Source organism: Culex quinquefasciatus, chromosome 2, assembly GCF_015732765.1.
Source record: "Culex quinquefasciatus strain JHB chromosome 2, VPISU_Cqui_1.0_pri_paternal, whole genome shotgun sequence".
In the NCBI taxonomy this organism is placed as follows: domain Eukaryota; kingdom Metazoa; phylum Arthropoda; class Insecta; order Diptera; family Culicidae; genus Culex; species Culex quinquefasciatus.
In genome coordinates this window covers 151,440,948-151,585,126 of record NC_051862.1, presented here as the reverse complement: position 1 = coordinate 151,585,126, position 144,179 = coordinate 151,440,948, and the positions used below count along the sequence as shown (strand labels likewise).

The window sequence follows — 144,179 nt, the reverse complement described above, 5'->3', positions numbered from 1 at the left end:
TTTAAGTTGTGATCCTGTATTCATCTTTTATTTTATAAATTTTGGATTCGCTTAGTAGTGATGCCTTAGAGTTGATTGACTCTGTTGCGTCTAACAGTTTTAAAATTTAATATAGCTTTAACAAAAATACACAACAGGAACAAACGTTAGAGGCCAATATTTACCCAATAACGGAACGCACCCTGCCCATCGCAACCACTATGATATCAATTTTCCTTTCGATTTTAACTAAACCTCCAAAAATTAAAGGCATTGAATCGTGTTGTCAAAGCGAGAAGACTAAACATCAGGATCCGATCCGTTGTGAAATATGACTCCTTGATGGGTTCGAACGAGCACAAACGGATGATGGCTCGAAATGAAAACAGTTGTTCCTGGTTTTGGGGACCCCAAGAAGGATAAACAAAAACCGTGTTTCGGGAAACTTGAAACCGTTGGTGGTGGCGAAAGCAAAACATCCTAGTCCGGCAAACAAATGCGGTTCGGCTGATTTAACACGACGGAAATGTTTGCAAGGTTTGGTTATTGGGTTGTTTGTTGTATAACTTTAAACGTAAATTAGATTATAAAAACAGTAAAACCAAATAATATGTAATAAAGTACAAAAAAAAACTACATATAACTTATGAAAAGAACTCAATTTCTGTATTTCCTCCAGATTTCTAGAAAATAAACACACGATTTTGAAAATTACTTAAAATCAGTTTTGTTAACATATCAAACTATCAGCTCTCAGCAACTACATTATCACGCCTGAATATTCATGCCCCAAATACAACTGCTCTCCTCTCCGCATTGATACTCTCAGCGCCGACCATAGCCGAACACGTTTTTGTGTTTACACACTCGTGTTTGACATTCTTCTTTTCTCTCTCATTCACGCTATCACGATCATTCCAACAACGTTCAACCAAAAAAGCCGTCACAAAACCAATTTCGCAAGCGCAGTTTTACGGGACGTCATAAGTGGTCGGCTCCTAATCGCCGTCTCGCGTTCTTGTATTGCAGTTTTCGGAGAGATTGAGAGACTCAGCGGTGAGAGCGCATAGTCGAGGAAAGGGGGAGAAGTGATAGAGAGAGAATGCCATCGTAGGGAATCACGTGACACACGAGTCGCTACACCCAGAACTGGGCATCGGCATACGAGAGGATAAAGAGCACGATTCGGTAGTAAAATGGTACTGTATGCGGACGGAGAGGATAAATGCCGAAATTACCGAGAGTACTTTACTAATGGTTCATTTTCCAAAAAAGTTCATCCATAGACTAATAAAAGACTACTCAGTGGGCTCTGAACCATGACTCAACCTTTTTATGACCCCTCGGCACGGCCGGTTCACTGTCAAACATGACAGATCGAAATGTCAACAACTGGCAGCTCTGACTTTGACATGACATTTCGCGCAATGTTATTGTTTATGTTTTTGTTTTGATTTAGACGGAACCAGGATCCGGATGAGGACGATGGGCCATGTTCCGGATGAGGAGGGGATCCCGAGCGAAATCCCGAGAGTGGTCGGTTCTAGACAAGAAGCGGCTCTCGATCGAGATCATTGTGGGATGTTAATCGTCTTCTTCCCAAAAACGATCCACGTGATCACCGTCGGGTTTGCCAAGCAAAACCGGCGCGGGCCACCTCCGGTTAATACCGCCGTCCGGCTTCAGCTGAAGAAAACCGTCCTCCTCCTACCCGGAATTGTCACACTGAAAGGCAAGAATGTGCACCTACTTCAAAAACCTCAAATCAGCCAAGTTCTTTGCCCTGAACCGTCAACTTGGCATTCCGAACCCCAGCGATAACGTCGTCAAACAAAAATTTGTTCCCGAACCAGTTTCACCGACAATCCGTACGACCGCCCAGTGCACCTCCTTCTCCGTCACCTATAGGGCGAACTGTACGCGGAGGTCAGCACAGTTTGTTCCACTTAGAGGGAGCCCCCAAAAAGGAAGCCCACTTCGTCCCGGAACTGAGACCCACCGAAGTCGCTAAGTTCAAGAATCCTCAGGGGTCATGGGGAAAAATTCCTTCTTTTACTTTGGTAAATACAAAGAAAACAAAAACGACGATAATTTTTATCATGCACTTGAAAGTTTATTTTCAATGGTTGGTTACAACGGTTACAGCACTTGTTCACATAGTTCTTGACAAATTCCTCGCCCTTCCGGATGTTTTTCTTCAGCTCCGATATGTCCTTCTTCAGCAGCTCCTGTCCGTAGGCGTTCACCTTGGGCAGACCAAGGTTCTTCTCGAGAACGTTCTTGCCCAGCAGCAGCAGCGTGGAGAAGTAAGTGACGAGCGGACGAACGCGCACTCAATCACGTCCTTTTTGCCGTTCATGGCATGGGCCATAGCGAGGGCAAAACGGTTTTATCCCTTATCCCCGAATCCCACTTTCCCGAATCACATATCCCCGAAAATCATTTCCCCGAAAATTCCACATCCCCGAAAATCATTTTCCCGAAAGTGCCACTTCCCCGAAAACCATTTTCCCGAAAATTCCACATCCCCGAAAATCGTTTTCCCGAAAATTCCACATCCCCGAATGTCATTTACCTGAATGACCATATTACCGAACTGCCGTTTTCCCGAATTTACATATACCCGAATGGTTACTTCACCCAAAAATCAAATTTTCCGATGACCTAAATATAAACTAAATTGTTATTTAGGATTTTTATATAAAAGGATGACGTTAATATTAAATTCTCCTACGTGTTTTGTAAGATTAAAAAAAAACCGCAGAAGGCCATTAATAAACCACACGGACACTTCAAGAGTGCGGGGTATTGAGATCATCCACGTTCCATAAAAAAAGATTTTTTTTTGTAGAGGCCATTTTCAGCAAAGGACAATTTTCCAAAACGGTATCTACGTGGTAAGGATAGAACAGCAACGATAGCTTTATGTGAAGACTCGATGCGCAGGATTCAGTTTGTTCTAGATTTTGTTTAACTGAACTAATTTGTCTTGAACAATTAATTTTTATTTTTGTTACGTCCAATTCGAGTTCTGCGACCAACCCTTTTAATCTTATCTAAATAGTTGATTATTGAATTACAAAAAGCATTTTTTGAATATTTCATCGCCGCCATTTTAGATTTAAAATTACTAAATCACTTTAAAGTAGTTTAGGAGCTATACTTAAGCTCGACAGCTGATTTTGGTTGCCAAGGTCCCGAGTAACAATTACAAATTTTTGCGGTAGTCGGGCCTGAACGTGTGTCAAACACGTTCTGACCTGAAATCCCTTTGGCCAGTTGTCGCACTTACATCAAGTTGAATATTCAAAATCCAAGTGAAGCTCGGAATTTTTTGAACGTTCAATAGAGTAATCTACGTTCGTTTGTATTGCGTGTACGTACACAAAAATTAAGTGAGGTTAAATTTTGTCAGCCAGCAAAATCAAATGGTGCACTAGTGTGCGTACGCGAAACGTCATGAAGCTCTATTGTGGACATGATACTTTATTGATCGTTACTTCGAACCCGGTCAGGCGGGTATGGCCGTTGTCCAGAACCGCGCGCGGTTCTGGGCAACGGCCATACCCGCCTGACCGGGTTCGGGGAAGTGGCGTTCGGGGAAATGGTCGTTCGGGATTATGGTCATTCGGGAAAATGATTTTCAGGGATGTGGAAAATTAGGGGAAGTGGCCATTCGGGAAAATGGTTTTTAGGGGAAGTCGCCATTCGGGGATGTGGCCGTTCGGGGAAATGGATCGTTCGGGGAAATGATTTTCGGGTAAATGACATTTCGGGAATGTGTCTTTTCGGAGATGTGGCATTCAGGGAAATGTCTCTTCGGGAATGTGGGTTTCGGGGAAATGTCATAGATTCGGCAAAACGGGCTTCGGCGTAGGCCGTCGTGAGAGTGTCCGCACCGGCACCGGTCTTGGTCTTGAGGACCTCCTGAATGCGTACCGCCAGGGTGGCAATCTTGTCCTGGGGAAGCTCACTGGGATAATGGTCTGGCCGGAGTGGCCTCCGATGACCGGAATGTTGACCGGAAATGTTGACCCGCCGAAGTCGACACCCTCACCGATGAACGTGTTGGGACGGACAATGTACAGCATGGAAATGCAAACGCGCACTTCGGTTCCAAAAATCCGGCCTTTGGTAGAGTGTCGCAGGCAATCGTTACCATCGAGTTGTCTAGATTCGAGATGATCAAATCATCCGGCGGCAAGGTCGCGGACGATTGAGGTGTTCGTATTGAACAGATTTCGCTTACGAGGAATGATGACAAACAGCAATCATCTGGAAAAGAGAACACCAATGATAAACTGATAAAATGAGCATTTATTTTAAAAGCTAAACATTACCTTAAAAACCAAACACCAGTCAATTTCGCTCGTTGCGCCAAACAAAAATCCCTGCACAGCTGATTGACTCATTTGCAGCCTGCCTTGATCGCTAAGCAAAACAAAAACAAACAAGATGCGCGCGTAAATCAGCACAAAACGAAATCGAAAAAACCAGGGCCCCGGCGATGGCGCTATATGAGCTACCGAACAACATTGGCAATATGGCGTCGTTTGTTTACAAACATGGGATTGTTTGTGGACGAACCGAAAAAATTTCTTTTTTATAAAAAAAATCTATAACCATTGTGCAATAACATTAAGTCTTACAAAACAGACAAAATTTTGTTAAATTTTAGACCAGAATTTGTTTTGTTATTATTTTTCAATTCAACCTCTTTTGTCGAGATTCTGATCAAGAATGCTTATCAAATCATCGTACCTTTAGTGTATCTTTAATTTTCACATCTATTCGCTGTAGATTCGTGTTTAAATTTTGAAATTTAGCATAAATTAAAATAAGTTGCAAAATTCCCAACAACAATTTCCACATCACCCGTGCGGGAAACCGATAATGGGGTAATTCATGCGTTCCAAACTGTCAAAATTCCAAAACGTCATTGCCAATCTTCGGTTCGCTGCTTTTGTTCGTGTTTGAAGTTTCGGGCCGAGACTCTGGAAAAAACCAGCGCTGCCAGGTCGATCTGTCATACGAGGGGCGAGCCGATGTGTGGTTCAACGTGGTACTCGCGGTTCACAGCTTATGAGTCATACTTTTTGAAAAATTTTGTTCGGAGTGTTTAGTCTTTAATTAGTCTATGGTTCATCTATCAAAAAAAAAGTACCGGTACCGAGACTCGAATCCAAGACCTTCGGCATATTGAACCGTGCCTTTGCCGTATGGGCCACCATGGTTCGGTGACTGAGTGACGGTCGTTTGTCCATATAAGCCACTCATAGGATGAACTGTTCCAATGAACGAATGAACACGCGAGAGGACTATACTCTCGCAATATAGCACTTTCCTCACGTTTATTTTCGTGAGGACTATCCCCTCGTTCTTTAACTTTGGATGTATACTCTCTGATGTTTTGGTGCAGAGATAATCAAATGACAGCTTTTTATCACTCATTTACAACACTCCTTAAAATTGATGAAAATGCAAATGCAAAATGATATTCATGCGAACAGGGGCAGTATAGGACCTTATCAAGTAAACCTCTAGATATGTGAATGCTTTTTTGATTAAAATACAAAATATTTTTTGTTCCAAAAATATATTTTTTTTTCATAATTGAAACCGAATTTTGCCCATCACAGCGTTGATTGCTGGAAATATTCACCTACTCTTTTTGAAGAGTTAGGCTCGGTAGCTACGTATTTTATTATTTTTAACAATCATTACTGTTAGCACTTTGCAGGTTGGCAAATCCCAGTGAGCTAAGCTCTTTTAAGGGATTTTGTTGCCATTAATTACATTATGAAATAACTCAGTCTCTTTAGGCTCGATTATCCGAAGTTCTATTATCAGAACGTTTTATTATCGAAGTTGTTTTGAAACCCCATTTAAGTCAAATTTGAGATGTTGATTTCTTGTTACTTTACTAAATGCGTTTTCTTTATATTACTAGCATCAAATTTTAAAACAACCTATGAGTCATGGGATTCCTATGCAGATAGAAGATTTAATCTAGATTTCGTCTAATTTGCTGCACTTATTGTATAGAAAAGAAATATATTACTGTTTTAAGGTTTGACACTTACCTTAACGAAAAATTACATTTAAGTAAGGAAACAAATATTCCACTAAAAATCAATTCAAAGGGTGCTTTTCAGGAATAGCAAAAACAAAGTCTTGTTCAACTCGTTGAAAAACTTGATTTTTTCAGCACTCGTTGTATTTATCCAACTCGGCAAACTTCGTTCGATAAATGACTACCTGTAAAATTTGATAGTTTGAAGTTTAATTATACATAACTTTTATAATAGATTATTATTATTATATTATTATTATATAATTATTATAGAAAATTATTTAAAAAAAGTATTTTTAACTTTAAAAGTGTGGTAACAAAATCCTCATTTTTACTTGTGTAGCTTGAAATTACTTGAAAATTAATTCAGTTTGGATTAAATGCAATATCAAAGACGAGATTAACAAACTGTTTAAAAAAAAGAAAATGAGTAAATTTTGGTCCAATATCTCTGAAATAGCTTAACTTTGGTCCATAAACATTGAATCCATGCAAAAATTTATTATTTGGTGTGATGCAGACGCAGGAAGATAAGATTGTTATACAGAACCGGCAAAAACTAAATCTTTACAATCCAAGATTTCACAGCAAATATTTTTGTAAAATGTATAAAGAAGGTTGGCACTACCTCCAACATCATTTTCTTAGAATTTATTCATTGATAAAATTTTAATCAAAACTAGGCAAACTTCTTTCAATAATTCTCTTATATTCCCATACAAGTCCACGAATAACTAGGATATAGAAAAAATATATGTAATAACTTGTTTATTGACCGCATTACAATCACTCATCTCGCTTTTCATTAGTTCTGACTATTTCAGAATTATTTGTTACAAAACTATTAATTTTAACGCACTTTGGAAAATTATTCATCAAGAACTTTTATTCTCCTACTGCACAATGGTGCTCTAGTGTAGTATGTAACCCCTTAAGAATTTCTATAGATATTATCCTTCTTATCCTCCAACAAAACACCCACCTCACCAGTCGTCAACCACCTTCGTTGGTCCCCTGAAACTCACCTTTTCGGCAGATCACTGAAGAAAAAGCTGCCGATAATAATTAATAGCTTTCGTTTGTAGTTTTCCGCCAGTTCGATCAAAAGTCAAAGTCGATCCGCCCCACAGCGCGTAATTCCGAGTCCCCTCCGGGTTGGTAGTTAAACCGCCCCAAAACTGCTACTAGCGATAGTCTAATGCTAAAACAAACCAGAACAAATCACAATCACCTCCAGACAATCGCGGGCAACCCGCCAAGGTGGCCACAGTTCGGCGGCCTCTCCACGTCGTCGTCGTCGTCATCAGGGTGGACTTATCTAGAATCTTAATTGAGTTTTAAAAAAAGATGAAAGCCAAATTCTGAAAACTGGTCAAAAACCAGCGCCGCTGCAGTGTGTCTGGCCAACTACTGAAATCCCGAAGAAAAGACCTTTAGTCGAAAAAAAAGGAAGCAAGTCACGACTTTTTTCCACTCTCAAAAGTATAGGAAAACACACAAACTGCTGGTTGACGCTAAGTGATAAAATTATTTATTTTTATTGGTCGCTTAACGATTATTGTGGTATAAATTGCCCACCGGTGAAATAAATCAATCGAGAATCTTTGGGGTTTCGAGCGCGATGCCATCCGAAAATGGCTTGACGACGTGCGCGATGACAGCAGCCACCGGCCACTGAATTTTTCGGGTTCTGCAGTTACTGATCACAGCAGGCCAGCAGAATCCGATCCGAGGTGACGGAAGCGCCAGCCAGTTGCTACCACACTTGGCCTGCTGTGACCGTTCCGGGAATGTGATTATAATCGAATTTTGTTTATTAAAGACCTGTTAGGTGTAGAGACCCTAAATAGGAAGACTGGTCTAAGCTGGCTAAATCAATATGGCAATGTATGTTTTGAGCTTGGCAACACTGATAAGTTTTGCTGGGCGTAAAGGCAAATGCTCGTTTGGATACGTCAAACTCGTGTCTGTTTGGGTACTTCAAATTCACTTCGACCAGTCTCTCTATTTAGGATCTCTAGTTAGGTGGGATCGAAATACAAAATCTCTGTGTCAAAAAAGTCATTGATGTATTGGATTAAAAAACAGACCTCTGTCATTTTTTTTTTTTTTTGAACATTTAGAATGCTACAAACAACTCTTCTATGGTTCAGGTTGGTGAATATTCTGGCTGAAAAATGGATGTTAGATGAAAATTTGTCATTGGGTAAAGTATCTCAAAAAAAAACCCCGATACAAATAATAATCACAAAACACTCTATTATTTGATAGTGTGCACTTAAAATTAAACTGACTTTGACAACCAACGGGGTACAAACTGTGTCAAACATTTAGTGTAAAAACAAATCTATTAAGTATTTTGATAACATGCAAGGTCTACCAAGTTTGCCAACTGCAGTGAAAAGTTGAAATTTTAAGCACACAAATGGATGTTACATAGCAGTTTATGGCACTTGTTACAAAAAAAGATGTTTCAGCACGAGTCGTACATTTATCAAACGAGATTCACCGAGTTTGATGAATACAACGAGTGCAGAAAAAATCAAACTTTGCCAGAGATATATTACGTCCAGAGATTTTCGAGATTTCAAAACCAGAAAAGTAACGTCGTCAATTCATTTTCAAAATGTTGTAATAGCTTTTTACAAATCATACTAAAAAACTAAATTTGCTTATATCTTCACGTTTACATTTTAAAGTTGTGTCAATGTTATTTCAATATTGCACAAAAACAACATCAGGGGACATTATTTTCCCAAACAGCGCACTTCTTAACAATACACAATACACAATTCTAACTTCGTCTTCCCGCTCACAATAGGGTCGTCTCCCGCTGCTCATTCTGGAAAGGAAGCTATAAAATGATTGCTTCATTTCAGCGTGGCACGTGACCATTTCGGTTAAGTTAATATCAAAACAAATTACTCGGCGAGTTTTTCGCTTCTCATCGAAAAGACGAAACAGCATTAGGAAAAAACTTCCCCCAAAAGTCAGCCTCTGTGGATGTGGTGAAGAGTGTTTTTTTTTCGTTTTCAATGTTCCTTCAACGTAATGTCACAAATTTGAAGATTATTTTCATTGTCGGGGCGTTGCGGAGTGAATTGCCCACGTGTGTCGTCCTCGGCCGACGTCGCTCACCAACGTTGGCGGGCGTTGATTATTATTGACTTCATTTAGCACGACGCGCTTTTCCCATAGAGAGCCTATATGGAGAGGCGAAATGTCACTCTCAGGGTTCCAATCGAACTGTCAAATCGGGGTTCCAATCGAGCAACAAGATCATGCAAAAACAAGGTTGGAATCAATTTAAAATAATTTTGGCAAAAAACGAGACTTATAACAATTACAAGTATTGTAAAACTGTTGTTGATAATAATCTAGTAGTTTTTATTATGTTTGTGCTTGTTCGGTACAATAAAAGTGCCAACACCAAAGAAAAACTAAAAAATTTTCAACCTTAAATTTAAATGACTTTGGATGTTTGAAATTTCTGCCAGAACAATTCATTTCCCTATGTAGGTCCCTATTTTCCCACACCGAAGGAGCCGGTGAATGACGGTAGGGGATGGTCGGGGATGACGTAACTGGTCAGCATATGTTTCGAAATTATGAAAATATATCAGCTTGTAGTACACCATGATGACAGATGAAAAGGGCAACAAATCCAGCAAAAGTCCATTCCATAGCAACACGTCGTCAAGTTTTACTAAATGTTTGATGAACTGATCGATAATTGTGTGATAATGTGAAACTGATAACTCGTCAATTATGATCGAAATATCAGTCTTGCAGCAAAATAAAAAAATACAACGTAATTTAAGAATCACCCCCAGCTCACACCGGTGAAGAAATCATCCCCCGGGAGTGGCGAAGTCCCCGCACGCGCCAGACGGATTGGAATCGTTGATCACTCTCGGGTATTCAGGCAACTAGGCCAGCCCGGCAGTGAAGGCGGTCGCACTTTAAGCGACAATTAACTCCCACACACGTGGCAGCAGCCAGTACATAGTAGATTTGCATTGACTTGCGGAGTCGGCGGCAAAGGAAGGCAATTTGAAATGTGGAGTGGCGTGCAGAAGAGGACCATTTATGGCAGACGATGCTGACGGCGATGTCGCACGGCGGATGCCGATTCGAATAATGACTTTGCTTCAAATTGTTGATTAGTCATTTTGCAGTTGCAGTCGTGAAGAATTCGATGACAGCAGAAATGTTACAAAGTTGAAGATTTATGATGAGCAGCTGAGTGCTGTGGTGTCATCTATTAACTTAAATGTTAAAATAAAGTTTAAATCAGACAAAATGCAAATATTTTTCAAAGTTTATGGTCAATTCCCACAAATATTTGCAATGGACTTGAATATTTTTAAATCTGGCAACACTAGCATTAAAAAGTTGTATCAACTTGAGTAATATATGGGTAACTCTCTACCAACTTACACGAAATCGGAAAAAGTTGCCTAGTCCCCTCTTCCTATTCCTATTAGGTAACTTTTGTCCCTTGCAGTCCGAAATGGTCGTGAGATAGAAATTTGGTGTCAAAGGGACTTTTAAGTAAAATTGGACGCCCGATTTGACAGCATACTGATGATTCCGAAAAAAAGTATTTTTCATCAAAAAACTCTAAAAAAAAGTTTTGAAAACTATCCCATTATTCGTTACTTAACCGCATAAAATTTTGAAATTCTCTACAAAATCGATCTTTTTTTAGAATTTTAATTTTTGTATTTTTTAATCTGACTGCAACTTTTTTGGTGCCTTTGGTATGCCCAAAGAAGCCATTTTGCATCATGAGTTTGTCCAAATATTTTTTCATACAAATTTGGCAGTTGTACATACAAAAGCGATGTATGAAAATTCAAAAATCTGTATCTTAAAAAGGTTTTTTTTGATCGATTTGTTGTCTTCGGCAAAGGTGTAGGTATGGATACGGACTACACTTAAAAAAATTATACACGGTAAAAAAAATGTGGTGATATTTTTAAACTTTTTGTCACTAAAACTTGATTAGCAAAAAAAAACACTCTTTTTAATTTTTAATATTAAATATTACGTCCTTTTGAAATATTAGTCTTTTAAACCAAGATTTGAAAATATTTTTTTCAAAAAGATCAAAAAATTTCACGAATGTTTCATATTTTAACATTGGAAATCGGACCACCAGTTGCTGAGATATCGTCATTAGCAAATTGTGGGCTGTTTGGGTGAGACTTAGAAAACATCAATTTTCCTGTTTTTAAACACTTGCATGGCAATATCTCGGCAACTAAGGGTCGTAGCAACAAAGTTTAATAAAAGCAAAATATAGAGAATTTTCTCAGCTTTTCAAAAATATTTTTTGCAAAGGTGGGCAAACATGTGCACTGATTTTAAAAAAATGAAAAACTGCGACTATTTTTTTAAGTTATTAAAAATGGCATTAACTTGAAAACGAAGCACTTTATCAAAATTTTACTAAAGTACTTTTTGATTACAAAATTTGATTTTACATCGCAAAATGAAGTTAAAACATTTTTGCGACCAATTTTTCGATTTTTGGAAAAAATCAGTATTGATTAAAAATTTCATAACTCGGTCAAAGATTTTTTGCCCACTCTGGAAATTTCTGAAAAGTTGGCATTTGATGTCCTCTAAAACATATCAAAAATTGAAAAAAAAAATAATAAAAATATTGGTTTTTGCAAATCAAGTGACAAAAAGTCAAATGAAAAATCACCAAAAAATTTTTTTAGCGTGTATAATTTTTTTCAGTGTACTCCGTATCCATACCTACAACTTTACCGAAGACACCAAATCGATCAAAAAATTCCTTCAAAAGATACAGATTTTTGAATTTTTATACATCGCTTTTGTATGGACAGCTGCCAAATTTGTGCCAAATGATGCAAAATGGTTTCTTTGGGCATACCGAAGGCACCAAAAATGTTTCAGTCGGATTACAAAATACAAAAAAAAATCAAATGACCGAAATCTGAGAGAACTGCTCATCTACATTAACACCTAAACTCTCAATCTCGAGAAAAAGGGGGAATTTGTATTGAAACTCCCCCTTTTTCTCGAGCTTGGAAGTTTAGGTGTTAAACCAGAAGGGTTATCTTTGCATTTAGAACAACAAATTTCATTATTAAATGTTGTGTTTTTTCTAACCTTGCAGAGTTATTATCTAGAGTGCAACAATGTTCTACAAAGTTGTAGAACAGACAATTACTAAAATTTTGATGATTAAATATGAGGAGTTTGCTTGTAATCATTATCATTACAAGTTATAACGATTTTACGAAAAAAAAAGTTTTGAAAAAGTTTGTTGTGACAGACACGAACGACGAAACAAAGAGAAAAGCAAAAAGTAAATTTTTCAAAGCTTTTTTCGTTAAATCTTGCCTTGGCCCGTTTACATTGTTTTGCTTGACTTAAGAGATATTTATGTGCATTTTTGAATCCGGATCTCACTTATCAGTATGAAAGCTATGTCCTGATCCATCATCCGACCTATCATTGAAAAAGTAACGAAGTCTGCTTAAAGTTATGACCAGTTATGTACTTTTTATGAAGCCAGATCTTTTGGTTTTAGTTGGTTTCTTACCAAACATATCAGACCTGATATTTTGTGGAAGGCATCAGTCACTTAGGTGGATAAAATAAGCTTTTTTAAATTTATTTTGATTCAACTCTTGCCTGTCCTTCTTTAATCCCGGAATAAAAACTTTTTTGTAATAACTAAAAAAAGAAGTTCCTAATTAACAATATTCCTCCCGATTCGAAATAAAAACCTTTGCCCGTGTTGAACAAACCACAAACCATCGTGCGTAATAACTACATCGCGTGACAAGACTCATCGTCTGGGCCTTCTCTAAATGACCACCATTGACTTTGCTTCCTATAAAGTTACCACCAGCTGATGATGATGACGAACAAAACGTGCCGGCCACACCCTGTCCATCCCTGTCTATCTTTTCTAGTCTTAGGGACACAGGGAAGGATTCTATTCTCCTTGACATTGAAGCCGCCACCAAAAAATATGGGGAGCGTAAGTCACGCAAACTACACTATTCAATCACGTTTTCGTAACGTCGGCTTTAATGGATTTACTTCATATAGGAAGAAAATGCTGAAAATTGAATGTGGTGTATGATTGAAAATAATATTTTAAGTGCCTTCAATGCAACACTTCTAAACAATGCCTGGGGCCCATGACAATGCAAATATATGGAAACTGATCATGACAGACCCTCTCTCTCATCGTGCGAAGATCGCTTTCCTTGCGAGAACACATGTCATGAATATTTCAGTCAACGTTTCCAACGTCATGTTCGATCCCCTTCTCCACAATCCCCGGATGGTCTGGTCTGATGCTATCGCAACATTAAAATCTGACGCGTCACAAGAGTATCGTGTAACGACGACGAAATAACCCTCATTGCCTCATCCCTCACCGCACCGTGCCACATGTACGTATATTGATTCGGGAGGTTTTTCCGTCATCCACCCTCGCACCGTTATGGTAGGCCTCTGTGTTTGCTCCTTATTGTTTTACCCCGAGGCGGTATCAGTCAGGCTGGAGGGACTAGTGGATGGCAACACTGGCACTGCTGACTGACTGCGACTGACTCATGAACATCGGAAACAATTGCCTCCTGTCGAACGAGGCTGCATATATTTCGGGGGTGTAACGTACAATACTTGCCGGGGAAGACTCACTCGTTTGCTCTCTAAAAGCATTACGTTGTTCCAAATTTAAGTGTAAATTTTCAACAATAGATAAATTGTTGATGTGTCTCTTTTCACTTTTTTCCCTGGTGCATACACATTTTACCTTGGTATGTTCTTCAATATCAAGATTGTTGATTGTTGATAACAAGCCGTTGGCGGAGCAGACATTGCTAAATTGCTTTTCACTATTTTTGAGAGCAAAAAATTAATTGTGTCTGCAATTATGATTTTTCAAGGTAGAATTCAAGCACGCTACACAGGACCTAAGAAATCAGTCTCACGATGTGGATGGAGAAAATAATTGTGAACCGAGGTAATCAATCGAAAATATATAACACATATAAAACATGAGGTGATCAACTAAGTCTTAATACGAAAACACCATCAAAATTTTCTAATTGTCTGCTCTACAACTTTGTAGAACATTGTTACACTCCAGAAAATAGCCCGGAAAATACGAAATTTTAAAACGAATCATTTTGTTCTAAATGAAAAATGATCCTTCTGGGCCGATTCGAAAATGGGAGAGGTCGAACCGCCCCACCGTCACAAGATATCGAACAATGGAGCTCGGATTCGTGATCAGGCACAAAAATTACCCCTTAGTACAAGTTATCACGCAAATCGATGAGGGGTCGGGGCAACTTTTTCCGATTTCGTGAGAAGTGGTGGAGAATTACCCATAGAGCAGTGGTCCTCAACCCATTCCGATGAATTTTCTCTTTGGCTAATGTTCAAGAACTTGTAACAGTTGGCCTGTTGGGCAAAATAATTTATTTATTTGTTTCAATGTTTAATGTGGCTAATGGCCAACTGTTACAAACTTCATACCCCACCTTAATTTTAAACTATTTTGTATCAATGTTTTTCAAATACTGGATTTTTTTTATAAGATTTTTATCAGCAAACTCAACTTTTTTTTTAACCCAATTAATGCTTTGAACAAGGTAAAAAAAGGCTAAAACAACTTAAATAAATTGAAAACCTCACAAAAACAGATATTTGAAAAGTTGCTCTCCTAATTTCCATAGAATTGTTTATGCTTTTTTATAAAATACAAAAACTAACAAAAACTGACAAAAAATCAGAAGAAAAATATAGAAATGTTCATGACTGCAACAATCCAGAACTCGAGCATAATCTTCATTTTTATAATAATAATAAATGCTCATTTTTGGATACTAGAACAACACTTTTCAAGAACTGCTTATGTTTCAAACTACATATGTAAAAATCACCAAGAAAATTATTATTTAAAACAACCCTTTTTGAAAGGAATTATCATGTTTAAAAAAATATAAACACTTCTATCCTTCTGAATTCACTTTCTGCACAATTCGACGGAACTTTTATTTTCTTCGATGAACATGTTGTATTTTAGTTTTTGTCAGCCATTTTTTAGCCTAGATGAAATCCAAGTAAAAAGAAAATGCTTTTGTCACATATCAAAGAAAGTGAGATGTGTTCAGAATATTGAAAGCATTAAAGCTTCAATGAAAGTACCAGATAAGGATTGGATTTCTTTTGAAACTTTTTTTCTTTGAGTGATTTGAGTTCATTTCTGACGTCACGATTTTTTCCTCTATAGAGGAGAAAAGCAACTCGCGACAAAATTTTGAGGCTCTCTCACAGAAAACTGGGGACAATGTAGCTGTCAAACTAGGCCAAAATGTTAAAGTCACTCACAAAATGAACTTAGAGTGATTTGAGTTCATTTATGACGTCACGATTTTCTCCTCTATAAGAGGAGAAAAGCAACTCGCGACGAAATTTTGAGGCTAGGAATTTTGACAGGTATGATTTTCTTAAAGTATTTGCCACTCTTTTCTCTCCCACAGAAAATTGGGGACAGAGTAGCTGTCAATCGGTTAAAGTCACTCACAAAATAAACTTTGAGTGATTTGAGTTCATTTCTGACGTCACGATTTTTTCCTTTATAGAGGAGAAAAGCAACTCGCGACAAAATTTTGAGGCTAGGAATTTTGACAGGTATGATTTTCATAAAGTATTCGCCTCCTTTTCTCTCCCACAGAAAACCTGGGAACGAGGTAGCTGTCAAACTAAGCCAAAATGTTAAAGTCACTCACAAAATGAACTTTGAGTGATTTGAGTTCATTTCTGACGTCACGATTTTTTCCTCTATAGAGGAGAAAAGCAACTCGCTACAAAATTTTGAGGCTAGGAATTTTGACAGGTATGATTTTCATAAAGTATTCGCCTCCTTTTCTCTCCCACAGAAAACCTGGGAACGAGGTAGCTGTCAAACTAGGCCAAAATGTTAAAGTCACTCACAAAATGAACTTTGAGTGATTTGAGTTCATTTCTGACGTCACGATTTTCTCCTCTTATAGACAAGAAACCGTGACGTAGCAAATGAACTCAAAGAACTCAGTATTCATTTTTTGAGTGCCTTTTGAGTGGTTTGACAGGTGTCGTTTTCAGGACTTAGTATTTTTTTTAGTTTGAATATGCTTCCGGTTGAGCGAAACGTCATAATGCGAGTTTTTTTCGTATATGTGTCCGTGTCCTTGTCCGTGCTTCTGGCCGTTTTCGTGTCCCTGGCTTTGTAGGTGCCTGTTCCTGGTTATTCCCGTTGCCATGTCCTTGTCGTGCTCCTAACCCTGTTTGTGTCCATGCGAAACGGAACAAAATTTTAACTTTAAATGCAAAGTCCTGGAACTGACATCTGTCAAAAAAGTTCATTTGATTTGTTTACCTTTGAGGTTAAGTTCCGAGCTTTTCTCCTTTGAGCTATAGAGGAGAAAATCGTGACGTCAGAAATGAACTCAAATCACTCAAAGTTCATTTTGTGTGTGACTTTAACAGTTTGGCCAAGTTTGACAGCTACGACACTACGAACAACCAGGATACAAAAAGATTCATTTAACTAGGAAAATCTTTTATTTACACAGAAAAAAAAGTGTAATTTTACAGAACACTGAACTGGTGAATTGAACGTAAACATGCTCAATGTAAATTTGAAAATCGTTGTAAATCGTTGTAATGCATTTAAAGAGGGTAAATGTAAATTGGAATTGAATGTAACCTTTGAATCCCATGTAAATGAACTTGATTTTGTTGACATTGGCCAAATTTGAAAGTATGAAAAGCATGTAAATGCATATTTGATGTAAAATTTTTAAATGTAAACTCAAAAAGCGTTTAAAATTAAATTGCTACCTTATTTTGGAATGACAGCTCAAGCAGATGGCGAAAACAAATCAGTGCACTGTTATGATTGTTTTGTGCGCATGAAATTGAAGCTGTTTTTTGTATTTATTGCTTGATTTTATGAAAGACAAACTACATGTTGGATGCAATTATTTAAAAACAATGGATGCCGATTGGAGGCACATTGAAAAAAAAAGTTGCGGGCGGCAGCTGTTTGATGTAGTTTATAAAATGGTTCAACTTCGAAAAATCAGAGTAAGTATGCAATGCAATGTTATTGTACATGATAAAAAAGTACCTAATAAATATAAACTTCTTCACAAATCTAATGTATAGTCTTTTCTCGTAAAACTGCTTGTTGATTCCGCTGGTGAATGGTGGAGGAAAGGTCACAAAATTTGATACCAGGAGGCGGAAGTCTAAGGGAACATGTTTGTTTACGATGGAGAATCATTTGGGGACGTATTTGGCATGACTTGGTGGTGGAGATGTTAAATGTTATTGAGTGCGAAAGATGCCGGTGTAAACAACAAGATTATCAAAACAGGTAAACAAACCAACTTGTGATTTAGACCATGGAATAGATTTTAGGCAGGGCCTCCAGCGCGTCAACAGCGGAAATGGGTTTTCAGACGAGAAGAGGCCTGGAGCTGGGGGGACGACGGGTAGTTGTTATTCAGAATGAACTTGTATTTGCTCACCTTTCCAAAGATGTTCTTGCCCCAGCTGGAGGACGTTGTCGGTCAGGCCGGACGGCAGTTCGAAGACGAGCTTGGCAAAGAAAAACTCCATGCCAAACTTCTGGTGGATCTATCTTGGTACAGTCCGTTTTTGGTCTGGATGTTCCAGACAGCGAGGGTCACTCGTAGGTTAGGACAAAGTTTGATGCTTTGAACAACCTTCCGGGCTTGTAAGGGTCAACGAACGGACTCTACAACCTAGGAACTCGAACTCGCCAGCTTTTGTTACCGGAGTTGCGGAATCTAAGGTCTTCAGTGTTGGTCGTACTGGTTCTTGAAGGCAGGAAGTTGGAACTACTCAAGTATTTTTCAACACCGACTTGAACAACGCGTAAACTTCGTTCTGAATGTTTAGTTGCAGTTGATTTTGGCTCAAATAAAACTAAATTTATGCAGAGACTTCAAAGAACTTCACGGTAAGTACACAAATCTTTTAAAACTAAAGTTTAAAGTAAAAAATATTGTTTTACAGAAAAAACTGCTCTGGCAGGGAAAGAAAAAGATAAACAAACGGGATGACAGCAAAAACACCGAAATCAAAAAATGTTGCACGCTGCAGGAGAATTCGTAAAAAATCTGCACAAAAACGAATACACGTTATGGAGTGGTTAGTCATTAAACCAAACTAAACTCTTGATTTGTTCGGTATCCTTAAAGAAACGTGTACCCCAGTGATATGGTTGGTGTCTTGGATAATAAGGGTTGTCATGATGGTGGATGTTTTTTTGCAGCGTGCAACACTGTTTTTGTTTTTCTGTTTTAAGATAGTAGAAATGCCCAGACGGTTTAAAGTGCACAGGGAGTGATAACTTTTCAGGTAAGCGAGTGTAGTCTAAAAGGAAAATTTGTCCACTGGTGGACGGAATGTGTCCCTTCCGAGGCTACCATGAAAAATTGGTAAACCGTGACCGGCGACTTCAAAAGTTCAACAGTCAACTAGAGTTTCTGGAAATGTAAGAGATGTTTGTAATATTATTCTGATATTCTATTTCTTTTAAAATGAAAGGTTACACAGCACGCGATCTTTATCCGGTCGGTTGAGAGCGGAAGTGTGGCAAGAGACACGATTTCATCGCGTAAGATCAAGCTGGAGTTCTAGATCGACGTTATGTTGCTAGTGACCTCAAGGGTAAAATTAAACTGCATTGTTTAAAACATGATTTGCAGTTTTTTTGTGTCTTTTCAGCTCTGGTCTTTCCTCTCCTCAACCATAGATGTCGACGACACCGAGTCCTCAATCAAGCTGGAGCTTGTGGCGAAATTTCTCAGCTCGATCGAACCGCCGAAGATCATAAACCGTGGCCAGTACACAGGGACCGTCATTTCGGCTAGCCCGTTACGTCGAGCTTGACATCCTCAACGATGTGGTTAGTGGTAGCGGCACCATCGGCTGCTGTTCCCGCCTCTCTAGTTGAAGACAACTGGCGATTGTTGAACCTCCAGGTGATGCCCCCGCTGGCCAACGAAGGAGATCTACCCTCGGCGGTCGTCGGTCGGGAGTCGTGATAGGATCAATTTCCGTAACTTGTGGCCATAAGACGCTCAACATGGACGGTAAATATGCCTAACTGTAGAACTGTCCCACTTCTTTGTTTTACATTCTGTTTTATTTTTCAGAACAGAAGAGATTTCCAAAGCGAAATCCTTGTCGGACGTTCTACCACATCTGTGCCGTCTGCTGGAGGAGCTGTGGCTCGGTGGAAGCGGAGCCAGCCTAGAGTTAGCCAAGTTGGTCATCAGTTATCGGTCGACGGACAGTTCTAGTATTTGATGATCTTGAGCTAAGACGGCTGGAGGTGCTGGACAGTTCCAGTTTTTGATGACCTTGAGCTGAGGCTAATTTCGTAAGACTTGGCTTTTAACCTGATTTATCATTTGTGTGTGTGAGTTGCTGTTCAGGTTGAGTTTAAAGTATAAAATTTTTGATGTGAGATCTTTTCATTTTAGGGTTTATTTCACCGATGCCTGGCCATCTGAAACGGTCATCTGGAAAAGAAAATCTTCAACTCTCCGACATCCTTTGCGAGGCGAGTCACATGATCACAACATTAGTCAAGCTTAACTTTAAATGAGTAAGTTTTAAGTTTACCTAGATAGAAATCAAAAACTGTTTGTAGGAAAAATCTTAAATATTTGGCAATTATTACGTCCTTTATCAATTTAATTTGCAGATTCTCACTATACAAAGAACTATTGTGCAAAAAAAATCTGTAGAGACTTGCTTTCTAACTTCCTTTTAAGCTTTTAAATACTTGTTCAATATCGATCTGGTGATTAACACCTAAACTCCCAAGCTCGAGAAAAAGGGGGAATTTCCATACAAATTCTCCCTTTTTCTCGAGCTTGGGAGTTTAGGTGTTAAAACGCCTTTTAGAAGCAGATATCGAACGTCAAAGTGCTAATATGCTAAAATAAGGTTTACGATGGAAATGCATGCTTTTATTTTAAACAAATAAGTCCATTTTACTCCGTTGAATTTGGAATTTGATGAAATTTCACTCTTTTTATTTGCCTTTTGCAGTGCGTAATAGTTAAGTAATGTTTTTATTCAAATCAAAGTATTTTATTTGATTTGAAAGGAAACAAAAGTTAACTGTTAAAAGCCATTGCAGGTCAAAAAAGCATTTGAAATTTACATCGGATTCTAAATTCAACGGAGCAAAAAAAATTTTGGGTTGGGTAAAATTACATCGATTTCATCGGAAATTTACAAGTTTCTGAGCGCCGTTTGTTCCGCACGATTACGACGGATGATACGTAAATTTACAATGAATTTGATGTAAATTAGCATCATTAATGACGTGCACTTTTGGTACATCATAAATGATGTAAATTTACCGGATTTTTTTTTTCTGTGTAGGATGAAAAATGGCCAAAACTAACTCAGTACACTTTTGAGTCCCACAAAGCTGTAATTGATTTTTTTTATAAGCAAAATACCACAATTTCATAAAAATCTCGATAAGGTACCGTACCACTGCTCTTAAATTATGTTTCATCAATTACGACTCAGATGAAATCTTACAGATAAAATCTTACAGAAGAAATGTACCGAATTCCTAAATTTTAGGAATATTGCCTCCTTTCCTTATTTAGTAATTGGGATTTTTTTTATTACTTAATAAGGAAAGGAGGCAAAATTGCTAGAATTTAGGATTTTGGTACTTTTTTTTATTTTAGTCATTTTTATTGCTGCCTCTTCCAGTAGATTTTTTTCCAAGAGTAGAAGAGAATTATGCTGAAACAGCAAAAAAAAACGCTAAATTTCCTGCTGTCAGATTTGTTGGCAGTAATTAAAAGAACTAAGTTGTAGTAAAAATTGTTGCTTAATAAGCGCAATTTTTGGCAATAACCAGTGATTTCAAATCACTCTGTTGGTTGTCGATGGTTCCCCTTTCCGTGTACATTTCTTTCAAAATATTGACACCGTGTTGATAATATTGAATAAATAAGAAAACTCGCGGATCACTCGATACCCAGGAAATGGAAAACCTTGAGAATCGTTTAACTCTATGTCTAATTAATGCATGGAGTCCATTATTTTTTCAAGTTCAATAAAGAAATAAGAAATTAGATCATTGAATAATTAGAAATTTTAAAGCAGGTTCCCACAAAACAATTATTACCATAGAACTAAAAGCAAAGATTATTTAAGCCGGACTTAAAAATGCTCCTTTGTTTTTAAAACTGGTATTTTTAAAAAAAATACAACTTTGGTTTTGCCAAGGTGTTAAAAAAAACTATAATCATTCGATATTAAAGAACATCCACCACCGGAAACCAGATAACCTTTCTCACCTCCCATCCGTCTGGATGACCATCGACAGACGGTCGTCGAGGGGTGTGCCACGGTTCCCCAAACCAAAACTAATGACGGCGATCGTGACTCATGATAATCAGTTCATCACGTCACGTAATATGGTAATGAAAACGGAACCAAAGGAAGGAAAGCCGGTGAATCGTGGAAATTTGGGGTTTTTCCTTGTTTCGTAGGGGTGCGATACCAATTTTTGGTTTTTTAGATAAACATTTGTTCTGTTATACAAGTCAACGAATCTTTCATGATTTCCTTTTCTTTTAGTGTAATGAAGTCAAAAATTGGAATCCCTTTCCGTAATAGTTCTACGGCATAGTTCCCCTCCCTTCTTGCTACCGCCGCCAACCGGAATCATATTTAATAACTGTTTTGGCTGTGGCGGAAAGTGACCGGTCGTAAACATAAAATAGATAAACCGGAAAGTTGTGTTGTTGTTTTTTTTTCGCTGGAAGGCAGATGCAACTTGTATTCGACGGTGTCCCTGCGTGTCCCGTACAGCAAACAAGTGAAGTGGACACGGTCACCCGGTTCTCTGGGCGATGTCCTGCCTTCACAGGGAAGAAGGGAAGGCGAGTCAGTCGAAAAGTCGTAAACATAAATCAGCTTTCAATAATGTTGGCACGGCCACGGGATGGGTAGGACAGCCACGTACCACGCACCACACATTCTGTTGGCGGTCAAAACAAGGGGAAACCCTTGTTCGAAGTTTTTGGCTGACCATCAGATGTTCGGTTCAGCTGAGCTGTAGGTTTGCAGTTGCTCAAACAAACTGCAACTGTGGACGAGAACCGAAGGAAAGGTGTAACCGTAATGACACAGAACGGATAGAAGCAGAGCAGAGCAGTGGACGCTAAATGAGTGCGCAGATGACCATCACCCTCCAGAATGATTCCTAATGAGGTGGAATTGGTGAGGATTGAGCGGCTGCGTAGGAGTGTGGCGCACGCGAGTTTGTTGTTTGTTAGCCACGTGGTCACGGTGGTGAATAAACTGACCTGCATTCTGATTCTTTGGATGCAGAATTTGGAGAACATGGCATCTACAAGCAAACCCATATCTATTTTCATCTATGATTGTCAGCACGTATCATCTGAACCGAATCCCAAAATTGTGCAGCTATTTTAGATGAGTCATTCGCTGCCAGCTCACACGAAATCCGAAAACACTGCCTCGGTGCCTATTCGATTTCGGGTTATTTTGGTCCCGAATCCAAGCTCCATTTTTTGTTGTCTCGTGACGGAGGGACGATACAACATACGACTCCACTATTTTTTAAGACACATATTTCAATGATTTTTAGGTTGGAACAGTGAAGAGATAGAAGCTTTGTGTCAAAGGGACTTTAGTGAAAACTGTCCACCAAATTCAATGGCTAATTAAAACTTCTAAAAGACGTATTTTTCATCAAAAATAGTATTATATTCGTTTCCAATTCCCGTTAATCAACCTAAAAAAATCGAGGGACATGTTATTGTATGGGACAAAGTTGTAGAGCAGAGAAAAACAAAAAAATATGAAAAATGGCTTTAAAATAAATTCACGATCCCCAATGTCAATGAATTTTTAAAGTGACGACTTCAACCATTGATGACCAAAGTTTTTGTAAAACTTTTTCAAATTTTAGGTTGCATTTTTGAAACTTCAAACTATTTTTCCTTGAAAGAACTTATCATCTTTCTTTTGCGTCTAAAATCGGATAAAATGGAGTAAAGTTATAATTTGTTGAATACGTGGTTTTTGTGAAAATCAACGAAAATGGTTATTTTTTAGACTTCACTAACACGGCATTGGTCACCCCAAATTTCCAAACAAAACAAATACGGGTCTAATTATTACCCCTGCTCTAGTTTTAGAACATTTTTGTTTTATATTTATAATGGAACTGCTGAATTAAAATATGTTGATTACTTTTTGAGAATATACAGTTAAAACTCGATTATCCGAAAGCCTTGGCATAATTTTACTTCGGATTTTTATCGTCGAATAATAGAATCAAAAAAAATTGTTGTCTTATTTTTGATTGTCGAGCTTAAGTATGATCATTGAACTGCTCTAAAGTGATTTAGAATTTTTCAATACAAGATGGCGGCCAAAATGGCAGTGATAAAATATTTGAAAAAATGCATTTTTTTTTAGTTTAATTAGCAATCAACCTCTCAAATTTAACTTAAATTGGGTCGCAGAACTCGAATCTGATGTTGAAAAAAGAAAATTCGGATAATCGAGTCTGGACTGTAAAAGTATCTTTATCAGATTGTACATTGTTTTCTGCAAGTTTGCATAACTTTTAATTATCAAACTTCAATTCAACTGGTTTACTTTTCGATTAAAAAAAAACAATCTGTCATAGATCGGAAACAGAAACGGTAACTGGGCCTTGGGTTAGAAATGTAAACATTAGAAAATATCTAAATTGGAAATATCTCATTCCATTTAATAACACATTTGGAACGTAATTCTAGCCATTGTCTAGTTTCGTTGCGTTTACTACAATATAGCCGATAAATTACATTTTAAGCACATGTTCTGAAGCCAGTTTGCCCTCTAATGTCTTTTATCTTGTTTGGTTTATGTTTGATTTTGATAGTATTTGGCTTATTCTACCACCTCCTTGTGCACATTTAGATTTTATTTTTTTACAGTAACTTTTTAAATTTGTTTATTGTTTTTGCATGTTTTGCTACAGAGTGTTAACATTTGAACAGAATGCTCATAGGCATAGTCTGGGACATTACAAAAAATATTGCATACTCATTTTGAAATTAAATGCAGGAAATGTTGGTTAAAAACACACATATAAAGATCCCAGAAAATGATTATTTTTTTTAAATAATATTTTAGTTGTTTACATCCGTAAGAAAAAGTGTTCCGAATTTGTGGATTTCTAGGGTCAAAGTTTTTCTTAAAAAACTTGATATAAAAGTTAAAATTTGCAGTTGTTCGATACAGCATTCGAAAGATCGTAAGAAAAGCATTCAAATGAAGGCAAAAGCGAATTCTTAAGTTCAACTATCGATTTTCTATGATTTTTTGAACATTGGCCGATCTATAAATTGACGGATGACTGTACAAGAAGTCAAAATTCCAACCTCATTTTTTTCAAATTTTAAGTCATCAAATTTGGAGATGCTGGACAGGGAATTGAAACGTTTTCAATTAATAAATGTAACTCACTTCCACCTTCTTAAGAATAGTTTAATATTAAGCCTGGTTACAAAGAAGATCTGTCGTCTTTCTTTTTCAGCTTTTATTAAATTATTTAAACAATTTTTAATGATACATATACCATAGGAGGAGAGGAAGGGTATAAACAAGTGTGTGACATTACATCTTAAAAGTATAGGAAAATCGTGACAACCTTCAACTCTTCTTTGTCGTATGTTCTTATGGCTGACGCCCATCTTGTTGTATCGTAAATTTGGGAACACTCGAGTTGATTCGACGTCGTCGTGCTATCTTGTCGCACCCGCCATTTCAACATTCCAAGAAAAATGCGTTTTAATGTTTGACCTTGAATAAACAAAAGCGCAAGCACGCAATGTAAACAACAACAAACACGTTTGTTTGGCATTGTCCCGAAGTTTGGTTGAAGTTGGTTGCTGGAGTCCCGAGTTATAATTACAAATGTTTACGGTAGTTTAACTTGTAAGTGCGTCAAACGCGTTCGGGCCCGAAATCCCTTTGTCCAGTTGTCGCATTTATATTGATTTTCAGGGAGTGACAAGATATCACGACAAGATTAAAACTTCTTTTATATGAAAAGTGACAAAAATGCACGGAGTTTTTTCGGTTTTTATTGAATACCTCAGGATTGAAATGGAATTTTGGGGATCTGTAAAGGTCACAAGGTGAGGCATTGTAATCTGCACAAAATGGCATTCTTAGCTCAATTTGGCCCAAAATGCACGTACGACAAGTTACCACGACGGCGACAAATTATACTATGTCAGGTGTTTTTGTTTAAAGTCTCTTTCAAAGTAGGAAAAATAAAAAAATTCTTTTCAACTCAAACTGGTTTGGAAAGAATGTGATTGAATTTTAACAAAAAAAACTAGTTTTCGTATTATGATCTACGACATCACTAGAAGGCTGTTAGCACTCTCGTTGATTGAAGTGCATTTTCCACCGTCATTTCCTGTAATTCAAATTTATTCATAATCAAGCATATGCGCCGTCACTTTCTGCCAGATTTTCTGCAAGAGCCCTCGGGTGAAATAAAAAGCGCAACATAAACCCCTAATAACTCTTATCGAAACCCCTCTAATCTGACTACCGAAAAGGCTGCCACCAGGGTTTTACAAAAGCAGCCAGGCGGCTTTAGTTGAGGGGAGTGCAACTAAAATAATGTGACTAGTGTGTGGTGTATCATCATCAGCATGAAAAGCAGCAGCAGAAGCCTCGCAAATGTAAACATTATATGACCGCATCATTGGATGCAATAACTTATGAATAAATTTGCCCGTAATAACAATAATCAACAAAGTATCATCGTCATCGTGCGGGGCAAATAAGTAGCAAGCAGTGCAGCATCGTTATCGTTGACCCGGGACGAACCGGCAAGGCTCGAACCTTGAAGAGACATTAATGCCTAGCGAGAAGAAACCGGCTTCTGTGTTGATCAGCGGACAGGAATATCAGCAGTGGAGTGGAAAATGAGGAGATTTTCAGCTCGGATAGTGAAAAAAAGAAAAAAAGTTGAATAAATTTTCGTGCGAGAAGAAAAATATTTTCCTTCAAACAAAGGGAAATTTTCATTCGTTTGTAGGATGAACGTACAGTATGTAAAAAAAGTATTTACACCCCTTGGGCACTAAGCACATTTTGTGATGAAACATGTAAAAAATTTAAAGTTTGACAGGAACCTAGTACTACGTTTTGTTCAGAAACTCATGCCAAACAATTTGTTACAAAAAGCTCATGAAAAGATGATTTCTATAAAAAGTTACACGGCGTGTTTTCTAGAAGAACCTTATCAGGAAAAAATAGTCATCGCCACTTTCAAATGTGTCTTATAGGAAATTTTCTCAGCTTTCCAATGCTTCTTAAAGCGAAATGTTTCATCGGGAAATTTCTGAGATATCTCTATTTTAAGCTTTTTGTTTTAAAATCCTTAATCATTTATTGGAAACTTTTAAATAACAGTCCAGGAAACTTGTCAAATGATGTGTTTCATTTGTCATTTACTCAACAAAATGCGCAAAATTAGACAAGAAACAACTTTGTAGAAGGTTGCAAACCGCTAAACATTTTGAAAATTATGTTTTGTCTAAGTTTTTGAACATATGGGTTTTATTCAGAAATTAAAATCATAAAACAGTGTAAAAATGTATTTTTCACAAGAATTATTGATAATTACAAATTTTTTTGGTACAAATATCACGTGTCTACTCTGATTTAGCTTGTTCAACCGAAACTTTGGCAGGTTTGTGATTGTTAATGGTATTATTGAATTTTAATGAATGTATTTGATATTTTCTTAAGCAAACATTAACCAAGAACACAAATACAAATATGATTTAAAATCGAAAATGTACTACATATTACTGTAGCAAGCTTCAAAAGTCATATTTTCATGAGTATAAAATAAAGATAAAATTTTATAAAATGTTTTCTGTAGAAAATGCACTTAAAAGTAGCAATAAAACTCGAGTCTTCCAATTCAGAATTCTGAAAACACCGTCACAAACATTTATTTTTGTTTGAACAAAAATTAAATAGTATTTTAACAAAATCAAACAGAAACTTTCTTTCCAAACTATTTGAACAAAAATCAAGACATATATATTTTTTTAAAGATGAGATTGAAGATGAGAGTCTTATAAACATTTAAAATATTGCTAATTCCTTGATCATTTAATACAAAAAAAACTGAAACAATTATTTCATACTAATGAAAAGTATTTCTCCTAAAGCTAAAAAAAAAAAAAAAGCTAGCAACAGTAATTTGCAGTATAATTTCGAGTATAAAACATGTTTTGTATCCATTCAACTAGTTAGTGTTTGATTAAGGAAATATGATATTTATTCATACAAACCTTGTAATACCCTATCAATCTCAAACCTGTAGAAATTTCGGTTGTATCAGCTAATTCCAAGCTGAATCAGAACAGACCGGGGTTATTTGTACACAACAATTATGTAATAATCTATTTGTTCTTGTAAAAATAATATTTCAATACGGTTTTATTATTTTATTATTTGAATAAATCCCACATATTCAAAAAATCGGTTAAAACTTAATTTTCAAAATGTTTAGCGGTTTGCAACCTTCTACAAAGTTGTTTCTTGTCTTATTTTGCACATTTTGGTCAGTAAAATACACATGAAACACATCATTTGACAAGTTTCCTGGACTGTTATTTAAAAGTTTCCAATAAATGATCAAGGATTTTAAAAGAAAAAACTTAAAAAAGAGATATCTCAGAAATTTCCCGATGAAACATTTTGCTCTTAGAAGCATTGGAAAGCTGAGAAAATTTCCTATAAGACACTTTTGAAAGTAGTGATGACTATTTTGCCTGGGTATTTAAAAACGTGGGTTTTATAGAAAACCTGGATGTATGGGTATCAAAAGATCGGAAATTTTATGCCCTTTCTGATGCCATATAGGTTGACTTGTGAATTGTGGACCGGTTCAGATGCCGGCGGATTTTCCGACGACGTAATTCCGGGTTGGTACGAAATTCCAACGAAAAATCTATTCTATCGATACAAATACCCCCAAAACGGTGTTATACCCACTCTAAAATGTTTATTTAGCAATTCTATGGTAATATATTGACATTTAGTTGAATTAAAAGTTTGCAAAATTAAGTTTAGATAAATTTTATATAGAATTTCCAGAGTTATATAAACTTTTATACTAAGTAGTTAGTAAACTTTATATTCAATCCAAATTATTTTTTTAATCAGTCAAGGATGCCTATTTGGAGTTGGGAGACTGGATTTATGGTGATTTGTCAACAAATAACATTATTTATGTAAATTTTTCGAAAGGTGTAATACGTAGTAAAAGGTTCCTGTCAAACTTTAAATTTTTACATGTTTCATCACAAAATATGCATAGTGCCCAAGGGGTGTAAATACTTTTTTGACATAGGACTATGTCTCTACTTACTATATTGGGGGGCCAGTTCAGAAATTCGATCCAAAGCGTCACTTTTAAGCGTTAAAAAAGGGGACATTTTGAACGCTTATATCTTTTTCCTGTGAATCAATCCAGATGGTTGGACCACCAATCGAAAGAGGAAGACTTCAGCTATTGTTTAACTACATAGATAGTTTGACTAAACATAGTTAAAGCACTTAAAACATGCAATCAAAATGAGTAATTTTTCAGTACAAATCGGACAGATGACCAATCAGAGCGAGCGTATGCATTCGAGACCGCGCCCCTTTTGTGCCGTTCTCCGGCTGTGCCGCTATTTAACCAGAAAATTTCGCAAAATCAAGTCACATTGGAACGAGCACTCGAACTGTGCACGTCGGGCCGGCGCGGAGCAGTAGCAGCAGCGGCCAATAGAAGAAGAGGACCAGCAACCAGAAGGAAGAACCACCGGCAGCAGAAGGAGGAAATTCGAGCGAAGCGGACGGCGTGGAAGTCACTATGATGCGGCGGTTCTCATGAAAAATGGCCAATTCGACTGTGGTGAAAAAAAACCTGGAGTGGCCGGTGCCCTCAAAGAAGGTTCCCTCGGGGCCTGGGGGGACATTTACAGAAACATACGAGTTGTGGCAATATGGGTATCAAAATTCATGGTTTTTGATACTGACCATAATAATGGCCATTTTGACAGTAGTGGCCAAAACCTGGAGTGGCCGGTGCCCTCAAAGAAGGTTCCCTCGGGGCCTGGGGGGACATTTACAGAAACATACGAGTTGTGGCAATATGGGTATCAAAATTCATGGTTTTTGATACTGACCATAATAATGGCCATTTTGACAGTAGTGACCACAACCTGGAGTGGCCGGTGCCCTCAAAGAAGGTTCCCCCGGGGCCTGGGGGGACATTTACAGAAACATACGAGTTGTGGCAATATGGGTATCAAAATTCATGGTTTTTGATACTGACCATAATAATGGCCATTTTGACAGTAGTGGCCAAAACCTGGAGTGGCCGGTGCCCTCAAAGAAGGTTCCCTCGGGGCCTGGGGGGACATTTACAGAAACATACGAGTTGTGGCAATATGGGTATCAAAATTCATGGTTTTTTATACTGAACATAATAATGGCCATTTCGACAGTAGTGGCCAAAACCTGGAGTGGCCGGTGCCCTCAAAGAAGGTTCCCCCGGGGCCTGGGGGGACATTTACAGAAACATACGAGTTGTGGCAATATGGGTATCAAAATTCATGGTTTTTGATACTGACCATAATAATGGCCATTTTGACAGTAGTGGCCAAAACCTGGAGTGGCCGGTGCCCTCAAAGAAGGTTCCCTCGGGGCCTGGGGGGACATTTACAGAAACATACGAGTTGTGGCAATATGGGTATCAAAATTCATGGTTTTTGATACTGACCATAATAATGGCCATTTTGACAGTAGTGACCACAACCTGGAGTGGCCGGTGCCCTCAAAGAAGGTTCCCTCGGGGCCTGGGGGGACATTTACAGAAACATACGAGTTGTGGCAATACGGGTATCAAAATTCATGGTTTTTGATACTGTACATAAAAATTGACATTCCGACAGTAGTGGCCACAACCTTGAGTGGCCGGTGATCTCAAAGCAGGTTTCCCCGGGGCCCGGAGGGTCTTTAACAGAACCATACGAGTTGTGGCAATATGGATATCAAAATTCATGGTTTTTGATACTGAACATGAAAATTGACATTTCGACCGTAGTGGCCACAACCTGGAGTTGCCGGTGCCCTCATGGAAGGTTCACCTTGGGAGAACATTTATGACAATTTTGCCGACAAATCTATGAAACAAAATAAAATAATGTTATTTCAGATTTCACTAGCAATCCAAAAACACATTCAAATTGTTTGGTCCTATGTCTTTCGGTTATGTCTCTGACATACCATCTTGAACTTTTTTACATACTGTATAGCAAGACAGCGCAGCGAAGAAGGTTCCTCGAGTTTCGAGGTTGAAAGCCTCACTATTTTCCTCCTTGTGGATACGACAGGGGTGGATTATCGTTGAGGGCGCGAAATCATTGTACAAGTCACGCTGCTTTCGGGACTGAATTACGTGAATGATTATTGTAGGGTGGTATTCATTGGATTGAACATCAATGAAAGCGATTTTTTTTTTAAATTAAAGTAAAAATGAAAATTGTAATAGAAAGAAAGTTCTAGATAATCATGTCAGAGATATAACCGAAAGAAATAGGACCTAGCATCAAAGCTTTTTCATAGTTAACAACAAAGTACACAAAATAACACAAACACAACATTTTGCAAATTATTTTTCAGATGTTTATGATTTAAGTTATGCTAAGTGAATACCAAGAATTCTAAATTAAAAACAATTTAAACCTTAAAAACAATTTAAACCTCTTTGATTGTATCCAGTACCAAGTGTTACTTCATACCGTCCTTATCAATTACCACCTCTTCTAAGTCGCTGCTGGAAATCCCTCCACCCACCCAAAGTCAACCCCTAGACCCTGGAACGAGATGAGACGAATCGCCCTCTCTTCCACCCCAAAATGCACTCCTGAAAATGTGGTTGTTGTTTTTCTCAATCCACAAAGTTGAAATGTATCCTACAGTACCCACTCTTTCAGGGAACCCTCCACGTCACTTTAATAGTTTTACAAGGCCATATGGCTCTCTTGGGCATTAAATTGATTTTTATATAATTTTCCCGAAATCACCGGAGAGAGAGAAGGCTTTGGGCTCTGGGATGTCCCACAGGACATGGTGTTACTGCACAGGATTCTCAACCCCCCGAGCAAAATTCATTGCATTTCTCACTGAGTGAACCGTAACCAAAAAAACAACATAGAAATACCTTTCCGGGTGAAGGGAGAGAAGAGTTCGGAGATCCTCCGGAGAATTCCGGGCACAGTAGATTAAAATCGCACCACCGCAGCGCAAACTGCGTGTCTGGTCAGAAGTACCGTTTATGGTACGATAGCTTTGAGCAATTTGGCGAATTCTACACACCAAAAAATGAGTTCGTCTTATTTCACCCCATTTAACGGTACAGTGCGATGTTATCCTTAGCAGAGGGTGTTTTTAATCAGGATTGATTGATTTTTATTCGTCGTCGCCGACGTCGCGCGATGCGTTGTTTTTCGCCGTCCACGTTACGCTGGGTTGAACACCGGGACTTGGTGTAAATTCTTCCACGCGAGGGGAAAGTCATTAGTTTGTGGAGGGATACGGTGATTACGAGCGTTACTGATGATCACGGTGTGCTCACAGCTGATGATGATGACGATGTTGGAGAGGAGTTTTATTGCCACCATCAGGACACTGCCAGAGAGCAGTTGCACCCCTTGTGTTGAGTTGAGTTTGGTTGGTTTGAGGCTGGATTTACACTTTTGGGTAATAACCGAAACGAACGAGGACCCGACAGTCCTGCAGCAGGGTTTCAAACGAGAGCGACTAGACCGGGGTTGATACAGTTGAGACACACAGTTGGTCTCGCGAGAGTAGGGGTTACAACGACGTTATTAGTTGATTACATTACATATTATCGTGATTATCACTATCGAACAGTTGTTGCTGGTGACTTTTTGGGGTTAGTTCAAACGTGGTGCGAGCTGTTTTTTTTTTTTTTCATCTACTGAATGTACCTAGTGACAGATAAATGTCGAGCATCAACAGTATCCTGAAAATTTTAACCATCAACAGAAGCATCTTTTCAAAAGGATCTTGCTTGAAAACGTCAAAGGTTACCTCCTACTGAAAAGTTTCCTCAGATTTGCTAACGAAACTTTCCAATGAAAAAAGATATTCAGTCCTGACTCGATTTTCCAAAGGTCTTGGAAAAATTCTCTTCGGTTTTTCGAATCACGAAAACATGTTTTTTTCATTGTCTTATTGTCCAAGACTACTCTAAAGTGATTTAGAATTTTTAGATCCAAAACGGTGTTACCTACGCTGTATTAGAGTGGTCCGAAAAATGGTAAGTTTCGTCGGTTTTCGCAATAACCACATTTTTCAAAAAATTATCAGGGTAATTCTCTACCAATTCACACGAAATCGGGAAAAGTTGCCCTGACCCCTCTTCGATTTGCGTGAAACTTTGTCCTATGGGGTAACTTTTGTCCCTGATCACGAATCCGAGGTCCGTTTTTTGATATTTCGTGACGGAGGGGCGGTACGACCCCTTCAATTTTTTAACATGCGAAAAAAGAGGTATTTTTCAATAATTTTCAGCCTGAAACGGTAATGAGATAGAAATTTGGTGTCAAAGGGACTTTTATGTAAAATTAGACGCTCAATTTGATGGCGTACTCAGAATTCCGAAAAAACGTATTTTTCATAAAAAAAAACACTAAAAACGTTTTAGAAATTCTCCCATTTTCCGTTACTCGACTGTAAAAAATTTAGGAACATGTCATTTTATGGGAAATTTAATGTGCTTTTCGAATCTACATTGACCCAGAAGGGTCATTTTTTCATTTAGAACAAAATTTTTCATTTTAAAATTTCGTGTTTTTTCTAACTTTACAGGATTATTTTTTAGAGTGTAACAAAGTTCTACAAAGTTGTAGAGCAGACAATCACATAAATTTTGATACATAGACATAAGGGGTTTGCTTATAAACATCACGAGTTATCGCGATTTTACAAAAAAAAGTTTCATATTTTCAAAAATTTAAAATCAAGACTAACATTTCAAACGAGCCAAACATTCAATATTGCGCTCATTTGAAATGTTAGTCTTGATTTTAAATTTTTGAAAATATTTTTTTCGAAAAGATCGGAAAATTTCACGAGTGTTTCATACTTTAACATTGTTAATCGGACCTATAGTTGCTGAGATATCGTCATTAGAAAATGGTGGGTTGTTTGGGTGAGACTTAGAAAACATCAATTTTCCTGTTTTTTAACCTTTGCATGGAAATATCTCGCAACTATGGGTCGTATCAACAAAGTCCGAAAAAGCAAAATATAGAGAATTTTCTCAGCTTTTTTAAAATATTTTTTTCAAAGGTGGGCAAACACGGGCACCAATTTGAAAAAATGAAAAACTGCGACTATTTTCAAAAAAGTTGCCAAAAATGGCTACAACTTAAAAACGGTGCACTTTATCAAAAATTCACCAAAGTACTTTTTGATTGCAAATTCAATTTTACATCGAAAAATGAAGTTGAAAAATTTTTGCGACCAATATTTCAATTTTTTTTTAAAAATCTGTATTGATTCAAAAAATCATAACTCGGTCAAAGATTTTTTGCCCATTCTGGAAATTTATGAAAAGTTGGCATTTTATGTCCTCTAAAACATATCAAAAAATAAAAAAAAATTAAAAAAGTGTTTTTTTGCAAATCAAGTTATAGTGACAAAAAGTGAAATATAAAATCACCAAAAATTTTTTTACCATGTATCATTTTTTTTTTTTTCAGTGTAGTCCATATCCATACCTACAACTTTGCCGAAGACACCAAATCGATCAGAAAATTCCATCCAAAGATACAGAATTTTGAATTTCCTCATATCATTTTTGCATGGACAGCTGCCAAATTTGTATGGAAAATTATATGGACAAACTAATGATGCAAAATGGCTTCTTTGGGCATACCGAAGGCACCAAAAAAGTTTCAGCCTTATTAAAAAATACAAAAAAATCGAATGACCGAAATCTCAGAGAATTGCTCACATGTAAACTCAGTTGATGTAAAGTTCAGACTCGACGTAAAAGGTTAAATCACATGTAAAATTATGATTTTACGTATAATTTGCTGCAAATTTACATCAAGTTGCATTTACATTTAAATATTTAATGACATGCAAAAGTCATAAATAATGCAACATTCGGAAATATTTTTTGTGTGTGTAGCGGGTGCAATGTAAACATATTCATGGCCTACTAAGACATCACGATTCCGATGTCATTGTAATTTGGTCTTTTGTTAGATCCACTTCGTGTGCTTTATGTATGTATGTATGTATGTATGATCCCCATACCCGCAGGCAACTTGGTCCTGGAACACATGTGAGCGCTAGGTGAACAATTCGATCATCTTTTACTCCGTAATCTGTACACCCACGTGCATAAGTTTTTTTGCACGAATTTTAATGCTACAAATTCCGGCGCATAGATCAAAATAGTTTCCTCTCTTCCTCCCCAAGCGCCGGAAATTTGTAGCGGGTGTAGGGACACTTTGCATAGACGCCCTTGTCCCCATCACGTCACTGAGGGTATGGAGCGACGAGAAATTAATAAGCATGTCCCTCAGTCGAACCTTCATTAGAGAAGCAGGCAATCCACAACTCACAGCGAACGACCAAGGGAACACCCTACCGCGTATATAGTGGTTGGCGTGGTTGTCTTCAATGAATTGTCAATATGTGTGTGTAAATGAACGTGTTTTCTGTATTAAAAAGGAAAGGTCTCACTACAACAGAGTCTTCGTAACCAGATGAGCTTCGTAATTTGTATCTTGACGGATTCATTCTTGAGTTCGGCCTCTCCGTCGTCGGTTTCTAGGTAATTTCCACCGTTTCTTCGAGATGATCTTCAGCTCAAGAGGTTTCGCACATTGGCCAGCTCCCGCAAGACCTCTTTAGGTCAGAATTTGATGGCTATCAGCTGCCAGCTCCTCCAACACGGTTGGATTTTTCACTTCCACTTCCGACGCAGACGAAACAATTTCTTTCATTTTCACCGGGTACGCAGATAGTTTCGGCAAGACTTTCGTGTATTCACAAACTGTTCAAAATATATTTAAAGAAAACTTTACATTTGCTTCAAACTTTGAAAAAAAATTCAAACTCCATTGAAATGACAGGAGCAAAAAATTTTCCTCCACACTACTTTGACCAAATCGGCTCAAAATTTTGGTGAAGACTTCGTGTGCTTTATTTTGCAAAATCAAACTATTTTGAAGTATAATATCTGTTCCTTGTCAATGGTTTACTTCAGTTCGAGGTTTTCATTGATTTCTGTGCAACATTTGATTTCTGTTAAGTATCGATAGATGAACGCTCTCTTCAAGTTCGACCCAAATCGGTGAATGTCGAGGTCAAACTGCACACACTTGACATGTCCAACAAATATTTAAACGTTAAAAATGCCTCCAATAAGTAAAATTTCTTAGAATACCTTATTTGTGATTCTACTGCTTATTCAATGACCACCAAATCAAACATAATAAAATCGATCTATTGACACATCAATTAGACACATTAGCCAACGTCATACCACTTCAGCGGAGGTAATTTATGAATGAATTCGTAAAAAAACACACACTCACAGCCTCCCACAGGAAAATCATCCTAAAAAACCAGGAAGTTTACCCATTCCCATGTACCTGCCCGGCAAACCCGTAGTTTTATGTTTATGCTAAAACAAAGTTATTATCGCCACTTTCGAGAGACTTTTAGCTTTAAAGCCGTCGTCCCCGGAAGTCACCACATCAGGGCCAGGCGCCATCCAATCCCAGCAGGATATTGAACCCGTACCGCAAAAATCCGAAAAACGGTCCGTTTTTTTCTTCTTCTACGACTATTTGCCTATCACCTTTGCGCGTTTTATTATCTTTTTCCTTCTTTGGCGAGTTACGAGTTACGTCCTGTGTGAGTCCTTCGTCGCCGTCGAGGATTACATGGACCGACCTTCGTAGTTTCCTGTACCGCACCGGTTGTGTATTGAGTTGCTCCAATTCTAGGTCAAGTACCAATTTGGTGAATGAATATTGTCTCTACTCTTCGGGGCTGTGTCCTGTCTCCGTTTCGTCATGCTTTTATCGCTGCGTCCTCTTCAAGTGGAAGCCTCCAACCGGGTTGTCCTGGATGTTTTCCTGAGGACACTTCGTTTCGGGTTAGTAAAGCAAACGAAGAAGAAAAAGAAGGTCTTGAAGGCAGCTGAAGAAGGACACAGATTACCGGCTGCCGGGCCCAAGGGACAGACCATGAAGTGTGCATTCCGTGTAATCTTCTGGGATGGTCCTGCTGCACTTCTGTGCGATTTATGTCCCTTGTATCGCCTTCGATAAGGACTGCTGGCAGCAGCGGGATGACAAGGGACAAGGGTTTAGCAGATAAAGTCATTCATAGCGTTGTTGCGTCAAATCCGGTAGCAATGTGAGTGATTGTGAATGCTCTCAATGGAAGAGGGATTGGAATGCGGTTGGTCCAGATTTGAACAGGCCCAGAAAGGTATCTTGTTGGTTGGTTTATTGATAACTGGAAAGCTTTGGGAGGTATTTTTCGATGTTGGATAAGCTAAAGTTTTAGATAACCAATATGTTTTTTTACTAAATTCTAATTTACTTTATTTAAAAAAAATAATCCAACTTAATAGTTTGACTCAATTGAGTTTTCGAGTCACCACCTGGAAAAAAAATGGACAAATTCTGTGAAGAATCTCCGGAATGTCACATAAATTCTCAACTTTCCCCAGTTTGGTGCCAACTTTCGATGACGGGCGCCAACTGGACCCCATAAGCTCCAGTAATCATACTTACATTATTAGCCGCCTGATCTGCCTATAAGCTTAAGGAATTCCGTTTGCTCATCCTCCCAAAACTGACAGTGCCACATTTTGATATGCTTTTTTTCCCGCTCCTACTCTCCTGTGGCAGACCAACATAATCGTCTTCCCGGCGGCGTCTGACTTGTCATTCTGGCGTCCAAAGAACAAAAAAGCCGGTGGCGGCACTGCATCAAGGTGATAAAGACGGTGACGCCACCCCAGAATAAAGAAGGCTTTTCTCGGGGAGAGACGCGTGAAAATGGGGCAGGGAGCATAAAATATGTGTGATTCCAGACGATGGGTGCCCTTCTACAGGAATTTCTGTCATTTAACTGGACCACGTTTTCAAACGGTTCCAGATTAGCCGGTGGGCGCCATCGAATATTACGTGTCGAGGTTTCCCATTCTCCCAGTAAGCAATTACATATATCCGAACGTAACTCTTAACAGTGACGCGTCATCGCGAAACGGCCGATATCCTCAAACTGTGACATTCCAAAAATGGACTTCTGATTTGTAACTTCCAAGAACAAACATTCACAAAAAAAATGAAAAGAGTCGGTTCAACTGTGTAAGTTGACAGATAATTATCGGAAAGTGATAGTTCACAATAAAAAAAATGCAGTTTTCACGGAACCATATTTCCAAAACAGATTTTTTCACGGAAATCTCACGAAACGTTAAATTCTTAATAATTTTGTACCGTGAACTGGGGTGAGATTGATACCCATGGGGTACTTCGTTCATAGTATATTCCCTCATGAAGTAGTTTTCAAGTTAAGAGTTTGTTAACTCTTATTAAGAAATCATTGCTAAATATGATTGTTCAAATCCTTTCGAAGTATCATGTTTTCAACAATGGAAATGAGTTCGAATCGGAAAATGAACTGCATTAGGGGAAAATGGGGCAAGTGCAGCAGCTAAGGAAATGCTCCTTAAAACCCATTTTTTTTATTAGCTTATTTATTTTTATTAGGTCCTCTTCGGTACGAGACCTGGTTAGGACCGGGGATCAAATACATAAAATAGAAAAAATAAATACACTACGGCAGGAGTTAATCCGCACCGAGCTTGCGGGACATGGTGCCGACCACCCTTTCCTGGTCCGAGCGGGTCTTGCAACTCCTCAGCCGCGCGGTAAACTCGTAGAACATCTTCCACAGCTCCTCCGTGCTGTAAAGCACTTCGTCTCCTTTCGCCTTGGGTTGGCCACCGGCACCAGGGCCATTGTTTCCTTGACTGCTTCCTGCATCAGCTGCGGATTGTGGGTCTGTTTTCTTCAGCTTATCCGGGATCGGGACCGGAACCGGCAGCGGAGGGAAAACCGCCGCGGAGAACGACGGTACTACCGGACTCTGTTTGGCCTTCTTCCATGCTGGCGGTTTCGGCTTGGACGCCTGCTGTCTCGACTGGATGAACTGCGCACGTTTGGGGCAACTACGGTCCACACCCTCGTGAGATCCAGAGCAGTTAGCACACTTTTTGGGTTGAGTTACTTCGTCCCAGGCGGAGACAATTCCTGCACTGGGTCACGTTGGGTTGCTTGTTCCGGTAGGCCTCCCATCGGACGATGACTGGTCCCATTTTCTTCATTTCACTCAGCTTCTTTAGATTCGTGTGTCCCTTGAGAAAGAAGAAAATGTAAGGGGTTTCACCCACGGTGGACTTTTCCTTTCGCTTGAAGGCCTTCACATCCAAAACATCAAGGTTATGATCCTCCTTGAGTCGATCCTTGATAATCTCCACATCCACTTCTGGGAGTCCTCGCAGAATGACCCGGTGGGATCGTTCGCTTCGTCGATCGTGCGTGTAAAATTGAACTTTGTACTGAAGCAGCAGCTCTCGAACGGTGTTAAATTCCTCCACGGAAAAACACGTCACTTTTATTCCGCTCCGGGTCAGCTTGTACTCCGGTTTCACTTTGCACAGGGCCGTTAAATCCAGAAATCTGTATGAGCCCAAGTTCGTAACCACCAGAGGTGGTTGCTTTTGTTTACCGGCAGATTTTCTAGGTTCTGGAACCGCCGGGGTGTCTCTTCCTCCTGCTGGACTGGCATTGTTATTGTTTTTGTCGCCCGCTAGCGCGCTGAATTTGTTACTGTTGAGCCGGGTCTTCTCAACTTTTTCTCCTTCAATGACGATTCCAGTGACCTCGCTGGACTTCTTCCGCTTCTTTTTCCCGCGGATGGGCCGAAAATCTTCCTCCTCGGAGGATTACCTCCATCCGTCAAAAACTTTCAAGCACGCGAGATGACAACACGAGCAAAACACGTCTTAACTTGTCGCTTGCTGACGACTGATTGTTAAAACCGATCAAAAACGTAAAAAATCTGTCGATTTTTTTGATAATCATCTTATTCCAGATACTGACTTAGACTTTGATAAAACAAGTTTCTAAAAAATTCTGTTTTTCACGATAAAAATAAGGTTATAAAATTATTCATGTTCAGTACATTCTACTCAACTAGTGGGGCAAGACGAACAACCCGTTGGGGCAAGAGGAACAATGCATATAATAGCATGTTAATTTTCTAACAATTCAACTGTCATCAATTTGACACGTCAGATTAGGATGTATTTGAAACGTTTCTTTCATTTTTTGATAAAATAATAACATTTTACTAAAAATTTGATAATTTTTCGAAAAAAAGTAATTCTAGAGATAAATGGTAATTTTTTTATATTATCGCTATATTTAGTATGAACATGTTTTGAAAACAATTTCTTTATCAGTTTTGAGTTCTTTTATGCATTAATATCCCAATAAAATATGTTTTTGCAGCAATTCGTATTTTTCCATACTTCAAATCCATGTGGTACACTTGCCACACTAAAATAGCTTTTTTCAAAAGCTTTCAACAATAACAACGAAATGATAAAACATACTTTATTATAGGTACCGTAAAACGGGGTGACTTTGATTGCCGGGGTGACTTTGATAGGTTTGAGATTTTTCCGCAAAATGAAGAGTACAAATTAAATACGTACGGAATGGTTTAGAATCAAACTGACCATGGTAGAGAAGTACTCAAAGTACCTCAAGAAGATTTTTTCATACCATTTTGAAAGGTTTAAAAAGTTAGTTAACTATTATTAAGAAAATGTTGATGAAAGGCATTATTTCAAACTCCTCAAAGTGTCATGATTTTCTCAATGAACATAATTTTGAATCGGAAAATGGAATACATTTTCGGATTCTTTGGACAATTTTCCACTAGGAGAAGGTAAACTAATTTTGTAAATATTGAATAATATGTGTTTTTGAAAAAAAAATTCAAAAAAATCTCCAAATTTATAGGTAATTTCAATTGAACAAATTTCATATGAAATTTGAAAACTTGTGATTCGTGCTTCGAATTCAGTTTAAAATGTAATATAAATCGATAATTTTATGAACAATACTAGATTTAACGAATTTCAGGCACAATTCCGACTTTTTAACAACTTTACCTAAAATTTATATGTATTTTGTTAAAAAGCCTTAAAACTTAGTTAACTTAATATAAACATTGATTTTTTTCTTGAAAACTATATTATCAACTTTAGTGATGGTTCATTTAACGTAAAAATGAAGTTTGAACACCTATAATCTGATTTTATCAAGAACAACTATGACTATCAAAGTCACCCCGGAATTTAAAATGAGAATTTTTAACGCAACTTTTTTTCTGAGCATTATAGAAAAATAACTTTTTCAAGAAATAGTGCATGAACTTTGTGTGACCTACCCCAGTACATGTTTTAAAAATAATTATCTTGAGAAAAACCTTTCCAGTTGGGAAATATTCCAAAAATAAATTGAAATCCTATCAAAGTCACCCCGGTTTACGGTACAAATCATTGGAAGGGACACTACTGATCTAGGAAAAAATGCATTTTGATAAAATGAACTTAACCGTTCAAAACAATAAAAAATATTGAAAAATGTTACTTTGGGATACAAGTGTTGAAAGTTTAACTTTTCAGCACCCATTTCAGTGCGAACGGTGGTAACGCTCACGAGACGAAAGCATTACCACTAGGCTACGAGGCTAGTTTTTGTATTCTTAATTTGAATTTACCTGTGGAAACATTACTTCAATATGGGAAAAAAAACTATTTCAAAACCAATCTCAAACATCCTAATAAAGCTTAATTAATATTTAAGGACCGCTTCGGCCACTCAGCCAATCATTACTGCGGGCTGTTGTTTCCAATTTCGGTCATCCCAGGAAACCCATCACGACGAGGCTCATGATTTGTTTGTCATTTTGGGACTCCCCAAGGAGTACGCAAGCAGAGCAATTTCAATCCATTTACAGAATACCCAGCTTTCCATTCCGATAATGGTCAACCAAAGAGACTGACTAGTACCGTCCGTTTGCCATCTGTCCCACCGGTTGGTCCCATTGGTCGGACCCACTTATGGATGGGACAACTCTTTTTCCAGCAGCTGGCCAACAGTCTCCAACTATCTGCGCTTGTATCTGTCTGCTTATAACTGAGTCCTAAGTCAGTTTCGTCGAAGTGCCACCCGCTGCTGGCCACCGCAAAGAGGGAGTAACCTGAAACCAATTTGCAATTTATGTTAAAATTTATGTTTCTGTTAATCTTCAATAGTGATTACCACGTTGTGGCAGTGAGTGAGTGTGTGTGTGTTTGTCTGGTGAAACGCCCAGATGTGTAACCGTCCGAGATGCTCAGTTATCCCAGCGGTGAGGAGTCTGCGGCCAAAAATCTCCGATCCATAAAATTGTAACATCTTCAATGACCACACCTTTTTCGTTCCGCTGGAATGGGTTGCAGAGCGCAAACGACGGCGGCGCCTCCTAAAACGACACGAAACGGGTTCCACGACTTTATGCTTGCGTGTGTGAACATGGACGGACAAAGTTCTGGTTATGAACCAACGGTCGGTCCACCGGGGGGTGCATCAATTGAACGTTTTTCATTCGAGAAACGTAAAATATTACCCAACACGTAAACATTTCTAAATGATGGCGAAAACTATTTTGAAGGATTCAGTTTTTCAATGAGGCCATTGCACATTTTATTCCTAATTTTTGTCACATCTCCTTTCAAATTTCTCCCAATGACAGGAGGCAAAAAAATATAATAGCATTTAAATTTTTATTGAAAACAGTGACATTGAATTTTTTTTAACGAGACCGAATGACCCATAGGGTTATATTTTCTTTAATAAAATCAACAAACAAGCTCCCTTTTACATCTCTTGACAAATTTCGCATTTTTGGACCACAGATCTAATAAATAAGCAAAAGTTAAATAAAAAATGTATACTTATGAATTCATTGATATTTGGCTAATTTTCGATACCAGGGTAATGCTCTACCAACTCACACGAAATTGGTAAAAAGTTGCCTCGACCCATTTTCAATTTACGTTAAACTTTGTCCCAAGGGATAACTTTTGCCCCATATCACGATTTTGGACCATGCGAAAAAAGACATGTTTTCACTAATTTGCTGCCTAAAATGAGATGGAAATTTGGTGACAATGGAACTTTTATATAAAGTTGGACTCCCGATTTGATGGCGTACATTGCCATTTTTTGAAAAAAAGGAAAGAAAATTAATGACAGACCACGGTGTCAACAATTGAATGAAAAAAAGTGTTTTATAATGCATTATCACCTGTCCAGTTTTTGAGCAATCATTTTTTTTGCGTGAATAAAAAAGTTTTTGCAGTGCTGTACATTGTTATTTCATAAAAGTTGAAAATATTTTGAAACGAGCCAAAACATGCTTAATATGGTTAACAATGTAAAAAAAAGGCATTTTAGATTGTTTTGAAATTTTCTAGTTTTATGAAAATTTTTATTTTGTCCTCTGGGGCACATAAACTTTGAAAAATATTTGCAACGGCCTTATCGCAGTTTTACGAAAAAAAGGCTATAAAACACATACACGAACGACGAAACAAAGAAAAACAGAAAAAGCAACTTTTTGCAATTCCGTCGTAAAACTACCTACTTACTTTTCCTGTCTTTCTTGAACGAGGAAATAGCATATTTTTCTGTACCAAAAATAACATAATCGAATAGCAAAACTTTTCAAAATGAATACTAAAAAGTTCTACTTTTCAGCATTGAATGAATGCTGTAAAGTTGAACTTTTCAGCACTTGTTTCGAAAAGTAAAACTTTTCAACATTTTTTTTAATTAAAAGACAAAATACATGAACATTTGACTAATAATTTCACTCGATAAGTGTTTTTTTCTGAAATGCAAAACAATTGTATGGAATTCGTTGGCAAACTTAATTTTTTCAACACTCATCGACTACGACGACGTACGACTCTTGCTGAAAAAAAAACTTTTTGTTGTTGTTGCATAAACTGCTATTTTCAAAGCTTTTTTCGCAAAATCGCGATAACTCGTAATACTTATTAGCAAACTCCATATGTTAATATAGTAAAATTATTGTAATTGTCTGCTTCTACAATTGTGTACAACATTGATACACTCTAAAATAAACCTGCAAAATTAGATAAATACACGACATTTTTAAATGAAAATTTTGTTCTAAATAGAAAAATTCCCTTCTGGGGGAATGCAGATTCGAAAAATGCATTAAATTTACAGTTGAGTAACGAAAAATGGCAATGTTTAAGAACATAGTTTATTTTTATAAGAGCTTGATCAAAGAGCTTTTCAAATGCTTGTGAGAGAACCTGAAAATCAGAATTAACAAATATTATCTAAAAAACTTTTTACATCATGCAAGTCAAAAGCTTCAAAGTAAAAAAATTAACCTGTAGATTCCATTCAGTTTAATCATTTAATGTCCTGATTTTTTTTCAAAAAGTTTGAACCAAATAAAAAAAATTTACATAAATCAATTTTCGAAATTCATTTCAATTATAAAAATTCTATGTAAGTATTCGAAAATCTGTATTTTGCAAATTTTCTGATCAATATTGTGTCTTCAGCAAAGTTTCATTTCAGAAAAAAGTCATACTCTTCAATAAAAACTTTTAATTGTTTTACTAGCTTTAGCATAGCATAGCATTGGTGTCTACCCGTAGCTGCTACTTCGTTATTGACCAGGACCCCCAAACATTGCTCCGTGGACCACAGATGAAAAGTAGGAACCAATCATCACCCCTTCGCAATTTTCAAAGGTCCCTATCGTGCTGATCAATACCGACGCCGGCCACGACCAGTGGTAAGACACGGGGAAGTGGATGGGAATGTTAGCCGATACTTGAGTGATGGGACCGCCAAATCGACTGCGTCTCCGACAAAGTATCACATGAGTTTTGAGGGGTTAGTAAGATGGGTATGAGGTCAGGATTCACTGTGGTAGGTGATGCGACCATGAGCAATTTGTTTATCGGTTGAAATTTTAAAAATCTTAGGCAGCCGGCTGCGGAAAGATCGCTATCTAGGGATTTAAATATAGTATTTATTCGACCGCGATTCTCCAGAAATTCTCCGTCGGCGTGCCTTCCGATCAACGGTGATGTAGGAAGGGCTTCATTCATTAAAATTATTTTATATCATAAGCCTTAAAACATATCCGTCGACGTGCCTTCCGATCCTCGATGATATGGAAAGGACTTAATCCAGCAATACGACTTGCTTGTCTCAAAAAACAAAAATCGGATCGTTTCTATCGAAAACTATATAAAGAGAACAAATATAAAATTCATCGGCCAACGAACGCGCGAACAAAAAATAAATGAGCATGAGCATGAGCATGAGAGACCACCCATGGTTGTCCTTCTCCGTTGCTGAACAGGACCGTAATAACCTATCAGCACAACTGATCATACGCTTCAACGATCTGGTGATGTTTCTCTTATCAACAGCATGCATGAATGCGTAGAAAAGATAAAACATCAAGATCATCAAAACTAGAACTGCTGCAGATAGGTAACAGTCGTTGGCCACCAACGGCGCCCGCCATGTCAGTTTGTAGATCTCGAGGGAATGGGACGGGAATGTTAGTTAGCACAGGCTGCTACCAAGGGTGGGTTCTATACGATATCCACACCCCCGCGTGTGCCGGAAAACTACTTCTACTTGGGATTTTGTTAGTAGGGAAGGGTGATGGTCAGGATTCATCATAGAAGATGATGATGTGACCCAAATAATCGATAAGTTTTGTTTAATGGGGTGATGTATTATTCCCAAGGCAAGCAATCGGATGCTGCTGTTGAGACTTTTCCCGTTTATTTGTGAACAAAAAATAAATGAAAAAAGAAGAAGAAGAAATCCAATCACCCCATGTACACAAATAGCGACACAAAAGAGACGGAAAATAGCACGAAAAAAACAGGACTGCGCGTCCACACAGGCACCGCACTACTGATGCCATTATTTAATTATAATGACCAATCACCTCATGCACTCGAACAGCGACATAAAAGAGACGGAAAATAACACGAAAAAACAGGACTGAGCGTCCACACAGGCACCGCACTACTGATCAATAGTCGCAGTTTTTCATTTTTTAAAATTAGTGCACATGTTTGCCGACTTTAAAAAAAAATTGAAAAGCTGAGAAAATTCTCTATATTTTGCATTTTTAAAGTTTGTTGATACGACCCTTAGTTTCTGAGATATTGCAATGCAAAGGTTTAAAAACAGGAAAATTGATGTTTTCTAAGTCTCACCCAAACAACACACCATTTTCTAATGTCGATATCTCAGCAACTAATGGTCCGATTTACAATGTTAAAATATGAAACAGTCGTGAAATTTTCCGATCTTTTCGAAAAAAATATTTTCAAATTTTTTAAACCAAGACTAGCATTTTAAAAGGGCGTAATATTGATTGTCAGTTCATTTTATACTTTGTCCATTTTGTGTTTTATCTCAGGTTTTTCTCACCCTGCACCACTCTCATAATTTCCGCACAAAGTGAAATGACAATTATTGACTAAAATTTGAATTTCCATTAAACAAACATGTAAAATCGATTGTAAATTAACGCTTATTTATGCATTTATGATCAAATAAATTCTTTTCAATCTTTTTACAAATCTTAATTTCTGTTTACCACTGTTAACAGTTTCACAGCGGAATTGCAAAAAAAAATATGTTTATGGTGGAAAAATAATGTTTTGGGCATTTTGAAACTATTGGGTTGACATAATCATTTTGAAAATATTTTCGGAAAATTACACGATACTTTCATTTTTTGACATTGAAAATCTGGCAAAATTGTATGAAAACTTCTTTGGACATAGAAAGTGCAAAAAAAAAAATGCTCATTCTTCGAAGAATTGTTCTACATTAGACCCAAACTGTTTAAGAGGCTCAATTAGCACTGTTCGGCTAAAAAATGTTGTCGTCCATGTTATTTAAAAAAAAAAACGTCTGCTGCACATTTTAATTGTTTTACTAGCTTTATCACAAAAACTTAAATTTTCAAAAACATTTAAATATATTTTCGATATTTATTCAGGGTATCATTAAAAGGAACTTTAAAGTCACGGAGAAGCATAAACAAAAAATAACAGAGATTTGTAAAAATAATGATATTGAAAATATGCCCTAAATTTTGCAGACAAAAAAAAGGCAAAAAAATTGATGCGCATTTAAAACGCTAGCCTATCCAAAATAAAATGATTTTAGAAAAAAAAATTGAGCAAATTTTTGATGCTATTAGTGAAATATATTACTGAAATTACCAATTCTTCAATATTCCAAAATCTTCAGATATCTTGATTCTAATTCTTCATCAAGATCAAAAATTGGTTGAAAGGATTGAGAGTTATTTTACCTTGAAGAGAAAAATAAATCTTTGTGCTTTTTATCAAATTTACTAAATATTAATTAATTAATTCTGGAATTTAGAAAAAATACTTGTTACAAAAATTTAAGTTCCGAGGTACAAAATGATTTCAAATTCCAACATCTTCTCACCCCTCGTCCGTTTGAAACCAGACACTCACTGGCTGGCACTGGTGGCGCCTCCCGTGCAGGTTTGTGCACTGCTTTTACGGTGTTGGCATTCACATGGTGATGACCAAAAACCAACCAAACGGTGCTCTACTCAACAGAAGCAGCAGAACACGAGAGAGAGAGGTTTGGCACACTCGAAACCAACCGCGATGAAATATGAAGACTCAGCAGCAGCAGCATCATCTGCTGGACCAGCGAGCATAAACCGACGAATCAATCCTTTTTTATGTGAGACACATGTTTATGTTTACGGGCTTCTGGGTATTTTTTTCCATTGGCAAATGATCGGTGCCCACGAAACGGGCCGTAAAATTGTCTCCAAGCTACTGATAAAATTTTGGTTCAGTTCAGCTTATCTTTTTTAGCGGAGTTCGTAACAAGAACCACGTTTGAAGCACTTGAATCGATACGCGACGAAATTCGTTGATGCACATCAAACGACATTTTTGCGTGTTACCCAAGTCAGATGTTGGAAGCAGCTGAGGACTTCGGTTTTATTATGCAAGACCAGGAGGATCTCGCAACAAGATGAGCCACTCGTTATCCTTGAACTTAACGATCGGCTTGATCTCAAGTGGATCAACCAAGTGGTACAAAAATAAGTCATCCTCGTGGCGGCAAAAAAAACTTAACGAGACTTGAACAAAAATTGTAACGACCTCGTACAAGTATAACGATGTCACTCCGAGTAGGACACACGGCAGCGGCGAGGCCTTTCGGTACTTTTCAAGTGACATAAAATATGTTCATGTGGGAACCACTTATGTACACATGGGGATGTCGAGCAGTTTGGCTTCTTTTTCCTGTGTGGTTTGCTCTAGACTCCAGCTCTATTTTTATTGAGTGAAAACATTAAAAAGCGCGATGTACAGTATGTAAAAAAAAGTATTTACACCCCTTGGGCACTATGCACATTTTGTGATGAAACATGTAAACAATTTAATGTTGACATAAACCTAGTACTACGTTTTGTTCAGAAACTCATGCCGAACATTTTGCTACAAAAAGCTCATGAAAAGATGATTTCTATTACAAAAATCAAAAAAGGCGCAAAAAAAAGTTTGTACACCTTTCGAAAAATTAACAAATCACCATAAATCCAGTCACCCAACTCCACATAGGCATCCTTGACTAATTAAAAAATAATTAGGATTGAATAAAAAGTTTACTTGTAACTTAGCATAAAAGTTTATATAACTCTGGAAATTCTATATTAATCTTATCTAAACTTAATTTTGGTATTTAAAAACGTGGGTTTTATAGAAAACCTAGATGTATGGGTATCAAAAGATCGGAAATTGATGCCACATAGGTTGACTTGTGAATTGTGGACGTGTTCGGATGCCGGCGGATTTTCCGACGACGTAATTCCGGGTTGGTACGAAATTCCAACTAAAAATCTATTCTATCGATACAAAGATCCCCAAAACAGTGTCATACCCACTCTAGAATGTTCATTTAGCAATTCTATGGTAATATATTGACATTTAAAAGTGTTCAAAATTAAGTTTAGATAAGTTTAATATAGAATTTCCAGAGTTATATAAACTTTTATACTAAGTAAACTTTATATTCAATCTCAATTATTTTTTAAATCAGTCAAGGATGCCTATTTGGAGTTGGGAGACTGGATTTATGATGATTTGTCAACAAATAACACTTTATTTATGTTAATTTTTCGAAAGGTGTACACTAGGATGTAACAAATATGACTTTTTGGCGGGCATTCAGGGGTTTGTTCCGGTGGGCATACTGAGCCTAAATCCCAAATATGAGCTTGATTGGACAGGAGCTGGCGCTCCGCCCTTCAATTTTAAATGGGATTTAACCCGTAAAAAAAGAATTTTTCAAAAATGTCACTTTTTGAGGCATATTGGCCACCAATGCGTTTACCAAAAACATTACTGGCGTATAGGCCAGATCCTTGCGCATCTTTTGGTATATATAACATTGAAGTTTGGAGCATCCTGGAGCTCGGTACAGACCTTCAAAGTTTGGCATATTTTCGAAAAATCGGTCCCAGCAAAATCAAATGGCGTCTCGGGCGTCGCGAGGTGCGACGCATATCTTTTTTGCCGGGGCCGATTTTTCGAAAAAATGCCAAACTTTGAAGGTCTGTACCGAGCTCCAGGATGCTCCAAACTTCAATGTTATATATACCAAAAGATGCGCAAGGATCTGGCCTATACGCCAGTAATGTTTTTGGTAAACGCATTGGTGGCCAATATGCCTCAAAAAGTGACATTTTTGAAAAATTCTTTTTTTACGGGTTAAATCCCATTTAAAATTGAAGGGCGGAGCGCCAGCTCCTGTTACGTCCAATCAAGCTCATATTTGGGATTTAGGCTCAGTATGCCCACCTGAACAAACCCCTGAATGCCCGCCAAAAAGTCATTTTTGTTACACTCTAGTGTACACACTTTTTTTGCACCTTTTTGATTTTTGTAATAGTATTTGTTATATAACTTTTTATAGATAACATCTTTTCATCATCAAATATCGGTTTAATTTGAAATAAAAACAACAGTTTTCCTATAGTGGACCCGGGTCCACAATTGGATATTGAACCCGAGTCCACTGTAGGAAAACTGGCAAATGGCTATTTTTGTGCACTATATGTTTTTGTGCAAATAAATGTTTTGATGAAACAAATAGTCAAAATTATTCAAAAGATTTCAGATTTCATTGTTTTTGCCTTTCGTACTAAAGAAAGGTTAGGTTTTACTTTATGGCTGGACATCATTTTCATGTTCGTAAATGTGACGATTCAGCATGAATTTTAATCGGAAAAATCGCTAAAAAATCACACTGCATCGATTTTCGACACACTATCGATTCATCTTGACAAAATTCGTCTATCTACAACCCTCGAATGTTGAGAAAATAAATTCCGTGGAGATCGAGTGATGTTCGTGTGTAGTAAAATTTTGCCAAATTTTGTGTCGCGTCGTTCTCAGCTCCCTTGAATCCGATTTTAATTCTTCTGAATGCAGATGAAAGCTAGTGTGCTGAACCTGGGCGAGTTGCCGCTCAAATTTCGAAATACCCATCTGTTTTCGAATGTGATAAGATTTTCCAACGAATTACACAGTTTTCAAATGAAAATATGGTATTTTTTTTCATTTTCATATATTTTATTTGTCTCAAAAATTGCATTTTTTGAGCACTACAACCTCCCAAATTTTCATTAAGATTCATAATTTGCTTCTGGTGTTAGAGCCATTTTATTAACCTTCCATAAAAAAAAATCCCAAAAAAAAGGTAAAAGCCCACCTGGAGACCTTCGCCAACATTTTTCGTTTCTAATTTTATCCGAAATTTCTTTCTACATTTATAGTACAGACCATGGGTGAGCATATGAAACAAATTTGACGCCTATCGGCAATGCGTGGACGAATGGTTACGCTGTCCGATTTGTAAGCGGATGATTCTGGGTTCGATTCCCATCTGCTGCAACCTTCCATCGGATGAGGAAGTAAAATGTCGGTCCCAGCCTTGGTTGTTAGGCCGTTAAGTCATTCCAGGTGTAGGAGTCGTCTCCATGCCATAAGTACAAACAACACACCAAACCAAGCCTACTCCGGTGGAATCGCTGGCGGCGGTTGGATTCGCAATCCGAAGATCGTCAGTTCAAACACTGGGGTGGAAGGTTCCTTGGAGTAGAAAGAGATTTGGGTGCTCTCCCCATTCAAGCCTTCGGACTCCTAGGTTCGAGCAGAAACTTGCAATAGAGACCACAAAAGACCCGGGGGTCGTTAATGTGGATGGTTTGATTTTGATTTTTTGGCAATCCCGATCAATTTTTAGAACGATTGACTTTTTGCCTTTCTTACTAAAGAAAGGTATAGGTTTTACTGCTGGACATCATTTTCATGGTCGTAAATATGACGATTCAGCATGAATTTTAATCAGAAAAATCGCTAAAAAATTACACTGCGTCGATTTTCGACGCTTTGTCGCCATGTCGCCAAGTCGTCAAGTTGAGCTCCGAATACTGGTGCGAGAATGCTGGCGCATATATTTTGTGGCTCGAGATATACTCGTTTGTAGTAAGATATCTTAGCTTTTCGGTTTCTTTTACCCTGTGTGATTTTGATTTTTGTTATGCAAAAACTTTTGTGACTTAGGACATTCATTACGGCTACAAACAATTTGTTTCCCGTGTGCTCCTAAAATCGCCTAGGCTTCATTTTGTCGTGATTTCGAAAGTTTATTTAACAGAGTTCATTGGATTCCAATGGGATCTTTCTAAGCATTTCATCGATTATATCGGTTTCAAAGTTTAATAATCGCGACGCCAATGGCTTTCCACCTAAGTTATCGCGATTGAGTGTGTAGTGGTGCGGTTGTAAAGACTCTCTCACTTTCGTAGATGCTGAATGGCAAGCTTCCTTGCACTGTGCGGCACACGCGGTTCACTTGTACCTCGGTTTTGCTTTGCGCCTGCTTTGTTCGGTTTATGGGCTCGTAGGGGAGCTGGGGGTAAGACGGCCAGGCAGGGTAAGACGGCCACCCCACTGTTTTACTAAGTATACTAATGAATATTACTAAAATGTTTAGCAAACCTTTCCTCATGCTAAATTATGCATATGGAGTCACCTTTGCCAAAAATATTGTTTGAAATAGTATAAAAATAGCTCAAAATAAACAAATAATTTTTGAACTTGAAACTGGATGTAATTATCATGAATTACAACTTAGGCATTTTTGTTAGATAACAATATGTTTTCCTGTCTTCAAATATTTTTTCATGTTAAATTGAAGTTTTCCTAGATTATGTCCCTCGAAAAGTTTAGAAAATGCAATGAGCTATTTACAAAAATTGTTTAAAAAAATAATTTATTTGGGGCAAGACGGCCACCTCCTCCGGGGTAAGACGGCCACCCGTAATTTGTAGATTTTAATTGATATAGGTTATTTTTTGACGGTTTTTGACTATTATGACATATTTGTAGATAAGGAAAAGCATTTTCAATAAAACTATCCATTTTTAATCAAAATGCTGTTAACTACCGTTTCGACAACATTCTTTACTGTGATATAGCAAAACTCATTGAATAGTATGAAATCCTATCAAACTTTTCATAAAAATCGCTAATTTAATATTGTTTACATAATTTTGATTTACTTATTCTAATCAAAATACACAAACTAATTATTTTGCATCAAATTGTGTTTATTTTGTAGTAAAATTCACAGTTTTCATAAAATGTGGTCGCAATAATATGAAATTCACTGAGCCAAAATATGAAAATTTTTAAACAGCATTTTTCTTCACATTTGAAACCTGATTTTTCAACCAAAATAGTTATGATGTTCAGAGAAGTCTGTTCAACCAACCTTGTAGGAATTTGGGTGGATTTAGCAAAGTTATTAAGTTAATTTATAGCACTGGCCGTCTTACCCCACATGGGTGGCCGTCTTACCCCGCGTATTTCATATATATACGATTTCAATTATTTTTTTTTAAAATTCCTGAAAAGTATTGAAAATTGGTTTTTAGACTAACTAATTTATGTCATTTCTATAATGGACTAGTAGTAGAACAATATGTACGTAATTTGAGATCAAAATAATCTGTTGTGTAAATTTTATTAGACTTCTCCCTTAGGGTGGCCGTCTTACCCCCATCTCCCCTACCAAAACTAGAAAACCAAAACCGTGGTTTGCGTCGTCACTGGCGCATGGGAAGCTTGCTATGCTCGCGTTTGTCATAAACGCTTGTTTGATTAAGAATTTGTACGATTAAAAATATTCTTTTGGTGGAAATTGCTTTATCAATTTCTTTTGGAAAACACATCATTAATAATATCATAAGGTTTTTTGTATCATGTCACTTTCTTTTGTGCTGACGTTATAAATAAACAAAGTCGATGTTATGAATTGAAAGAAATTATATTCTTAAATCGAGTTTTTTAAGAGAGGGATTATTTCATAACCCTTAAAATAATAAAAATTGTGAAAATGCTCGTCAGCTGTGCTAGGGGGTCCACTAATGGTTAAAATACCCTATCAAGAATTTATTCAGAATGATAGAAAAGCTGTTTATATTTTAAAATACTTATGTGAAATGTATTGCGTGCATAAATGAAAATGAAATTGCTTTTGGGAGTTTTTTAATCCATAAATATCGTGATTTCATTGCTTATGAAAAACAGCAAATAAAATAAAATTCTAACTAAAAACTTCAATTTCCGCTCCTCACCTGCGTCGAATCACATCCATCATCACCTCCAGTGACAACTTACAAGCTGTAGCGCGTAACGAAAAGGTCCCTCCTGGATTCAATGCCGCTATAGGCTGCAATCTGCCAGGTTCACCCCGGCGGACGTTCCGTTCCGAAACACCAAACATATGTAGCGACAACAAACATGCCCATTGTTCTCAGCGAAGCGCGTCGATTAAATCACCTCGCCCAGTCCCTTACATCCAGCAGGACCCCATGGACAGTCGTGAACCCTCTAATTGACCTCCACAACTGCTTTCCAGGACAGCAACAGAACTATAACCCAAGGGGAAAATAGTGCCGCGTCCGATGTCGTAATAACAATAAATCAAACCATTAATGGTTCTTTAAGGGCGTCACATTAAAAAGCGCTCTTGGTTCCCTTCCTCAAGGACGACGGAAAAAAAGCAAAAATTGTTCGAGTAAAGAATGAATCGAGCCAAAAAAAACAATCACGGCAGTTCTTCCCTCATTCATCGGCGCGAGGTGTTTGCCATAAACAGTAATAAAGCGGAACTTGAACATAAATCATCTCAACAATCCATACAAATTATTTTTTTTGGTCTTTTGTGTTACAGAATGAATGGGAAAAAGAGGTCCGGAGTGGATCGATTTGGAGTGATTGAGCCTGGCGCGTGCTCATACACCGTGAATTATTACCGATTCTGGCGGATCAAAGGTGCACACTGTGCAATTCGGGGGACAGTTGCACTATGGTACATTGGGTGGCCAAGTTTAAAAAAAGTGACCTTCTCCAAATATTTTTTGGTATTTTTTTCTCGAAAGTAAACATTCTAACTAAGAAAAATCCTAATTTTCAAATCTCTAAGTTTGTTCATTACGGAGATACGAAAGCTGAAAGTCAAAAATTTGAGTAAAAAACTAGCGTTTTTCGTAAAAAAGGCTGATTGTTTAATTTTAACATAGCTCAGCCATTTTAAATATTTTATTAGGACAATTATACATCGTTGGAAAGGTAATGAGATAAGCTTTGAAACTATTTATAAATAAAATGTTGTTTCCAAACCAAAAACTGAAGTTTTCATCGAATAACTGGAGCATTTTTTTTAGAAAACTTTTTTTTGTGTTTGTTAATCGAGTACTTTTTTTGCTAACCGATGCTAAACATGAAACTAAGATCACTTGAAAGATTGGATCATAATCTAACATTGCTGAAATTTCCAGCCTGCGATTTTTTGCGTTTTCGGAGATATGCCATTTTAAACATTTACGTTTTATCAAAATTTGCTGCAATCTACGCCCGTTTGTTTTACTATGCCACGGTGGGTAAGAAGGGGATTATTATGCGACTTGCATGCACCTCGGAAATTCTTTCTGGAGGTTGTTGGGGGGACTATTCTGAGTCAGAAAAATCAACTTCCAAAATATTCTGTCGGTGAAAACTGATTTTATCTCGATTTGAAGTTAAAAAACCTAATATATCACCTAAAACTCAAAAATACGTCTAAAAACTTGGTCTATCTCTGGACAAAGATGTACATTTTCATCTAGATATCAATTTTTAGTTCACAAAATATATTACTGACATAGTACACCTTAAATCGATCCATTACTTGAGTCCCAGCGTCATCAGGAGGTGTAAAATAATGTTATTTCTAAAAAAAATATTTTCAATTTGCTCTGGTAAATAAACTGTCATGTCTGAATTCAAAAACTAATGTTGTAGCATTGTTGCAAACGAAATGAAGAACAATTTTGCAGAAAAAAGTATGACATTTTATCCATTTAAAGTAAAGTTATGTCTATTTTAGTGGGAAAATTTCTACCAATTTTCAAAATTCTTCGATATTTAACTCATGCTTGTTAAAAACAGCTACTATGATCATACTCAGGAGGATGTAACAAAAATTATAATTTGACGGTCATTCAGGGGCTGGTTACGGTGGGCATACTGAGCTCAAGTTCCAAATATGAGCTTGATTGAATTTAACCGGAGCTGGCGTTTTGCATTTGAATTTTTAATGAGATCTAACTACACAGAAAAAATTCTGTGTAGTAGAAAACACTTTTTTTTTCAAAAATGTAGATTTTTTTGTCACTTTGGCCACTGAAGCGTTTATTTTAAACATCATTGGCGTGTAGGACAGATCCTTGCAGATGTTTTGGTATATAGAATATTGAATTGAAGCACTCTGGAGCTCTGTACAGGCCTTCATTTTTTTTTTATTTTTAAGAAAAACGTCTCAGCAGAAAACATAAGCGTAGCGCCATTTGATTTTGCTCAAAACTTCAATTTTATATAAGTCAAGACATCTGCAAGGACTTGTCCTACACGCCAATGATGTTTAAAATAAACGCTTCAGTGGCCAAAATGACAAAAAATCTACATTTTTGAAAAAAGTGTTTTCTACGAGTTAGATCTCATCAAAAATTCAAATGCAAAACGCCAGCTCCTGTTAAGTTCAATCAAGCTCATATTTGGAATTTTAGCTCAGTATGCCCACCGTAACCAGCCCCTGATTGACCGTCAAATTATAATTTTTGTTACATCCTCCTGAGTATGATCATAGTAGCTGTTTTTAACAAGCATGCCTATTTTGCGTTGGGAGACTGGATTTATGGTGATTTGTCAACAAATAACATTATTTATGTTAATTTTTCGAAAGGTGTACAAACTTTTTTTGCACCTTTTTTATTTTCGTAATAGTATTTGTTATACAACTTTTTATAGAAATCATCTTTTCATGAACTTTTTGTAGCAAAATGTTTGGCATGAGTTTCTGAACAAAACTTAGTACTAGGTTCCTGTCAAACTTTAAATTTTTTACATGTTTCATCACAAAATGTGCATAGTGCCCAAGGGGTGTAAATACTTTTTTTACATACTGTATATTAGGTTTTTTAACTTCAAATCGAGATAAAATCAGTTTTCACCGACAGAATATTTTGGAAGTTGATTTTTCTGACTCAGAATAGTCCCCCCAACAACCTCCAGAAAGAATTTCCGAGGTGCATGCAAGTCGCATAATAATCCCCTTCTTACCCACCGTGTATGCGCTATGCGCCCGTTTATTTTACTTGCTTTGCTACCTACTTCGTGGGCATCGTCGCTTCAAAAATCAGTACCTGGTTTCAAGAAGTAAAGTAGTAAAAAAGTAAAGAAGTTTCTCAAGCGAAACTGGAGAATGGAGAATCTCCGTTTGACTCCGAAAAAAGTATTCAGCAAAATATTGACTTAGCATGATGAATTTCTGCAATCAATCCATGAAACTGATCCACATTTAAGTTCTATGTTGGTTAGTACAAAACGTCATAAAAAGTACCTTTAACAAATCCTGAAGCCGTCAGAAACTCTATAATCAAATGAATTTTCATGAACAAGAACAATAGGATTAGTAAGAAAATGTTTTGTATTGTATCGTTTTAATTCATAATTAATATTTTGAATAAAATTATTTTTTCTGTTATTTGATTTAACAATTAAAAATTTCGCAATTTATGCCCGTAAGGGTCAAGTTATATGGCATGGACTCACAAAAAGAAACACACAGCAGTAAATGATAAATATTTGACTTAAAATGAATTTATTACGCTTAACAAAATTTTGTTATAGGGGAGGAGGGGAGGGAGGGGGGTGAAAGAAAGAGGGGGGAGGGGTTGTGTCCTTGAAGTGGAAATGTATTAGCTTATCCATAATTTAATAATATTAATAATAATACAATATATACGCAATTCTGTTGAACTTGCAAATGTATGAAAAGACTATTTATTATAAACAATCAACTATTGAAAAACATGAAAACTCATAAAAATCGACGTATATCATTTCATATGGTACAAATTACCCAAATTTGTATGAAAAAACATTTAAAAAGCAAAAAAATTATTTGGCCGCCTGTGTGTATGGAGATGGCCCATAGTGAGTTGGCCTACAGTTGCAACAGGGTGATTTCGGGACTTTGAAATTGCATGCATTGTTTTGCTTCGCGATTGTGAGCACGTGAGTAAAAATATTGAGCAAGGATCAATATGAGGAACAATCGGTTTATTTAGTGAAAACAATCGAATTATTTTTATTACATATGATAACATTTTCTAAACATTTCCATTCATATTCACTAACGACAGAACATTTTCGTATTTTTTCTATTGTATACCATTTCTTTTTCAAATAAGAAAAAACTAATTACGAATTTATTAAATCACATTACCTATTTCGAATTTCTTTCATTCATTAATTACTGCAAACCAACAAAATTTTAAAATCAATCAAATCCGATGGATCTTGAAACAAACTTTTCAAGGAACCGATTATTTAATTAAATTTCTGCAGTTCTTTACTTTTCTCTCTCTTAGCGCCATTCCTCAAAAGAGGACTATAATTCAATAATAAAAGAAAAATTGAAAGCTCTCTCCCCGCCGACCAAGCTTGGCCCCGCTTTTATTTCTGTTGATCTAACGCGAAAGAAGGGAAAACACTTGTGCCAAAGGTAAGTCGTGAAAACTCCATTAGAGCGTGGAAAAAGATGGAGGGAAAAATAAAAAAATACCTTAAAGCAACATAGGCAAGATGTCGCAGCAGCACGGAGCAAGATTTGCTGAGTATATATTAAAGAACTGTGACATTAATTGCTGTTGTATGGCTCTTCAAGAGCGACTGATGAGATTTTTTGGTGCCTTATAATTTGAAATTCATTTAAATTTATCATACATTTATTTTTACAGTTTTACTCAACATTTTAACCCCGCTTCAAGACGGACTTTAATGTATTAAATACAACATTGCAACAACCTTATATAAAAATTCAAACGATTTTTGCTCTTCAAGGTGAGGGATAGTATGGGATTGGTGGTTCGACTTCAAGAGATCCTATAAACATATGAAACACAATCGCTTATAAGATCTTTAAAAAAAACTTTAGACTGTGCCATGCTTAATAAAATTTATTTTTGGGCGTCATCGTTCAACTTTTTTAGTGCTTTCTTTGACTCATTTTTTTGTGTGACCAGAAAATGCTATTTTTATCCATTTTTACAAAAACCACTTATTTGAAGAAAAACCCCATAACATCGCCCTAATTCAACCGATTTTAGCTCTGTTGGACGCAAATTAAAGGTTATAAGTTTGACTTTCAAAGGAAAATAGTTTGGAATTTCAAAAATCTCGCCTAACATTAAAGAAAAAGTTTATGATAAATTGAATTGTTTTAACCAGGGCTGCGGAGTCAGGTCATATTTCAAGCGACTCCGACTCCAGCTTTCTGAGTTAAGCCGACTCCGACTCCAGCTCCGGCTTTCCACAAATTGTTGACTCCGGCTCCGACTCCGACTCCGGCCTACCAACTCTAGCCGACTCCGACTCCGACACCTAATCTGTATTTTAAATTAAAAAAAAACGCATTTTTAGCACAACAATGTTCTGAGTAAATTTTGTTGTTTGAAAAATTGGAACATTTTATTTAACTACTACGACTCCGACTCCGACTCCGACTCCGAATCCGGCTCCGGCTTTCCACAAATTGTTGACTCCGGCTCCGACTCCGACTCCGGCCTACCAACTCTAGCCGACTCCGACTCCAGCTTTCCAAAATTTGTTGACTCCGGCTCCGACTCCGACACCTAATCTATATTTTAAATATTTAAAAAACGCATTTTTAGCACAACAATTTTCTGAGTAAATTTTGTTGTTTGAATAATTGGAACATTTTATTTAACTACTTTAAATTTACATTCATTTTTTTAAATAAATAAGCTAGCTACACTTATTTTCAATTGTTTTTTTTCAGCAAATTTTCATTTACTGAAAATTTCAGTGGTGCAGATTATAGTAAATTCAACTGAATTCAGTAATGAGAAATTGGTGTGCAGTAACTATCAAAGATACCCTGGTATTGAAATAAACAATTTTGAAAGTAACAATTTTTTAAAGCTTTTTTGAATTTATTTGAGAAGACGTACATGGACATTGTGTGATCCAGCCCAGTACACACTTTAAACATACAAATCATGAGAAAATTCTAATATTTGAAAAATAAATTAAATTATATCAATTACATCACCCCGCTTTAAGGCATTTAAAAAAATAGACTTGTTCAACGATATTATTTAAGGATCAACACTTTAAGAGTTTTGTAGAGAAATTGTAAACATTGGGGTAATCAATATATCTGATAAATTCAATGACTCGTATATGCAAAGTTGCATATGCGAGGCATAAGAGCGCCGATTTAACTGTATTTCAAAGTTAGTTGCAACTTATTTTCGATATTTTTTGTCAGCTTGAAATGTTTTCAGCACGACACTTTGAATTGTTTTTATTTACATACAAAATGAGCATGTTGCGTTCCAAGTAGAAGATTGATAAAATAGTTGATAATGTTTTTAAAACATAATTATTTTTGTTAAATACTGATAGTGAGCTTTCCAATCACAATAAAAATGCTTCGAAAACATTATGGTACATATCTGATAAATATCTTGAACCAAAAATTAAACTAAACAAAAAAATGTCAATGAAGTGCACGCAATTCATTAAATAAATTTAAAATATAAAAAAAATGGGAATTAACCTGAATTATAACAAATATTGAGCAATAAATAAGTTCGTAAATTATATTTCATTTTTTGACAACCCAACTCCGGGTCTATCAGAAATTTACGACTCTGACTCCGACTCCAGCTCATACAATTAAGCCGACTCTGACTCCGACTCCATAGCCCTGGTTTTAACTAACTAACACTGCAAAGAATCTGATGGCAAAATCGCATGCAAAAGCATGCACATTACGCATTCCACACGACATGTACAGTTTTTCTACACACACAAAAAAAGTTGCAACCGCCGGGATTCAAAAATCAGCACCTACAGAGAGAACTGGCGCCTTAGACCTCACGGTTGTCATGTACGTCCATTTTGCTGGGTGTAATATTACATAAAATTTCATAAAATAATGAAATTTTATTTTACACCCAGATTTATATTTTCATCCATTCCTCCAGATTTTTTAGCGGTTATTAATATTTTTACCAGAAATCAAAACTATTCTATGTGTTTAAATTTTCTTCATATCAACATGTATTTAATATTGATGTTAAGAAAAAGTTTTTTTTTAAATTTTATGATCATTAGCAAGGGAATTTGCTAAATAAACCACTGGTTTAACCCCTTCCCGCTCAGAGCAAAATCATGATTTTTTACGTTTTTCACCATTACTCGTAACTGAATCGACCAAATTGGATGAAATTTCAATGGTTTTAAGTTTACATTCTATATCAGGCCTGCCCAACGTCCGGCCCGCGGGCCGGATCCGGCCCCTGAAGCCGTTTCATCCGGCCCGCGACGGCTTTTCAAAATAGTTCTATGACCGGCCCTTATGGCTGCTCATGAAGTATTAAATAAATAAAATTATTGTCTGATTAAAAAAAAGCTTGAGATAAAAATTTAACATATTATAAGAACATTCTTCATGTTTGAGTTTAATTTTTATAATTTTTTTATTGATATTTTTTAACTGAAAAATTGTATAGGAAAACGAAGTTATCCATTTTGTAAAATTGTGAAATTTATGAAAAAACTTGGATTGTTGTCTTAAAATTTACAAAAAGAAACTGAATGTTATTTCTTTCAGTTTTAACTTTGTTTACTTCAAATTGATTTTTTACTTATTTTTTTCATAAATAAGTAAGCAAAACTAATGTATTTTTCCAGAACAACTTTTTAGTGATAAAGTTTAAAAAATCAAATCAATCAAACTGAAATAGATTCCTGAAAATATTTTAAAAATATTAAGAAATTTATCAAAACCTTCATAAAATTGCAATGATCATTGAAAATTTTATGTTTCTTTTATAAAAAAAAATATATCAAGGTATTTATTTGCAATCGTCAAAAACAATATCTATACATTTTCATACCAACAAAAATTTAAATAAGTCAAATAAACACATTTTTGAATGTTATCTTTGCTTTTCATTCTTAATATCAAGATATATGAATCATATTTGCCACACTAGTTCATTTATGTTTTTACTCTAGAAGAACCCAATCATAAGAAAATTGAAAAAAATGTTTACTTTTCAACTTTTATCAAATATCAGTTTCGGCCCGCCACTGCTTCAGAAATATCAGATATGGCCCGCAGGGCCAAAAGGTTGGGCACCCCTGTTCTATATTAACTAACACAAGTTGAACCAGGTTGAAAAAATGCATGGTCGCAGAGAAATTTAATTTTAAAGACAAAAATTAGTAGTGCTCTGGAGTAACCATGGGTGTTAGAGGGTTAAAATAATTTTAAAACATTAATTGCTTTTTTCAAAACAACCAATGTGCCATGTGTTACCCATGTACAAAGGACCATTTGAAACCATATGCAAGAATATATCAGATGACCATTAAGTGACCCGTTACTTTCACAAACCACAACCTTTAGTTTTGTAAATACTGACACTTTCAACAAGTTGAAACCAAAATATGAGATATTAAAGTATTGATTGCTCTATTCTCATTTAGGTATTTTTTACATGATTTAAGTTGAAAGTTGGAAAATCGTTGTAATTGAATGTCAAAGTGAGTCAATATTACATGCACGAATTTGAAATTTGACCTTCTAAAGAAAAATCTGCTTCCAAAACCCCCGAAACCCCTTGTTAAGAAACTAAATAGCAAAAAATGGCGCACGTAAGCACAACATCCTCTGCTCTTGCATTATGGAGGATCCTTTCCGGGCCTCGAAGGAAAAAAGGATCCAAGTCAAAAAAAATCGTTGACTGCAGCAAAAAATAAAGCAACTTTGCAATCCAAGCGCAGGAAGCAGATTCGTTATGAAGGAACAAAAAAAAAGTCGAATGCTACATAAAATATGGAAAAAGTATAAATATAAACGTACACACTCATTTAATAACATCAAGATGGAAAAGCAACAACAAAAAAAAGTAGAATGGGAAGGAGATAAAAAAGAAGCTTACACAACAATGAAAAAACGTAGAAAGAAGAAAACAGCAGCAGCGAAGGGTTAAACAGAAAACATAAAATAACACAAAACGACCATATTTTCTGATCGATATCCATTAGGAAAATTAAAAAATATGGAGCTATTGCGCGAGAGGAGGCGGTGGCGGCGTGGTTTTATACCACCACCACCACCACCGACCGGTTGTAGTACAGAAAGAGGAGTTGCACACCGTTTTTTACGTTATGTTCGTTCTTTTTTGTTTGAGCCTTTGCTGAGCCTTGTGCCGACAGTTAACAGTGTGAGCGTGTGTGTGTGTGCGTTGAGCGAGGAGGAATGGGCTGTGGGGAAATGGGTGTGGGAGGAGGTGGGTTGGCAGCATAGGCCCGGAACAAACAACGGAGGCAGGATCCAGAAGGCAAAGTCTTGTATCATCATCCTGTTCAGGAAGAACCAAAGCAAGGTTTATGACGCTGACGACAGTTGTGTGGCGATGAATGTGCGGAAGTTAAATTCAGTTTTCAATTTTATGCTACACGTTTGTCACGCGTTAATACACGAACTTTGGCCTGAGTCTGCATTGTTGAAGATTTGGATTTCAAAAATGTGATATATTACAAATATTAAATTTTAACAGCAAACTTTCAAGCTTATTGTTTCTTTAAAATGACAATGATGATATGTCACGTTCCCCAAATAAGATATTTTTTAAAATATTTTACTCGTTGGAAATGTGTGTTATAAATCAATTTTAGCAATTTATTGCATACTTAGATAATCACAATTACAATTATAGCCGATGCAATTTTTGAGAGTTATGTTCCTCGATTTAGACCAAGGTTGAGAGGAGAAGACAGGTGAATGTTTATACATCAGAATTTCACAATAAAATATCAAAATATTTTTAATGAGTCCAAAATTCTAAATGTTATTATCATCAAATGCGCTTCAAGTTAGGCCGTTGCAAATACTTTTCAAAGTTTATGTCAACCCCCCCTCCCCCTCCCCCCCCCCTTCAAAGTTGGCCTGAAAAATTAAGGGGCAAAAAAATCTTTGTAAAGGTGCCTAAAGTGATAAAAAGAAATCAAATTACAATCACCATTATTACGAGTCTAAAAAAAACAGGAATTTAATGTTTTTCATTTTCGTAAAAAAAAAGTCGTTAAAACTTCGGATAATCGAAACTTCAAATAATCAAGACTTCGGATAATCGAGGCTTCGGGTAATTGAGTCTGGACTGTAACTGAAGCTTCGGATATTTTAGTTTTATTTGTGTTTCTTACCAATATCGTCAATTTTTTTTCACTGGCAAGCATTATTTGAAATTTTTCTGCCGCTAAGAACACAGCAAAAAATTTGTAAATTTGGAAGGTGTAATTTTAGAAGGTTGATGATTGCCTCTTTTATGATGAACATTTACCTCTATTTAGCCTGAAAAAGACATGACACCAGAATAGTAGTAAAATTACACATTTTTAGAGGTAACATTACACATTTTTTCTGACATAAAAAATGTACATCTTCCCAGATGTAATATTACCATGTTTTTTTTTTCTGTGAATGCTGCAAAGCTTTTTTCTTCACAATCTTAAATATGACTTTAAATTTAATTTTTAACATCATCACAATCAAAAAGGAAAGCTTTCATGGTCTTTAAAATAAACATAAATGATAAAGACAAATTTTTCTAAGTTATAGTAAAAAAAATACTGGTCTTTTATTCACGAACAACATACATGTTTATTGACCCAATTCTGATCTAAGAAAAGCTCAAAAACACGGTTATCCTCTTTCGCAAGTTTTCTTCTATTCTTATCATTTAAACACGCCATTGCTCGTGATTGTCCACCCACACGAATGTAAAATGCAACAAATGAATTAAATATTCAACAACCCTCCACGTCCATGCTGTCCTGCTCAATTCACGCCGAGCTCCAGTATAAACCCACACCATCCCTTTGCTCTTTGCCGACGACATTCTGAAAAATCTGTGCCCACACCCTGCCAAAAACAACATCCCAGCAGTACATAACCTAGCACGCACTACGTCTGGATTTCAGTCCAGAAATAACCCTTGGTTAATCCTCTTCCGCTACCTCCTCACCACCCCCGTAGGCTCCATGACATCCTGCTTAAGGTGAATTCAATCGCAGAAGCCTACGCGCTCATACACGCACACACAACAATGCGTCTCCACGGCCAACCATTTTGTTCCGCCGCCGCGACGACTACTTGGATTGTTACACAGGCGCGCGCTCGCGTGTGTTTGTGTGTGCGTGCTCGCTCTTCACATAAGCCTCCACCCTCTAACCAAGTTTCTTTAAAACCTTGACAACCAATCCAACGCGCCGGACGGAGAAGGGGCGAGGCCGCCGTCTTCTTCTGCTGTTGATGCTCTCTTTTCTGCTGAAAAATTCTCTTCGCTCTCGCACACACATGCTCCGGTTGCTTGCGTGGTGTTTGTTCCGTCGTCGCGTCGCCTACTGAGTGAAGAGAGAAAGAGCACACGTGCGCGGTGGTATTGGTGATGTAGGAAATTGTGACACCTCCGGCCGTCGGAGTTGATTTAGTTCAGTGCCGACCACTCGCGGGATACGTCGTTGTACGGAGAGATTGCCGTCGGGTGTGTATGAGTTGTGTGTGACGCGACGATCTCATCCGGTGTATTTCGTTCAGTGTGTGTCGTAGTCGCGTCGTCGGCGTAGTAGGCCGAGAGAGAGCGATCCACCTAGCAGTGATCGGGAGCGACGCGGCGCGGAAAACGTTCCAGCGACAACGGCAATATTCCGGTGCAACATGCGCAACGGACAATCGGTTCCGGGGAGATAACCAAGCGGCCAATTATTGCGGCCACGGATCCCCGCCCGCTGTTTTTGATTAATCACAGTTTTTCATGGTTTACTACGGTCGAAGCTTGAAAGAAAACACGTCTATGGATCCCTCGTTGGGCCGAAAATAGGAGCACGGCTATTACCAATTCAGTGATCATCCGCCATCGTAAATCACGTTGGCCGCGCAGAGTTCAACAAATAGTTCATCAACTTCTGCGCAATAAAATTCAAAATCAGTTGATTTTTATCACAATTGCTTCAGTTGCGATTCGAAAACCAACAAGTGTCAGTGTGTGCCTTAATTAGTTCGTGGATCAAGTACCCAATTAACTAACCCCGCTCAACCCACTTCCGCCCTCCACCTTGGATTAAGGAAGTCCTCGAGAAAAAAGAAGTGTACAGTGCGAATCGAAAGCAGTGCCCAAACCCCTAAATTAAAAGTCGAGTTTTCGATCAGTGCTAACCGGTATCCACCACCCCCCCTACATGGTAATGGCAGAGATCGGTGGCCCCTTGGCGCACCAGTTGAACCCCCTGCAGAGCCACCGGGGCGGACTGGTGCAGCCGTCGCTGGTGATGAACCACCACCTGGACCCGCTGGACAACGGCGGGGGCACCTGCCACACGCCCAACATTCTGCCAAGTAAGTGTCGCAAGTGATGAGAGCGAAACACAACGTGAAGTTCTCACCCTGAAGATGGTCGAATAAAAGTGGATCGAAACGTCAGTTTGTGTGATTTGCTTTAGAAATAAAAGCAATCGAAACAAGTGTTGTTTTGTAAACCGTTGTCTAACTGAAGAAAACACAGTGATTATGTCGTAGACATAACCGGGATGGCGTTGGATAACGTTATATCAGTATAGTGAATATCGAGACATCTCCTTGGCTTTGATAAGATCTAAATATCTACTTATATCTGTAAACCATCGAGATGGAAGTTGTTGTACTAAAAGTTTCTTAAAATTGAATGATTCGATAAAGAAACATTAATTTTGTTGAAATGTTACGCGTAATGTATTTTAGATAGTTGAAGTTCAAATCTGTGTTAGGAAAGTGCAATTTCGGGGATAAAATTTATGCATTTTAGGAAATTGAAGTGAACGTCCGTGTTAGGGAAGCACACATTTACCTTAAAATTCTAAGTTGAAATAGAAAAAAGTTCGAAATTCCTAGTAAACAGGAATTTTGTCCTTTTTTTATTTCAGTGAAGGAGTTCTGATAATATAATAGAAAATTACATTATTTCAAGCTTAAAACTAAAGTAGTTGATAAAATTTCGAACCAAATGGTGCCAAATATCGTGAACCTGCGGATTTGCTGAACCATGTAATAAGCATTTGAAATCTTACATGCAATCTTACATCTAAGGCAATCCGAGTTCTCGGAATGCTACCTCGTGCCAGTACCTTCGAGTAAACGTTATCCAACTTCGAAAAGTTACACTGCAGGAAGCTTTAAGAAGTCGCAAAATTAATTAATAAACTTTTCGCTTGATTTTGTCATTAGATTATGTAATGTGCTACAAAAAAATGGAAAAGTTAAATGAAAATAATCAAATCAATTTTATCATAAACAGTTAAAAAATTACTTTTATGTTGACTCCATTCAAAATATTTGCTGAGTAATTTGAACTTATAAATCTGTACAAAAATACCATGCAATTTTGTAAAGATTAAAGATTTGTTAAACAATATTGTTGTTTCTAATGATTGTAGTATTGTTTTATTTAATTTATATTTTTCTTAGAGCAGTCGTTTCAGTCATGTTACTTCTATTATGCGTAAAACAAATTATTATAAAGTTCAATTGTACATTTTTTCACTCTTATAACTTAGAACAGTTTTTTTAAAGCCTCAACTGATACACCCTAATTTAGGAATAAAACGATTTTTAAGGTATTAGTCACCATAGTTTATTATCATCGTTCAGTTTATATCAAGTTTTATTTATTTTTATATTTGATGGAAAACCAAATTAGATGAATTAAAAGCAAATGTTTTTAATATCATCCATTATAAATACACAAATAATTTTTTTAACTTATTTCAAACATAAGTTCTTCCAGAAGGATTTTTTTAATATGAGTTGAGTTTTTGTACGATTTGATAAGCTTAGGAATGAAAGTTTCTGGTTTTATTTGAAAAGCTAAATTTAATTTAAAAAAACAGACTAAATATATGGGATCGTAATAAAAGCACGCTCCATTTAATACAAATCTATAATAATTCTTTGAATAATCAAAGAATTATCATAGATTTGTATGAAAGGGAGCGTTCTTTTATTACGTAACGCAGTAGGGGGGAGGGGGTTTGGAGGCCGTTTTACGCTCCATACAACATTTCAAAATTTTGTATGGAAATTTGGTTACGAGGGGGGGAGGGGGTCAAAAAATCCGATTTTTTGCGTTACGTAACGCTCCCAAAATAAACTTTTAAGTTTTGAAATCCAAGAATTTAAAAAAGTATATATTTTGTCTGCAATTTTTCAAAATGATTAAATTTTATCTCGGAAATAACCCAGAAAAAGCTAAGGGTTTATACCGAATTTAAATAAACCGATTTTCTTGAATTAAATTAATCAAGAATACTCAATAATTTCTCTTTAAAATAATAAAGTTCTAGAGAAATTTTGAAGCGAAAAAAAATTATGATGCTGGCAAATAATATTTTCATATATTTTTGAAAAGCTAATTAGTTGTTTTTTGGAGGGATTTTATATGTTTAACAATTTAATTAGGACTTTTTTATAAGATCCTAAGGCTAGTACATATTTTATTTACAGTTTTTATCCATCAGCGTTGGTCGATATCGTGAGGGAGGGGGGGGGGGGGCTAATTTTCATAGTTTGTAATCAAAAAATATGATTTTTTTTTTGAAGGGTGGGGTGGACGAAAACATTATGCAAAATAGTCCTGAGATATTCTTTGGAGTTTCCTCAAAAATAAAAGTTGAAAAAAATATTGTTTGCTTCAATAAAAATAAACATATGCTGTCGATTGCATTCATAAATTTTCCAGTGTTTATTAGGGCCGATGCAAATAATGTTCAAAGTTTTTGTCCTGGCTCTAAACGAGGTCAAGAGGGGAGGCAAATTAAAAAATACAAAAATTTAAATAACAAGCTTTCAAAAAAGTGTAAACTTTTTGCGGTACTGTCCATCGAACATTTTAAAAATAAACCCAAACATGTTGAAAATGATTCTAAACACAGGGGAATGCAGGGCAGCATAATCTACCTTTAATAAAATTGGGTCTGATTCAGATTTCCTGTGTTTTAGCTACACTTTTTTTGGTTCAAAGTTGGAAAAAATAACTCATGAATTCTCATATATTTTGCCTAGTTTTAGAAGTAGAAACCCTTTTGATGTAGTTAACAGAATCGACAGATCAGTGGAATTAAAGTGATTCTTCTAAGATTCATGTTTCATTGTCTGTGAAAAAGTCTAAGTCACTTGGCAAAATAAATTTCAAAGCAAAATTACAGTAGCAAATTTCCCAACAATTACAAAACACTTACCTTGTTCCAGCCAAACCCACAAATGACACAAACAAGCAATTGTACAATCGACCCATCAAAAATCGTGTCGTACATGGTCAGACCGGACACCGTCCAAATTCCCCCCTCAACCGGTTCCGTGAAATTTCCCAGATCCAAAGTTTGAACCGGTTCGAGCTACCGCACTACCGGTGCCAAAATTTCCAACGGTTACCTACAGATCTTGGCATGCCCAAAACTTGCCTTCGTTCCGTTCGATTCATGACATGCTACGACCTTTGCTGTCTTTTCAACAGAACGGCGTTGACGTTTCACACCTGCTTGCGGTTTCTTGCTCTAGTTTTGTCAGCTTCGTCATGCTTTTAATGTTTTAAAATTCGAAAAGTTCCGATAACGGTAGCCGACATTAGAAAAGTAATTAAACTGAACCCTGTTTACGCGAACGTCACCCGTCAACATGTGTTCAATCAGAACACACACGCGTGTCATTGTTGTTTTCTCCCTGACAGTTGCGGGCCTACTTTGACGGATGGACTACTACGCGCGGTTCAACCTTCGAACCGAGCGTTTGAAATTTGACGACGCCAATTTAGAGGAAAAGTTTGGTTGTTTTCGTGCCTGTCTAAATCATGTACGTTTTTTTCTTTCTTTCTTCTAAATGGAAGAGCAGTCGGAACAAAAAACAAACCAGCCATTTAGCGGTTAATAGTTCACGCTCATAATTCTTCCCGGCTGCTGCAGCCGCTGACGACGACGAAGTCGTCCCCGAGAAGATTTAATACCCCAAAACGACTATCTAATTGACTCTATAAATAGTCCCATTTTCGGTGCAGTGCGTTCCGGGGTCCCCGCCGGCGGGTTCGGATTCCATTATTTATCCACGCCTTGTTTGTTTTGATTGTTGTCAGTCAAGTAAGGTTTCCCACCACAAAAAAAAACTGAACTTCGAGATGCATCCGATGCATCACCCTGTGTCAACCTCCGCTTCCATTAGCGGCGGCAGCCGCTCAAGTTTTTTTGGAGAGTCTATAAATTACGTCGCGCCACACTTCCAGGGTGACCTCTCGCGGTTGACCCCGCGTCAACTCCGCAAACGCCATTAAAAGATGTCTCAGCTGGAGAATTTTTATGAAGTCGTCAAGTCGGATGTGACAGATGTCACGGCAGGTGTGCGTCACCCTGTGGCAGTAGTTTTTGGTCAGCGAAAAAAAGGTTAGGTAACCGGTAGGTGGTTTGCTACTATTTGGCTACCTTTTTGTGGTGGGTGTTAATGGACAATTAAGTGGAACCTGTTAAACGGCCGGACACCTGGAGAATCTCGCGCGACCTCCGTCGGCTTGGTGGAGTGACTCAATTTAGGGTTGCATGATGTTACGGCAGGGTGACAAGTAAAAACGAATTATGCAGTAAAAACTCGTTTGGTTTGACAGAGTGTAATGGTACAACTGTCACTTTTTGCAGCGATGAAAACAAACAAAAACTATCAAATTAATAGGGTCGGTATCGTCGACATATTACCACGTTTTTCTTGATGTAAAAATTGCCATTTTGTAAGAAGACCTTAAATTCAAACAAAAAAAAAGTTAAATCATGCCAACAAAAAAGTCATAACTCCAGTTCGTTTCCCTTTAAAAATCCCAATTTAAATCGTAGCATTCCGCGTCTACAGCTTCACTATTTAAAGCTCCACCGGAGCTGGGATCCGCTGTCCGCTGGGGTCCAGTCGCCGGGGGTAATTGTGACAAAATATAAAATTAAACAGAATCCCCCATAAAAAGCGAACCGAACCCAGCGCAAACGACCAGATAATTTAAGGTGAATATAAAGTTCACACTATTTTACGACCGCCCGACCGTCCGCGTGGAGCTGGTCCAGTGGTCAGTGTTGCCGCGCTGACCACATCACAGAGAGATCGAGGTGACCCTTGCGGCGGCGGCGACGGCCAATTCAGGAATCTCTCGGCGCATTCCTCTGTCCGGGTTTAACGAGTTTTTGGGGTTTCTTTACGAGTCACGGCGCGAGAAGGACCTTCACCTGACGCGGAGAGTCCTCCTCTCCTATGAAATCAAAGGAGGCCATCAAAATTATTTAGAGGTGCACACGGCGGTCGCGGGAAAATTTTACGGCCTAGTACGACGACTTTGTAGACGTGGACGTCGTGTGCGCGCTTGACGCAACTATAGAAAAGTTTCAACAGAGTTTCATTGAGTACCGGCGATAGAAGAATCTTCATCAAACGAATTTCTTTTGACGCTCATCAAGAGAGCAGGGCTCTCCTCTCTCGCGCACGAATGATCGGTAAAAGAAAACTCAAAAACTCATCATCTGGATTGTTTGGCGGAACACCGATTTCACAAATACACTTGCAGTTTGCAGGTGTAACGTGACACGTCAAAAAATGATCTGTAACTTATCGTAGATAAACATTGCTCAAACAAAATACAGTAAATAAATTTCTTTTGCGGGTAAAGAAAGATTTTTTTGAGATTATTCCATCCCTGCTGAGCAATCACTAAGAGTTAAATTTTAAAGAGGCAAAAGAAGTTATTTTTCTTCAGCGACATATCGTTGGAAATATCAATGTGTTAATAGTGAAATTTAGCGGCAAAAACAGAGAGATTTACAAAAATATCGTTAACTCATTGAAAATCTTTTGAGAATTTGAGAGATTTTTGTCATCGTGTTCAAACTTGTCTCACTTTCGTAATTGGGAGAGTCTTTTCTTGACCTTTCCTGTTGACGCATGCGACGACTGTCATTTTTGTGTCCAATGTGACAGCAGAGCATGACAGCGCCACCGATGTACGGGAGGAAAATTGCCCGCTTCTTTGATGCCGTCCGCCGCGTACTGGTACTGGCAAATGGTTCCGCCGGCGAGAGTGCTGCTGGACCTCTCGGCCTAGGCCCCCAGGAAGGCACAGAAAGCCCCGAGAAAATTATTTAATTATTCCACACTTGCGAGTGTGCGTACATGTTTGGCTAGCGCGAGAGGAATCGCCCGAGAAGTGCGCGCGATTCGGCAATTTTAATTAAAATCCGAAAGTATTTCGAAAATAAAATTGTTTGGAAATAGATCCGTGGCCGGCAAACGGTCCGGGGGAAGATGAAAGGAAATGTCGCGGCGAAGCCGCGCCGAAGCGGGCCATCTGTGGCCTTTCCATCTCACCGGCACCTTGTTTGAGGTTAGGGTGAAAATCTTGGCATGCTCTGCGCCAAGGGTCGTCAAAGGAGGCGGCGTAGAGTGTCACCACCGGGGGCGGCCTACTTTGAGCGCACATTCTTTCGAAGAAGTGACCGCTACGCGTGAGGTCACGAACTGTTTTATGGCGCGCGAGAGGACAGGTTAATCGGGTAGCGCGCGATTCCCGGGATGTGGACCGATTCCGGGGTTTGAGCTTGCCGCCGCCACCGCCCGGCGAAAGCTAATTATTTTAATTGGTCACAGAGCTTTAATTTGATTAAGAGGCACTCGTTGGTGGTGCCCTGAAATGGGTTCTCGGTTTTGACGAGCGACCGGTTAATTGTCCGACAGGTGATTCAACGGTGCGGAATTTGTAGGGCAAATTTGTTTGAACCTACATGAAGCGAGTGACAGAAGATGCCGCTTTTGTAGCAGGTTGTAACAAGAACAAAAAAAAATATTCGGGATTCGAGACCGAACTATTTGATTGGGATACTATCTCTTTGTCACAACGCCGCGAATGCTTTGCAAAAGCAAAGAGAAATAATGCAATCATGCTCTTTAACTCTGTCCTCTCTTTTTATGCAGTATCCGATGTGTGACGAAGTTGTATTAGTGAGTAAACGATGCACCGTGCACAGCTGAAAGTGTGACCGTTGAAGTCAATCAGTCCTAAGGTTTGCGTGTGCATTTTTTAGAAACTAACTTTTGCTTAAATTAGGTGTTCACAATAAAACTTGAACAGTTTAGTAAAAACTAGACAATGTCCCCCGAAACCACCGTTCAATATAACGATTCAGTTTTATTGATAAATTACGACTAATCAGCTACCTTCACTTCTCGCTATTCCCAACTCTCAATAACTCTCGCGAATGACAGATTAGGTGTTCAGGTGGAACGCTTCCCCGTCACTTCCCCACACACAGTCCGGCAAATTCCAACCACTTTAAACGTCCCGACCACTGGTCTTGCGGCTGCCCCGAGAAATCGGGCAAGCGCAAAATTTGCATAAATTCAACCATCAATAAAAATTTCACTAATTTGGACCTAAAAATACCCACCAGGGCCAGCAGTTGCAGCAACCGGTCGTCGTCGTCGTCGGTTGGGCAGCTGCAAAAGGGCGTGACTGGTTTTGGTTCTGGCGATCTTTCAGACGAAGTCCTGGGGAGGAGGACCCTCTCCAGAATGACACAACACGAGAAGCGGTCTCCTTTTTGCGCGCATCCCCCGTCAAAGAGACCGCGCCAAAGATCCAAAGTGTCCGCCGGTCAGCACCACCGGTTGTGGACGGAGGTCGGGACGGACCAAAGACAACAACAGAAAAAAAGCTGACCGCGCGCGGTAATCAAATTTGCATAAAAATACCTTGGTATTGGTTTTTAATAAATTATTTGGCAAATATATTTTGATGTTAATTGAGGAATTTAGGAAATTTATTCCGTTTCCGAATCGTATCAAGCCGGCGATCTGCTTTCGTCCAGCGCGGGGTTGGCGTTGTGGTCTTCTTCGGTTGACTTTCGGGAGAGTTGGGCTGTTGCACAGTGGGTTTTAGGTGATGAAAATCGGTCATAATTTTAATGTGGATTTGGCGAAATTGCCACTTTTTATATTCACAACATATTTAAAAATAAAAAAAAGATTTTTAATTTTCATAATATAAAATTTCTTTTTTAATTCAGGGTCCAGATTGCTCAGAATCCTCTCTTTCAATCGCGAGTACAAATCGGCTCTGATAAAACTCTCCTCAACCCAAACGTTTTTCACTACCACACCAGTCACTACTGAATACTCTCTCTTCTGCTCTCTTTTTCTCTCTGGTCGGTTCAGGTTGGCTCAGACAGACCGATTGCGTTTTGACGCTCGAAGCTAATTCAAAATCGGCTGCGATCGGCAGTGTTGAAATCATTGTTTCTACTGCTTAAAAGCAATGTTTTCAGCAGCATAAACCTCGTAAAAGTCAAATTGTCGGCTAACTGTGGTAGTGCAGGTCAAACGAGTGTCGTACTGGTATTTTGTTAGCTTCGCTCCTCTCTGAGCATGTTCTTGTGTGAGTGGCGCCGACGCGCGGAGTAGGCCAAGCATATCATTAAGAATTACGATATTGTCCGTTTCCTTCAAAGGTAGCGATTTTTTGCACTTTTAGTACAATAAAAAACGTACCTGGCAACAATGGCAAGCGATTCGAAAAAGAAGATCAACAAAAACAAAACGCGCAGTATTGTCTTTTGCATGCAGAACATAACCAAACTTTTTGGCACCCTCAGCAAACGCCGAATCAATACAAATTGATGCCGGATCTTTTTCCGGATCTCTCCCGGAAAAGATCCGGCAGCAATTTTGTATGGTTTGACGTTTGCGGAGTGTACCAAAAAAAGTAAACAAATCACTTCGTGCATCGGCCAATGGGATTTGACAGCGCGCATTTGTCGAAAGTGCGGCGCGTCATTCCGAGGCGTCTTTCTCGGGAATACGCGCAATAGTGCTGCTCGAGGTTGTTTGCGTGCTAACGATTCAAGCGATTGGATTGGCATCGAATGTGGGATTTGTGATCCTTGAGCTCAAAATCAGTTCGATCTCAAGTACAGGTTAATGTCGAGGAAGAGGGAGACAAAAACAAAAAAATAATAGATTTCAAATGTCAATTTTTTTTGTATTCCCGAGCAGGGGTAAATAACACGGGAATACCAAATTTTAGTATTACTTGGGCAAATAACAGGGACCAAAATGTGCCCTTGTTTGCCCAGTAATAGATGGTAAAATACCATGAAATCATACCAAAGTCTTGTATGTGGAAGGGCACAATAATACCAAACCATGTTATTTCAAGGGTAAAATAATACCTCAAAATAACCATTTCAATACCAAGTTGAGGTCTTCTGGATTTTTGAACATTGCTTGAATACCAAAACTAGGTATTGCCATGGTTTTATTTTTAGGTATTCCCACGCCCTTGGAAAATCATATTTTGGTATTCCTGTGGTCTTTCACATACATGATTTTGTTATGATTTCATGGTATTTTACCATCTATTACTGGGCAACCAAGGGCACATTTTGGTAGTTGGTATTTGCACAAGTAATACCAAAATTTGGTATTTTCATACCATTTTTAGTGCAGCAGTTGCAGTTAGTGAAAAAACGAAAATGATCCATATGCAACAGCCAAATCTACTCACCTCATGATTCCATGTTGTTCTTAGTGATATTCTTCACCCCATCGAATGCATTTGTCATTGATGAACGGCCTGTGCTTGAAGTTCTTGAAGCTTCTGAAAAATAACAAGATTGAAAAATAAGTGTTATTAAAATTAAACTGGATTGAAATTCACAAAAATTCAATAATCTGTCGATTTACTCGTTTTTAAAAATAAATGTTTATCCCGACTTAGAGAAATTTCAACGATTTAAAAAAATCGTAGTGGATATATCAAAAAAAGTTGAAAATCAGCTTTAACATTTTTGGGTTTCAAGTCATTTTAGAGCAAAATTAATTATCTTGTCAAAATTGGTCAAAATTTTCCCATAGTTTCAGAGGAATTTGATAAAACACTTTAATACTAAAATAATACCAAAATGTGGCATCCTGACTTAGAAAATTTTCCACAATTTTAAGTTATTTCTTTAGGGGGTATATCCAAAATGTTTAAAATCAAGTTTGAAATTCCCGGTTTTCAATAAAAGCATTCGCTTTGAGACATCATTTTAGCGCAAAATTAATTATTTTGTCAAAATTGGTCAAAATTTTCCCATAGTTTCAGAGGAATTTAATAAAACACTTTAATACCAAAATAAAAGGTGCCATCCTGACTTAGAAAATGTTTCACAATTTCAAGTCATTTCTTTAGAGGTATTCATTTCTATAGAGGTATATTTAAAATCAAGTTTGAAATTTCTGGTTTTCAATGAAGGCTTTCGCTTTGAGACATCATTTTAGCGCAAAATTAATTATCTTGTCAAAATTGGTCAAAATTTTCCCATAGTTTCAGAGGAATTTTATAAAATACTGTATTACCAAAAGAATACCAAAATGTGGTGTTCGACCATTGAGAAATTCTGCAATTTTGCAATATCAAAAAAATACCTTTAATTGGTATGATACCACATTTTGCTCTTGCATAATCCTTAAGACAAATTTTAAAGGGTCCAGGAATACCAAAATTTGGTATTGATACCAGAGAAAGGTATTATTACGCATTTCCCTTGTTATTTACCCATGCTCCGGTTGATATCAGTTAAGTATTGCTTTCAGCAATTTGCAAATTTTTTTAGATTTTTTTTAAAAATTCTTCCCATTTTTTCTAGTATAAGATCTTTTTTAAATTTTGGTAATGTTTTTTTAATATTTCCTGCTTTTAATGAGAATTCGTAGTAACTTTATAATTTTGGGACGCTTAGACATTTTGTATAATTTTGGATTTTTTGTCCTTTTTTAATTCAAGGAAGATATTATTTTTCTTCAAAAATGAATTTTCAAAGTCAATTATTTGATTTAAAAAATTAGCAAAAGAAAAAAAATACATTAAATCTATTGTTTTGCTGTTAAAAACAGAATTTACAAATAATAAAATGATTTTTTTTTGACAATGTGACAACCCAAAAAAAAGCAAAACAAAATATCTCGTGGAGTCCCACTGTGCCGCCGGCAAGATTCGCCAGCCCGTTTTCAAGAGGCAGGCAGTCTGTCCAGATCGCCGCACCGCGGCCTCAGTTGACATGACGTTCGTGTTAACTGATTTTCTTGAATTTATAAAAATTAATGCAGTCCACCCGAGGGGTCGGAGCCGCAGCAACTCTCTCAATCCCGGGATCGACGGGGCATCGGTATAATTATGGAAACTTGATGATTGAAATTGGTGCTACTGTTATACAACAACGCCACCACGCCAACGTTCCACCGCCGATCAGACGTATTTGTCACGGATATCTCCCAGTGGGCCAGCGGACAACCCAGCCGATACCGGTGGAATGTGTTGTCTCTGGAGCGGGACCGGTTCACGCGCGTCACGTCAGCTTTAAATCGATTAATTCTCCGTGCCTTGTCAAACGTGACAGCTCGAAATCTTCCCGGACCAGTTTTATGTGTGTCCCCGCGGGTCTCCCGAAACACGCCCGGACACTTTGGGCAGCTTAACGACACACTCGCTCCAGCTCGCTCTATGCCGGTGCAGAAGCTGCGAGTCTGCGAAATCCGTGAAGGTTACCAATTATTGTAATCCTATTTGAAAATTAATATTGTAATTAAGTTTTTGCCCTGCGCGAGGCGCTTGCGTCTTGCGGACTTGGTGTGCGGGAATCGTGCACGGTAGCCCGTTTTGGTTTACCCACTTGTTATCGACCGTGACGGAATTGAAATGTGGACCCTTGGCAGGCCCCCAGGGGAGGTGCGTGGTCTAGCTGCCGGTCACACGCATCTACGTGACAGTGTAGCTTGGAGAACGAGATTTTGCCCCTGTTGTGGCATGTAAAGCTTAGCGATTAAAACCCATTAGAAATTAGAGCTTGACTATAGTCACGTGTATGTCCCTGTTTTGGTCCTACAAGATAAATCAAATTTCAAATTTTAAAACTTCTTGTATTTTGGACTAAATTTTTACAATAAGTGGATACTAAATCTGCAAATTTGATGGAAATAGGTCTGCATCCTCAACCTACCAAACATACGGGAATCCTCCTATAACCAGATCATGTTGTTCTTCACCGAGCTACCGTTCAAAGAAGTTACAATTTCTCGCACAGGTCACCCCTGCAGGTCACCATGATCGCAACTTAATCCGACATGTATTACACACATCCCACACCTAGTCGGCTCACAGCAAAGTTTGCGCCAATCCGACTAATTTGATCGTGTTCTGCGGGCCAGGGGCCAGGCCACGTATTAATTAGCGTTGGACTCTCTGACTTGAACCATTTGCTACCTTCACACCTCGTACTCTCGGCAAACGGAATCGATCAAGACGTGTGTGGGTTGATCCCAGTTGGGTTGATATTGACTAATCGAGGGCGGAACCGGAAAAATTGAGGCGAACAAAAATCTATATTTTGTAAACAAGTGCCATCCGTTACCCAAATAGACATAAATTTGGCCGTCATCGTCGCCGCCAGAAAGGTACAAATCGCCAGGAACTGGCTAGACATAAATCATAACCGTCCCGGGAGTGTTGGCCTGCACCAAAATGCACCTTACTTCCTCAGCGTTTGTTTGGGAAGAGGAGCCGTTCTCCCTTCTTCCGTCCTTTCGTGGCCAGGTCAAACTTGTTTGTTTATCTCATGGATTTTGGTTTTTTTTTCGTTTCTCCACTTTTGACTAGCGCAGGAATTAGACATAAGTCTGTCCGGTGAGCGCACCAGTGTGTTCAGAACTTTGCGTACGATATGGATTTTTCGGCGACTGCGACCGGATCGAGATATTCGACTCCAGAGACTTTTACGACCTGTTTTTTTCTTTCTTTGTTTTGTCTTCTAACAAGCCTAGCGTCGATGCCGGATTGTTTTATAGCTTATTGTACCTTCCGATGTTGATGCTATTCATCATGGTTAGAGGAGATTTAAGAGCGGGGGGACCCCACCTAGAGTTGGATTTTTGGTTTTGGGAATACCTAGGCGCCATCCTTCGCGAGGTTATTTGCTGTTGGTTTTTTGAAAGTCGACTTGGCCTCGGAGAAATGCGTTCTTATGGAACGTTGAGGGATGAGTCAACTCAAACGAGGTTCAAATTCTTGCCTGTATGTCATAGCTACGAGGAGAAAAATCAGTTCCCAAAATCATGAACATAAAATAAAATTTGAAAAATTTGTTCGTGGTTCCAAAATAAATTTCATGAACGCTTGTTCACGATTTTGGGAACTGATTTTCTCCGTGTAGCTATGACATATAGACAAGAATTTGAACGCCAGGTTCTATGCCGCACTGCATCGTGTCAGATACTGAGATGAGCGTTTCTACACTAGTGTGGTTCAGGGCCCCTTGGAAATGCAAAAATGTCAGCTAGACCGTTGCATTGTTGATAAAATCATTGTTCTATGTCTCCTGAAGCTCCCCTGAAATTTTCAGCAAATTTGGTTCAGGTTTCGTCACAGCTCTTTAGCATTTAAGTTTGCATGGTATTTTCATGGGAAATCTTCAAGTTTTTAGTTTTCTAAATACAAAAAATCTTGTACCGAACCAAAAATTCTGAAACTTCAGATATTTATCAAAAATAATATAGGGAACAATTTTGTAGAACACTTCAACTTAATCTGAGCAGAACTGACTTAGTTATAAGTGGATTAAGTGAAGGTGTCGAAGTTGTGTTTTGCAAAGGGCCTCTTTCGCCAAATTTTCACCTGATGGCTCACTTTGATCGATGGCAAATCGTTTGACAACTTGTTTGTTGTTGATGTCAGAAGAAAAAAAAATGGAACGGCGGTTTCAACTTCAGTGGAACAAATTAATCAGTTTTCTTCCGTCTTTTCAGGTTAAATTTGAAGATAAGCTATTGGCCGGCGAAGTTCATGACTTGGACCCGATCTCTAGAACAAGACGGATTCAAGGATTTTTTTCAGCAACTTATTCAGGGCTTCTATTTAGTGTGGGAGTTGATGTGTTCCGTGGTGGTTTATTGAGGTGCTGACCGACGTTCGCGCTCCGGCGATGTACGTGGGGCCAGCTCTACCCTGCCGTTTCCCCACCCTGGGAAAGCTGGGAAAGGTCTATTGGTTGATTGGTGGCTTGTAGTTGCACCTGCAATCTTCGTCACCGGTGCAGCGTTTCTTCCACATGTGGGATGCATTCTGTAGTGCCGAATATTCTAAGGGAAAGCCGACAGACGTTACATCTTTTTCTAAACCGGGCATGCCGAGAAGGGGGGCCTCATTAGCGATGGAGGCCAGCAGACTGAGGGTTGTCATCCTTAATGGCTATGGCGCGGAGGAGGTCATTATCAGATGCCGCACCGGACTTACACTGACTACGCTGACCACTTATAAGAGACCATCATTATCACTTATAAGGGCAAACATCGCGGCGGTGAGGCAATCCAAACGTCTTTTGAAATCTCGCGCCCATCCATGCCGGGATTCGAACTGACGACCTTTGGATTGCGAGTCCAACTGCCAAATACGACGCTATCCAGGCAGATTTGTTTCCCAAGGACTCCTCACCTGGACTGAGCTTACGACCTAAATTCTGGGTTTGGCCAGGACCGACATTTACTTTCCCATCCGACGGAAGGCGTGATCAGACAAATCTCGTCTCGAAAAATACCATCTGGGTCGACTAGGACTTAATCCAGGCCAAGAGGCTTATCATTACACAACCGGACCCCGCACACGAAAACGAAACGAAACTATTGGCACTACGCCCCCCGGGGCATGGCCTTCCTCTAACGTGGGATTTCTGCTCCAGCGCCTCTGACGAGACAGGAGAAACCGGGACCGACGTTTTACTTCACCATCCGATAGAAGCTCAGTGGATAAGGCGGGAATCGAACCCGCGTCTCATAGCATCATCGGGATCGGCAGCCGAAGCCGCTACCCCTGCGCCACGAGACCCACACGATTACCCACAAATCTATCCTAAATCTAGTCAATCTTTACTATCCAGGGGTCCGAGTGGACAGTTCACGCTCGTTACACATGGAAGTGCGGGACCAGGTGATTAAGTTAGTGTGCGTGCATCCGGTTAGGTCAGCGTAGTCAATGTAAGTCCTGTGCGGAGTCCTCCGCGCCATAGCCATTAAGGATGACAACCCTCAGTCTGCTGGCTCCATCGCTAATGAGGCCCCCCTTCTCGGCATGCCCGGTTTAGAAAAAGATGTAACGTCTGTCGGCTTTCCCTTAGAATATTCGGCACTACAGAATGCATCCCACATGTGGAAGAAACGCTGCACCGGTGACGAAGATTGCAGGTGCAACCAAGCCACCAATCAACCAATAGACCTCCCCAGCTTTCCCCCTCAGTAAGGGGAAACGGCAGAGGTGAAACTGGCCCCACGTACATCGCCGGAGCGCGAACGTCAGTCAACACCTCAATAAACACCACGGTACACATCAGCTCACACTAAATAAAGCCCTGAATAAGTTGCTGAAAAAAATCCTTGGTCCGTCTTGTTCTAGAGATCGGGTCCAAATATTTATCTTCAAATTGCCTGCAGAAAAGAAAAAAACTGATTATTATCCACTCAAGTAACAACAATTTTGACAAATCACTTTCACTAGTCGAGTCAGATTGTTCCCTATATTCTGCAGATAAAATATCTGAGGCTCAAGAATAAGTTGAAGTGCAAAGGTTCATATTTAAAATAAACTTTCCCTTTTTTATAAAAAATTAATGTCTGACAGAACTTAGAAGACACAATTGCTTGTTCAATGTCAGGAGAAAAGGGACCCCGTCAATGAACAATGAGAAGGTAGGACATCGCAGCCAAGGTGAACCTCCAGGAAATCAGGAGATGCAATTTTGAAAAACCCATGCATTTGAGTGCTGTTTCACATTGTTCAGTATATGAACACTTGTTCACGATTTTAGGAACTCTTTTTTCTCCGTGTTCGGACTCGTCTTAACCAGCTGACCAAAGATAACGCTGAGCAGGTCTCGACAAATGTAATGATGCGGTAGTCGCATAGGTTGACAGAAATCTTTCGTTTGGGTGTATAATCCCCTTGCAGAAGTCCATCCCTCGAGAGTTGGTGCATGCTCGTTGCAGTCATGCAAAACACCAACACTGTAAACATTGGCTCAAGAACCGCACCGTCGACCACAACGTCTAGTTTCGCTTCCTAGCGCTGAATAAAATATGACGAAGAACCCTTCAGCATTGATAAAATCAAATACAAAATTTAATTATATTTGTTTACAATTAATCCGGAGATTTTGTTTGCCTCCTCTGCCAGCAGAACTTCGTCTGCTGTTGGGGCGAACCTTCCGAAAGAGTAAAAGACAAACTCCACGTTGGGACTTGTTTACGTTTGGCGCAAGTGTCTGCGAGTAGGGTATCTTCAGCGGTCCCCTGGGAACTACATTGTATCACGTCTGGAGAACTCTTTGGAGGCAGAGCCCTGATTTACTTGCGATGAGAATCATAACTAGCTGTAATTCGATAAAACAACAGGCCGTCTGCTGGTCGTGCTTTTTTTTTTTTGTTTGTACTCTGAATCTCCAACGTAAAAAGGTCCCATCAGCATCTCCTTTGCGAGATTGCTCCGGTTTCATAATTGGTGCTCGAGATTCCGAGATGAACACCTGTTTCGCTGGGACCGTAATTTGATTAAAAGTTGATCAATTTTTCAGTCCGTTCCCCGGAGTGAGAGTGATTTTGTGCAACGTAATCGATGGATGTCCATCACGTAGTGTGATTCTACACACGTGGAGAGTGTGCGTACGCGCGGAAACGGGACCTGGAGTAGTGTCTAATTGAATCGCCCTTCTGCTCCCCTCTCGTAGCGTCCACGATTATTGAGATTTGTTTAATGCTCTGGGAGATTCCCAGCAGGTAGCAGGTTTGATTTTGCTAAAAGCTGTCCAAACCCGATCTCGGACGGATCCCCAGAGAGCGACGGATCTGATGGATTCGGACAATTTTCGGTCAATCGCCGGAACTGGCCGTCCTGGGAATCGAAAGCTTCTAATTTGTCGATGGGGTCGTCCTGTGTCGGGGGGGTCAAACTGACCGGTCGTTGAAGAGAGAGAGAGCGAGAGGAAAAAGGTACGAAAAAGTTAATCCTCTTTTACAACAAGCGGACTCGTTTGAGAGAGTTCTTACGGTAGAAGGCCTTTTAATAATTCATTCGGATAATATCAGAACGCGAACGGAACGCTTACTAATGGCTTCATTTTTCTACTCGATTCGGCCCCCGTCATAAAGTCAAGCCTCACAGGGGTTGTTTCCCTCCGGTTGACCACTGTGTGCGCTGGACAGCTGGATTAGCTCGGCCCGACAGCTAAACAAAGTGAGTGAGGAAATATTTAGGATTAGTGTTATTTATTGCGATCCATATTCATACTTTTAACTAATTCCACTTTTTACTGTTTATTAATAACATTTATGAATAATTCCCCGCGCCGAGGACCCCAGGCACCATCGTCAGGGCGAAAATTTACGACCCCTTTTCCCCGCATAGAATTCCGCATCCCATGAAAAACTCAACTTTCCGTACGCACTCCTAGTTGGCTGCCATGTTCTTCACGCCGGGCTCTAAACGCTACTCTTAGAACAAACCAAGAAACAAACACACAATCCGCGCCGCATTAAAATACAATTTTTCTATAAGTCGTTTGAATTATGGATGCGCCCCCAAACCAGGGGGCTGTCGCTGGGATGAAAAATTTAATAGCGAAATTTTACGACTTAATTTGAGCCCCGTCAAGTTATCACCACTATCGGTGACGCCGGATCGGCGTGTCGGAATTAGCGGCGGCTAATTTCGGTCTAATCTTGAGTGTGGGGGGAAGTAATCTGGGAGATGCGCTGTGAAAACGGGCAATTATTAGTTGTGAAGGTTGTGTCAAAACTTATCGCACTTGTTATTGGGAAGTTGATCTTTTTAGCCATGATTATGTTTCATACACACAGAAAAAAAATATGGTAATATTCATCGGGGAATGGTGACAGAATTTGTGTCCAAAAAAAAGTGTAATATTACATCGGAAACTGATGAATTTTCATCAGTGTCTAATAAATATTTATCAGGTTCACATTTTTACACACCTTTTAGGTAAAATTACTCAAAAAAGAGGTAATATTCAACCAACCAAATTTTAAACATTCCAATATTTAACTTATTTTTGCTGTGAAGTCCAGGATAATCGAATTATGACAAAAAAATCTTGGTATTTTATTTTCTTACTTTTAACACAAAATTCCAAATTTGCTACTCCCTTATTGTCGAATTTGTTTAGTTGATAGTAACGAAACGTAACGTAACGTAACGCAGTTGGGAGAAGAGGGGGTTGAAGGCCGTGTTAAGCTCCATTTTTTTTATTTGTATAGAAATTTTGTTACGTGGGGAGGGGGACCAACAATATTTTTTACGTTGCGTAACAAAAGAACGCTACTAAAATGCATTTTTTATATTTCATCATCGCCATTTTGGCCACCGGATTTAAAGATTCTAAATCGCTTTAGGGTAGTTTGAATAAAAGTAAAATAACTCTAAGCGAAACTTACTTGAGGATACCGTGGAGATTTTTCCTTATCCTGTTAAAAAAGTCGAGCACCAACGATTGGGTGCTAAAATGAAGCTTAGATTGCTGATATTATTGTTTACAGCGATAAAGCTTATTTTTCTGAGTACAATGACCCTTTCTACGACCACAAAGAGTTTAAAATGGATTTTTAAATCAATTTTGAAAAATTAACCTCGCGGTCCTTCTTGACAGAAAAGCTCCTAATTGACAGCTCGTTCTAAGGTATCAAGGTACCATCCATCGAACAGATGTTGTCTTTTTAAAAAAATGCATTAAAATAAAAAAAAAAGTGATCAGAAATGGTTTTGCCTTCCTCACAGTACTGAGGAAAGGCTATAAAATCACTCGAAAAATGAACTTCTCAATTAGACCTCCTAGACCCACTTTCATGTGTACCTATCGACTCAGAATCAAATTCTGAGCAAATGTCTGTGTGTGTGGTGGGATGTTGATCAAACAATTGTCACTCGATTATCTCGACATTGGCTGAACTGATTTTGTCCGTTTTGGCGTCATTCGATCCGTCTTGAGGTCCCATAAGTCGCTATTAAAAATTATGCAGTCTAGTTAAGTACTGCAAAAGTTATGTTAAAAAAACGATTTTAGCAAAAGTCCGGAAGATTGTAAAACGGGTGGTTTTTGTAAGAAAACCCGTCATGCTATACATTTTCAGAAAGGTATTTAAAAAACCTTTCCAACGCGTCCAAGACATTGAAGATCTGACAAATCTATCAAAAGTTATAAGCACTTAAGTGTTATTTGTACGCTTTTTGGAGGCCGGATCTCAGATATTTTGATGGAAACGTTGTCCGAATCTCTCATGCGACCTATCATTGGATAGGTATTCAAAAAAGCTTTCCAATGCGCCCAAAACATTGAACATCAAAAGTTATAAGCACTTAAGTGTTATTTACGCACTTTTTACATTTTGGATAGCACCCTTTAAATGTGAGGAAGGCGTCAACCACCTAAGGGTGGATTAAGTAACGTTTTTAATCGTGCTTTTACCGTTGTACATAAAAATTTACATAGGGCTTTAGTACCCAATTCCCGTCTATTATCCCTAGTGTGCGGTGAAGATGGCAGCAGCTGGCAATGGACGTTGGTACTGTTCAAATTATCAATTCCTATGCAATTTGAAATCAGACAATCATCGCATAAACATGGCGAAATCCAGTCTGCAATCCGCTAAAATCACCGTCTTCAAGCGAAGTAAAGCTTATGTCTTTCGACATTTTGACCAACATTCAGTTTTTGTTATTTAACTAATAAACTTTAAACTAATAATCTTTTTTCTTTCTTTTTCAGGTACGTATCCACATTTTTTACGACCAAAGGATTTAATTTACATGGAAAGTAGAGAAATCATTGCACAATCAGGTATCTTTTGGTGAAAAACATTCCAATTAAAACTATTTATTGTCACGTGCGGACTTGAACAAGTGTGTCGCATCTTGAGAAATCTTACTTACTTGAAACGAAAATATCAAAAATATCTTTTTACATACGAAAACGAAACTATTGGCACTACGCCCCCCGGGGCATGGCCTTCCTCTAACGTGGGATTTCTGCTCCAGCGCCTCTGACGAGACAGGAGAAACCGGGACCGACGTTTTACTTCACCATCCGATAGAAGCTCAGTGGATAAGGCGGGAATCGAACCCGCGTCTCATAGCATCATCGAGATCGGCAGCCGAAGCCGCTACCCCTGCGCCACGAGACCCACATACATACCACATACAACATCTGCTAATTCGGATAATCGAGTCTGGACTGTACTCCTCAAATGTCTTGAAACACTGCTCCACGAATTTTCCATTCAAAAACATGCAGCGTCTGCCTGTCATCATTTGCATTAAACACCGCCGCACGGTTCGTTGTCACCGGAATACCCATTTCACAGGCCGCTGAACCTGTCTGGTGAACGCTGCGCTGAACATCTAACATCTCGCGTTAATTACTCATCGCGGAACCCCGCGACACATAAATGTCCACCACAATCAGGTCTGATCTTTCTCAGCTCCAAAGTGCACAAGAGTTTGTGTGTGTCATAATATTGATCCACGCTGGTGTACCCTCCACTTGTTGGAACTTTATAATTTACGACCGGCCATAAAAATCGGACACAGACGAGTTCTCTCTGTCCCCGCAGCGCGGACCCAATGAGCATAATTTATGTCAAATTATTAAACTATTATAGGAGAAATTAGCGTCGTCACGCGGAGATTCCACGACGACCTCGAGCACCAAAAAAAAAGAATCGAAAATCTTAAGGCGCCACCAGTTCCTGAAGCAAACGCGTGAAGAAACTGTGGCCACAGCGCACGGGTGACTAATGACTCAATTTCCGAAGACGGGAATGGTCGACTACCGATTCCTGCAGCAGGCCATAAAACCCTCGCCCGCAGGGATAGCCGAGGAATGCGGAGACACTTTGTCCCGACGACGACGACGACGACGACGGAATTCAAGTTGGGGTGAAAATAAAAACGAACCCGAAGAAAAGAATCCAATTTCAGCTGATTTGGTTGCCGGACTCGGTTCCGAAACCATCAAAATGTGGGAGAGATAAGTCCGGGTCGTCGACGGTCCCACAAAGGGGCCCCTGAAGCCTACAGATTGGTATTGGCGCCTCCGGGCTGTGTGGCGCGCAATGACTTATCTTGACGCGACAATTTTCCAGTCCCATAAACTCTGGTTGGCCCTTCTCCCAGGACGAGCCCGGCAAGACGAAATTGAAAACAAATCTTCGGGGTCCGGAACTATACGGACCTCCGAACGAACGTGTACCTGCTGGCTCTTCTCTCGGTCAAGTGCCATTTGTTTTGGTCCGATAGAGGCGTCTAAGCCGGTCTTGCTGTTTTTTTTTCCGGCCAGAGTTAATCCTTTGTTGTTGGATGCTTTTCACGGATCGGGTTTTCTTGGTACTGGGCTGTCATTAGTGGCGCTTAATCCGCTGATTTATGGGCACCGGTGGTGAAATGGCAGAATTGCTGCGTTTCGTGATGCAAACTGGATCCGGGGACCTGGGAGCAGGTATACACAGGGTGGTGCAAGTCGGTCGTGTAATTAGCTTTGAGCCCTGATTGGCGTGGGTTTTAATTTGTGTTCGAAACATGGACGGGTTTGTGTGCTTGTCTCTCTGTTTTGACGAGTGTCCTTCGGGGAAAATAGGCTGCTGCTGACTCATGGGAAATAATAATTTGGTCAAATATTTCCGGAAAAAAGTGAAGCATTTGAAGTGGGGAGAAGTGCACAACAACAAATTATGAAAATAAGTTCAACATTTATCAACTTTTGATTAAGTTTGGTAAAGCAAAGCGTGCATAGTAGTCTTAAAGACTACATGCCAGACTCGATTATCTGAATTGGAAAAAAATCACTTCGGGTAGTCGAATCACAAAAAAGAGGTTCCGAAAATCGTGAACAAGCGTTCATGAAAATGGGAACCTCGAACAAATTGATCAAATTCCATGGTACGTGCCGATACGTGTTAATCAATATTATAAAGGAGCATTCTTTTATTACCTAACGCAGTTGGGGGAGGGGTGGGTGGAAGGCCGTGTCATACCTTTTTTTAATTTGTATGGAAATTTTGTTTCAAAGGGGAGGAGGGGTCCAAAAATCCATTTTTTGCGTAACGTGATACAAGAACGCTCCTTACATGGAGAAAAAAAGAGTACCAAAAAACGTGAACATGTGTTCATGAAAATAAGAACCACGAACAATGTGTTCAAATTGCATGGTACGTTTTTCAAAAACGTACCATGGAATTTGAACACTTTGTTCATGGTTCCCATATTCATGAACGCATGTTCAAGATTTTTTGAATTATTTTTTTCCGTGTAACTTGTTGGACGCATCTAATGTTCGAATGTTTGGGTTTAAACATGTGTAAAATAGATAGTGTCTCAATCTACAATTCCACAATACCATGTACCAATAGCAAATGCAGAGAAAAAGTATATTCCAACTTTTCTCGAACACCCAGATGTCCACGTTTGACACTCATCCATCAAGTGAGTCGATTCCACGCCGACAATCCAGACCTCATTACAAGCCGCTCTCACGAGAGATCTATCTAGCCGCCGCCGCCGCTTCGCATAAATAATGTCCTCTCGCCCCGAGTAGTTCGGAACAGCTGAAGAGGAAACCCCGACATGGTCCCATCCTCATTGAGAACGCGTTCACCGCTTTGAAATAAATCTTCGACCCAGCCAAGAAGGATTCCGGGTCGGTTCCGAAGAACCTCCGAAAGAGCGCGCTATAAAAATCGTATAAATTGACGCGCGCGCGGTTGGTTGCCTCTCTCGCTCACTCTCACCCGACTACGTATTGTTGCTCCTTTTTATCACCTCTCATTACACGGCTCATCGGAACGGCATCTCCCGCTCCAGCACGACGGGCTGAACTTAGTGAGGGGATGGGAGATGGGTGAGGAGACTCGACATCGGAAAGATTCGCAACTTTTGCTCGCAAGACGGAAGGATTAAAGGCGAACGATCTGCTGTGGTTTAAGACGATTTCGTTCTTTTTGTACGTTGGAGTACCGTACCTTGGCGGTAGATCACGCCGACTTGGCGAGATTACAGCTAGTTCAGAATGCCGCCACTGTCCGGTACATCACCCAGATGGGATGCACTGAACACCGCAGTGTTGTGTTGCTCTAATAATACTGCATGTATTTTTAATCACGGCATTATTTTTATTGTTATTTGCAAGTGAAACGGCATTCTTGTCCGGATCACGCTGTGGTATCGTTCCGGAGGGAGAGACAAAGTGGTTGCACGTGTCCGCCGGGTTGACCTTTCCAGCGGCTCGCTTGACAGCTCGCGTACCGCTGTAAGCAAACACGCTTGTGATTAACACCTCGTTCGTTCCGAAACGTTACATTGTTTTGCTTTCCACCGGCAAAGATCTACGCAGAGGTCGGAAGTGGGTCACACCGTTTTATTACAAAACAACGGCGTTATTTGTCCGCGCGACCTCTACCGGTCGGCGGACATGTTAATCAATGGAAAGAAACACACACAAAAAAGATGGCGCTAATCAGTTTGGCAAACGTGGCCGACCACACACGTCGCGAGATCTTTGCAAGATCCGACACCTGACACTTGTTGCAGCAACTCGGCACTGCTTGAAGGCTTTCGAATTCCAAGGTCACCACCAGGTGGACATTCTTTCCCGGGTTTACGATCCGGCGGTGGGAGATAATTAAAAAATTTGTTTACTTTTTATAATTAGCTCTTTTGGAGGAATTGTTTGTCAACCCCGAAATCACGTCCCCTTCCCGGCGCGAGATGAACGCAACGAGATATCGCCCGGCAACCTGCCCCATCATCGTCATCTGGCCAGCTCACCGCTCCTCCAGCCGTTTATTACGTCTTTATGATCATTTTTTATAGGTTTGTTGTTTGTTTAACTTTTTTTTGTTTATAGACTTCGGCTTACGGGGTTTGGAGGCTGGCGCGAGGGGTCCGAAAAAATCTCCAACCTAGCCAGAACAAGCGCGACGACGACCAGCTCCGTCAACGTTCCTTGCCTGGTTAAACTGTTGTGTTTATCTACTTTATAGTCGGTCTCTTCAGCAGCCGCCGTCGTCGCCGTCTCCCCATCGGGTCTTCTGGCGCATAAATATGTTGTTTGGTCTCTCACCGGTGCAGACGACTCCGGACTCCGGAGGCGCCGTTATGGTCATCTGCCGCCGCGCCGTGTGATTAAAACGACTCGAGAGTGTGATGCATCACTGGTCACAGCACCTCCTTCCCGATCGTCGCGCACTGAGTCACTGAGACCATAGACCTGGCTACATTCCAGACCCTAGCCGGTGGTGGTGACAACAACGCGCGGCATCCCTTTATTCTCGGACTCTCCGTCATTACTATTACGATAATCACCTCGCGGTCGTATCTCCGCGTAGACACGAAGAAACGGCTCGAAGAAAAAGGGGGGGAAATCAAATAAAATCTTTGATTTGGAAGCATAAATCTTGCGGTAAACGAGCACCGAAGGTGCGGACACAACCTGCCGCGCAGCCTCGTGACATCGGACACCGCCTAATTCAGTGCGCCGAAGGCCTGCTGTACCTTCGGAGGTCCCGCTGGACAAAATAGGTGTAAATATTGCATTTTAAATTGTATTAATTATGATAATTAATTATCGGCAGCTTTGTTCCAAAGCGCGCCGCCGGATTCTGGATATTGGGACGCAAATTCAAAGTCGACGTCTGAAGAAGCCGCCCCGGATCTTGGAATTGCCACCTGAGACGAGGTAGCAAAAAGTTGATCAAGCGTGACGAACGCGCGCGCGCGCTCTGTGACTGTTGACGTTTTGACAGGATGTGACACCGATTCGTCACGCCGTTGAGGGGAGATTGAACGGTTGTGGCGAGGTTCGAATTGGTATGACCTTCTGAAGGGCGCGCAGCTGTAGGGCATGCGAGTCATCACTTCTGAAGAGGAACGAGCTACGAAGTTATGAGAGAAATCTTCAATGAACCTTGTGTTTATACTAGCACTGAACTTAAAGATTGGCAGATATAGGCCGGCTACGAAATTATTGAAAAATATTATCTGAAAATCTGGTTCTCCTCTGGGTCTGCGCCAGAGGCAGGTGACCCAGAAACCTCAGATGATCGATGGGCTCCAGTGGCAGTAGTCAAGCTGTTAACCGTTACAGCATCAGCAATTTTAAGTAGCACTCACGTTGTCACCTGAACCAACCGCGTCTCCAATTACGCACTAATTACACCCCATTCGGCGAGCCACTTTCCCGTGCGCGTGAAATTCAATCTAATCTCACGGTGGCACTTACGCGCAGTCGATTAACATGTTGTCCAAGAAAATCAATTAACTTCCTAGGGAGGCTTGGAGGAGCATGGAAATTCGAAACGCGCGCGCCCATAAACAACCGGAATTAGTTGCGATCGTCGAGCAAGTCGTCGTCGCCATGATCGAAAATCATGGTTCTGTGAAGACATCATGGTGATCATCACCATGAACCAGCAGGCGGTCTCCGGGTCCGTCCTTTACCGAGGGGCGGGAAATTACCTCTGCCGAAGAGCCTGTTAAAAACGTGTAATTTAAACGTCATAACACTCAACACGTTGCACGCCGGCCGAAGAAGGTTGATCGATCGCGCGGGATTCCTCCCACTTTGGCGTCCATAATTGCACGAGCGTTTCTTTCTCTTCCTGATGTGAGGACGGTGGCGATCAGAGCGGCCACTTTATTTTTGACGGCCGCCGCCGCCGCCATGATCGTGATCTTGAAATGTGTACAAGCAGCCACTCGGGGGATGTGCATGACCGGGCGGAATTTGGCCACCGATCGAACGGTTGGAAAAACTGAAACAGATCGAGAGCGCTGTAGGGTAAACGCGCTAATGGAGGTTCTGATGCGGTGCGATCTTTGTTACATGGGGTGTAGGATTTGGAACTTCATAGACGAACCAATATCCTGAATTTGTAGGTAAACTCAACGGCTAACTGGATTAAAGAAACGATTGGACTCTTCACTTTACACTCGTAAGTTTAACTACGTACACGAATTTTTGAACAAAACATTTTTTGAAGGGTCAGATGATTGCATAAAACTTAGCGAAAGAGATTCAATATTCGAAACCTTTAAAACATTTCATGACTCTGATTCTACCTTATTCTGAAAGAAAATTTTGTTGATTTTTAATATTCTAATGTTTTCTTACTTCAAAGATCCTTATAATTTATTCAGAGGATACTCAAGATTGCTAGTTTCTGGAGATTTTTTATATTCTGTACTCTGAAATTAAAGAAAAAAGAAGTACTAAATTTCTTTATTCTAGGAATTTTATCTCCTTTCCTTATTTAAGAATTTGAAATCTCAATTATTTAATAAGAAAAAGAGGCAAAATTGTTAGAATAAAGAAATTTCGAAGTTTTTTTTATTTCAGTGTAGATACCAAGGAATCTGATCATTTTCGCGTTTCTGAAGATGAGCTCGAGGATTTCAGATTCAGGAGATTTAAAATTCCCGCTTATCTGGATTTTTTTAAAGACCCAATGGATTCCCCGGGTTCCAATGATCTTCTTTTTTCTGAAATGCAGAAATTTGGATCCTTCTATTCTAGTGTAAAACAATTTCCAACATTCTTGCTTCGCCATATTGGCTGCCATCTTGGATTGCACATTCCCTGCGTACTTTGGAGTATTCTAGAGGTTATATTTGAGTTCGGCAACCCTCACTAATCAGCAAACTTACAAATCCTTTGATACTGGTTTTTCCATTAAGTCGCCATATTGGACGCCATCTTGAATATCTCAGTTCTCTTCGAGAATAGGGAAAATCAACAGGCAGATTCGAATTCAGGAGGGTCGATGTAGCCTGTTACACGATTTGCTTCTGGACACGAAAAATGAGCCCCTTTTTTGAATTCGTGCCTTGACTAAAAATCTCTCTGAAAAAAAACGTTTTTTTTTAAGATTTAGAAGCTTTTTTGGCCCTTCCTAAGAATCTTGAGATTCTAAAGATTCTCTAAATTCTGAAGAGTACTTATGTTCTGTAAATAAAGATTACACAGTCCAACAAGATTTTGTCTCTGAGACGAGTATATGTGTTCCTAGTAGAATTTTGCCTGCTGAATCCGAATCCGGGTCCAGAATTGCTCCAAATGGTCCCAATTTTGAGATACACCCGTTTGAAATGTTAGTTTAGGCCAAAATTAGCTACTTTGTCGACTATTTTACAAAAGAACTATTGAATAAACAACTAAACCAATACATGTATCTAATAGTTCACGTTTTCCCCTTTCTAAAACACCCCTGGTTTTTAAAATTTGATTGTTTCTACGCATATTTATAGCCATTTTAAAATTATATTTTCAGTTGGTTTTCATTCAAGTTTTTCCAACTTGCATGCAAGTCATATTATGCTGGGATATCAATAATAAAAATCAAAAATGCTTTGCAGAACGTTAAATAAGTATGTCTCGATAATCTAATTGATCATATTTCATGTAATTTTGTCTGCTGAATCCATTCCTATCATTAGATTTTTTCAAAAAGGTTAGCTTTTTGAGTAAAAATTGAATTTTCGATGATTTTTTCAAAATAAAATCTATTTTATGCTAAAGTATGACTTAGAGATAACTAAATGTCGATGTCTCGTCAGTCTAACTGATCATTTATAATGTATTTTTGTCTGCTGAATCCATTCTCATCATTAGATTTTTTCGAAAAGGTCAAGTTTTTGAGTAAAAATAGATTTTTTCAAAATAATATCTATTTTATGAGCAGTTCTCTTCGAAATCGGCCGATATCGACCATTTTTATTTGTTGTATTTGTTTATTTGGCTCAAACTTTGTGGGGCCTACCCTATGACCAAAGAAGCTATTTTGTGCCATTGGTTCACCCATACAAGTCTCCATACAATTTGGGCAGCTGTCCACAAAAATGGTACGTAAAATTTAAACAGCTGGAACTTTTGAGTGAATTTTCTGATCAATTTGGCGTCTTCGGCAAAGTTGTAGGTTTTTTAAGGACTATTAAGAAAAAAATAGGTACACGGAAAAATTGCCGAATTTTTTATTAACTTTTTTTCACAAAAACTCAAATTCCCAAAATACGTTTTTTTATTTTCGAGATTTTTTATATGTTTTAGAGGACAAAAAACCCCATTTTTTGAGCCATAGATAAATATGGTCAAAAAATCTGCCGCCAAGTTATGAATTTTTGAAAAAAATGTGATTTTGGAAAAAATCGAAATTTCATACAACACGAAATTAGACCTAATCATTTTATGTTAAATTTGATTTGCAATCGAAAAGTACTTTACAGATTTTTGATAAAGGACTCCGTATTCAAGATATAGTCACCCAAAGTTTGATTTAAGCGAAATATTTGCAGTTTTTTGATTTTTAAAAATATTGACCATGAGTGACTTTTTCTAAAAATATCTATTTTTAAAAGATTCTGATCTTTGATTTTCTATGAAATTGTCAAAGAGACATAGAACAGCGGTTTAAACAAAAGAGAGAAAAATTGAGGTTAATGTCGATATTTATCTCAGCAACTTATGTTCCGATTTTCAATGTTAAAACATAAAACATTCGTAAAAAAATCCGATCTTTTCAAAAACAAAATTTTCAAAAAAATCAAGAATAACATTTTTCAAGGGCGCAATATTGAATGTTTGGGTGGCTATATCTTGAAAACGGGACCGTTTATCAAAAATCTGTACTTTTCGATTGCAAATTTAATTTAACATAAAATAGGTCAAATTTTGTTTTGTATGAAATTTCAATTTATTTCAAAATTGTACTGCCTTTTCAAAAATTCATAACAAGGCGGCAGATTTTTTACCATCTCTATGGCTCAAAAATGGGGTTTTATCTCTAAAACTTTCAACATTTGGGAATTTGAGTAATTGTAAAAAAATTAATAAAGAATTCGGCAATTTTTTTACGTGTACTCTCAACAGTCCTCAACAATACCTACAACTTTGCCGAAAACGCCAAATTGATCAGAAAATTCACTCAAAAGTTCCAGCTGTTTAAATTTTTACGTACCATTTTTGTATGGACAACTGCCAAAATTGTATGGAGACTTCAAGTGAACCAATGGCACAAAATAGCTTCTTTAGTCATAGGAAGGCCCCACAGGGTTGAGCCAAATCAAAATATAACAAAAAAAAATGGTCGATATCGGCCGATAAAAAATTGCTCATAAAATAGATTTTATTTTGAAAAATCATGGAAAAATCAATTTTTACTCAAAACCTGACCTTTTGAAGAAATCTTATGATGGGAATGGATTCAGCAGACAAAAATACATAAATGATCAATTAAACTGACGAGACATCGACATTTAGTCATCTCTGAATCATACTTTAGCATAAAATAGATTTTATCTTGAAAAAATCATCGATAAATCAATTTTACTCAAAACTTGACCTTTCGAAAAATCTAATGATGGAATGGATTCAGAGACAAACCATTATAAATGATCAATTTGGCTGACGAGACATCCACGAAGTCATACTTTAGCATTAAATAAATTTTATTTTGAAAAAAAAATGGAAAATTCAATTTTTACTCAAAAACCTGACCTTTTGAAAAATCTAATGATGGAAATGGATTCAGCAAGCAAAAATACATTAAAAGTGATCAATAAGACTGACGAGACATCGACATTTAGTCATCTCTGAGTCATACTTTAGCATAAAATAGATTTTATTTTGAAAAATCATCGAAAATTCAATTTTTACTCAAAAAGCTGACCTTTTTGAAAAAATCTAATGATAGGAATGGATTCAGCAGACAAAATTACTTGAAATATGATCAATTAGATTACCGAGACATACTTATTTAACGTTCTGCAAAGCATTTTTGATTTTTATTATTGATATCCCAGCATAATATGACTTGCATGCAAGTTGGAAAAACTTGAATGAAAACCAACTGAAAATATAATTTTAAAATGGCTATAAATATGCGTAGAAACAATCAAGTTTTACAAACCAGGGGTGTTTCAGAAAGGGGAAAACGTGAACTATAAGATACATGTATTGGTTTAGTTGTTTTATTCAATAGTTCTTTTGTAAAATAGTCGACAAAGTAGCTAATTTTGACCTAAACTAACATTTCAAACGGGTGTATCTCAAAATTGGGACCATTTGGAGCAATTCTGGACCCGGATTCGGATTCAGCAGGCGAAATTCTACTAGGAACACATATACTCGTCTCAGAGACAAGAAACATTTGATTTTTTGTTGAACTGTGTTATTCTGAACAGGAATCTATAAATTCCGAATTTTCTAATCCTCAAGTTTTCTAAAGGTAATTCCTAGAATACAGTGGACACTCCCTGTGTCGATATTGAAGGGACCGTCGTGAGCGGGAAGTATCCAATTAATGAACGAAAAATCAAAGCATGCTATTTGAAGGGACTGAAAATTCATCGATACATGAAGGTTTATTGAGGAATCGATAATCGACAACGAGAGAGTCCACTGTACAGCTGACTCTCCGGTTGTCAATATTCAAGGGACCATCAATAAGTAAAAGAATCATCAGTTTACAGAACGATGCAAAATGGAGACTCGATTGAAATAGTAGTTTATGCAACAAGTTGCAAAAAGAGGATTTTTGCAGCACGAGTCGTACATTTATCCAACGAGGTTCACCGAGTTGGATAAATACGAAGAGTGCTAAAAAAATCAAGTTTTGCAACGAGTTCCATACAACTTTTTTTGCAATTTCAAAAAACACACACTGAGTGAAATTTTAAGTCAAATTTTCATATATTTTGTCAATAAATCGTTTAAATCAAAAAAATGTTGAAAAGTGTTACTTTTCAGCATTTATTTTGAAAAGTGTTGCTATTCGATTATGTTATTTTTGGTACAGAAAAGTAGGCTATTTCGTCGTTCAAGAATGACAGGAAAAGTAAGTAGTTTCACGACGGAATTGCAAAAATATATTTTTCGTTGTGTCTTGTTATGTTAGAGAATAGAGGGTGACGATTCTCGAGATTTTGAATTTCCCGGGAATCGAGAGTTGAATTTGGCCATTTCCTGGGAATTCCCGTGACCCAAGAGTTTTTTTTAACTATGCCAATAGTGCCAATAATTTAAAAAGGAAAAGTCATAAATTTATGTCTTTTCAATGAATTCAATTACAATTAATTCATACTTATTCAAAGAAACGTTAATTTAAGTAGCCTGATAACTTCAAGGAACTATTTCAGCCATTAGATTTTGTTTTTCTTAGTCTGCAAATACAAGATCGTTTTTTGAACGTTTTGGGACACAAAATTGTAGTTTAAAATGTTTACGAGTCCTTAATTCGCACACAGTGATATTTCAAAAGTTGTTGCATGCACTTGTTAATAGATTTTTGTGAAGTAAAAATAGCAAATATATAATTTCCTAGTATCGCAATGTGATACATAACAGTTCAAAACAATTTTATGATTCAATTCTTGTTTAAGGTCAACTGAAAATATTCATTGAAAAAATATTTACAATTATGAGGAAACCCCGAATGTTCGGACCTTAACAAAGATTGAGGCAATCTTTACAAATTGCCAGAGTTTTTTCTTCCAAAATATATTCTAATATTGAGGATAATGTGAAACACAAAATGACTTATTGACATCAACAATGAAATAGCTATAACGAGGATATGAAAATTGAAAATTTGAAAAGGGTTTTCTCTATTTGAATTAATAATACAATTCAATTCAATGTATTTTATTAGTAAATAATCAATTAACGATTCCGTATTTCTTATAACCTAATAGAGTTTTTGAGTTCCTTTCAACTATGATTTGAACTATAATTCATTTTGATGTAATTGGATATTCTAACAGTGAATTTGGCAAGAGAGGGAAAAATCAATTAATTATACAAAAATAAAAAAAACTTCATATTTCATTTCTGGGATGTAAATGCTAAGTATGCTTTAAGGTAAATTTTGGGATCCACATTTTTTGGGCTTCTCTCAATTATAGTTATTGGAACGTACGACAAGTGAACAGCCAATGTTCTAAACCATTTCGAATTTTTCAATTGTTTTTCTGATTAATTTATAACACGTTGCTTCGATTTTTATAAGTATAAAATTTCCCGGGACTCTCGACCAAATTTCCCGCGAATCGAGAGGTCCAAAAATGGTCGATTTCCCGGGATTTTTTCCCGGGAATTCCCGCTCGTCACCCTCTAGTAGAGAATCATAGCAACGTTCAGCAAACAAAAAGAAACAAATGTTTTTTCAGTTCAATTTACTATTTCTGGACCCTGAATTCAGAACCATCATTGACAGGCCCCAAAAGTGTAGGACACCTTCTACGACCTTAAATGCTTCGTTTTGCCAAGACAAATGTCAGTGCAAGCCATGAGAAAGTATAATTATCGGCAACCGGAAGAGTTTTTCAGACCAAAATGAATCCAAGGATCCGTCGAGGAAGAGATTCTTCAAGCGAAAGGAAATGTTGAGAAATGAAGAGACTCGAAGTTTGCAGTGTGAATACACTCAAGAATTCATCGGTAGAAAGAGGCAAAAGATCGATAACGAGAGAGTCGTATGTATTACTATATCTAAAGGTCCTAAGGATTCTTGGGAACCCGAAAGTTTGGTAGATATCGACATTCCAACAATCCTTACGTTAAGAGGAGTTTTAAGATTCTTATGCTTTCTCATATTCTGGAGATTCCGATAATTTATAAGATTCCCGATATTATGGTTGGTTCCGGGACTTCTTCAGACTCTTTAAATACTAAAGATTGTAATGATGCACTCTTTTCTGTTAATGGTTAAGAAAATTCTAAAGCTTTTTAAGATTATTTTGAGATCGGTCTGATGATTATAGAATGATTTTAAAAATATTGAAACTTCTTAGGATTATGAAGATCTTGATGGTCCTAAAAATAGATATAAATTAAAGATTCTAAAGATGCTAAATATTTCAAAAATTGTGAATGGTCTAAATTTGATTAGAAATTCATTATGCGTTCAAAAATTTCCAAATCACCCCAGTCAAGTGTTCTACGACGAACCACTTCAAACTCCTACAATACCCACACATCTCCTAAACAATCCTAATTTTGCAATTGCAATCGTCATCCAATCTGGTGACCCTCGAACCCTTACCGAAGTTCCGCAAATCCGCGATTGTCCTCGCCGCCATAACCAGCCACTTTGAAACCTTAGTCGCGAACTCACCAGTGGTTTCGCGAAAATTACACACGCAAAACGCGCTGCTGGTGGTGAGCATTCCAAAGTGTGTCTGCCTGCTCTCGTTTGGCGAAGATAAAACACTCTTCAAGTGGGATCTCGTCTCGTGAAGAAGAAGGAGAGCGGTGTGCGGGACTCCCAAGTCAAGTGGCACACCGTCCAAGAGAGGGGATTCTCCAGGTTGCTCCAGTTCAGTTCCTGGAAAAGGTCGACCATTTCTTGGAATTCGTGGCCGGCCTGCGGCGTTTGTTTGATTTCGTTTCCTCCTGCATCTATCGTTTCGTGTGATCTGATATGGTTGCGGGCCGACCGGGTGCGAGATGTGCTGGAGATCGGGGAAGATTTATACCGGTCACTTGATGGATGAGATGAGTCACTGAACACGATTCCTTTTCTTCGCCGGGGCTTGTCTGCGGGCAAGATTGTTGCTATCGTTAGCATTTTTGTTGACATAATTTGTCATGTAATTTGGAGGTAGTGAAATATTGCCGCTTGGAGTGATTTGAATAATTGATTAGAAAATTACATTCGTTGAAGTATGGAGATACTGAAAGTGTCAGATGCTTTCAAAGTGTGAAATATTCTGGGCCGTTTAAGGTGTCCTGTAATTCAGATCTTGGGGTATACCGCCATAACAACATGGTTCTACCAAGTTTTTAACAGTCGTACTTATTCAGATATGTCCTTACAACCATGTAGTACCAATAGGGCATAAATTAATGATGTTATGATCCGCAGATTGTGTTCTAGATTATAAATCCTCGAGACTACCGCCGTAACAACACGGCTCAACCGAGTTGTAACGGCGTTCACCATGCTTGGAAGACCTTCTTTGTTGTTCAAGCCGCAGCCTTTCACACATATTTACATTCTGCCCGCCGCGGATCAAACAGAGCTGTGCGTGCGTGTAACATGACAACCTCTACCTCTTGCGAAGACTATGTGTACCGAGCGGAACTATGCGAAAAGGCTGACATGCTCTCGCAGCTATTTTGAACGCCTCACGCAAACATGATAATCCGTATCATTAGCCCGAGCGAGAAGGGGTTCGTATCATACCAGACCTAGCCAAGAATCGCCAATTAGACCGTGTTCGGCCAGGGGTTTATTTATTCCTGCGCGCACACGCAGTTAACCTATCACAGACTTTCGCGCGGCCAGCTTGTAACGCGTTACGATTAGCGCAACGTTCTGGAATGTTTATATCTCTGCGCGCGAAGAAGTTATGCGCGAATGTTCACCTCAAACCTCCAGGGTGGGGAACTCCGTGGCCACAACCGCCGCCACATCAGGCATGACCGCGACCAGAGGGAGCGGAGAACCTCATTTAAATTCATGCTTGTTTTTGGATTCTGTTTGAAAAAGTTTCTACCTTTATCACTTTGTGCAGAGAACCAACGCAAGGGCTTTAATCGCGCGCCTGAAACATTAAAGTGACCTCTCGCGGCCGGACGCGCGAAATTCCCGAGCTGTCATCGCGGGCCAGAGAGAGTTACGATTTGGTTTGATTGAATAATTAATCACGAGTTGAGTTTGAGTTGGGGCGTTATTATTTTATCGCGCGAAACGGTCACGCGGTTTTTTTTTCGGCGCGAAAATTTAGGTAAATTCTGAGGAAAGTCGCCGAAAAAGGGCAGAAAGCGTAAAAAAATCTCCACAGCTCGGCAATAAAAACATAATCACTAAAACGGAAACATGCGATTTTTTCACGCCGAAATGGCACGTGCGAATGTATGTTTCATGTTTTTTTTCGGGGTGTTTATGGACACGCGAGCAGTCGTGTAGCGACGGAATGTTGTGGGTTCCGCGGGCTCGTCGCGGTCAGGTCACATTACACAAAACTGGGCGACCCCGATGTGGTCGTTTGAATTTGCGGTAATTTCGCATTTATGTTCGGGGTTTGTGAGCATTTCCATTTGGCGAATCATGATTTGAGTTGAATCTAAATGTTGAATTAAGTTTGCAAAAGCCGATAAAAAGTCAGGCATTTGCTTCAGTGGAGCAACTATCTTTCATTCTTCTTAGACCCGTTTTCGCCAAAAGAAATTATAAAAATCTTGAAGTAAGAGAGTTGCTCTCTTGCTCACTGTCTTTTGCCCAGAAAAAGTATCTCTCAGAATCGCTCCAAACGAGAGAGCAACTTCGCGAGCACCGTTGCTCACGCAACGAAGAGAGTGTGAAGAAGAAAGAACAAGATTCTCAATCTCTGCTCATCACTCAGCACGTCGTGCGTTCATCGCGAGCAATTCGAAAATCGCTACAAGTAATCCCACTTGACCTTATTTTTGTACAGGAGTGGGTACCTCTCCTGACCGCGGTCAATTCCCGCAAACAAAGTGAAAATCTGTATTGTAAATCCCGCCCCGCACCCCTCCACACTGTCAATTACCATAATTTACCATCAAAATATCGCTGATTTTATGGTATCTCATGGCCAAAGAACAAAAAGACCGTGTCCGAACACTTGCATATATGCAACAACACCAACAACACTGCGGCTTGCACACATTATGCAATTTCCCGTACAAGAGAGCTTGCCGTAGTAGGCCGCGAAAGACAAAAGACTGCGAGCAACAAATTGTTGACAGAACTTCAACCGAGAGGGGTCGCCCGCTAGGATCGACGCCTTCTTGGATGTGTCTTGTCGCGGGCGCGCAATAAAATTATAATAAAATTGTAAAAATATGAACAACGTGAGAGAGCGGCGGCGGTAGTTCACACCTACCGGGAAGAATAAATAAAATTTTGAATTTTATACCAGCTACGCCGTCGTATGTCCAGCCTGACCTGGCCTGGTCAGGAAGTGCGGTCAATGGAGCCGATTGTGGAGCCGCGTTCGGAGTTCAGAGATCTTCAGGGAAGGCAAGCTGTTTGTACTGCTCGTTAGCGCTGGTTAGCACTCCTCTTCTGTGCTGAGAAAGGCAAAATTAGCGCAAGTTTGCGCGAGCTGTCACTAGATGTCACACTTGGACGGGTTTGTGGTTGGCAGGAAATTCCCCGGAATAACTCTGTTATTCAGAAGAAAAAACTATTTAAATTTCCAAGAATCAATACGAACCTCTTTGATCGTTATTCTTTTTCGTTACCACTGCGCCGCGATGGCTTGGTGACAAACGGAGAAGCAGAGAACAACTGTCAATATGCTCTTAACTCTCTCTCTCTCTATATTTCTTCTGCAATTGCATGTTTTGATCTTGAACAGAATGATGTTTTTTTTTGAATTTTAAGACTGTTACTTTCAGTAATTACTTTTATTAATACTTTTTTTTCTCTTTCTTTTACAGGTACGTATTTACAGCTAAATGATTTTGTTTCAAAATACTGGTAAATAATTAAAAACTTTTATAATCACGTTTATCGTAAAGAGTTCATGGTAACCAATAAAGTTAACCGCTCAATTCCTTCTGCAACCCAACCAAATTCAAATTTCCCATGAAAATATCCAACGATTATCGGCAACACCTAAATCATACACTCGCCTGACTGTTTTGCCCCTTCAAAGATTTTTCTAGACACTTTTTCTTTGTTTCCCAACCGGGAATTTCCTTCGCGCCATTCCTCTAGCATTTCTTTATCTTTATGGGAAAAAGCACTTAAAACTTGTTACAAAACTGGCAGCAGCGTTCGCATCGCACATAGTTTTCCCTTTCGGGGTGTTTAATCTGTGTTAAGCAGAACGCTCACACAATGTTGTTCATGCTGGTGCTCTCCAAAATCTCAAACTAGAAGCAAAATTTGAGCTTTAATAACCCCCCTCACGCCCTTCAATTGAAGACAGTCATCCACATTGTTGTACCCTTTTTTTCGAACCAATCGCAGCACATGAATGCGCATATTCATGAGGAGTATGTAAAAAAGTTAGATGAACCTCGGGAGTTTATGAATACTTTGACAGTGCATTCTCAAATGAGTAGGGAGAGGGGTGGTCATTTTGTTGGGCACTGTTGAAATTTTGTATTTTCGATTTTGCCCAAAACTCAGGGACCATCCATCAACCACGTGACCACTTTGAGGGGGACAATTGTCCACGAGAGGGGGGGGGGGGGGGGCGGGGAACAGATCCCTAAAAAAGTGTCCACCACGTGGTTTATGGATGTAAATATTGTAAAAAGTAAAGAAAAAAAACGAATTTTAAAATTGAAATTTTGTGAAAAATATATTCAAATTGTCAAGGGAATGTTGGAACAAGAGAAATCACAAATCTACATAACCAATTTAAAGATTGTTCAGGTGAACACCGAAAACGCGATCAAATATTAAAGTGGCTGAATAAGACTCTTAACTGACACATACTGACATTCTGATATACGCATAATTTTGCAGTCCAAAACAAAAAAAAAACAAATGTTGTCAAATAGTTTTTTTTTTTTTTTGATTTGTGCGCACCTAAGTCAAACACCAAGAATTGTTTACTTTTTGATTTTTTTTTTTATTCATAACTTATTTTTATTAGGTCCTTTTAGGTGCTACGACCATGTTAGGACCGAGGATCAGTTTAAAATCTAATATATAATAATAATAATAATAATAATAATAATAAAAACTCCTTATAATCCATACTTGGAGATCATGTAACTGACGAGGGTTACTTGGTCCAAGCGGGTCTTGCAGGTCTTGAACCTGCCGATGTATTCGGAGAAAATGCCCCACAGCTCAGCCGAACTGTAGAGCACCTCCCCGGCTTCCTCCTCCGTGGCTCCACCGTCTCGCGAGCCACCTTGGCTGCTTCCTGCGGGATGAGGGCGATCCTTCGATTGTTTACTTTTTGATCTGACAGCTTTATAATGGATTTTGGTCTGGAGCAGGTGAGGGATAGGACACAGCTACCTCTTGAAAATTATAATTGAAGATTTCAGAACTGTTAAGGGGTTACATACATGTACATTGTCAAACATGTCAGAGGTTGGTGTGAACACACATTTAAACTTTTTTATAATCTTTTAGCAGGGCATTTAAATGTACATTTTCATCTATTAACAAAATAAATTTGCAGACATTTGGATTTACCATTGCTGAGATATAGCTATTTTAAGTTAGCAGTTTAAAAAAAACGATTTCTCAACACTGCTTTGACCAAATCAGCTAAAAATGTTGGTGTAGACTCTTTAAACCGGTTCTGTGTCATGCACACCAATTTTTAAAAACAGAATAAAAAAAGATAAAAGTATTTTTATGTTTTTCATATAAAAATAAACTTTAGTTTTTGGTTTTTGTATTTTTTTTTTAAAAAAGCTAAATTTCACAATCAGGCTTCGTCATGCACACTGGATATGTCTTGGGAGCAGCCATGCCAGATATATAGATAAATCTGTATTTTACAGATTTTTCGATCCCAAAAATCGCAAAAATCTGTATATACACGTTTTTTTAAATTGATTATTATTAAAAAAAAAAAACAAATTAGTTTTTGAATTATGCTGTAATATGATTAAAAAGCATAAATCTGCTGTTAAAATTTTATAAATGTCTTGTATGGCTTCGAATTTGACATAATACAGATAAAATACAGATTTATTTCAAAGAAAATACAGATCTCCCATAAAATAATCTGGCATCGTTACTTGGGAGTCTTCACCCCAAATTTCATGCACCCGGTCCATCCCATCTCGGGATATCGTGGCACCCGTAAATCAACTCCTTGTTTAGAGAAAAACGTTCACAAAGTTTGACAGTTCGCTTTGCGCATTGCAAAATTGTGAACTTAATTTTTCTCTTACTCAGTTCAGTCATGAAATATCTGCGTGAAACATTCAGGAGTGATTGAAAATATTTTTTTTAGGAAATTTAGTGAATTTTCTACATGTATGTAACCCCTTGTGTTTGGTGAAACTTTAAAAATATTTACCATTTACAGATCGTTTAGACTCTGAAACTTGATAGTTTGGTTGCAATTTGTTTTACATTCGTACCATAAAGGGACCATCCATAAACCACGTGGACACTTTAGGGGGGGGGGGGGGTATGGCGATTGTCCACGATCCATACAAAAAAGTTTTTTTTGTATGGACAATTGTCCACGAAGGGGGGGGGGAAAGATTCCCAAAAAAGTGTCCACGTGGTTTATGGATGGTCCCAAAGCTAGTTTTGAATATACCTAATAGGATGTAACAAAAATGACTTTTTGGCGGTCATTCAGGGGTTTGTTCCGGTGGGCATACTGAGCCTAAATCCCAAATATAAGCTTGATTGGACGTAACAGGAGCTGGCGCTCCGCTCTTCAATTTTAAATGGGATTTAACCCGTAAAAAAACATTTTTTCAAAAATGTCACTTTTTGAGGCATTTTGGCCACCAATGCGTTTACCAGAAACATCACTGGCGTATAGGCCAGATCCTTGCGCATCTTTTGGTATATATAACATTGAAGTTTGGAGCATCCTGGAGCTCGGTACAGACCTTCAAAGTTTGGCATTTTTTCGAAAAATCGGTCCCAGCAAAATCAAATGGCGTCTCGGGCGTCGCGAGGTGCGACGCATATCTTTTTTGCCGGGGCCGATTTTTCGAAAAAATGCCAAACTTTGAAGGTCTGTATCGAGCTCCAGGATGCTAAACTTCAATGTTATATATACCAAGATGCGCAAGGATCTTCGCCAGTGATGTTTTGGTAAACGCATTGGTGGCCAAAATGCATCAAAAAGTGACATTTTTGAAAAAATCTTTTTTTACGGGTTAAATCCCATTTAAAATTGAAGGGCGGAGCGCCAGCTCCTGTTACGTCCAATCAAGCTCATATTTGGGATTCAGTATGCCCACCGGAACAAACCCCTGAATGCCCGCCAAAACGTCATTTTTGTTACACTCTAATACCTAAGCATTGTTTTGTCTTTTTTGTTCATCAATCCTATTTTAAAGACATTTGTCTCAGCTTATTCTATGATTTTTTTAGGTCAGTTGTTTAATTTTCGCATTTATTTTAAGCATTTGCACATTAAATTTATCAGTTTTTTTTTTCTGATATAAAAACAAGTTTGGCATTGTTGGGGGAGTATTTGTTGTTTCTTTTTAAATTGTTGATAATTGTTGATCAGAAATTTACTAAATTTGTTTTCATGTTTGAAAACATCATCCTAGTGCTCTCCTAAATTAATTTGGTGTTTCAAAAGAAATTCGATTTGAAAACTAATATCTGTTATATAAAAAATCGGCTTATCAACATTATAAAAACAGCAAATTTGAGTTCTTTTTTCAACTGTGCACTTCTCCTTTAATTTCGTGACTCCATTTTTACAGGGTGAAAATGTGTTGGTACAGACACAACTACATTCAATCAAGCTGGGAAAACGTCCACATATTCAGAGTTCGAGAGAGCGAGTCCAAGAGAACGAAAAACATTATAAATGGTGTATGATTTATTTACTTGATTAAAATGGAACTGCCTGCCATTGGGGGAGGGGTGTGGACGGGAGGGTGCCTGAAAAATAGTTTATAATTAGTACCAGACATGACATCACGAGATTATGTTTTAAACCAAAACTTGGGGAAAGCTGGATTGGGAAAAAGTGTGGGGGTGCTCCTCGTCCTCCCCCACAACGAGTCGGGGGAGTCCACACACTAATGCGGACTTAATAACTTTGCTTGTTTCACATGTTTTATTTACACACGCGGGGCCAAACTTGGCGGACTCTCAGGGTCAGCGTAAGTATTGGAGGGTTTGCGAAGGGGGTGATGGTAAATGAACACAGTGTTCGCACTAACACCAAAATGGTTATGAATAATAAAGCTATATTTGTATTAATTACGGTCCAAACGATTACAACATTAATTTTATTGTGCTTTATTGGTGTCACGTCGTAGTCGTTGATTAATATTCCATCGTGGTGGAGCAACCAATTGGGGACGACCCTCGATTAAAGTTAATCAAGCTTTTTTCCCCGCAACAATGTAACCACTTTGTCGCCATCGGAATGATGAGCTGGAAGTAGTACCCTTAATCTCGTAGTCTCTATACTTCATAACTAATAAGCGTACTCGGAGATGGCCGTCCTGCAGTCTCATAAACTTGGTGAACATAATGTGCCCGGGTTGTCAAGAGGTGCGTACCTCCTTCGGATCAGGTGCCAATAAACACGCCAACTTTATGCCGGCCGGCCGGCGATGACAACAGAGGCCTGATGCCGCAATTGGGATATCTCTCGTTAAACCGTTCCGTGACCATTATCGGAGGACGAGGATGATTTCGTCGTTGATCGGCTAAACTCGGACGGGCAGAACCAGAATGATATGCAAATTGTGTGCTGGTTGAGATTGGCATTGCTCGAAAGGAGCTGGTTCTGTACGGAAACAGGGTGGTTCATTATTTTTGGACTCTCAAAATATGAATTTCAGTTCAAGATATAATTCTGTAATGCTTTTACCTGTGATATTCTAAAGTTTTTATGTTATTCTAAAAAAAAAATAAAATGTTGAAGCTCTGGCAACACAGTCTAATGTTATGAGTATTTGAGCAAGCTTTTCTAATACGGATTCAGATGAGAATGACACTCCTAACTAAGCTATTTGAATGGCAATTCCTATGAGTCATATATCATGTTAATCTGGCAACACGGTAATGAAAAAACAGGACTTAAGTTAGCCTTCACTTTTCTAAGATGAATGTTGTTAATTTTGGGATCTTATTCTTAAATATTTTTGAATTCCCAAAACATTAATTAACTTTTGGATTGCAAATATCAACAAATCTTCATTATCTGACTAAAACGAGATCGTCTAGAATTTAATCTCTAGATTTATTGAACTCAATGAACAAAACCTTGAATATCCTTGTGTCCTTCAAATGAGCTAATTTGAGCAAAACATCTGCCTAGAGATTCAAGAAAAACTTCAGCACATCCTCAGAATCTCCCGTCGGTCTGCCCCTCAAACCCAGTTGAAAAAGTTGCAACAACATCGTATTATCAAAAGTGCTCGTTTTTCTTCATTTTGTAAGTGCCGCCGCCGCCGCCGTGACTTCAATGGTGGATGGTGGATCGTCGTCCCGTTCCGTGGTTCGTACCATGTTCAGCATCACACCGTCGTTCTTCTGCGGGATAGCAAGAATCAACCAGGGCAAGGCAGACGGAGGGTTCACGGAACACGCAACACAACCACACACACACACTCACACAATACAATCGATTCCTTTGGCCGATGCCGCGTTCGGTGTTTTTGCTTATCTTCCTCGTTGATCTTAAATCACTGCGCGCCTCCGCGGAACATTGGCCACGCGGTGTCTCCATTCGTATCGTGGCGAACAACAGGCCTCAGCAACCTGGCCACAGGGACCACATCAACAAGAGCAACAACAGCTCGTGGTTGTTGTGCTCTCTCGACGTACTTGTTGGATTTTGACGTTTCGAGTGGCAACATGCACTTTGCTGTTCAAAAACCAAAATTTGTATGACGTGTGGCAAAATTGCATAGATTGTTTTAGTCATACTTGAAACTAACTTTGATTAGTAATCTCAAATCGACATGCGACAAGATAGCATCAGGGCTACGAACCCAGCAGAAAAGCGATACATAAATGCTGGCTGCTGCCGCTGTGGGATGTGGGATCGGCAGCAGATGAGCGATAGAGATTACGGTCCTCTCCAAAAGGGATCCCCGCTCAGAAAAAGGGACGGAACGATAGCGAGCAGCAGCACGAAACAGAGATAGATGTTGATGTTGGATGCTGCAAAAAAAAAGTTCATGGCGGTTGTTGTTTCCCGAAAAAGGTGGCGGCGTTTTTTCGTTTGTTCTGTTTTTTTTTTTTTTTTTTTTTGTTAGTCCAAATGGATGTTTCTCTTCTACTGAAGGAAAGATGTGACGGCTGCTGCTGTGGAGTAGCAAGATGAAGGAACACACTGCACACGGGCTGTGCAACGCGAGGTGATTGATTATCGCGGAATGTTTAAATACCGCGCGATAGGGCAGCTGAACTGGAAGCTTCCGGGGCAACGCAATGTGACAGTACAATGTGACGGTTGCAAATATTTGGCTTCTCTTATCATCTTCTTTTATCAACATTTTTTTAAATACCCTTCAAAAAAAGAAAAATCATAAATTTTTGAGAAGTTTTTTTTTTACGTGTACATTTATCATTATTATTATTAATAATTTTTTTTTAAATTAGTTCTCTACGGAATCGGTATTTTTTCTTTAATTTTAATTTTTGTATTTTTTAATCGGGCTGAAACTTTTTTGGTGCCTTCAGTATGCCCAAAGAAGCCATTTTGCATCATTAGTTTGTCCATATAATTTTCCATACAAATTTGGCAGCTGTCCATACAAAAATGATATGTGAAAATTCGAAAATCTGTATCTTTTGAAGGAATTTTTTTATCGATTTGGTGTCTTCGGCAAAGTTATAGGTATGGATATGGACTACACTGAAAAAAAAAATGATACTCGGTAAAAAAAATTTGTGATTTTTAATTTAACTTTTTGTCACTAAAACTTGATTTGCAAAAAAACACTACATGAAACATTCGTAAAATTTTCCGATCTTTTCGAATACAATATTTTCAAAAATTTTAAATCGAAACTAACATTTAAAATGGGCGTGATATTGAATGTTTGGCCCGTGAAAAAATCTGTATTGATTCAAAAAATCATAACTCGGTCAAAGATTTTTTGCCCATTCTGGAAATTTCTGAAAAGTTGGCATTTTATGTCCTCTAAAACATATAAAAAAAATAATAATAATAGTGTTTTTTTTTGCAAATCAAGTTTTAGTTTTTTAAAATCTTCAATTTTTTTTACCGTGTATCATTTTTTTCCAGTATAGTCCATATCCATACCTACAAACTTTGCCGAAGACACCAAATCGATCAAAAAATTCCTTCAAAAGATACAGATTTTTGTATTTTCATACATCATTTTTGTATGGACATCTGCCAAATTTGTATGGAAAATTATATGGACAAACTAATGATGCAAAATGGCTTCTTTGGGCATACCGAAGGCGCCAAAAAAGTTTCAGCCGGATTAAAAAATACAAAAAAAAATCGAATGACCGAAATCTCAGAGAATTGCTCAGTTATGTTAAATTCGACACACTTCTTTTATATGAATCCAATATGTTTTGAAGGATATTATTCTATTTATTCTAAATGGATAATTCGGGACAATTATGTTTGACATTATGTAGTTGATTCTAGCTGCTTGACTTTGGGTTGCTGTTTGTTTTTGTATACCATGATAGTTTTATCTCTAGCAATCTTGTGTTATTTTAATTCAAAATAATGGAAGTGGAGTTTCATAAAATCTAGATTCCTTTTAAAAAACAACCAATGCGCCATGGGTTTATTATGTACATATGACCTTTTGAGAAAGTTAGCGAGAAATTATATGTATCATATTGTTTTAAAAATAATAATGCATTGATGATGAATCGTTGAAGTAGAATGACAACTGTTAGTAGAAAGTTTTTAAAGTAGCGAACACATCATATTTTTTGTAAACAAATCAGGTTTTCGTGTATTTTTGTTTGCTTTTTGTGCTTTTGTGTCTGAAATATTTGGTAATCAAGATTTTAGGAAACTTTAAACTGTATCAAAACGTGTTGAGCATTTTGATTCTTATTTCATTAGAAACATAAGCAATTCTTTCGAGTTAAAAGTATTTTCAAAATTTCAATTATTAGTTTGAAGAATTCTAATTTTTTTTTTGTAAAGCATATTTTTGAAAATTTGATTTTACATCTTAAAACTAAGCAATTATTTTTTTAATTTATTTTAAACTTTTACGGAAAATAACGGTTTGTTCAAAAATTTATACCATATTGTTTTCAGTTAATAAAAACACCCATACATAATTATAGTGTGCAATTACGTTTTCATGTAAATAATTAAATAGCATTTTGAAACATTTTTTCTAGAGGAATGCCCATTTCAAAATGTTGCCGATTTTTTTTTGTTTTGTTTAGTTCTTTTTTATGGTCAGCTGCTAAATTGTATTTAAATTTTTATGGACGAACATATTATGCAAAATGGCTTTTTCGTCAAAGAGGAAGTACTGACAAACTTAACCAATTAAAAAAGACCAGAGTTTTTGCATGAATGTTGTTAACGTTTGTTTTAATTTGTTCTACCCAAATTTAAAATGTTGTAGTTTATTTATTAATCAAAAAAATCAAAACGTCCTGAGGCTGGTCATTTTTTTAAGTTTTTTGTCCCTCTTCTATGGTCAAGGCAAAAAAATGCTTGATACATTATTACAGTATGCTTCTATCGAAAAAGTTGGAAAAAAAATCAATGAATTTATGAAATTACTTTTTTCCAAAACTTTTTTGTCTTTTTTCGATCTTTGGTCCGAAAATTTGCAAAAAACCTTGGAGTGCTCTATATGATTAAAAACACAAAATAAACGCTCTCAGTGAATTTTAAATAGTTTACGTACAATTGAACAAGTTTACAAATGAAAATTTTAATGTTCAGCAATAATTATTTTATTTGCCCTCCATTTTGCTGGCGAATTTTTGATGGGATGGGGGACAAAAAATTGAAATTAAAGTTGCAATGGCCTAATGACCATTAGTTACATAATTCTCTACTACAAAACGAAAATTCATTAATCTTTAGTTTGGAAAAATGAAGGGGTTGAAAATATGAAAGCAATGAAATGATCTTTATCTTTATCAACAATTCCATGCTTTATGTGACCTCTTGAAAGCTATCTTGAGAAGTGGAAATTAAAAAAAAATAGTATCAAGTATACAGTTAAAAAGTATTTTGATATTCAGATCAAGTTAGAAAAAAAAACCTTTTGGTTTCAGGGAGAAAACCTGGAAAAACTGGGAATTTGTAAATTGAAATTTAGCGGCCACCCTGGCATCCATTCTTTATGTCCAAAGAAGCGATTTTTTATCATACAAATTTTAGGGCTGACGACACAAAAACAGTAACTCGAATTGAGCATATTCTGATCGATTTGGTGTCTTATGCAAAGCTCCGATTATCTTTTCAAAAATACTCAATCAACTTTTTTTCACGAAAAGTCGTTTTGAGTCGAATACTTGAAATTACAGAAAAAAATATCTTGTTGAGCTCGTTGAAAATTAAGTCTCGTAGTCGTTTCGAATTTATTTCATGGTCGATCCTGATGAAGGATGATAACACAGCAAAGCATATAGCAATTTAGTTGCGCCATCCATCCAAATTTAATTTCTTTTATGGAAATAGTTTTGGGTGGTAGCATAACTATAAACATATCTTCAGCAATTTGGGATAAAGTATGCTCTTCAACGTTGAAAAAAGTATGAAATTAAGTTTTTTGTTTTTCAAATTCTGATAGTGAATCAAATCAATTATTACTCTACAATAAGACTCAGAAAGATTCTTAAATTCGAATAAGGAACAAGAATAGTAAAAAAAATATGCGTTATCTCAAGTTTGATTGATATTTAAATTATTTTTTTATGTAAACTAATTTACTAAACAGAACGTCCAACAAGCAAAACCCGCCTCTCCACGCTCACTACGATTAATCGCCCGAAAACTTTCGTACAAAAAACCCAAATTAGCCGGTATTTAAGCGCTACACCCAGTCCCCAAAGCCCAGCACCGATTTATCGCAAAACATGATGACTTATTACGATCTGGTCGTCGGAAACTTTTTCAACCGGGGCGTGCGCGTAAATTTCGAACAAATTTAGTAGGCCATTTGTGTGCAACCATCAACCCATCCAAAAGTCGTCGGTACCTAATTTATTCAAGTCGAACAATTAATTCCAAACTCCCCGAAACGCCGACGAAAAAAAAAAACAGAGTACCTCAAAAGAACGCGCAAAAATTTATGAAAAAGAAATATCTCGAGCAATCTTTGAAAACGACATGAATAATTTATATAGGCGGAGTCAGCGCGCACCGAGTTCTTCTCCCCCTTCTTCTTCGCCTTGTTCGCATCGTAGCAAGCGTCTCCTCAAGGTGTGTAGGAGAGAGGGGGGAGAGCGCGCAGCATAGCGCATTATTATTGTAGCACATACACTCACACACGTCCAGAAGAACGAACGAAAGAAGGAGGAAGCACGCAAAAACGGAATCGTCGTCGTCTCAGCCGCTTGTGTGTGGCTGTGTGCGCGCGCGTTCTGTTGTTCTCTATCTCTGTTACACAACGACGACGACCTCCAACCGTGCTCCCCCTCCTCCTTGCACACACACTCACACAAAACGACGCCGACAGGCCCCAAGAGAGAGAGAATGAGCAGGCCATGTGCGTGTGCGTGTTGGGTGTTTTTGCGCGTCATCGTGTCAGCGATGTCGTCGTCGTAGTTGGCTGGGTGTGAGTTTGTGTGTGTGTGTGGGGTGGTTACAGTAGAGGCCCCAACAAAGGTGACGAGGGAGAGGGTGGTGGAGCAGGTGCTACCACGAAAGTTGTATTTATGTTGGTGTGTGCAAAAAGGAAGAAAATGTGCACACTGGGAATACGAGAACTTGGTGGCGACGCGAGCACCGTGGAAAGATTGCCGTCTGCAACCAACACTAGCACCTCCACCACACTACTTGTGCGGAGAGGAATCCCCGTCGGGAGAATTCCGTTTGCGGTTTCTGCTCATGGCTACCGTGAATTTGGTCAGATGGTAATTTTCAGGAAAGGAGACATCTTTAAAATCGATTTTTCGGTTGCTCTAGGGTGGAAAGGTGTTAATATTTAATGTGTTAGAAAATGCGTGCCAAATGGATTCAAGATTTGGCGAAAGAATTAAGATTGGTCACTACAGTCCTGACTCGATTCACGGAAGCCTCGATTATCCGAAGGTTAGGGCAATCGAACCATGAACAAACTTGTTTTATTCATTCATTTTACAACAAAATCAAGTTCTGCGACCTTATTTTAGTCAAATTTGAGTGGTCAATTGCCTATAAAATTACAAAACGCAAATGAAATATTTTTTGCACCACGATTTTTTCCGCCATCTTGGAAAAAAAATGTTTTGTGATTCGTGAAATTTTTTCACGGCCTTCGGATAATGATGTTAGAACTGTAGTCAGATTATCTTTTTATTAAGGGAAAATATTCCTTTAAAACGTTTTTTTTGTGAGGGAAATGATGCACGAATTTTTCAAATTCCGACAATTGAAATGAAATTGTTAGTAATTCAGGATAAAATTCACTAAAACAAGCAACAAACAATGAATTTTTAATTGTTTTTATTCGTTTAGTCCCTAATTGAAATACATCTGCAATGAAATTTTAAATGAAAAACATTGGTTTAAAATGTCGATTTCACACTTCATGTTGGTTTTTCAGTTACCAAGTTTTCTAGACGAATGTAGTGCGTAAACATTTTTTTCTAAAAATCAATCTGGCTTCAGGCTTGAAATTTGTGGCTCCCTGTTTTTGAGAAACATTGAAGCTCCACAAAATTATCCAAGCTGCGAAAAAATACATAAAATTTTCTTTGTATTTAATTACACCCTTTTTAGTCGCACTAAGCTTTTGAACCTATTTTCGTCTATCTTTGTTTGTCTATATAATATTTTATCTACTTCCAAAACTGAGATTTTTTTCAAAAATCCCTTGATTTTTTTATAATTCATTTCATAGAAACTGTTTAGGATTCAGGACAGGATTCACTTACAAACCACGTGAATATTTCGCAAAAAGTTTCAAATTATCCAATAATATTAATAAATTGTAAAGTACATCATCCACAAATTACTTACGTTGTAAGGAAAGTGTGAAATTCGTGACGAAGTGTCACAAAAAGGGGAAGGAGTCAAGCCGATTTTTGTGTTTTGAATATGAAATTGAAAAAAATATTGCTGACCATCAATTAAAAAACTCAAATCACAATTTTTGAAATTGATCTGTGTCTGTGAAACTTTAAACATTGTTGAAACATTGTTTAAACCTTATTACAATAGACAATAAAAGGGTCAAAATATACTTCAAATTTCATATTTCTCGGATGTTTGGCAACTTAAGGACTTAGACCTATTTCCATCCGATTCTTTGATTTAAACATCTGATTTGTCAAAACTTTTTAGAGAAACGCTCACTTCCTTTTAAACAATTCCCTACTTAATTTCAGATGAAAAAGCTTTTCAGAAGCTGTAATTCAATTTCAAAATGCTGATTTGCCAACATTAGGGGCCCGATGGAACTGCATGCTGTTACACGTTGAAAAAACCATGTTTTCCTTAAAAAGTCTCTTCAAAAATAAAAGTACCAAATTCCTAAATTCTAGGAATTTTGGCTCCTTTTCTTATTAAGATATTAAAAAACCCCGATTACTAAATAAGGAAAAGAGGCAATATTTCTAGAATAAAGGAATTTGATACTATTTTTTTATTTCAGTGTTCGATACAAATAATTTGGTTACAATTTTTTATACAGCGTGAAAAAAACTGTTTTTTTCCAAAATATCATACTATCGTAGAATGCCAATCCTTAGAATAAACCATTTCCTAAAAATTTTTATTGTTGTTTCAACAAAGAAGAAGATTTTTTTATGAGAATTATTGGATCCATAGAAATGTTTTATGGTATCTTCAAATCATTAAATCTTATTTTAAAGAAGGTTAAATCTCTATGAATTAAATCATTCTGGTAAAAAATATCATTTTTCATACCTTCAAATCAAAATTTTTTTTTAAAAAAGAAGGTTGAAACATTTTAAATTTTGGAATTCTCGTGAAATACTATCCTTTCTTTGTAACCTAAAATCTAAAAAAGTGAATCTCTACTAATACCACAACTGTCTTAAAAATCTCCATATTTTATATCTTCAAATTATCAAATCTTGTTCTTTTTCATATTTATTAATTTTCATTTTTTTTAAAGGGTGAATTACTATGAATTTTATAATTTTCACGAAAATTTGTATTTCTTTTTGATAACTTGAAATGTTATAAAATAGAAGGGTTAATCTCTATGAATTTCGTTATTCTCGTAAAAAAATACCTTGTTTGCTTCAGCAAAACTATATCAATACACATTTCTGGGAAATGGCTTATTCGTGGGAGTAAATTATTCTGGTGTTTGGGTCATTGTGGCCAATGAATGGCTGTGGAATGGATAGACCTGTCTTGTTTTTTTTAATTATATCTATTTTTTTTTGTTTCGTCCCAAAACTTTGTGTAAATTGTACATCCTTGAATATTTCTGACTACTTTTACTGATAAAAAAATAAAATTGTTAAGTAATTGGAGCTGTCAAAAAAGAATCCAGAAAGGTCGCCCACATATTTTTTTTAAATTTCTTTTTTTTTTGATTTTTTTTTCGTGGTCGTAAAAAGTGTAGAATAATAAAATCAGTTTTAAGAGACAAAGAGCAAGCCAAACCTTTAACTCCATAACTCCATAAAATCTTCAAACAATTAAATCGATTTACGTGTATCTACCTAAAGACGCATTTTTTTGTAGATTTTTTTTTTGTAGATGTACATTTTTTTCCGTTCAATTTATAGAGATGATTTTTTCTTCAAATTATCAATATAACAAGCACAGTTGATTTTATGCATTCTCACTCAAATTTATAAGCACACATTGGATTTCGTTGTATATTTTCTGAAATTTTGTACAAATCACTGCTTAAATTCAGCCCAGGATATAATCCCCGTAAAAGTCTTTAAACACCCACGCCGAATGGGAAAAAAAATAATCTCGCAGCCAAATCCATTTATTGCAACACACAACACACTCACATTCACCCTCATTCTGGGGCTGGAAAGTGGGGGAGGAGAATGCCATTCCAGCAATCGAAAAAAAAATCGACCCAGCCCAGTAGTATTAAAGCACGGAAGCGTGTGCTACCCCCAATTTAAGCACATTAAAGTAGGATTTAAATACATCCGAATGCTCTCTCTATCTCTCTCGCTTGATCCGGTTGGCCATGGGGAAGGACGAAACGGAAGAACCACTTTCCACTCCACCGGGGACCATGACCGCGTCCTTGCCCCGAACTACGCCCATGTCAATCACATTTTAGTCTTGTACGGGGATTTTTCCAGCGACAAAAAAAAGTTAGAAGGGAGGAAAAATCAATTCTCAACTTTTCCGAAAATTTGCCCCGCTCTCGCCGGGGGAAGGAAAAGTTTTTCCCACTTGCTCGTTGTTTGGGGGAAAAGTTGATTTTTCTTTTTTGCCTGCTTTCAGGAACAAAAACTTGAAGTAAAGGAACAATTTTGTTACGCACTCTTGGAACCATTCTGGGGTAGTTTTTTTTTTAGCGCGGAAAAGTGAGCTCAGCCATTTTCTTTCCCAGTTTGTGGAAAGGAATGCACTTTGAGGGGAGTAATCAAACTAAGTGAAAAATACTGCACTTGCCGCTAAATTTTGCCTTTTAGACTTTTTGGCTCCAAGCTCCAAACTAATCGCCACTTTTTTCTTTCCTTTAATTTCAACAGAAAAGGAACGCCTCTCGTTGTGCGTCGGCTGCGGCACCCAGATCCACGACCAGTACATCCTGCGGGTAGCGCCGGACCTGGAGTGGCACGCGGCCTGCCTCAAGTGCCAGGAGTGCCACCAGTTCCTGGACGAGAGCTGTACCTGCTTCGTGAGGGACGGCAAAACGTACTGTAAGCGAGATTATGTTAGGTGAGTTACCCTTGAAGAATTATTTAGAATAAATGATAAACCCCTGAAGAAGGCTGATCGAAACGTTGGAGAAACCCTGATACAGTACAACCCCGATGCTTTGTCAGTTTTGTAGTTTCGCACTTTTCAACAAAACATAAAAAAACAAATAGTTTAATCCCTGAAGAAGATCGTTCGAAACGTTGAAGAAACTAACACTATTGTCTCGTTATTTTTTTTAGGTTATTTGGTACCAAATGTGATAAATGCGGCAACTCCTTTAGTAAAAACGACTTTGTGATGAGGGCGAAATCGAAAATCTACCACATAGAGTGCTTTCGATGCTCGCTCTGTATGAAACACCTGCAACCTGGTGAGTTTTCCGCTCAATCTTCAAAGATGCCTAAATACTAAATATCTGTCAAATTAGGAGACGAATTCGCGTTACGGGACGGTGGCGCGCTGTACTGCAAGGAGGACCACGACCACCTGGAAAAGACGAGCCAAAGTTTGGGGCCGGGCGTCGAGCCGAACAACAACGTCAGCAATGCCAACGCGAACCAAAACAGCAGTAGCAACAACAACAATAACAACAACAGCAGTAGTAACAACAACAACAACAACAACATTAGCCTAAGCAATAACAACCACTCGAGCGAGCTGGGGTCGATGTCGGGTAAGTTAATTATTTTACTTGTTTTATTTTATTTGTTTCCTACTATTTGTGAACAAGTTTACATTAAATTATTGTACTGCACAGAAGTATAAAATCAACTTAAAAGTTATAGTCTATAAAACAGTACGTTTTCTGATGGCACCATTTTATCAAAATTTGTAACAACAACAAAACATGGATTCTTGCAGTAGTCATCGTACTATCCCGGATGAAAATGTTGCTCAGTGGCTCTCTTCCCAGAACAACTCGCAATCATTGTAAACTGAGAGCAATGTTAGGTTGTAACTGTCACCACTGCTACCGTATCCCGAAATAACGTGTCAAACTTTTTTTTTTTATCACAACATTGTTACTTACAAGATTGGATTGTCAGAAAAGCAGGAAACAGCTCCCAGCTCTTAAGGAGAAGGTGCGAAATTGAGCAATTGAAATTGCCTGGAACATACATTTCTCAATCATGTTTGGGGTTTCTTCAGAACTGGTTTTCCTATTTTGGTTCCAAAATTTTCGTTAAACTTGAGTTGTTGGTGTTGAGTTTTTCAACACCGCCATTTTGGTCGCCATCTTGGATTTAGAAGATTTAATTATCCGAAATCATTTTTTTTCTGGGACCTTCAGATAATCGAGTCTGGACTGTAACTATTTTTGATTTTCTCTTCGGAGGATAGCTATTGAAAATTTTGCAAAATTATTTACTCGATTTTCTCGATAAATGCTGGACGGATTTATACGAAACCATTTATTTCCGACGCGGTTCATCGTCCCATAATTTTCTTCTATTACTTTCTGATCAAAAATATTTGCAAAAACACGATTTTTATATAAATATATCCCTAAGTTTTCATTCGTATTTTTGAATTTGGATAAGCTGTGTCCATTTATTCCGTTTGTCAAAAGAAGTCAATTTGCGTCGTTAGTTTTAACAAATGGCAAGATCATATTTTTTTGATTTTCACGATTCAAGTTGAAGGCCTTGCAAATATTTTCAAGTTGTAGGTCGTTACCACGGTTAGTAAATTTTCACGATTTCACAAACAGCGTGAAATTGGCTAAATTTGACAATTTCCATGAAATTCAGCAATTTTCTCAAATAAATTCATTAAAAAACGTTACTTAATCAACCTTTAGGTGGGTGGTGCCTTCCTTACATTCATAAAGTTACACTACAGAGCCTCAAAAAAGAGTATAAATAAGACTTATTTTTATCAAAATATCTGAGATCCGGCCTAAAAAAGTTTATAAACAACACTTAAGTGGTTATAACTTTTGATAGGGTTGTCAGATCTTCAACGTTTTAGTCTCATTGGAAAGGTCTTTTGATTACCTATACAAAGACAGGTCGCATGGTGGATCCGGACAAGGTTTTCATCAAAATATTTGAAATCCGGCCTCCAAAAAGTGCATAAATAACACTTAAGTGCTCATAACTTTTGATAGGATTGTCAGAACTTCAACGTTTTGGTCTCGTTGGAAAGGTATTTTAAATACCTTTTAAAAAATGTATAGCATAACGGGTTTTCTTACAAAAACCACCCTTTTTACAATCTTCCGGACTTTATTCGGAATCGTTTTTTTAGCATAACTTTTGAAGTACTTTACTAAACTTCATAATATTAACTAGGGTTTTGTGGCACCCCAAGACGGATCGAACGAGACCAAAACGGTCGAAATCGGTTCAGCCAATCCGGAGATAATCGTGTGCATATTTTTCGGTGCACGGACTCACATCCAGACACACGCACAGACATTTGTACAAAATTTGATTCTCAGTCGATAGGTATACGTGAAGGTGGGTCTACGAGGTATAGTAAAGAAGTTCATTTTTCGAGTGATTTTATAGCCTTTCCTCATTGAGGTGAGGAAGGCAAAACAGTTCCAAATGATTTTCAGCTTATCTTAGATACATTGCTAAATTTCATTTTCCTGTACTAACAATTTATAAATATATAAACAGCCATGCGCACCTTCTTATTTTGGTTGCCCCCATAGATAAACGTGGGTGCGTATGGTTGCTCAAGATAATTCCAATGAATTTGTTCTGTCATTTGGAGCGTGTTTAGGGAGCCCAAATCTATCATACCCGGACAAAACTGAGGCGTTTACTGACATCAACTTTAATAATTTCGAGTTATGTAATTTAAAAAATATGGCCAGAAAATCACAATTAACTGAAATTTGCTAACTTATATTATTTTTGTTTAATTTCCACGATATTGGATGAGTCAGTTTGATGATTCCCGTGGAAATTTAAAATTTTTGGCATGGAAATCACGAAACTTACGTTAAGAAGAGCCTGTAGTGCCGATGCATGTCTGCTTCTGTTATCTTTCTGCCAAAAAATGCAAATGTCTATCTAATTGGTTTCTGATTTGATCTTAACTAAAATTTGGATGTTTCCGTTACAGATTGCATTATTTTTGCCTTTCGATTTAAAATAATTTAATTGAAAAGGGAAACAAACCTTAATCAAATATTTGTATTGGGCTTAATGTCGATGAAGATTCAAGTTATTGTCAGACTTGGCTAGACAAGACTGTAAAATCATAGTATTTTAAGCATTTTTCAGGTTCTGTGAAATTGCTTGGAAATTTGGTGATTTGAGATTAAAAGCGAGTGCACGAACAACCCCTTTGTTAGGGTCGTAGTTTGAACTTCACCAATCTGTCTGAAATTTTCAAAGGTTGTTTGGACATACCTTCTGGGTCAAATGTGAACACTCTAGCTCAATGGAAATAGGGTAAATCGGACACAAATTTTGACATCTAAAAACATAAAAAATCTTGAAATGTCTGTATTGAAGGAAACAATCTATTAAATTTTGATTTTCATGAAATTGTCAAGATGCGGTAGCTTTTTCATGAAGTTGCTTAGAAATCTGAGACATTGTTGAAAACGTAAGCATGGGACAAATCGCCTCAAAAATACTTGAAAGTAGACGCATGAAACTGTTTCCATCATGACTCCCTCAACAATTATGGAAATCAGTTAATCGGTCAGCACTGACCACGTCCACATTAGATTGAGGGGGAAAATTCCCCCAACACAAACTCCCAGCGACGCAGTGATTTTCGAGTCCGCGCACGAGCTCCAATCCCGTGGAGGGAGGGGGAGGACACGGAACCCATGGCGGCAACGTAGCGTCGCGTCGCGCCGTCGTCGTATAGATAAGGAAATGGAGTAAGGCCACCAAAACAAGTTTCGGCCAGAGATTCCTGCCGTGTGGTGTGCCGAATGGCCGAATAATGAACCGGCCTCGGGCAGCGCGCATGCCAAATTTGGACACAGCGTCCCTACTCCCCCCTGTTCGAGAGGGCCCGGCCGAGGCCGCGGCTAACTTATCATTTTCTTTTGTTTTCCGTTTATACAAGTTTTGTTATTCTCTATCCGAGATAATTATGCTTGTTTCGCGCGCGGGGAGGTTTTTATCTGGCTTTGCTGCGTCTACTTCTTCTTGCGCTTTCTGGCCGCGGCGGCGGCCACAAAGATCCGCCGGACCGGGTCGGGACTGACCATAGACCAAGAGTAAGGCACACAGCTGTTTGCATGGCGGAGAGAGCTACACACTTTATATTTTCGCTCTAATAAGGCCGGTGTTTTTGTTTTTGGCCAGTTGCTGGGGAAGCTGTTTGGCGGTATCTGGCCCGGGCCCGCGACCGGGTTCTTCAGACTCCGGATCGGGAGTACTTTTGGCCTAATGGTGTTTGTGTTTTGGCGGCTTTACCGCCGAGTTGGAACCCGGCTTATGGACAAGAGTTCAAGTAAGTTTGAGTAGGTAACAAACACGTTTTGTTTGGTACACCATTCTGTGCATTGTCCTAAAGTTAGGTTGAATTTGGTTGCTGGAGTTCCGAGTTATAATTACAAAAGTCGACCACGTACTTGTGTCAAACGCGTTCCGACCTGATATCCCTTTGGCCAGTTGTTGCACTTACATCAATTTTCAGGGTGTGTCAAGATAGCACGACAAGATTGATACTTCTTTAAACAACAATGTAACAACGATGCACGCAGTTTTTTCGGTTTTTATTGAATATCTCTGGATTGAAATCGAATTGTGGGGATCTGTTTGACCTTCACAGGTGGCTGATATGCTGAATAATTTTGGTGCAAAAAATCGTAAAATTGTACTCAATACAGAGCATTCTACAGTGACGAGCATTTTTTTTTAAATTATTGATGGCTTCTCCTTAAGGGACATTAATTCTAAACTATCCTCGTTGACAAACGAATCACTCTGAAACCTCATACGATAGTTTAACCAATTTTCCTAACCAAATCACCATTGGCATGCGCTTCCCAACCACAGAGATCCCTCGGTGTTCCTCGCGATGACACAAATTCACTTTGGGGAAAACACACCATCATTATTGAGCTCATTATCAGCAGCCCCAGCAAAGGCGGTCTATTCTATATCACATCGGGCAGGTCGTCCAAAGAATCGATTTCGAGTACCGTCCACCTACACCGGCACCGGTGTTGTCGTCGGTGATTTATCGTGAGTCGACGCGCAGACCCAAGAGCGTGTTTATCATCTCTGCCGCCGTCCGCGGGAAAAGTCCCTTTTGATGTAGGCGCGAACATAATGTCCAACAAAGACCGGTGACAAGGGTTCCCCCAACCCGGTGACAACGACGACGACGGCCGTTTTGAACAGCTATTTCTACTCGCTGTACACGACGGTTTGTACGAGTACGATGTAGTCTATCAAGGTAGAACAGACGTGCCGTGATGTTCTTTTTTGAAGAGGTATTTATTCAGAACTTCTTCGCCAGTGGGATTTGTTCGGCGAGGTTTGGGTCATTTCACCGGCCGGAAAATACGTCCATCTTCTGTGACAGCTCGAAGCGTACTGGTGAGCGGATGTTTTCCTGGGTTCCTAAGACAACTGTCATCAGTATCAGTTCAAAACGGCTAAAAACTTCAAATTTAGGCAAACCATGAAGATAACTATTGAATTTAAATGAATGCTATGCCATTTTGAAAAGTTAGTGTTGAGTTACCACGAGCCTTTAAATACAAAAAAAAAGTTTTTAGGGCTTCTCCACCTTGCAAAATGGCAAAAGAAAGCCTCCGACACTTTGTCGGCATGTCGAACAAGCCGACAAAATCGACACTTCGATTACTACAACATCTTAATTATCAGGTCAAACAGCGCGGCTTGATAAGCGCCGTGGAGGCGTGGGGCCACTCGTGATTGCTTGGAGCGGCTTTTTTGCCCCGTTTGAAGTTCCCAAACTTTGTAGTGATAGAACATCCGGCTCTTGTTTTCATCGATTGCTGCGACCAGGTTTCGCGGAAAATGTTTACAAGCAGCGGCATTGCTTTTGGAAACAAATAAATGTCAAATATGGGTTACATCATGACTGGTTGTTCTTCGGGAAAAGGAGTTTGACCTTGAAGATGTCTTAACTTTTTTAAAAAGGTCTCTTCACTTCTAGTTAAAACCAAGATTTTCTCATAACTCCCTTCAAGCGGTGACTGACTAAGTTGCGCTACTATAATCTCATGCAAATTAATGCACCCCGTCTCGCCGGATAGTTTGTCAATATATCAACCTTCACATTTAACATGGTTTTTTTAACATACAACCCAAAAAGTCATAAAACAATTTACACCTCACGTGATGCGCGAGATGTGACTCCAAGCACATTTCGGACGCAACTTCTTACCCGTAGCAGGCCTCGGTCATCATCTCGCAAGTTCAAGGTCCGCTCCATCAGAGCCTGCTTCGACCCACCGAAATTCCGGAGTACGCCATTGGGTTGGAATCGACTGCTGCGCTAAAAAGTGAAAAGAGCATTTTTCACCGCGCCGATGGGTGACCCACTGATTTTCATTTTCGATACATTTTTTCTCTCTCAGATTTGTTTGAAATATCGCCGCCGCCAATTGGGTTGGAGAGGGTACTTCTTTTTTTCTGGTGCGGAGTTTCGCGCGTAATTGTGATACACACACGCATCACGCGGCGGAAAAACGAGCCAAAACAATCACCGGGAAAACAAAGCAAACCCCCCAAAAGCCGCCCACCGCGCGCGGGTTTCTTCGATCGAAATGAGGCATCAGATATTAAAACCACATCAAGCCGATTGTAGCCACAATTAGGCCTGCTACGCTCTGGCTGGAAGAACTTGAAGCCCGCCCTCCGAAAGCCAATCATCTCGAAATATTTTGGAAAACGCATTTTCAAATCAAATCAATAGCACTGAGTTGAGCAAAGTAGAGAGATGCGGTGCTGGTTCCTTAAGGTCTGGCTGGCAACACTGGCGGCCGCCGTGGGTTGAACTTTGGCCCGCGGGGCAGAGAACTCTGTGCCCAGAGAGTCGCGGCAGCCGCCGCCGCCGAAAGGAGGAAATTGAAGAGGGCAATTGAGCCTGGCCGCGCTCCGCTGGAATATGGATTATGGTAATTACGGAACGAAGGCGGTTGAAGGCGAAAGAACCTCGAGAAGAACTGGGGGGTAGGCTTTGCGGTACAGAATCGGTGCGGTAGAATTGAGGTGGAATATGGATACGATGTATAAACGTGCGCACTCGCGTTTGGGGTTCGGGTGTGAGGGGAGCTGAAATGATGATTGCTATTTTTAGATTTTTATTTAAAAATAAAAACGACCGTTATTTTTTCGAACAGAAACATATTTTGAAGTATTTCAGTAATTTTTATTGACCGTCTTATTTAAAAATTTGTCTTCAAAAAGACTATAAAAAATATACTATAAAAGAAAATTTTCAACTCCACGATCAATATCGTTGTGGTCGAGTTTTGTTGACGCACTTTGACTTGAGTTAAAGAAGCCGATTTGTGTTGCATCTTGTCACATTGCACAGTGGTCCAGATCGCAAAATGAGTGGAAATTGGATTTTCTTAAAAATGGTGAATTTTTTTAGTCTTCAGGGTGGATCACGATTAAGGTGTTTCAGAAAATTTAACTCTCCAGAAATTTTTTTTTGGAAATTTGATCTAAAAAGTTGTTAGGCATGCCAATCTAAGTAACTTTGTCCAAGAAACAAAAACTGTGTATCCCAATCTACGCCTTCTACGTCAACTGTTCTGAGCACTTCAAAGCTTTGAAAAACAAACCTTTTCGTTATTGAAAAATTTACTTTGTAGGGGAAATATGCCCATTTTAATCACACTAAGCCTTTCGACCCATTCTCATCACTATTGCCGTTTTCCGCTATTAAATCAACATTTTCAGATGTATCAACAATGGAGTGTTGCTTGCTCACTTTTATTTGAGCTGTTTATTACTTCAGAATAGTCAGAAACACTTTATAAAAGCTGTAATTCATGATCAAAGTGCTGATAGGCCGATAATAGAAATAGGCTGAGAAAGGGTATAGTTCCCCTACTTATTGGTCAAAAGTTACAGCAATTTTAAGCTAAAAAAAAATACAATTTGAAATCACAAATATCACTTAGTTTCTTTTGGATATCTATCTATTATCATGGTGGCTACTCATTTCGGAAAATCGTGAAAGTCGGAAAAGTCGGGAATTCATAAAAATCCGCCAAAAATCGCTTAAAATCCGGGATTTTTATCATAATCATTAGTGCTTTTTATGAATATTTTGTTAATTTTGTCATATTTTATACTTTCAATTTTTAAAAGTTAATTTTTTGCAATTTAAGAAATTTTGTTCGATGGACTTTTTTTATAAACAGTTTTCGATTTGCAATCATGATTTGAAGAAGAATTGCCTGTTATTTGAGGGGCTGGAATAGTCGGGAAACGTCGGACAATCGAAAAAAGGATTAGAGTGGCGACCCTGGTTATTTGTTAAAACTTTAAATGTGTTCATTTGGAAATTTTTAAGCGTCTGGAAAATATTCCTGGCAACTTACATTTTATGTGGCACCCTGATCAGACTCCCGTGTGCATGACGAAGCCCGATTTTGAAATTTATTTAAAAAAAATACAAAAATCAAAATCTGAAGATTTTTAATACAGGGTGGCCACTCAAGTCGGGAAATCGGGAAAGTCGGGAAAAAGTCGGGAATTTGTGATTTTTTTTTCAAAAAGTCGGGAAAAGTCGGGAATTCTGAGCATACTTGTTTGAAAATTATTTTTCAACTTTTGAACAATTTTAAAATTGAAGTCACTCATTTCTGCTTTAGTAACTTTTTTTAAATTTAAAGTTCTTTTGACTATTTCAATATTTTTGAGTATTGAAAAGCTGTTTAAGACATTCAAAATCGTAATGAATATTGGGGTCTTTGACACAGATTTTCATAATATTTTTCTATGAATCAAATGATCGCTATTATTTTTTGTTCATTAAACAAGAGGTAAAGTCAATGAAAAACTAATATAAAAATAAATTGAATATTTGAAAACAGATTCCAAATTGAATGTGGCAATGTTTTTTTTTTTTTGTAAATATTATTAATTGTTTAACTAAATTCATTAAGTAATTTAAAATATGTTTTTTTTTTTTTCAAATGTTACCCTTGAATTTTTTTTTGTGAGTATGTGTAAATTACCTACCATGAATAAAGCTTTATTTTCAGTTTTCGGAAAACTTAATTATCGCATAAAACCCAAAATTGAAAAAAAAATTACGTTTTTGAAACATAAAGAAAATTTTGTAAATGCAAAAAAAAAATCAAGGAAATTTTGAGTTTTTTGCAATAAAATTGTTTAAAAAAATAGTCTCATCAAACATTTTGCTTAAAAAAAAGTGGGAAAACATACAATCATATCAAACTGAATTTTAATTGAAAAGAAAAAAACAAAAAGTTAAATACTGACCACTAGATAAATTAGCATTGATTAAAAAATTCAATATCAAAAATTATAAAATTAAAAAGGGAACTTGGCAAAAACATTTTGTTATAAATACCTTGACATTTTTCTAAATCCTTTAAATGAATAATAACAGCGATTATGTTTGAATCATTCTTTGATTTAAAATGATGATGAAGTTTAAAAAAAAGGTTCGAGATTTTAAGTTCAGTTATCTTTAAGTTATCTTTAATTCTGGAAAAGTCTGGAAAAAAGTCGGGAAAAGTCGGGAATTTGAAAATAGAATTTGAGTGGTCACCCTGTTAATATGAAAAACAAACAAATATTTTTATCTTTTTTTTTAAATAAACTTTTTGAAAATCGGCCTTCGTCATGCACATGGAACTAGTTTAACAACTCTTCACTAAAATTTTGATTTAGTCAAAGCAGTGATGAGATATCGTGGCACCCGTTTTTTGAAACTGCTAGCTTCAAATACAGTCTAGACTAGATTATCCGAAGGCCTCGGAAAAATTTCACTTCGGATAATCGAATCACGAAAAGAAAAAAATTCGCTTTCTTATTTTTGATTGTCGAACATAAGTATGACCCCTAAACTACGCTAAAGTGATTTACATTATTTTAATCCAAGATGGCGACCAATATGGCGGTGACGAAAGATTGAAAAAATGCATTTTATTATTTAATAAGCAATCAACTATTCAAATTTGACTGAAAAGGGGTCGCAGAACTCGAATTTGATGTTTAACTTCATCATCCCGGTACGAGAATCGAACTCACGACCTCTGGATTGGAAACCCAGCACGCCGCTAGTCGAAACCCATCCCCTACCGGTCAGTAATCCCAGTGAGTAGAATTACTCTTTGAAGGGATCTGACTTTGCCGAGCCAGACAGGAATCGAACCCATCACCTTCCGCTTACAAGGCGAAACCCGTAACCTCACGGCCACGGAAGCTAAAAAAAAATGTTTAAAACAAGAAAAAGAAAAAAAATTGTTCGTGATTCGATTATCCGAAGTCCCATACAATCCTTCAGATAATCGAACTTCGGATAATCGAGGCTTCGGATAATGGATTCTGGACTGTATTTCTATCTCGGCAATGATACAAGCAAATGTCTTCAATTTTTTTTTGTTAATGGTTGAAAATGTATATTTTAATGCACTACAAACAAATTTTAAAAAAAAGTTTAAGCGTGTGCTCAAACCAACCCTTGGCATTTTTGCCGATTTGCATGTATGTAACCCCTTAATTGTGACCCACCTGAGGCAGCTAAATCCGTTTGTCACAAGAAAATGACCACTTTCTGTTTATTTTTTTTGTGATTATTTTTTTATGTTTTAAGTACCTATTCTGACAAAAAAATATATATATTTTTACAAACTTGCTACAATTTTTGTTTGCTCAACCCGAACACGTAATAGCTATTTTGACGAAAATTTACGTTCCCTATTTTTTAAATTCAACCTTCCTCTAAACATTGCTGACTTTTTTTTATAAAAATCTAAAATCTAGTCTTGAAAATACGCATCACGACAAATGAAACTTTGTTTTATTACTCAGTCCTCCAAATAATCTGGACTGTAATATTTTAATTTTTTTCAATCAGATAAATTTATAAAAAAGGTCTCCTCTAAAACTATAACTAACTCACCACCAACCGCTGTTTACTTCCAGATTCCGGCAGCGAGTCGGGTTCGCACAAGAGCATGCGCGGCAAGGGACCCACCGGACCGTCGGACGGCAAGCCGACCCGGGTGCGGACGGTGCTCAACGAGAAGCAGCTACAGACCCTAAGGTAAGTCGAGCAAGAGCACGCACACGTGTTGTAAAACTGTCTGCCGAACGTGCTGATCACACCTTTCTGGATTCGGGATGAGCTTCTTTTAGTTTTTTGGTCACGAAGCATCGCCGCCCTAATCGATCAGCGCAATAATGGCACCGCTCTTTGTGTGACCACACCGAGTTTAGATCTTGATGGCGGCTTCTTAGGGCTTTCATCTGTGCCGAGCTGACAATTGGCAAGTTGTTGCAGCGTGATTTGTGAGATGCTCTATGCCGATAAGAATCTTGAGGAAAGATCTTTCGAAGACATCTTTGAGTCGAATTGAGCTGTCTCAATCTCTCGTTTAATTGAGAAGTCACTTCTAATTAGCAGCAGATATAATGCTAATATAAAGCTAATGAGAGTTCGTGTTCTGTCGACCGGACCACGCACAGAGCGAGGCGCAATTTGCACTGCAAATTTGTTTCTCACCCCGGGGGGCAGCCAGCAATGAGTCGCGCTGAATGAATAGTCAAGTGTTGAATTAATGCATAAAATGCATACATTGCATAGGGGAAATCTACCCATTTTAATCCTAATAAGCGGTCGTGTTTGAATGATGCTGGATAATCTAGAGTCTCCCTTGAATTTTACTAAAACCAAGTACACCAACGAGTAGAGCAAGTTTTTGTGAACATTTCTGTTTATTTTCACTTTCACTAAAAGTTATTCTATTTCTTTACCAAGCATTTAACAAAAAAAAATCCCAAGGGTATTCTAATCGAGGCGAATGCATTGGGCCACGCCCATTTTTCTAATATCGGCTTAGTTCTTTTTTCTTCCAACACTCTCTCGAGTGTTGCCATTTGCGCTGACAGTTCAAACGAACACTCACGAAAAGTGGCATTTATAGGGAAAGTTTCCTGGCATCGCTGGCTGTGCTGCTGGTGGTGTGGACGGCCAGCCTTTGTTCTTTTTTGCCTTCGTCTCTCGCTCGGTTTTCTTCAGCCTTCGAGTGGAATGCAAAGTGAAAATTGAAACGTCAAACGACTTGGCGCGTTTGTTTTTGATGGCGCTTGCTAATTTATTACATTTTTCGGGATTATTCTTCAATTGAGTGCCTTAATAATGATCAAAAGAACATGTTGCCGGTAGTTGGAAGCAATTTCATATCTTAAGCGCCGTGAAAAAGTAAGCGAAAGTGAAAAGTTAATTTTGGCGATATTCATTAAGCGTTTGAGGGATTCTCGTGTGTGTCACTGTGTGTGCCAACAAAATGATGAGAAGTGGTCTCGCAAAATACAAATTATGATCAAAAGTGCATTAAATGTGATCTTTTTGGCCAGTAAGTGGCATACATTTGCGTGCTTACTCGAGGCGGTGCTGTTGCTGGTAAGTTTATAGCCCAAATAGTATTTTTGGAGCTTTAATCGAGCATCAAACTCTCCATATGACGAAGATAGGTTTTTGATTGGAAAGGGTAGATTTCCCCTACACAATATTTATCAAACGCATCGCGGTCGGGCGCGTCTCGCGAGATCGCAGCCCGGATGTCAATGGACTTTGTGGTAGGTGCTGCTGCGATGTTCCTCGTTTGAACTCGAGAGGAGAACCGTTATGATGGTGAACCCTGACCGGGAAGTGTTCCTCAGGAGTTCAGCAAAATTTGATTGCTTTGAAAATAAATTTTACACTGTAGTTTCTGTTTTTATTTGTACAAATATTCTTGTTTGGGAAGACAATTTGAGTAACTTCTATGGCATTGAAAATTTTATTTCTCTGTTTATATGGTCTTCTTCTTTAATTTTTCGTGCATTGATTTTGTTGAACTTATTATTTTAAGATGGTTTTAGGCAACATCTACAATCTCCAATCACTATCTTTTGACTATTGTGTACCTTTGAACTTCAAAACACTGGCACATTTTTATACAAATTCATCAGTTCTGCTAGCTAAGTATCAAATCCGGTAACTCTGTGTTGTCGAATTTGACAACATTGCAAGGTTTCCAAAACTGACAACATTTGTTTCGATTTTAGAAAAAAAAATGTTGTCGATTTTGAAAACATTTACATTGAAATCGACAAAAATGTTGCCGATTTCGGAAACATTTCAATGTTAACGAATTCGACAACACAGATTTATCGGATTTGCTTACAAGATTTCTATCCGTGTAATGACTTTGTTCTAAATAAATTGATGTATTTTAGAAAATAAGTAACACAAAATTCCCAAAACAGTAATTTTAAACTATCATAAGAATAAAAAAAAATTAATTGAAGAAAAAAGTTTTAAATTTCATTTCTATAATTAAAAAGTTCGAATATTGCAAACAATCAAAACTATTTCAACAAAGATAAAAATAAATACATGGGAAAGAGACATAGAAAAGAGCAGCAATCGTTTCCTAGATCACTAATTGAAAAATGAAGGATCCTCAGACCACATTGAGAAAACTTCATTTTTCACAAAAAATAATCCTGGAGATTTTTTTTTTCGGGGTTCTTTTCTTTATGAACTATTTTCAAAATGCAAAAAACTCAACAGTTTTCGAATAATTTCACCATAGAATGCCAATAACTTGAAAACAGTGCACTTTATCATAAAATGGGTTGAGTCTATTTCGATTGAAAATTAGGTTTTGCATCTTAAAATATCTTTTGAAATTTATTTGACAATTTTTTATTTTTTTCAAAAAATCACAATATTTTCAAAATTTTATGACTACCGCGTCAGATTTTGCAATACCCTAAACTCTAGAGCAAAGATGCCTTTTTAGTTGAAATACATAAAAAAAAAACAAAAAAATTGAAAATATATCTTTTGGCATTTCAATTTTTGTGATAAAAATCCAAATAAAAAACAATTTTATTTCGTGCAAAGCTAATAATGCAAAATGTATTTTTTTGACAAAAAAAAGCAGGATAAAGTTTTATTCAAATGAAAAAAATACAACAAAAAATTGCTTGCGAAACATAGCAAATTACTCACATAGTTTGTTACCCATTATTGCAAGTTAGAAAAGTTTTTAAAAATTTACAATGGTCAACTGCGTTCAAACTGAGTTCTCATTGTTTGAAAACACTTTATTGCTTACTATGTACACATTTTTGTAGAAAATTTCAATTAAAACAAAGTGATTTATTGTTGCTTTTTTGATTTCTTTTTTAAAAAATAAAATATTTTTATTTCTAAATTTAAAATATGAAAATTGGTTTAAACATTCCACTAAAAATAGTGTTTCAAAATGCATCACGAAGTTTTTTAGATTGGTTCAAGTCGAATCAAATAATTTTTAAATTTTTGCTTTCTAAGCGATTTCATTAAAGAATTAAATTAAGGCACAAATAAAAAAAATAAGAAAAATTTTTTTTGGAACGAACGAACTCCTAAGTTGTCTTACAATATTTCGTTCAGAAAAACAATCTAAGTTTAACGAAACAATATTATTATGATAAAACTACATTTAGTATTTTAAACCTAAATTGCACTCAAAGGTCTTGAAATTTGGGTCAATGATCAGAAATCTCTTACTTTTTGCCGATCCAATCGCTTGAATCGCCAGCGCGCAACCAATGGAGCATTTCCTTTCGAGCAGTTTTTTTGCTTTTTTCTACAATGTATTGCTCATGGGAGAACTATTATTTCTACCACTCGAATCCGGTGCTCCATTGTGAGCTACCACGATTCGCAAGCAGACAGCGATTTATCAGCTGCTGTCAAATGTGTCTTTGATGTTGCGTCAACAAAAAAAGATAATTTGTTAAATAACATTGATTTGAAGCAATCGAATCAATGATTTAATCACGCAGCGAAATATTACTCTTCATGTTCCAATCGAGCGACATGATTTTGCTTTAAAATATTTTTGATAAAAAAATGAGAGTTCAACCATCTCACATTTTGTGAAACTGTTGTTTATAATTTATGTCTCGTATTTTTGTATCGTATCTCGTATTTGGTTCAAGCACATTTCAAACAGATTTCAACCTAAGACTTGTAAGGTCTTGAGGCTTGATTGGAACCCTGTTTTGACAGCTCAGTTGGAGCCCAGAGAGTAACATTTCACCTCTCCAGCTCTCTAGCTCACACACATCCAAACGAATGAGCGCTGCGTAAAGTCTCTCACACAGTCATTTGACTCTCACCACCTGTCTCATTCGCTTTGAGCTCGTTCGTGTGAAATCTACCGAAATGTCAATCACTTGGCCAATGACTGCATTCAAATGATTGCTGTCACCTCACTTACTCACACAAACAAGAAAGAGGTATGAAAAGAAATAAAGAGAAAGAGCATGTGTCGTCGTGTCGCACGGCTGTTTGAGTGTTGAGCTCAGTGTTCTCTCGTGTCAACTTTGCGCGTATCCACCGATGGTCGCATCCAAGGCTGTATATCATAGGTACTCGCGATCTTGCTTTGCATTAGTGTGAGTGCATGACTCTGTGCCACTAAAACCAAAACAATAACAAACGAATAGTGGATCGTGCCAGGAAAACCAAAACATAAACAATGTCAGTGACAGTGGAGTGAAAGAGTCAGAGATAACGATTTTGACAACCGCACTGCTACACACTCAATCGCGAGTACCTTAGGTAGAAAGCCATGGGTCGCATCCAAATGACGAATATATCACCGGCGCTGTCAGTGAACATTCACCGAGAGGGTTGATGATGATAGCTGACTTCCGAGCTCTGTCAAGTATCATCAATTCCTGTCAGTGACCGATCCCTTTTCAAACATTGATCAGGACTCTAGATTTCGGTAATATTAAGGGTATTTTAAGTTAATCACAATAATCTCAAAATGAGTATCAAAATAGAAAAATGCATTCTAAATTATATTTAAGTGAAATGCACTTCTTTAATTTTAAAATTTATTGATAAAAATATGTTTCAACCTCTGATTTTTCGGTTCAATTTCAAGGAAGCTTTTTAGGGTTAAAGTTCCAATTTAACATCATTTTGTAATTTATATAATAGATGTAAAAAGATCAATGCTATTTTTTAAAGGTTCTAAAAAATTCATCATACTAACTCTTTTTCCCCCCTTCCCCTTCACAGAACCTGCTACAACGCCAACCCCCGGCCGGACGCGCTCATGAAGGAGCAGCTGGTGGAGATGACGGGCCTGTCGCCCCGCGTCATCCGGGTGTGGTTCCAGAACAAACGCTGCAAGGACAAGAAGAAAACCATCCAGATGAAGCTGCAGATGCAACAGGAGAAGGTACCACAACTGCTCTACTACTCGAGCTCCCCCGTCGCCGCTGCCGGATGGTAGACTAATGCCTCCACCTCTCCTTCTGGTTCGTTCGTTCGGCTCTTTGCAGGAAGGTCGCAAGCTCGGGTACGGCATGCAGGGCATCCCGATGGTGGCCAGCTCGCCGGTGCGGCACGACTCGCCGCTGAACCTGCACGGGCTGGAGGTGACCGCGTACCAACCGCCCTGGAAGGCCCTGTCCGACTTTGCGCTGCACTCCGACCTGGACAGCAACGGCGCGATCAACACCCACACGCCCGCGTTCCAGCATCTGGTCAATCAGGTGAGGATCCGAATTTGCTTACTAGTTTTTTTTTTGTTTTGTTTGACGACTCAATCTAAAAAAAAAATGCTTCAGAAATCCGACATTTGCATCAATACTTTAATTATTCAAGAAGAGCCTGTACCAGTTAAGTGACTTAATTTGTTCCTCCCGATTTTGTTCTTTTTTTTTTCGCGGAGTCGCAGAGTTCGTAAAAAATGGCAACACGAACAAAAAACAGGCAAACTAAACTCCGCCATATAGCGACATAAATAATAAAAAATATAATGTCCCTCTCTCTCTTTCTACCTCGGTTCTTCTCCATCATTTGGCTGCTGCCAAAATTTAGCGGCGAGGCAAAATTTGTAGAATTTTAGCATTTTTTGTTTGCTTGGTGCTGTTTGAGCGATGCGGATGAAAATCCCGCCGCAGCCATATTAATCCATAAAATATGCAAAAGGACGTCGTTGTTGCTTGCAGAGCTAAAACTTCAACTTCAGCGTGTGTTTGTCTGTGTGTGTGTGTGTGTGTGACTTGGCTCTTAAGCCGGTGAAAAATGGTGGAATGCCGTCGGAGGCGGCCATGCGAGGCTTAGGGATTTTTTTTGGTTTATTCAACAAGTTTGAAGTTTAAAATGGTAATGATGCATCGTAGTTTTAAACCTTATTTTACAGTAACATATTTTACAAGTCACTTTTTTCAATCATTAAATTGTGAGTTTATTTTCCAAAAAATCATACATGTAGAAAGCATAAAAAAATTCAAACATTATTATTGGGCGTACACACTTCTTTTACCGAATTCGGTAAAGTTCATTGTTGTTCATGTTACATCCGAAATTCGATAAAATGTGGTTCATTTTGACATATGGTTTACCAATCTAAACTTTACCGATTTTTCAACTACCGAATACGGTAAAAAAAAATCCAAATGTGTAGTGATTTTTCACACTCAAAAATTGCAATTTTCTTGGAGACCATAAATTCAAAACACCAAATTTTGAGAAACGTAAAAAAGATTAAAAAAAACTTTGAAAATTTCATCTAAAAATAAAATTTTAAAATTTAATTTTTGTTAAATTTCTTTATTTTTTTTAGTCACCTAAGATTGAACCTCGGAGTGAAACATGTAAAACTGACTTTAAGCTTTGAAATAATAAAAAAAATCTTCGGATTACCACGAGAATTACCAAACTAGATCATCATCTTGAACATTTCTATTAATCAGAAAAAAAACTAAAATATTTTGAAAGGCCTGATTTTTTAGATCAAAAACTAATTTTATGAAGACAAAATTCATTTCATCTTGATCATCATCATTCGGCTTTATAATATTTAAATTCAAAACGGTAGTAAAACTTGTTATTTTAAGTAATATTTTTGATATATTTGGTAAAAAATCGCTTAGTTATAGTTGCTCGACGTTAATATAAAAAACTAACTTAATCCACCTATGTGGTTGAAGCCTTCCTCACTCATTACCATCAATGGTTGTACAAAAATTTCATTTTTTTTTAGATCTGGATTAAAAAAGAACATAAATATCACTTAAGTGGCCATATCTCGAGACAGGGTTGCCAGATATTCTATATTTTGAACTCGACGGAAAGGTCTTTTAATAACCTAACCAACAATGGGTTGGATGGTGGATCCGGACATAGTTTACATACATTTAAGTGAGATCCGGCTTCAAAAAAGTACATAAATATCACTGAAGTGGCCATATCTCGAGACAGGGTTGCCAGATCTTCTATGTTTGGACTCGTTGGAAAGGTCTTTTGATAACCTAACCAACAATGGGTCGGATCCACCATCCGACCCCTTGTTGTTTAGGTTCATAGTTTACATACATTTAAGTGAGATCCGGCTTCAAAAAAGTACATAAATATCACTTAAGTGGCCATATCTCGAGACAGGGTTGCCAGATCTTCAATGTTTTGGACTCGTTGGAAAGGTCTTTTGATAACCTAACCAACAATAGGTTGGATGGTGGATCCGGACATAGTTTACATACATTTAAGTGAGATCTGGTTCAAAAAAAGTACATCAATATCACTTAAGTGGTCAGAACTCGAAACAGGGTTGCCAGATCGTCAATGTTTTAGACTCGTTGGAAAGGGTTTTTGATTACCTAACCAACGATGGGTCGGATGATGGATCCGGACATTGTTTACATACATTTAAGTGAGATCCGGCTACAAAAAAAGTACATAAATATCACTTAAGTGGTCAGAACTCGAGACAGGGTTGCCAGATCTTAAATGTTTTGGACTTGTTGGAAAGGTCTTTTAATTACCTAACCAACGATGGGTCGGATGATGGATTCGGACATTGTTTACATACATTTAAGTAAGATCCGGCTACAAAAAAAGTACATAAATATCACTTAAGTGGTCAGAACTCGAGACAGGGTTGCCAGATCTTCAATGTTTAAGACTCGTTGGAAAGGTCTTTTAATTACCTAACCAACGATGGGTCGGATGATGGATCCGGACATTGTTTACATACATTTAAGTAAGATCCGGCTACAAAAAAAGTACATAAATATCACTTAAGTGGTCAGAACTCGAGACAGGGTTGCCAGATCTTCAATGTTTAAGACTCGTTGGAAAGGTCTTTCGGTTACCTAACCAACGATGGGTCGGATGATGGATCCGGACATTGTTTACATATATTTAAGTGAGATCCGGCTACAAAAAAAGTACATAAATATCACTTAAGTGGTCAGAACTCGAGACAGGGTTGCCAGATCTTCAATGTTTAAGACTCGTTGGAAAAGTCTTTTAATTACCTAACCAACGATGGGTCGGATGATGGATCCGGACATTGTTTACATACATTTAAGTGAGATCCGGCTACAAAAAAGTACATAAGTATCATCAGTGGTCAGAACTCGAGACAGGGTTGCCAGATCTTAAATGTTTTGGACTCGTTGGAAAGGTCTTTTAATTACCTAACCAACGATGGGTCGGATGATGGATCCGGACATCGTTTACATACATTTAAGTGAGATCCGGCTTCTAAAAAGTACATAAATATCACTTAAGTGGTCAGAACTCGAGACAGGATTGCCAGATCTTCAATGTTGTGGACTCGTTGGAAAGGTCTCTCGATTACCTAATCAACGATTGGTCGGATGATGGATACGGACATTGTTTACATACATTTAAATGAGATCCGGCTACAAAAAAAGTACATAAATATCACTTAAGTGGTTATAACTCGAGACAGGGTTGCCAGATCTTCAATGTTGTGGACTCGTTGGAAAGGTCTTTCAATTACCTAAATAACGATGTATAACATGATGATGTTTGGTTCAGCTTATTGCCATTTATTCATCTTCCGAAAATATGCGAAAACACATTTTTATACATAACTTTTGAACTACTTATCAAAACTTCAAACAATTCAATAGCACCGTATGGGACCCTAAACCAAGTCGAATGCGACTGGTTGGGTCAAAATCGGTTCAGCCAGTGCTGAGAAAACTGAGTGACATTATTGGTCACATACACACACACATACACACACACATACCCACACACATACACACACACATACACACACACATACACACACACATACACACAGACATTTGTTCAGTTTTCGATTCTGAGTCGATATGTATACATCAAGGTGGGTTTTCGAGCTTTTAATAAAAAGTTCAATTTTAGAGCAGGATTATAGCCTTACCTCAGTGAGGAAGGCAAAAAGGATTTTATAAAACTAATTTTCCGACAAAAAACAGACAATATGCAATTATTTCACAATTTTTTAACAGTTTGATTTGCGGGAATATAGAATCCAAGATGGCGATTGCGATATGTTGTGTTTGAGAATATCTTGGCGAATGTTTATTTGGTGATGGAACAGGCAATATCGACTCAAAGTTTATTCTAGTGATTGAATTAAATTGAATTAAAGTTAGTTGTTCTATAAAAATATAAGTAAAGATTTGAAAATATTGCCAAAATCAGGAAATGAATGGCCTCCGCTGATTTTTCAAAAATAAAAAGTTGATTTCTTTATTTTTACACAATAATTATAGATAAAGATTGGTCATGATAATTATTCAAAAGAGAAAAAGGTATCAAACGATAGGGATTTTTTCATACATTTCGAATGTAATAACAACATTTTTAGAAAATACTCAAAATTTTCAAAAAACTACTTATTTTCGAATAAAATACTCGAAATTTCCGTTTTTACAATGTGGGTATCGAACGATCGGGATTTTTTCATACATTTCGAATGTAATAACAATATTTTTTGAAAATACTCCAAATTTTCACAAAACTACGTATTTCCGAAAAAATACTCAAAATTTCCGTTTTTACAATGTTGGAATCAAACGATCGGGATATTTTCATACATTTCGAATGTAATAAAAATTTTTTTTGAAAATACTCCAAATTTTCACAAAACTACGTATTTTCTAAAAAAAATACTCAAAATTTTCGTTTTTACGATGTGGGTGTCAAACGATTGGGATTTTTTCATATATTTCGAATGTTATAACAATATTTTCACAAAACTACGTATTTTTGAAAAAAAAATTAAAAATTTCTGTTTTTACAATTTCGGTATCAAACGATCGGGATTTTTTCATACATTTCGAAAGTTATTAAAAAAATGAAAATACTCAAAATTTTCACAAAACTACGTATTTTTGAAAAAAAATATTTGATTATTTGATACCCATATTATAAAAACTGAAATTTTGAAAAGTTTTACAAAAATACGTAGTTTTGTGAAAATTTTGAGTATTTAAAAAAATATTGTTATTACATTCGAAATGTATGAAAAAATCCCGATCGTTTGATACCCACATTGTAAAATCGGAAATTATGAGTATTTTATTCGAAAATATGTAGTTTTGTGAAAAATTAGAGTATTTTCTAAAAATGTTGTTATTACATTCGAAATGTATGAAAAAAACCCGATCGTTTAATACCCATATTGTAAAAAATGAAATGTTGAGTATTTTATTCGAAAATACGTAGTTTTGTGAAAATTTTGAGTATTTTCTAAAAATGTTGTTATTACATTCGATATGTATGAAAAAATCCCGATCGTTTGATACCCATATTGTAAAAATTGAAATTTGGAATATTTTTTTTTTTTCAAAAAAACGTAGTTTTGTGAAAATTTGGAGTATTTTCTAAAAATTTTGTTATTACATCCGAAATATATGAAAAAACCTGACCATTTGATACCCATATTGCAATAACAATATATTTTTGGTTTCTTTAGAGAAAAAAATGCATTTTCAAAATACAGGAAAATACCTATTTTTATGAAAATTTTCATGAAATAATAATTTTAATGGATCATCCTGACATCATCCCGATTCCAAAACACTATAATTTTTTGATGTTTGCATGATTTTTCATAGGATTAAAGCCAATGTCTCCCATATAACCAAAAACCCATAAGCACTGTGCTTCAGTTAAGCACTGGGCCGTGCTTAACCGAGGCAGCTGAACGGTGCAAAACCGGGGCAGTGCAAAACCGAGGCGTGCAAAACCGAGGCATGACTGTTTCTTCATGAACTTTCAGGACTGATCATCTTTCAACTGGGGCCAACTGGGGAAAACCAGGACTACAGTCTGAATAGTTCAATTTTTTTTTTCCAATTTATAGAATTATTAATATTCGCCTTCGGACGCCTAGTTTCGAGTAGGAATCTCGCAATCGAGAATGCCAATGCAATGTTGTAGAGCGAATAATTTGACTTTTTTGAATATTAGTAAATATTTAAAACACCAAGCATTTTGTGAATCAATAAACTCAAATTTCAACAATTTATCCTAGTAAGCCAAATTAATGCTGATATATGCCGAATACAAATTTTAATGCTTTTGAATTCTTATTGATTACTTATTTAATTGTATTCAACTATTAATATATTTCTACGAAAAAAATATTACCGGGCCGAAATTTCATGTTTTTTTTTTTCAATTTCGGAAATTCCCGGGACAAAATATTTTAAAAAAATCGGGATTCTGGAATTCCCGGTTTTGGAAAAATCCCGGGAACTCTCGGGATGGACGTACTATTTTTCTGTTTAATAAAGACATTTAAACGTAAACTTAGCTCATAAACTATGTAAAATTACATCAGTAAGCTGACTGTAATGCATTTTTGTATTGTGTTTTATTTATTAGACAAGCAAAGACAACTCTCAGACACCTTTTAAACGGTCACATTTTTGGGGTGTGAGTTATCTTGAGTGGATTTTCACATCATTATAAAATGTTGAAGTTTAACATTCAATCATTAATATCTCGAGTTGAAAGTGTCAAACGAAATTCTAGCAAAACAGTGAGAATTAGCAATGTCAAAGTGTAAACCAAAAGTCTATCTTGCTCATGTCAGTTGATGTTTACATAAGAAACGAGTGGTATTGACTCTTGTTTACACTTTGACGTTGGTTCAATTACATTATTTTGATTAAATTCAACAGAATAGATATTTTAACATCATTCGAGCTTTTGGTGTTAAGGGCCTATTACACTCTGGCAAACAAACTCGCACTTTTTGACAATTTGTCTGCTTTGTTTGTTTTTAGAAAGGTCAACCTGCCTGCATACATTTTGCCCTGGGTGCTACAGGGTGCTACAAAGAAAAAATGCGTAACGTGATTTCCGAATGATCCTTTCCTACAGTATACTATAGCTATAGCTGCACCACAGCTGTAAACAAAAACAAAACTATGTTCAAGCTCAAACGTGACATAGTTTTTAATGCTGAAGTGATCTGTTTTAAAATATTCTGGGCATATTGAAGTTATTCTTCTTGCTGTGAAATTAAATTGTAAATTGTTTTGCGATATTTCCCAAAAACCAAACATTGAAACGTAGCAAAGTAGAATTTTGTTGGAAGTGGGTAGAATTGTATGATTCCAAACAGCAACTGAATGTGAGTTCCCAAATTTTCAGTGTCCATTTCAAAACAAATACACTCTCTGAAATAAATAGGAACATGTATTTTACAAGAAGAAGGCCGCAATGCCGACCATCCGGACGGAATCAAATGATGCTTCTGGATAGATACAACCCCAATGATTCTTTAACAACTCGACTTCGACCTTCTTAAGACTTGTTGACTCCAACTTGAGGTCCTCAAAAGCAACCAATTATCCATCCTTTGGGGAAAAAAACGATTTTGAATGAAACTTCGCTATTTTTGACGAAATTGGTTCCACTTTGACAGTTCAAAACCGCTTTGCGAACCACTATTCAGCACCCAAATTTTGCCTTGTTTGCGAGTTTTGCAAACTGTCAAAAAGTGCGAGTTTGTTTGTTTGCCGTAGTGTAATAGCTTCTTAACCCAAGTAGCACTCATAACTTGTCGACTGTTGAGTAATAGTTAGACAATTGTTTTTATTAAACATACGAGACAAAATCTGAACATAACTTAAATAACAGTTTGTTTCACTGCTTGTATATCTTACTTATGTAACTATCGTGTTTTGTGCCACAAAAGTGTCACAACAAAGTCAACTTCACTCTTTTCCAACTTTAAAACACAACATGGAGAAAATTCTCACCTATTTGGGAGGTTTAGCACTCGCTCCTAACTCCATCCAATTTGCTGATTTACACTGTTTAAACAACTTATTTTCGATCACCTTCGATAGAAACTTGCTTGCTCACTTCCGTTTGAGGTATTTATCACTTGATTTCAGTCAAAAACGCTTTTTATGAGCTGTAATTAAACGTCAAAATGCTGATATGCCAAGATGCTGTTCCGTCATCTGCAATGTTTTCCTCGAAAACAGTTTGTTGAATAAGAATAATATTGCACTGTTTGTTTCACTGCTTATCTAACTTGTCATGTGACGGCATCTTCTGAAAAATGGGCGTGGCCAATAATTCTATAAATAACCTTAGGTTTTCTCGCTTTGTTACACAAATGTTATTGGAGAATAAGTTATATGACTGATAATCAACAAACATATTCAACTTGACATTGCGTGTTGTTAGGTGGTGTAAATTTGTATTTAGAGGTATTTAGAGTTTCAATATTGTTTATTTATCGAAGATTGCAATAATTTTAATTGTTACCGATTAGTTTGAAAAAATATTGCCGGTAAAAGCTACAAAAATGTCAGCTTATGGAGTTCATGATAGAGAAAATAACAAATTAAAATCACACCGATTTCAATGTTGCTCCGTGGTACGGTAATAGAAATGCCAGTTGAAACGGTTTGTTATAACTAAGTTGTATATTGGAGTTATAAAAACTGACTTAAAACAAACTTATATAACTTAATTTCCAATGACAGCCTTTTCTGGAGTTAAGTTGTATAGCTCACTGCTGTATAACAAAGTTGACAGCAGCCTTCTTATTGACGTTTAGGCCAGCTTGTTTACTATGAAGCCTCGTGGAGAGATGTGGAAGCGCGCCTGGACCTGCCGTGGAGATAACAACAAATCGTCGAAGTCATCGGATCGAATCTTGGGAAAGACGAAGTTCATCAAAAAAGGAAAATCTAAAAGTTTGACATGAAGAGGGTTTCACAAGAATCAAAGTTAGAGAGCGCGAAAGGATTGTTTTTTTTCATGCAATTTCTATTTTTTTCTAAATAAATCGGGCAGAAACAAGCGTACCAAAATAGTCAGAGACACTATTTTTATTGGCTTCGTCGTTGATTGAAATTCTAATAAGAACTATTTGTTTACATGTAAGTTGGGTGACGGTTAGACAACTGTTTTCAATCTATCTTTCCTTTTCAGTGTGCGCTTTGATTTGACAGCACAACCGTTAACCACGCCCCCTTTTTTCCGTTGAATCTCTTGTTAGCTAGCACAGTGTTGTCAAATACATTTGTACAACTTACTCTGATAACTTGCATCTTATTCTGGCAAGTTATACAACAGAAAAAAGTGCGCTTTTTCCAATGCACAGAAGTTGTAGAACAAGTTGTGGTAACGAGGCCAATCGGTTATACAACCAGTTAGGAAATACGTTTATCTGACAAAGTGTGTTACTTAAGTATATATTTGTTTGAATGTACCATAATTGCAATTTGCTAGATAAAAGACGCGAAAATTGGATGGCTTTTAAAACTATTATTTGTTGGAAGAAAAAACCTCAAATTTCATGTTCATGTTCATGAATAGTCCTGAATTAGTAAAGTTTGAGAGGCGGATTTCTTTGTTTGAATAAGTTTATGTTAATAGGTTATCGCAAATCATCGCCGTTGCGATGACTATAATGGCAACCTTAAGCGTTATCGGTTGACATTAGCATTGATATCATTCTATCGACTCAAAAATTATACTTCATCAAAATACTAACTTTCGCCCCCTTTCCTTCCTCTCTTTGCAGATGCACGGTTACGACGTGGGCGGCGGCGGTGGCATGCACCAGATGGGACCGCAGGGTGGCCAGGGCCCTCTCATGGGTTCGCACATGGACATGAGCGGGCACCACCATCCGGACAGTACGGATTCGTACGTTTACGCGAGCGACGACAGCATGCAGGGCAGCCCGTGAAGTCCTCCTCAATCGCTCTAGAGTTACGGTTAAATTAATTGCAAAGTTGTATTTAAATGAAGGGGCAGGATGGAGAAGGAGAAGCTTGGTTTGGTTTAGTTTTTGTTCAATTTTTTGTTCGAACAGCTGGAGCAGGTGGCAATATTCTACTGTAATTAAGGTTTAGTTACTATTTGCGTTTAAAAAAAGAAAACACTCAAAGATATTCATTTAATTTATTTGAAAAGCAGCAACACGATTTGTTTCGTTTGTTTCAAGACCTCGGAATTCTAGCCAATCGTACTTTTATAATTTTATTTGTTTTTAAGGGAAAGCGAAACATGCGCACGAGTCGCGCGAGCTTTCATTGTGCTGTAAATAGGTGTAAAATAGTAACTCTTAGTAGGATTCAAGCAGAAGTTATTTGGGCATTTTCCCTTCCTCCCTCTTTATCATCACCGAAGAACGAGTAATAGCGTGTAATGAAAAATTCAAAGTTACAATGGTCTCCTAGGTGTTAAGGCAGTTTATTTGTATAAATCAATTCATTCTTGTAAATACAACTTTTGTTTAATTTATTAGTGACTACATAATAGGAATTCAGCAGCAACGTACACAGCAAAAAAACAAACTCAAAAAAGAATAAACAGCAGTAGCAATAACTGCGGCCAACAAAAAAAAGAAAGAAAAACGATGAGCAAGTAAGATTGGTTTAAACAAAATCAAACTGGCTGTTTTAGTGAGCAAATAGTAGCGAGTAGGAGAATAACGAAGCACTATCGAGATTAATGACAAAACAGAAAATAAAGTTAAAAAATCACTCGGATGCAGCAAATATGTAAACTAAAGCAAAATTGTATGATATATGATTATGACTGTATGGAGTAATAAAATAGAACGATTATAAACCTTAAATTTTAATCTGAAACCTGCGTGTGTTTTACTTTCTTTATGAACTGAAAAAATATCACACTTTTTCTATTGAAAACAAATCAAAGC

General features: G+C 37.8%; 1 protein-coding gene and 1 pseudogene across 1 annotated transcript; one reads left to right on the top strand and one right to left on the bottom strand.

Moving 5' to 3' along the window:
• Window positions 1-1,563: 1,563 nt before the first annotated feature.
• On the bottom strand, window positions 1,564-4,204 carry LOC119766354 (annotated as a pseudogene).
• Window positions 4,205-64,700: 60,496 nt separating this feature from the next.
• Window positions 64,701-143,799, top strand: LOC6045155 (insulin gene enhancer protein isl-1). Its single transcript, XM_038256379.1, has 8 exons — window positions 64,701-65,613; window positions 116,827-117,016; window positions 117,238-117,368; window positions 117,426-117,671; window positions 128,092-128,212; window positions 133,241-133,403; window positions 133,507-133,719; window positions 143,034-143,799. The coding sequence occupies exons 1-8, from the start codon at window positions 65,457-65,459 to the stop codon at window positions 143,199-143,201; spliced, it is 1,389 nt and encodes a 462-aa protein (XP_038112307.1). The 5' UTR covers window positions 64,701-65,456; the 3' UTR covers window positions 143,202-143,799.
• The last annotated feature ends 380 nt before the right edge of the window (window positions 143,800-144,179 follow it).

Excerpts from the sequence above, each read along its gene's own strand:
- LOC6045155 (XM_038256379.1), top strand. The coding sequence starts at position 65,457 with ATGGTAATGGCAGAGATCGGTGGCCCCTTGGCGCACCAGTTGAACCCC. Across the intron at positions 117,672-128,091 it reads CGAGCTGGGGTCGATGTCGG|ATTCCGGCAGCGAGTCGGGT; the intron begins GTAAGTTAATTA and ends GTTTACTTCCAG. Across the intron at positions 133,404-133,506 it reads TGCAGATGCAACAGGAGAAG|GAAGGTCGCAAGCTCGGGTA; the intron begins GTACCACAACTG and ends GGCTCTTTGCAG.